This window comes from Pezoporus wallicus, unplaced genomic scaffold (assembly GCF_028554395.1).
Source record: "Pezoporus wallicus isolate ANWC-B61680 ecotype Strahan unplaced genomic scaffold, APGP_CSIRO_Pwel_v1 contig_7835, whole genome shotgun sequence".
NCBI lineage: Eukaryota > Metazoa > Chordata > Aves > Psittaciformes > Psittacidae > Pezoporus > Pezoporus wallicus.
The window spans coordinates 1,036,842-1,181,020 of record NW_026636866.1 but is presented as its reverse complement, the minus strand read 5'-3'; the positions used below and the strand labels follow the sequence as shown (position 1 = coordinate 1,181,020).

Sequence of the window (144,179 nt, the reverse complement as noted above, 5' to 3'; positions counted from 1 at the left end):
GTGGGAAAACTGATGTTAGCAGTATGAGTTTCCTTGTAGCTGTTATATATGTAGTAAAACATAGCATATCAAACTGTAGCTTCTAGAATTGCATTTTCAGTCTTGATATTTGCAAAACCAAGTTAGCTAGATCATGAGAGATACTGTGGGTAGTACGTGTTTATAATTTTACTTAGCTTTCTTCCTGCCATTTTTCTATTCACCTGTTCTTTTGATTAAATAAAGTTGATTTTGACTGTTCATTTCTGAAAAGAAGGAATTCTATAGGGCTTGAAATAGCATGTCTATGCTGGGCAGTTTTTCTAAAGGAGATCAGAACAAAAACACCTCATCCCTCTCCCTCTTTTGCCCAACTGGCTTTCCTCTAAATGTAGCATCCTTCTCGTAACCTTTAGTCCACATTTTTCAAGCTGTTGTAAAATTCCAGCGTTTCAATAATCTTTGTATTAATTTCCTAATACTGAAAATAAGTAATTACTCACATTTTTCAGAATGTGCTCCAAATTAAGAGGCTAGACTGCATCTTCTTTTACTAATTATTTCAGGAGAGCTAATCTACAACATGTGTGACCTTTTCTGAGTTTGGACCCATCTGGCATTTTCAAATGGAATTGAGTATTGATCTCAGCACTGTTAATTTATTGTTTAATTAAAAAATCATAGTGCACTGATGTGATTTGATTGCACATCCTTTTCCACATCAACCAATTAATGTGGAGAGCCACCACAAAGCTATCACTTTTTATTCTTTTTTTTCTAATGGAGCTTCCCAGAAATGTAGGTCTCCTCTCATATGCTATACTAATGGTTTGAGATGCATTTTAGCATAAGTGACCTGCAGGAACTGCTGTAGAAAGTAAATCCTCAGTTTATATTGTCTTGGTATGACCAAGGTGCTATGCTTCTTGATTGATTGTTTCTGGAATTCAGCTGCACATCTTAGGTCCCCAGTACCTAGTAATACAATGTAGAGCAGTGGTTATTGAAGACCAGCCATCTTAGTCAATGGTGGGTTTGCTGTGCTGCCCTTGCTTATTAAGGAGAAAAGGCTGTATTTTTGGCTGAGACACTACCATCCAACTTTGTACTGTCAAGTTCCCTCCCTATGGGTGAAAAATGTGAAGAGCAAGCTTGCATTGTTGTCAAACTACCTATGCTCTGTGCATCTGAAAATATGCCTTGGCAAGACTGAAGTGTGTATTCTGCAGAAAACTTATTTCCCAACTGTATTAAAAGACACTTCTTAGAAGTGAAGTCCTTATTGTTCATGCCTTGTATTTTTATGACTGAATAGCTTAAAACTGAGGTCTTATTCAAGAGTGAGGTCATCTGCCTCCTCATCCGTTACTTAATGCTTCGTCTAGAACCTTCTGTGAATGAATATTTAATTCTAGGAATCCTGGGAGAGATACTTTGCCAAGGAATTCTTTTAAATTCAGATTTTTTGAATATGTTACAGTTCTAAAATATTCTGTTTTGACCCTGAGCACACCCGTGCATGATATATCAAAACCAGGTACCTATTGGGTGTGTTCAAGTAGCAAATCTGATAATGGGAACTTAAATTACACACTAACAACTTTAAAGTAGGCATTTACTACCAAAAGGCTTGAGAAGCAAAGCAGGACTGGAGTAACCTGGCATGCAGCGATGCTTTGTTTTGTCTGGGTTGCTTTTAACTTGTCTGATGTGAGGATTCCAGAAAAGATCAAAGGCAGTTGTGAGGATTGAAAGACTGAAAATCTTGCTGTGCACGCCGGTTATCCGGGCAGCATTTCTGTGGAGATCTTAAAGGATGATTACATCGAGGTTCACAAAATATTGTCAGGAGTCATGATACATGGACCAAAATCTTAACCTCAGTTGAGATTTTTAGCCCACGAGCAGTTTAACAAGAAGGTAGGTAAAATGTGTAGATCCAGCCAGGATTGGAGAAAAGGTGTGATGGATTTTTTCCTCCTCTGCCTCCTTTTTAAAGTTTTGCATATAAGAATTGATATTTTCCCAATGTAACATTTTTAGTTTTGCATTTATGGAAGTAGTAACACTTCTGTAGTCTCCATTTCTTCTTCAATAGTTAGTTTTGATGCAAAAAATAAGAATATTTCATATACATACAAAGTCATTGCTAACCAGAATTCAAAGTTGGCAATGATGGTGTGATTTATTTAAAATAGATATATTTTTAATCACTAAATTTTTTTTTGCTAAAAATACTATGATTACATCTAGCACAAAGGCATCCAGAAATAAATTACAGTGGTGTTAAAATTAATTTGGCCTAAATCTTCAAACAAAAATCATTACCAGATAATAACTCTGGCGTCGTTATTCAAGTCATCTTTGCTTTTCGAAATCTATTCCAAAATAAACAGCATGTCAAAGCAACACATTGCTGACAGATCATCCTTCAAGATATTACAGGACTAGGGGCTCCAATTTTATGGCAGTTTTCAAATGAAGAATAAACTACATCATTTCAAGGAACATTATTTGAAAACCATCTATCACTGTGGAACAGAAATGAAGCCTCAGTGTTCTCTGCAGATGAAGGTATGTGTAAACATCAGCACAGTCTATGTAGTCAACCAACTGGAATCCAGTGAAAACAATTTATCTTTGACTTCTGAGAAGAACCTGCAGTTCTGTGTTGTTTAATATCAGAACTGTAATTGGAAATAAAAAAGGAAGGGAATCTGGAATAATCCCTTTCCATTGTATTACCCTTGGAGATTCAACTCTTAAAAACAGAAGAAGTCAACAGATTTTCTCTTCCAATTTTGATAATGTTCTTTCTTCGCAATCCAAGTGTCTCAGTTATGCCAAACTGTGGGAAAAGTACACATGGAAAAGATTAAAAACCTACTGGTTAACCAAAGTTGTCATCTAAAGCTCATTGAAATGGATAAATGGAAGTCTTCCTTTGACATTTCTGGCCCTTAGATCAGGCCCTTGGTTTATTATCGGCGAAAAGTTCTTAAGAGTCGTTTTTAGATGCAGTATAAGAGGAGGTTTTCTTTTAATAACCCATAAAGGATCGAATGTTAGAAAGCTGCAGAATGACCAGGTAAAGTAGAAAACCAAACGCTTTCTTAGCAGGTCAAAAGAAGGTCACTTGTTTTACAGTTAGAAATAAGCCCTCGATTGAGAGTGACAGTAAGACTTTTACCACTCCAGTTCAAGGGAAGTAATGGGTATCAATGTAAACTGTGTTCTGAGGTGCTTTCACTACTCTTACAGCTATGACATAAATTAGGGGAAGTGGAGAAATCAGACAGGTGAGAAACAGCGAGAAGAGCTGGTTTAAAGAGAGATAGACTGCCAGCAGCAGCAGTTATGGAGGTGCCTGTAAATGCCCAGGCTGTGTGCACAGTTGGTCAACCAGGATTACCAGCACATGCTGGAAGGAGATTGCAAATTCCCTACTTCCTTGTGATTCCTCCCATGGAGAAAATAACAGACAAGAAACTTATGGGGAAGAGTTCTTGGTTTCCTTTAGCAAATATTGTCCATACAAGTCGCCTGCTCCCCTACACACACAGTTAGACCTGTTGTGAGCAGGACCAGTTGAAATAGCTGGTTTTAGCTGTTGCCCAGTGCACTAGCCTAATGAGGGCTCTGTGTCCCCAGGTCCAGCCTGATGCTGAGCCTGTTTTCCCACTAGACATGCTCTCAAACAATGTGCATGCACTGTTGGCCACCCTGATCAACACAAGCAGCACCACTGATGAAGATGAAAGTCTGTTCGTGGAAAATATATACTTATGTATGAAACAGATCCCTTCAGTAGCTTAGTCTCTGCAGTAGCTAACCGCTGGATGCTCTGATAGCTCCATTGCCCCATACAGACACAGAAGCACACACAGATATGGTCACTAGTTACTTTTAGATGAACTGTTTTCTCCAGTACCCAGCTCAGACTTACGGCCACCCCAATACTTGGCTCTCAAGCCTCTTATGTCACTTACCTAGCTTACCTAGCTTGATGCTTGCTAAAAACCACAAACATAACATGCACACTTACACAAGGTACATATACTCTAGTCTCTCCAGTTGGTGGTATCTGAAGCACATGGATCTGTATGATCCATGGCCCCATCTTCAATGGCTAGCACTTAAAACTTCCATATGTGCACAGATCTGAGAGCCTCTCACCCAGGAAAATAAGTGGATATGGAGCTGGACAAAAACTGGGAGAGTTTGCTGTGATGAAGTACACGGCATGGCCATGCATATGTACTGACCTGCTTACCTGCAAGAAGCTCTGGTGCTGATTCACATGGTGAGTAACATGCATGGGTCACAGCCTAACTATTCTTCCGTTATAGCTCAGGGAAGAGTGTTCCCTTTGCTCTGATGAGATACTGCGGTCCTCCTGTTGTTGTTCTGCTCATTTGTGTATATGGGCAAACTCAGCAGCTCAATACAAATGTCATTCAATTACTTTACTCCTCGGTCCTTCAGAGATTTCATTCTGTTTCCTATGATCCTTCTTTGCCAGGAGATGAGCCTGGAGCCCCAGTCCTGCATGTTTTACACACAACTTTCTATAGTGAATGACATCATTAAGGTGAGCATCTAGATTAGGCTGTTCCAAAAAGGTGGTTGGCATATAGTTCAACAAGAAGAGTTGTTATACCAGATACTTGGATATTATTGTACATTGCTGGATTTACTGCATGTGAACTTGAATGATGTAGATGTTCCACAGTGTGCATTTAGAAAGCATTCAGATCATAAAAACCCACTTTTCATAACCATCTGACTATGATTAATTGTAACAATACAAGTTATTAATTAAACTTGGGAAGCAGCATAATTAGAACTAGCATTCTCAATTCACTTGAATGAATTTCAGCATTTATTCTGCAGCTATTTTAATGAAATGCTGAAATCATCTGCGTATCAATCTAGTCATTACCAAATGAGATGAATGCAACAGTCCTAAGTATTCATGGAAATATCTTCATTAGAAAAATCATGTAATTAACCTGGAGTGTTCTCTAAATAAAGCACCTAAAATGTTACATGCTTTCTTTCATAATTGCAATTTGAGAACCTTAGTTTCTCATTCCCCCTGATTATATATAAAGTAAAAATAGCATTCAGCATTATTTAAGCACTTGGTACAGAAGAATAAACTTTAGGAAAATGCTAGCAAAGTGGGCATTAACCTTTTCTATTGTGTTTGTTTTATTTGCTCCTAATAGTCATTAGCAAAGATTGCACTTTGGCAAGAATTGTTCTGGTTGTGGGTCTCATCTGTGTGCTGAAGTCTGTCTGCAGGCTCTGCTTATGCTATTGTTAGTTGAAAAGATTTATCAGCATTAAGGCCACTTCATTGCCTCCCTCATCCCCAAATACTTCAGCTAAAAGGTAAAAATTATCTCTATTCTGAAACTTGCCAAGAAATGTCACACTGAACCAAAGTGTTTGTCGGCTGTCTGTTCTTAAATGCCTTATTTTTAAGGAAACATATTTCCTTCTATAGAATTGCTGCTTTATCTGAAGTAATGTGCTTTGCATAGCATGTACTTGCCTCTCATTTCCTTTTCAGTCAGTAGGGACACAACAAAGTCCCTGCAGGGGTAATGGTGTGAAGCATTTCTGGTGCTTTAAGGCTAAAGCAGTTCTTACAAGGCAGAATATAGACGCAACCTGTTCACAGATTGTCTAGCAAAAAAGAATTTCCCAGAAATACTTGTAGGGACGCTAAAGCTCTTGCATCGTGTTGTTTTCTCCTCCTTCAAGCACGTTATATCTTTATGTTATCCATTTCCCCCTCATCTTTGTGTTTTTCCTCTGATATGGCAGGCTCCTTGAGGCTGAGGATTCTTTCATGAGGCTTCGTAAACATGATGTGACTTGGTTCTAACTGAGCCTACAGTCAAACATATAGAACAGCCAGCTATGTACTGGCCTCAGCTGTGTTATGTATGCCCCTTTTTTAACTTATGGAGATGAAAGAAGCGAGTGAAAAGGGTGTGCAGCAATTTCTCCTGGATCAGTGTCAAGAAAAGGTTGATAACTTCAATGCAGAATGATCCTGGCTTATTTTGAGGACGAGGAGATAACCCAAAATAAATGATGCTAAGAAAGGACAAACAAAAAAAGCCCACAACAAAGTCAACAAAAACTAAACAAAAAAAACCAAACCCAACAAGCAGCCTGAAGATATTTTCATTACCTACCGTGAGTACGTGTTAACATTGCAAGGACACCTGGTCTGACAGAGAAGAAAAGGTTATGTGAGAGGTATATGAATTCTATTTATTTTTACCTTGAGATGTGAGGATAAAAGAGAATGGTATTACTGTAACATAGAGGAACATGACAAGTACATTGCAAAATCTGACAACTTTTGGGTAGTCTGACAGTGAAGCAACACTATCAATGTTACTGCGAGTTTCATTCATCAAAGGTTAGGTATGTATTTGGCTACCAAAATTTGTAGCAACACAGTACCACTTAGATCTCATTTTAAGATCTCTGAATACATTGGAAAGGATAACTCTCCAGCTTTCCCCTCCCCTCTTAACGAAGCGTTATTTAACTGACTCTGCAACTAAGTATTAGGGTATGAGTTAATGGTATGCTTGTCTCTAGAAGTCTTCAGAGTTTTTATTGCAAGAATACAGTTTAAAACATTGATTTCTGCTTGTTCATAAGGGTGTAGCACACAAAGAGTGAATAGAGGGAGCAATGCAACTTGACTTCAAACAAATCTGTGCCTAGCTGTAACGAGTACCTCAATGTTTCTACTGTATCTGCTAGAGGATTGTGATCTCTGTTTAAACAAAAGATTTCTTCTTTTTGATCCACCTATTTATCCTTGTTTCAAGGAAAGATTCTCAGCTCATTGAATCAGAAGCTGCTCTCTAAAGATTATCTGGACACTGCAGCTTAATGTTATAACTTTGAGCAATGAGAATCCACTGCCTCAAGGAAATTGACTGAAAAGCACTTTTAAAACTACCTGTCATCATTAACAGGTGAAATGTTAAATTTCCAGAACAGGAATTTTTATTTAATGCAGCATGTTATCTCCTTTGGATCTTAATGAAACAAGATTCATGAAATCACTATCTTTTCTCTGTTCTTCTAATAACTTTTGATCCTATTAGCTATTTTCAGTGAGACTTGATAGAGATGTGATGGCAACAGTGATATTTTCTGTTAACACTTCTGCAAAAACAGGCAGTTGAGCGGGGAGAAGAAAGCCAAGTGGATGTTCTTATAGTGGAAAAGATGCAATTTCAGTTCAGCCACATTATCAGACATCAGTGAATATACGCAAGGCAGTATAGGTTTATGAAGTCTCATGAAGAAACAATTAGTGTTGATAAAGGGTATGTTTATGCAGCTACAACCAACATATCTGTTACTCTTATTATTTCTATAGATTTTCTACACTATCTTGCCAAAATGGGTTTCTGCTATTGCACTACATTTTTGAACTTATCTCTGAAGTATTTCGGTTTCCTCGGGTTGGTCATTTTTGCTTTTCTCTGAATCTGAAGCTGTCCTTTGTATAACTCCTATATGAAGTCAGGGGAATTTTGCTTCTGATTTTGGTGGGGGAAGAGACTGGATGGCAGTAAGAATCTGTACAAGCCCAACTTTGTCATGTGTCAGGCCTGTGTGGAGCCTTAGCCCACAAAGGGGAATTTAGGAAGACAAAGCAAAGTGTGGGTCGCTGGACAGAGAAATGGAGGCGATCCGGAGCCAGGATTTAAGTTCGAATTTTCTACCACGCAATTCAACGTAAGGCTTGTGAAATCAAAAGGTGCTCACAAAAAGTTACTGACTGTGCTGGTACAGAGACTTTGTGGAAGCTGCAAAAGGTGAAGACATCTTGGGAAAACTCCTGTTTAAAGATCTCAAATCCTTGAGGATCCTTGCATTTCAAAACCCACAGTTCTTGAGCTTTACAGGGTGTAAGCTTTTCAAGCCGAGAAACACAGAAGCAATTCAGAAGTTTGTTTTAACCTGAGGAGATGAGAAAAAAAATAAGGTTTTAAAGCTGCCAGTCACTTTTTTGGAGTAGATAGTTTCCCACAAACACAATTGTCTCTTTCCTCTTCATGTCCACTGGCAGAAAGTCTGTTACAGAGACCACACTGCCCACCCCCTCATTATAGAGAACATGGTGTTTTATCACTTGGTGTCTCTGCAGGGATTTCTCAGTTGGCCACAGAGAACTGACCACCCAAGCAGTGGGTTTATCTCCATCCCACTGCCTGTCGTTTTCTTTGACTCCTCTCGTACATTGGTTCTTCAAGGTTTGTCTGCCCCTCTCATACCATGCTCTGATGGCTTGGACAGTTTCCCCACTACAAATACTGAGCCTGTGAAAAAGCAGCAAGCTACTGATTTGACATTGTGAAATTTGTTGTGTTTAATGGGTATTCTGCAAGGGGGATTGTTGAAGTTTTTTTGTCTCTTGCTTTTCCTACAGTGTTGCTGAATTAAAACGCTGACAGAGCAACATTTTCAAGCCATGAGAAGCTTTTTATTTTCAGGGCTATAGATAGAGCATTCTGAGTAGCCTTAATCACACATATAAAGGTTTTAGTATCTCTTTTGTATGGTTCTTTGTTGTCAACTGCTGCACTCAGAGCCATTTCTGAGATTCAGGATCTATGACATCAATGGGTTGAGATGAGTACATCTTTATGGAAGATGCAAAGAGAACTTAAATATAAAAAATTGGGGCATTTTATTAAATGATGCACTAATGAGACACTACATTTTCAGCGTAGCACCTGTTTATACTGACAAAACTTGAGTTCGTGGATGTAGCTTTCCGTATCGAATATATGGCTTATTATTGTTATAGCCTCATTATTCCAGTGTAAATGCATCACTGCAGGTAGATTCCTTTTTATTGTAGAACAGCCATCTGTGTTTTTAAAAACTTGATGAGGCTTTGAAAAGCCAAGCAGCATCAACTACTTACAATAGCCAATTCTGATAACTCCAGAATCGGAGCACTCAGAAATAATCCTCAGCAATAAGTGAAACTGGATTGTGTAGTGTGAAGGGAGGTTGATGTTCTGGTTGACTACATGTGTTCTCCTTAAGCACCTTTTCCCTCCATTTGCCAAATTTACATATTAGGTGAGAGATTTTAAAACGATGCCTTAGGCTCCAGTTTGGTGGTCTGAATTATTTACTGCCTCCTTGCATGCAGTCTTCCCTACATAAGTAACTGCATTAACAAATTACAGTATTAAAATGTCTGTCCAAACAATTTGTAGGCACAGTCTGATATTTAGATGCTTAAAGTGCTTCTCTAAAATACGCAGTTTATTGTGCGTGCAAAATTGCACTTGAAAAAGAGGAGTGTTTCTGAAAAATTGGGGTCATTTATGTGAATATATCCAGTGGTTGTACCCGAAGTAATTTACATAATTACAGAAAAGAACTGTGCTAGAATCCACAGTAACTTCATCTGAATCTGTAATACCTGTCAAATGGAGTAAGATGCATTATATAGCCTTTGCCTCTTTAAAAATACCCATGTAAGTGATGCCTCATCTTGACCTTGCCTCTTTCATGGAGGATTGAGTGTTCTCTGTAAACATTAATTTTACACCAGGCACTGCTATTGTGAGGCACTCTTATTACTTTCACTTATAGAAAATACTCGAGAAACTAACACAGCTAAGAGAAATAAAGTGACCTGCCCAGGGTGATATATACAATCAGTGACAAAAGCCAGGCAAAGAAAATGGATTTTTATTTTACCTCAATTACTCCCTTGGAAAAACAGATCTTTATGCTGTGTCAGTGTAGGGTATCCTGTGTTCAGTACGGCAGAAAAGTGTGGGCTCTATATTACCCACACCTTTTCTATATATGAAAGTGAAGTTAAGGATGGAGTCATTCAGCTAACTTTACTTGTCCTTACAAAGGTGTCATCTTTAAGTTCTCTCTGTAGCCAAATGGAAGATGGACATACCCAGAAAGTGATTATTCCATGCTAAGAGAGTGCATAACTTGCTCCCTGGAGGCCCCTTTATTTCTTGCTGTGAGGCAGTGCAGATGACTAGACACCCAACTCAGATGAGGGGAGTGAATGAGTTGAATCTCACCCTAAATAGACATTAAAGGTCTTCTACTCCTTGCAAAGTCAGTGGTGAAAAGGAGCTCCCAGTAAGTTAAATCGAGCCAGCTTTTAAGGTAGAATTCAGTTCCACTGAGCTTTCAAACAGTTCAGTTGCAAGCCCTGTTCTGGCATCCCCTCTGAGAATGCTGCAAAGCCTCCTTCGGAGGTGCATGCTGTAGGCAAAGCAGCTTAGTACCTCTCTCTTTTTATAAGCAAGTAAGACTATATGAATGCAGGCTCATAAGCATGCAGTGACTAAAAGACAGTGCTGGAAGATGATGCCTTAGATGAGGGTAGGAGGGTAGATGTACATGAGCTTTTCTTGTGAGCATAAACAGAGGAAAGTGCTTTGACAAGTCTGAGCCCCATGTGACAGAAAAATCTCGTCTTGCAGCTCCACCTCTCTGCAAACCTGATCCCTAATGTGACTCTCTAAGGAGCATCCATCACTGCCCTGCTTACTGAAGGCCATGGGTCTGGATTCAAACATGGAAGATGGTACACTTGATGGTACACGTGGAAGGTGGTACACTTGAAGTTAATTGTCTGTAGCTAGATGGTGTGAGTAACGCAGCAAGCTGATAATGCTCAGCTTTAAAAGACAGGCCCTGCGTTCCTGTTGAAAAGATGTGGTCCTCCTGTGAAAGAGGCCTTAGAGTCTCTACCTTTTCATGGTTTATACCCAGCCAGCAGCTGCTCACTCACTGCACCTGGTGGGATGGGAGAGAAAATTGGGAGAATAAAAGTGAGAAAAGCTGTGGGTTGAGACAAAAGCAGTTTAATAGGTAACGCAGAAGCTGCACACAAGAGCAAAACCAAGGAATTAATTCACCACTTCCCATGGGCAGGCTGGTGTTCAGCCACCTCCAGGAGAGCAGGGCTCCATCACACATGGCAGTGACTTGGGAAGACAAACATCATCACACAGAACACCCTCAATTCCTTCTTCCCCAAGCTTCCTATGCTGAGCATGATGCTATATGGTATGGGTCAGTTGGGGTCAGCTGTCCCAGCTCTGTCCCCCCAAGCTCCCTGTGCACCCTCTTTGCTGCTGGAGTGAGGAGCAGAAAAGACCTTGACTGTGTAAGCACTGCTCAGCAGTAACTAAAACATCCCTGTGTTATCAGCACTGTTTCCACCACAAACCCAAAACACAGCCCCATGCCAGCTGCTAGGAAGGAAATTAACTCCATCCCAGGCAAAACCAGCACAACCTGTGTAGTGACTGGAGATGTGATGTAGGGCTGAAATGTAGCCATCTTTCCGCCCCTACCAAAACCAGACCTGTTTGAAAGACCTCAGTAGCAGATCTTTCCAGCACTGTTAAAATGAGCAGCAATTACAGCTTGAAGAAACAAGAACTCGTATTTTTGGGGAAGGGGGAAGATAATTCTAGCTGACATTGTGGAGGCTTATCTTTAAATAGAACTATTTTGATACAGATCTGTGAGAAATTGGGGTCGTAAAAATCTATCAAAATGTGGAGTTTTTTTTAATCTGATTATTATACTGAACATTGACAGCTGATGTTTGCAAGCATTTGTATTGAGCCTGTCACTAATGTCCATGACGTTACGCGAGGTAATAGATGCAGAAAAGACTGAGTAAAGTGCACCCCGTTCTGAATGCAGCAAAATACTCCATAAAAACACTGAGGCAGCTCAGGCAGATGCACGAAAATTCACATTACCTGTGTGGTGGCTCATAGGAGATAGTGCAGAAGAGAGATGAAAGAGGTGAAAATTGGAAGCACAGTTTTCAGCTTTCTGGTCAGACACTTGCTATCTTTCCGCTTAGTTCAGTACAAGAGGGGTAGGGTTTGTCCATCCCTTGCAGGTGAGAGATGCCCGTATAGAAATCAGGGAAGGAAAATGAGGACATGTTGCTCCATTTAGAGTAGGATGTCACCAATAAGGACTGTGTGTGTTTACAGTCCTTTAGGGAAGAGGAAATGATGCACAGCTGATACTGGTCTGTGATTCCTATTTCCAGCAAGCTGCTTTTATACTTTACACAGTTTCTCTAAGGATTTCTATCCATAGAAATGGAGAAAAGACCAGTTTAATTCCAAGTCTGTATACTAATAGTCCAGACTATATTGACATATTTATAAGTATGATATTTTAATTTTTAATATTTTAACATGTTAAAGTTTTTTAGTATTTTAATTTATTTTCTTTTTTTTAGATATTTCTTATACGGTCCCTCTTTCAGCAGAAATAGCAGGTTACCTGATAAAGTTCGTAGCTGTAGCAATTTGGGGCTTTGGCACCATGAGTTTGTCAACAACAGATTTAATCTGTTTCCTGACAGATTCTGTTGTGAAATGGATTCACAACAGCTGTGAACAAAAGAGGAAATTGCAAAGAGTAATGAGTTCACCTCTGTGGTTTAAAATTCCTGACATCATTGGGGAAGAAACTAAAACTTGTTAGTGAACCAAGTATTTCCATTAAAAAGCAAAACCTCGCTTTGCCCGTGAAAGTGACTCATGCTTTCTGAGCTTGTCATTGCTGTAGGAGCTGCAAGGCTGAATGAAAGAAGATGACACCACCCAAGGCACTTAAATGTTGTCTTTGCAGGCTATTGAAGCTGAGAAAGATAAGAGTGATCTCAAGAAGAAAGGACTGAATGAAGAGCCAAGGGGCATCACTTCATTTTTCCAGCCCTGATACAGTTTTCTTCAACTGTCTCAGGCAAATCACTTCATGTGTATGTCCATTTCTCTCCCTGTAGATTTGCAATAGTACTTTTCCATCTGATTTCGGTGGTGGTTTGATTCCTGAAGATCTTAACAGTAGCAGGATAAAGCATAAAATAATAGAAAAATATTCTAATAAATGACACTTTATCACTGAGTGTCATGATGAAGCTTTATGGCCTTAAGGGACTGTCTGGGGGGAAGAAAACAGTACTTTATTCTTCCAAACCTAAAGAATACGTTGGTAAGTTTGAAACGGAAAGATACAACTCAACTGAAATACCAAGAATTTGTTTATTCAGATTGCTTGAAAAATGAGATACTTGCGGAGTAGTGAGTGAAAGATTAGGAAATACTGTGAAATTTAGATCCAAAGCACATATCACAGGAATCCTGAAATAATATGTGAGCTTGCTGAAAGTGGGTGGTGAGATCTTCGTCTAATTACCTCATAGGTGGAAGACTAAATTAGTTGGTTGATAATGATGTGAATTCGTGTTGAAAGGAGATATGCCTTGTAGGCGGAGTAGGATTGTCCTGTGATGAAAAATAGCCTGTTTCAGCCTTTGTGTGCTTTTAGATGTCTGTAAGTCTGTGGTGTTAGTGTGAACTGCTGAAGGAGAAAACACTACGTGCTATCTGCTCTGTTTTTCTACCTTTTGCTTCTGTTGGAAGATTCCCAAATGCAAGGCTTTTAAGAATGCCTCTTGGGGAGGTGGGGGGGGAGGGCATGAGGAACAACTTATGTTTCCAAATATGCCACTTCTGTTTCTAATATAATACGCATGCACTGAATAGCCAAAATACCTTTTGATGAAATTGTGTCCAGCAAAGTTCACAGGCAGTTTTAACAAGGCTTCTGGAACTGATGGGGCTGTGAAGTTAGCCACTGTGACAGCAATTTATAAGCTGTGACTAGAACACTGTGCTGATTATATTGATTTTGAAACCTACCACCAAGGCTGCTATTCATTGACGTTCTTGTTGGCAGTGTGTCATGGAAGCTCCGTCTATGTTAAAAGTGAGATGTATTAATACTAGCCTTGTCAGATTAGTCTGGACTCAAATCCAGACAGTGCAGGCTTTGAAGTTATCATTAAGAGGATGCCCTGTGTCCTGGGAAGTTTGGACTATTGTGAGAGCTTTTTGGTTGTGGGTTTTTTTTACTGAAATCTGCATGCTTCATTTAAAATATTTTCTGCCTGGGTCTTACATGGACTCTGCTAAATGCAGCTATTAGAGCAGTCATACAGTCTAATTAGTCATTTTCTTGTCTGTGACCATCCATTTTCTCAGGTTGGCAGTTGTGTAGACTCTAGGATTGTTCTTTGCCCATGGAGGGCATGCTTAGAATGTAATGGGGACAAAACATTTGGGTTGAAGTCAGCTGTGAGCATCTGGACTGCGTTAGCACAAGTGATGGCAGCTACACTTGGGTTTGAGAAGTAGGGCACTCAGCAAGGCTCTGGGCCCCATGTACTTCCCACAGCCCACCAGAAACTGTCAGCAAAGAGACAGAAATGAAATGAATTGAAAAGCCTTGATGAAAACCTTGGGGCCCGGCACACTCCCTTGCCTCCCTGCAATAAGGAAAGTCTTTAACTTTTTTAATTGCTTCCATTTTTTTTCTCCTTGATGGTGACATTTTTCCCCCCAAGTGGCTATAATGGTAGTTCATTTATCATTTTTTCCTTTCCCGAGTCCATGTGACTTTGTTTTCCTTAATTTTATTTAATTGATTATAACTAATTGACTCTCAGCTTAGGGAGTAGAGGTTTGTGAGCTTGCTGGTCTGGTCTTAATTTATTTTTAGTGAAGTCTTTTCCTTTCAGCTTAGAATCAAGACACAAGGTTATTCCTTAAAAATAAAAGAAAAAAAAGCAACCTCCCCCCCCAAAAAAAAGCCACAAACCACAACACCACAAATAAGAATAATAATTAAAGAAGAACAGATTTATTAACTTCTTTTTAGATCAATAAAGGAAGAAACTGCTTTCAGCATCTCACTGGGTGGCACAATTCTAGCAAAAAGGCAGCCTGGGCTTCCCTGCATTCCCATGCTAAGGCTGGCTGAAGAGGCTGATTGAAGTTTAGAAACAAAGGGTTTAACAAAGATGGGAGTGAGGGATCAGCTGAATGTAGGAGATTCCCTACCTTGGCACTGCCACACATTCAGTCTCCAGCCTTGGAAGTCTCTTGAAGCTTACCTTAATACCCAGTGAGTCTTCTGTATGCTTTTGATTTCACTACCCATGAATGCAAGCACAATCAGATCTCCAGTGAATCAAGCCTATGGATATCTATCTAAATAAACATATATTTTCTTTCTTTCTGGACTGTGCGTATGTTGAAATATAGGAACAAAGCCCAGTAGCTTATTCCAGTGCATCATCTCCAGAGCACAACAACTGTTTTACTCTTTTCAAAGGGAAGGAAAACAGATTTCCTTGGCAGTGAAAATAATTCCATTTAATCTCTGCTATGTATATAACTGTATTTACTTATTTATGTAAAATACTTGGAGATCCTTGAGAGGAAATCTTGTTTATTTGATAGATGCAGTTAAAAATTAAGTGCTGGCTAAATAATACTGATTCATGAGGCTTCGTAATGCAGTTGCCTCCTTTCCTGATTCCTTGGGATTAACCGATCCTGATCTGTGGGGAATAGTCAGAAGTGGTGCTCTCTGCACACCAGAGCCCCTCAAGAGTATCCCTGGAAAGATTATGTGATGACTGAGGGAATTGCTGGACGTTGTCTTCATGTTTTATCTGTTCCCCTTCCTTGAATGATTTCTGTGATGTTTTCCACCCTTATTTTTAGAGGAGGACTCAGAATAGTCCCTTTATCCTGAATAGACCTTGATCAAGCTGCTGGCAAAATTGTTTATTTCTGCTATTTTATGGTTAGTGTGGACCTACTCACTGGGGTGAGGAACATTTCTCAATGGGACAGTCTTATTTCCATTAATCTGCCTGCCTCCTTACGCCTTCTTTTCTGCTGTTTTACGATCATTACACAGGCTTCCTAGGTGGATTAAAAACAAAAGGTGCAGGAATCTTTGCTTTACCTTGAAAACCAAAGGAATCTCAAATAAACCTTTCGCATCCAGAAGTTGTGCTTTACCCAAGAGCACCATCTCCTGGATGTCGTGCCTCCGTTTCTGTGAGTACTGTGGTTGAATTCCTTGAAGGGGAAGATCGCTATGGAGAAGTGAGAGCTTGTAAGCCTGTGCCTGGTGAGGGACTCGCTGTCATTTTCCATTTAGCAAATGCAGAAGCTCTCTGTGGACCGTTTCTATTTGCTTGTGCAGCTTACTTACACAGGCATGGCCTTCTGACCTGTTCATCAGCGGCAGAGCTGGGGAGGGTCTACAGAATTCCTTGCGTTTCTGGCTGGCTTTGAGCACTTCTTTGCATGGTTCTTCTACTTACTGTATCCTTGCAGTGAGTTTCCTCTTCTGGGCTCTTGTTCAGTTGCTCTGCACTTAATTTCATTCTTCTGGGCTGCTTTCCATGTGCTTGACCAAATGGCAAGTCCCCCTGAAACACTGATCATCATCAGAAGAAATTATCTTAAGGACCTCATTTTGGTGCAATATGAGATGATATTGACCTAATATTTGGGGGAGATTTATGGATGGAATTGGTGCTGGTTCATAAGGAAGCCTTATGAATCCATTTTGAATCAATGCTGTCTTCTGCCTGTATCACAGCAAAACCAGGCAGAAACAGTCAAGTCTTTAAATGTGAAAAAGGCCCAATTAACAATCACATCAAGATAAAATTCTAATTCATTTCAGTTCATACACACACTGCTCTTACAGGCATTACTTAAACTTGTTTCTATTGTTCCATTCCAATCTGAAAGATAAAGTCACAACTGGGAAGAATTTTGTCCTGACAATCCTGTCACTTGGCTGATGTCTTAGACAAGATACAGGGACCTATCAAATACAAGTGCTGTGGCTTAAAAAAATGAATCATTGCAATGAAATGTGCAAGATGGAGACAAGGTCTCTCTGACCCCATTTTGCTGTTTTGCTATTTCATGAGTCACTTAAACCAGGGGAGATTTTACTTACTGGGAGAAACTTTGGAATTGCAAGGGTGATTAAGCATGGAAGAGATTTCCTTGGGGGTGGTGAAGTCCTTATCCCTAGAGGCTTTCAAGAACAGATTAGAGAAACGTCTGTCAGGAATAGTTTGTGTAGCTGAGCGTGCCTTAGGCAGGAAGATAGACTGAATGACCTTTGAGGTTCTCTTCCAGCCCTATTTTGATGATTAATCCTCAGAGGAAGCGCATATACCCTGTGCTGCGTTTGATCTGAGCTAGGATGTAAGCACAGTGGTTGTTAGTGTGAAGCAAATACTCTGGCTGAACATTACTCATAAATTTTGCTTTGTGTGTCTCTGTTGCAAAATGGGAAGCTGGCCTTATTTGTCTAAATGGAAGACACTTAAGGGTGAGGTGGCTGAACTCGCTAGGATGCACTCTCGTAATTGGATGGTGTTAACCTCTATTGGAGGTAGGAGAATGGCCGCTCTTCGTATTTTGATTAATCATGGTAGGTTCTGCTAAACTCTCTCAGCTACATGTAACCTTGCTGTTTTGTTCAAAAAGTTGGTCAGATTGTATTCATGCCATTAAAATCTCTATTCACCCTGTGTTACCGTTTGCAATGCAGATACTGCACATGATAGTAGCAAGGCTAGATAAGACCGAGTCTTTAAGGCATGTGTCTTCCTAGGTAAATCTAAAGACTTGAGCATGGCAGGCCCTCAAGAAAGGTTTTTTGAAGTCTTTGGGCGCTGTTACAAGCACATAATATCACACAGGGAGTGATAAAATTGAGAATTCCTTTTGGAAACACTGGGAGACCTCCATTGCGGCAGTTATCACCCCATTTCTTCTGACTAACACAGCTGCAGAGACAGAGTTACAAGTGATCTTATCATATGAATCTCATTAGAAAATGCCCACTGAAGTATTTTCAAAGAGCCTTTTCAAAGCATGCTGCCTTCTTACCCACTTCCATCTCACTCCTACTAAAAACGTGTGCACCAAAGCAGCTGAATAAAGTCATCAGGTTTTTGTTTGTGGTTTCTTTTGGTAAATGAATATATCACTAGAATGAGTTTGGAAGAAGGGTGCTCAAGTTAAACACGGAAAACATTGCTCAGCAGGACTCTCTTCAAGTCTTACACACTATAAATGAGATTATATAGGCAAAAGGGATCTAAATGTTTAGGTTTACCAGATAGGATTTGTCTTATGCTTTTGACAGACAGCCTTCCAGTACCTAACAGGGGCCTACAAGAAATCTGGAGAGAGACTTTTTACAAGGGATGTAGGGACAGGCCGAGGGGAATGGCTTTAACCTGCCTGAGGGGAGACTGAGATGAGCTCTTAGGCAGAAGCTCTTCCCTGTGAGGGTGCTGAGGCGCTGGCACAGGGTGCCCAGAGAAGCTGTGGCTGCCCCATCCCTGGCAGTGTTCAAGGCCAGGCTGGACACAGGAGCAAGCTGCTCTAGTGGAAGGTGTCCATGCCCATAGAACTACATGAGCTTTAACATCCCTTCCAACACAAACCAGTCTGTGATCCTATGATTTATGCCTCATTAAAAAGATTTTCTTGCAGATTAAAGTTACAGTAACTGGTACAACCAATTTCTGGGTCTATTTTTAAGCTGCATAATGTACTGCTCAGTATCCTTTGATGATAGCACAGATTCAGATTTTGTCTGAAGAACGTGTCTGTGTGAATGTGCTGCAAGAGTTGCAAATCTATTATTTGCATGAGATACAAGGGTTTTTTTCATTGCTTTTTAAGCCAATTTGGTCTGGTCCCTCAGCTGCAGCTCAGTAACAGCGTATGGCACCATCTGGTAGCAGCTCAGTGCTGACCCTAGACCTGTGTGAAAGCCATGATCAAAGGTTTAAAATTATGATGTTTTGGTTCATTTTAGCAAATGCCCTTTTGAGACACTGAAACTGAAGAGTGAAGTTTTCTGAGAAACCTCCTAATAAACCTCTTTTAAGTGCTTAACAGCAGCTCTGAGGTCCATCCCCTATTCCACAATCTATGTAAGTGTGAAAAAAATGAAGATCACTCAAATTTGCAACACTTGGGTCTGAAGGTTGGGCACCCACCAGTAGGAGTGTCTGGGCTTAGATCATTGGAATAGTAGCATCTCAGTTTCATAATGGTTGAAATGTATTCCAGTTTGAAGAGATGGAGTGATTGTTATTTAAATTCATATTTGGAACTAAGCCTTCCGAAAGCCCCCGAGACATTTTAAGATAGATAGAGCCTACACCAGACCCATGAAGTGTTTGAAAATTGAGGTTATTTTAACCTCTTTTATTCTCTTATTTTGAAATATCTTTCCCTGTCCCTATTCGTCTTAATTCAGGGTGGAAAAAGATTTGGAAAAATTTGGATTTACTAGTAAAAAAGAGGCATAGCAAGGATACACGCCTGAAAGTTGTGTAGCCTGGAGGTCTAAGGCAATGGAGTTGTGACAGGAAGTATTTTTCTGTCTTTTGTTGACAAGCTGTCTCTTCAGGCAGAATTACTGAGGACCATCAATGAACGTGTATGCTTACAGATCTGCTTGCTGTGGAGGTACAATGAAAGGCTGAAAATCTGTGGGGTAACTACAGGAACAGCAAGTGTAAATAAGGGGCCATTTGCAGTGATTTTGTTCCATTATGAGCAGAACTGGAGGGAGACCAACCTGCTGTGCTGCCATATCACCTTAGTGAGTCAGCACAGCAGCTTCTTTTTGTACATTGTCCAGAAAGGACCTTTCTAAATTTACATCTCTTTACAAAATGTTCTCTTCTGTGTTATCTTTGAATACGCAATTACATGGCAAGCGTACTTGTATTGCTCTTGATGAGAGTGTTTACAAGACCAGCATTTGTGATGCTTTTAAATCTGAGATTATTTAGTCTTCTAATTTTAGAGCTGGTTTTTTTCTCTCTCCTGTGCAAACCTGGCCTTACCAAGTGTGAAGTTGGCCTCAACTTCAACTTAAGGAATTAAAAACAAATTATGAGATTGATTTTTAAAACGTAAAGAAATATTCTATTCCCCTACATTATATTTCATGCACACATATTCTTCACTGTGGACTCCCACTAATAATAAGCACATTATAGATCAAAGCTCCTCACAGCATCCCAGATTCCATCTGAAGGATGTTATACAGGGAAATACAAAGGGGGCCCCCTCAAGTAAGGAAGGATTCCTTACTTGAGTTTTTGTGAGTTTTTGTGTGACTGATACCCTGTGAGAGACTCATGGCCGCAATGAGTAACAAGATTCAATGGTCTGCAGACCTCAGGCTTTGCTGCTGCCCCTCAACAGAAATGGTTGTCAGCACTGAAGGACAAGGAGCTCTCTGGTCATCCATAGGAAATAACAAGCCCTTGCTGTGTCTGTGTCCAGGCGTGGTGTGGTGGGCTGAACTCACGTGTGCAAGCTGCTGTCAGGATTCACCTGTTCTGTATCCGTACTACCTGACATGCAGAACATGGGGACATGAGGAGAGAGGTTAAAGACTCGATGGTGAATGTCAGACCTCTTCTTTGGGTTTGTCCTTTTGCCAGAACAAATTACGTGCTGGAGAAAGCTGTCAGCTTTGACTGCTGGAGAAAAGCATCTTCTCCAGCTACAGCTGTTATGGAAGGATCCTCTTGCTTTTGTTCTTTCACCAGATCAGTCTCTCTCAGATCTTGTTTTTGATGTGATTTCTTCCTCCAGACAGATACCACAAAAGTTTATTGTGCTGAGCCTCTTCACACCAAATTGCACACGAATAATTCAAGGCCACCAGCATTCACTCACATGCCCACTAAGGTTGTTGCCCAACTGAATTTATTGCTAACTACCTTTTCCTCCCTGCTCTTCTCTACCTTACTCCCTCCTCAAAAAGGCACCCATCTGTAGCAGCTGCCTCTTCCATTAAGTTCCACAGGGAACACTGACTGCTGCTGTGGGTACCTTGTGTAACTGAACCACTAACAAGAAATAGGTTGTAGCTGAACACACTAGCTTTGAATTCTGCTTTAGCGCCAGAAGTGATTTCAGCAAGGGCGATTTCTTAGCAGTGTTTCATGTCCCTTGACCATAAACCTCCCAGCAGTGACCGGCTCTGGGACCTCCAATGCAGAAAACACTGGCCTCTATCAACTACCATAGAATTCTCCCTGGGAAAGGCCTACAGCTTGTGTTAGCTCTCCTCTATTCTGGAATGAGGACCTATAATATTGTAATCCTGAACAGGGAAGCTCTGAACTTGAGAGGCTGATAATGGGAGACACGTCTTTGTTAATGGCCAATTTCTGTAGAGTTAATTGGCAGATTATTGCTTTGCTCTGCCACCATTCATTTCTTAGCAGTCTGCAGTGGTAAAAGGAAGCTAAAGCTATTCCCAAGTTTTCTGTAGGACATTTTCATTTCTGACCCGTGCCACCTTCAGTGGAAGAGAAACTTTGGCTCTGTTTCTTGTCTTTACTATCCACAATGCACCTTACTCCATAGAAAACCCATCAGCCCACACATCGCTTCTTCTCATCGTTAGATTGCTGTCTCAGTAGGGTGCATTCTTTTGAAACAAACCTTGTGTGATTGTAAAGATATAGTGTGTATAGGAACATTAAAAATTCTGGTTTTTCTGTATAAAAATTCTGGTATAGGAACATTAAAAAACTGTTTGTGTCAGTTTATCACAAGAAAGCAAAGTCTTCCCAGCCCTCAGGCACAGGACTAGCAGTGAAGTTAGCTCTTTTGACTGTCAGTGACCTACTCAGTGACTTTACTCAGCAAGGACACCAACTGGCAGTACTTTAGTCCAATGGGATTAGCTAGAGACTGCTAAATTCATGTCATGTATGCCTCTGAAAGGCCAGCACCAGCCTGTCCTTCCTGGATTGGGTACAAATGGGCATACGAAAGGTGAACTATTCTATATTCTATTACTTATCCCCTTGGGCCGTGCAGTCTTCCCCTGTGAAGCTGAACTTTAAATATGATAGTTATTAAGGCTTGTCTGGGCTTGAGATCTAGCTCATATAAATTCTGACAGGAACAAATGACTCTAAATTGTGACCAAATCTTTCTTTCTCCCCATTCCCTTGCCCATCCAGGTCTGCTGTTCCATGAGGAAGCTGCATCAGAATAGCTCAGGAAGATAAACATCTGCTTTAAAGTAGAGTTTTCCAGTTCTCCTCCTAATGTAAAAATTTACTGCAGCATGCTGTGCTGCAGCTGAAAGCAACGTGGTTGTGACAGATACTTTTCTATTTTAAAACCAGCTCTTAGAGCAGGTAAGAAGTGAAGGGGAGTGGAGCATGTCAAGCTGCATGCAGAGCTCCGGGGAGAAGAAGACATGGTGGAATTCAGTTTTCGGGGAAAAGGTCTGCCAGATAATACAGGATAGTGCTGATGGAAAAGCAGGGGGACCAAGACAAAGCCCTCCTTCGGAACCAGCTACACGAGGGAGTTAGGACCATAGGCACTGGGCGCTCTGGGAGGTTGCTCTGACTACGCTATTGAAGGGTATGTAATTTCCCCACTTTGTCCCTGTTCTGCTCTGCCTTTTCTTCCTCCCTATTCACATGGCAAGCACCAAACAGCAGTGACGGTTGGATTAACGTAAGGTCTGACTTCAAATCAATTGATTGACTCAAACTCATGTCAGAGGGCTGCAATCTGCTCTTTCAGCTTGAGTGAAAGAGCATATTCAGAATGGTGAGTGAAGGGCAGGAGCAGGAGCCTGCTGATCTGGGGGTAGGAGGAGTCACTGACTAACAGCACAGTCCATCCCAACTCTTCTTCTGTCAGGAAGCAGCAATTGGAAGTCAGACTTCTCATGGCTCTGGCGCAGGCAAAGCTGGCAGGAAGCCCATGGCCATTTTGTTACTCACAGCAGTGTGCTGCTCAAGGCAACTGCCTGCCTTGCCTCTACCTAGAGCTGGCTGTGAAAGCACACTGCTATTAAAGACAGCCTGCATAGTGCATTTGTCAGTTCAATTAAATTAGCTTAAAAACATCTCTTACGTTAAATAGATGCAGCTTTTTTACGTATTCAAGGACTGGTTTTCAAGGACTGTGTGTACAGTATCTAGCCTGCCAGGGCTCTGATCTCACTGGGGATCTTGCAGCGGTATCGGGAGCTAACTAAATACAATTTTGCCTGAGGTTGAAGCAACATGTCCTTTGACTTAAGATAATGGTGCTCTGCGAAGCTGCGTGAGTCTGCTATTAGTCAATGGTGCCTGTAAAAACACTCAGGGATGTTGCAGTGGGAAGGAGGATAACACCAAACTGTCTTGTGCCAAGCGATAAAACCTTCTGCATATGGCTATACTACCATCCTTTGCCCTTATAATGCCTTTCACAGAAGGATCTTGAGACATTTTCCAGACGTTAGTTAATTAATCTCCATAACATCCCTGTGAATTAGGTGACTTATCTACTACTTTACAGACGGGTGAACTGAAGCGCATAGAGGTTAAGTGTCCTTCCTGAAGTTAAACAGTGAATCAGAGGGAAATGCTGGGAGTAAAACGAAGAGCCACAATTCTGTTTAGCAGCTATGTGCTCTCAACAATACTGTGAGTACCCAAAAAAGCTACCTCCCTCTCTACACCATGTCCTGTTTAAAAGGAAAGTGGTTAAGTTCAAATATTTCTGTGGGTGTTTGCGAAACATTAGCTCATTAGTGAGTATTTTCTTGTAATATAAATACATGACATGGATTCTTGGGTGTTAAGTGAAAGATTGTACCACGTAGAACAGTGATCTCTTATTTGAAGCCAATTAAACCCTTCTCACGGGGGAATAAAACTGAGTTTAAAGACACCAACTGCATGTGTACGTTTTGCCATAAAAGCACTAACACCTTGAACTGAAATGTATATTTTTGAATGGCTTCCAAGCTTGGCAATGTATAGGCTCTCTTGGACCTTAGAGAAACTGATTTGCTGCAAACGTTCAGCAGGTTTTTTCGATCATGGTGCCCCATCGCCCATCAGAAAAAGGAACTACAGAATTGTTTCATATTTAAGCAGACATTCTGGAAGCCTGAGAATACTTGTTTTCTATTTGCAACTCTGGACAACCTGGGAAAAGGAGGTAGGCATTCAATGCATAGTATAGCCTGTCCAAATCAATGAATACAACAGGAAGGGCAGCAGTCTCGTAGAGTTTTGCAGTTATAGTTGCCACCTGGTTTTTGGCAAGTACTACATTTGCTGGCATAAAGCCCACTCATCTTTGAAATGCTCCAGCTGCTGATGATCTATTCTATTTTAATAAGGTGTTTAAAAATCTCCAGCTGTTTGTGAAGAACCAGCGCAAAGGAGATGATCTATTTGACAGGCAGAACATGAGTATGGGCCTCACAAATACTCCATTGTGACTCTGGTGATTAATATTGACATGTTGAATTTGGCAGCTCTCACTGAAGCAATCTTCTGCCAGATGGTGGAAGAATGAAAGGAGGCTGGAAGGAGAGGCAGAGAGACTTTCCACCTGCTGCTACCCAGTTGGTGGTCACAGTGGCTGGCAAAACTAGGGATGAAGAGGAGGATGGAGTGTAGTACTGCTGCCTGATGGGCTGGGTGGGATGCACGTTCTGGTCCTTCATCCCATGTTTTTTCTATGACAAACCTAGGGCAGGTCATCGGTTCTTTTCCCACAAGGGATACAAGCATCTGTGGCCTCATTCCAACCCGCAACAAATTACCTTTGTTCTTCCAATTAATTTAGCCTTCTGCTTAGTGTGCAGCAAATGTATAATTAGCTCTAGAAAGACAGAAATGTTATTTCAAAAAGCGGTTTGAAATATCCCAAAGAGGCATTCCAGCAGGCTTTACCCACTGTTCCTTTATCTCCATTCCCACTTTAATTACCAATGAGCCTCCTTGTTTAATACTGTTTTATGGAGCTCTTCTTTCCTTCTCTGCTGCTATTAGAAAGTTGCTGATGTGGAAAAAAAAAGATGGAGACTGTCATGAGAAGAATCATGGCAGAATGAGTTCACTTTGAAAAATCACTCTTCAAAAGTAAAGCAGGGGCTTGCCTTTTTTTGGTCTGAAACACCAAAAAAAACCTAAGGAACGAGGATGAATTCTCTGCAGAAGGTGGCTGATTCTGCCATTCTTTCCTCTTTTTGGTTAGAGGCTAGGGGAGTAGTATAATGGGTGACGCATCATCTCTCTTCACCAAGTATTTTCTTATGAGAGTGGAACAGTGCAGGTATAATAGCACAATGTGAATTTGACTTCACTGCCACCAGAAATTGTGCTTATCCTTGGTTTGCCAAGATGCGGTTTGAAATTCAAGTGAAGATAAGGAGGAGGAAGGTTATTATTTTCATATAAAAGTGAGATAACAGTGTGATTTGTGCTTTTCATCTGTGGATTCCCTGCCTCACCATCCCTAAAGTCATGGGTCTTTAATATTCTAAGGGGAGGAGGAGGAGGAGATCAGTAATGTACCCATCCATCCCACCTCACTCATGGTGCCAGCCCTCAGGGACAAAAAGATTTATTTCCTCACACCATTCTGATTCTGCTTCATTGAAGTGAGTTGTTTCTGATTTGTGCTGGGGTAATAAAAGAAAATAGGATTTCTGCAGAGAAACACAGATATGCTGCAGGTTTTTGCATTGCTTGGAAAGAAGTTTGAAATCTATATCTATTTTTGTAGGACAAAGTGGGCCAGAATGCTGCTTCCTATTTGGTCACCAAATCAATCTCATTGCTAAGTTTTTGATCAATCTCGTTTCTCAGTCACCAAATTTAGAGTAAGTAAAATATCTTCTGCTTGTTGTACTGTTTTTGTTCAGCTTTGTAGTACCTTGCACCCCTGTTATACCCCTAAAATGCTGGACAAGCATGCCCATGTGGTTTTATCTGTAGCTGATATGCAGCCTATGTACTGGGTTGGAATACTGCTGTCAGCAGCAATTTAAGACGTGGAGTAAAGGATGCTGTTCTGCCCAGTTTTAACACCATGGGGGATTTGGTTGCAGTCTAAGGTGTTATTGCAACAAGATGTCATGTTCAAAGGTGCTACTATTGAAATGTGTCCGTCTATCTCTCTGAGACTGAGGTGAGAGAATTGCTTCCCTTAGCAAAGAAAGAGCGAAAGAAAGGGAAGCACACCATGAAGGAGGCTGGCTGTGAAAAACTGAAGGATTATGTCTTCATTTGCTTACTTATGTAACTTGTAAAGTGCCTCCCCTAAGCCTAAACAAGACATCTTGCTGTCTGAGACATCTTTTCGGAAATCACCCAGCACAGCTTGGGAAACAATCCACTGCTGCTTTGGGAAGTCACATGGAAATGACCAAGGAGTTTAGGACAGGAAATGAATGATGCCATTATGCCCAATTTCCACTTCATAGGAATTTTGGGAGGCAGATTGTCAATACCCCATCTACAACTGGGTCATTGGGCTATCAAGCCTGGAGTTGAAAAGCACCCTGGATCCTGCCATCTGTTAAGGCCCATCAGTGGCACTTACTGCCACGGTATCTGAGCATCTAATGACTATAAGGAGTAAGGAGCTCTGCTGTACTTCTCACCCAGAACCTGAGTGTTCCTTTAGCACTGTGCTGAAACACGGCTTCATTAGAGAGGGTACAGTGCCATCTGCTGCATCAGGCTGACAATGTACTTCTGTATCCTCAAAAATGTGAAATGGTGTTGTACATTTATCGATTTATCTCTGCTGACTTCATTTAAGATAGCACTTTCTGCTCCTTTAGTTCAGCCTGAGTCCTCGTCTGTGTTCTGCAAGAGCTGAATACACTAAGGACAAATAATGGACAATAGCTTAGCATCAATAGTACACAATAGTGATACAAGCAGTTCTGAAATCACATTAATCCAAGCACTTTCCTGTATGGCTTTGTGTCATTTTGAAGATTGTTTGACAGGTTTCATGGAAAATACCTAATCTTTATCTAAATCACGTATATTTCCATCAGCTTTTAGGCTCTTTTGCAATTGTATAGCTCTTGAACTCTTAGCTGTTTGTGAATGATTATTGTATCTGCCACTTACATGAAAGCTTCCTAGTTCTATTGACAAACATATGCAGAACACAGCTGTTCTGAGAAAGGAAAAGAATATGGAATCTACTTGGTGGGCCAGAATCCTACAGTAAATGGAGATTGATACTTAAACAAATATTGAGGTTTTCTACAGCTAATGAATTAAACAATACTGTCCTGGCTGGTTTTAAAGGCTATACAAAGCTGTCATCTAAAGGGGAAAATGGATGAGATTTGCTCTTTTCATGTTATGTGGGAGGTTTGCTGTCCCACAGGCTCTAGGTTTGACAGTTATAAATGCTATAGTGCTGCTTCACTCCTTCCCTTCAGGCAATAAATCTGTTCCTGCTCTTTGGAACAGGAAAAATCAAGGGATTGTGCTGTCGTCATGAGCCTCTGACTCCAGTGTAACAACTGCAGATTTCTAGGTTGTTGAACTTTCATAGTTTGACTTTGAACCTTACCTGGCTAGGTTGGGCTGGCCTATGTGTCTGCTCACTGATGTGATCTTTTCAGAAACTAATCAATTCCAGCTATATCTGAAAAGTGTTAAAATCAAAGCAATGGCAAAAGTAGATTTATATATTTTCTATGCAAGCCAGCTTACAAGGACTCCCAAAAACCTGAACTAATTTCACACTGAAGCAAAACTCCAGCTGTAATAAGCAGCTGTAATAGAATTGTAGCACCAGTCTGAAGACATCTGCTCAGAAGCAAAACATATTTATACTACTGAACCTATAGAAATATTTCTCTGTTAGCAGGATTTTTTTTGCCACAGTTGACAATTCAGTCCTATGCACTGGAGAACAGTGGGAATCTAATTAGTTAACATTACCACAAGACTAAGAGTTAACAAACGCTCATTGCAACAAGAATGGACTGATGTTTAAATAGCAATAGATATTTGGGTGAAGATTAGAGGGTTTTAGTCATAGATCCAAATTCCTTAGTTAAGTAAAAATTCTAGTGGTATTCGTGCAATAATTCTGAGGAATTGTACTGTGTCTACTTAATCAGTGATAAAGCTTAACCTGTAGGATCCCTTACCAAAGTACAAGAGCCTTGTTTATCATTAGGAATTTGGCCTGCTTGACCTGTGCTCAGTGTTTCTGGTCTTCCACTTCAGCATACATCATCCAAAGCCTGAAGAATTACAGGTTGAGCATCATCTTTGAGGCTGGTCCAAGAGGATGGTCAAGTAGGAGTGCTCCAGAATCACAAAACCTCACTGAAAGCTCTATCGCTGAGCATCTGTAAGACAGTTTAACTAAATCTGTCAGCCTTTGTAGCATAGTTAATGCTTTGAAGCAGACTGAGAGATAAATGACTTCTTAAAGTAATTCCTATTTTTTTTCTATGATTCTAAAGACAGAATCATAGAAAACAAAGCTAGAAAAGCCTTGATATGGCATAATTGTGGTTAGCAGTTCCAGTTTCCCATTTGACAGAAGCAGACATTTCCAAGCAGACTCGCATTGCATGGCAATTCCCATCTTTAAGGAAAATTTCCAATAACTGTGTATTTATTCTATGCTATGAGTGTGTGCTCACCCATCACCTTGGAGTTGGAGATAGTTCTCAGTACCCTGAGGTGAAGCATATATCATCTGTATCCTTGCACTGAGGGTGTGCGCCTTCGACCCTTTCCCCCTCTCTGAGAGCTGAAACTCCCTGTTTATCTCCAAATAGCAGTTTTTCCACTCGGACTCAGTTAATAAACGCTAACTTTAGTGTAAACATTTTCTCATAGATAAATTCCCTCGGGAAAACTTTCTGCTTGATTTTTGTGGAGTTACTTAGCTGTAAACATGCAGAATTCTCTGCGTTTCAAGCCGTGTGCCTCCTGCAGAGGTGTTCTGCCTGCTAATGATAGGCACTCAAGCTGTTCATTTTGTTTAGGCAAGGGCGCTTGAAGGACAGCTCTCTACTTTTGTCATCCCTCCCTGTCTTGTACAAGAGAAACTGCAGAACTTTTGCAAAGTGTCACAGTCCCTTTGCTTAGTAAACCTTCCTTGGAAAATATACAGGCGTTGCCATCAGGAAGGAGCCACTTGCTTCTTTGGTTTTTAAGATGTTGTTATAGGCGGTGATTTCCATCCTCTTCTGAGACAAGCTGTAAAACAGTAAGAAAAACACCAACTGATGCCAAAAATTAAAGCTTTCTGTCCTCAGACTGAAAATTCATTACACAAATGCCAGGCAGATCTTTAAGATTGAATTTGGAGTAGGCAGCGAAAAGAACTATTCACTCAGTACAGGCAAAGTTGTCTCCTTCAAGTTACTTGCTGCTTTTCATTGGAATCAGGCTTATTTAAGCAGGGCTTTCGAGACAGCCCTGTTGCAGACATAGAAAAGGTTGCTACAGTCTTTGCTGTGCCACTGTGAAGACTGACAGCACAGATCTGCCTTCTCCAAAGCAGGCACCAGTCTTACCGATCCCAGTTCCAGTGCAAGTCCCTCTGCCACCTGAAATGGCAACTGTCCCATAGGTTACTGCACTGAACAGTATCCACATGTTCATTTGAGGGGGTAAAGACTTGTATCTGTCCCAGCTGAGTTTCAAGACATGGATACACATGCTTTACACTGCCCCTATCTCTCTGTGACTTTCAAGGTATCAACTGCAACACCCCTCCTTTGCTGGAGGAACTTGGGGAGTATGTGAACAGTTTCCCCCCATGCCTCCTGCAAAGAGTGCATGTTAACTACTTGTCTAGCAGAATATATATGAGACGCTTGGGAATAGTAGACTATATTTATATACAGTATATCTTGAACAAGGTAATGAATCACTTTACTAGCTGTATGCATACAATTAATAAAGCATTAATAGTAAAGGGAATGGTAGCCCTTGTGTTAATGTTGCCTGCTGGCTAAATTCCTATAAATAAGCTTCTCCTCAAATTTCACTCATTTCTTTGCCGATGCTTGGCATACAAAATCATTTGTCCTGCAACAGTGATTCTGTCTCCTTGTTTATCTATCTAGCATGTTGTTTCCTTTAGTAGTGACTGAACAGAACTCAGTGCAATGTTAAAGACTTCAAAACATTTGGTGGGCTTTGGTGGTCCAAATCCCTCAATATCTTCTTGTTGCAGCGCTGTATACAGTGAAACAGGGTCAGCACAAAGGATAGAGGAAAGTTTGCATAAAATGGAGTAATGCCAAGAGGAACGTGAACAAATAGTCTTTGCACCTTTGGACTTGGCTGTCTGGATCCTAAGATTTCCATGGCAAATGCTTGCTCTCCCTGCTTAGAGAGACAGACTCTTTGTCTGACTGTTCAGTTTGGGGAGATTTAGTTGATGCCTGATAGTTTCACCATTCATAGCAGTGATTGCACCTATATACTCCCTCTAGAGCTCTACATTCACAGGTTACCGATGTCAAATAACCATTCTTTTCTGGTATAAAACATGGGGTTCCAGTGGGAAAACCTGCAGGAGAAGCCAGCAAGGTGAGTACGTTTGGGTATTAAACATGGCTGAGAGATTTCATATTCTAATCATATCTTTTCCTGAAATATTTGTTCTGCCCTATCAGCTAATACAGCAATGGTGCACACATTAACGTCCTGAAATTGAAATAGAGATCAAGGGTATAGGGTATAAATTGGTTTTAGGGCATAACATTAAATAATCAGACCGTGCCGGAGCAGCCTCTGTGACAAAGTGACTTACATTTTTGGTGCTGGTTTTTAAATGCGATTATGCATTTTAATTGTTTAACTTCAGCCTGTGGAGTAGTTTCAAAGATGTTTTAAAACAACTTACGGCATGAAAAGCCCCCTAATCTTTAAATATGCCTCAGGTCCCATGAATTTGGTTTAAATTTTGTGCGATGTGTGCAACAGTGATTTTGTTCAGTGTTTTCGGGGGGGTGGAGCAGGATTTCCTAAATTGCTCTGGATCAATGGGGCTACAAACAAGTAAAAACAGTAGAAATTTCCATTTGTTTTGTTGTCATGTATCACAGGAAGAAAGCGGAGCTCCTATAAATTTCCCAGTGTTTGAAAGAACAGGACACTCCTGCAAGTCCAGGCTTTAGAAGGAACAGCACTGGGACATGAAGGGCCTCCAAATAGAGATACAGAGCAACTGCTTTGTCTTGCTCCACACTGTCAGCCATTCATCTTGCTGTTACCTCTATGAAGCAGAACCTCATCTCCACTTCCAGATGACCCAACCAAAGCAGAACCAATTACAAACAGCACTGAATGCTCTTCAGTAGTTTCCATATCCCCTCCCATGAACATGAGGCAAGAGCGGATTGGTCTGAAAACACCTCTCATAAGCTCAATAATGCATGAAAACTGGGATTTAAATCTGCACTTTATTTGGTTTTGCTCCTTACTATTCAGACAGCAGAAAATCAGAATTTATAGTGCCAATTGTCAGCATTTGTAACCAAATCTTTGCTTAAAACACTGGAAAGATGATACTAAAACTAAATAAATGGCAGATGGTGTCATTCTGCTAAATATTGTTTACTGTTGCCTGTTGTTTTAGAAATGCTCAAAATGGAATTTTACAAGAGCCTTATTGAGCAAGCAAAAGACCTTACAAGGGCTTCAACTGACTACATTTCTTACTAATGAGTGGCACTAATAATCTAACCTGTCAATCACCTTGAATCCCAAAGAGTGTCTTCAGTGGGGATGTAGGGAGGAAGGCCTTGATCATGTCCGGAATCCCTGAGAAGCAATTAAAACATCATGGTCATTCACTTCCACAGTTGCTCAATAAAGTCTTAAACTGCTGCATGATTTTTATTTAGAAGTTGTTCTGACCTAAAAGAAAAACAACATTAATGTGAAGGCCTTGTATAAAAATAACATTAAGAGTATTTTAGATGATCTTAAGGACCTTTCCAACCCTAATTATTCTATGATTTAAAACCACATTATCAAGGGTACCTTGATCATCTCCACTGCCACCTCCAACACTCAAAGAATTAAAAAGCCTTCGCTTATGGATTCTGTACTGGTTCTGAATATATTCTTTGTTCAAAAAAGTAAGAATTGGGGCTACTCATGAAAAGCACAATTCTGCACCTTCTTGTATAACAGCGTAATGCTGATAATTTGGACAAAGTATTCACCAAGAATTGCCATGGCAGTGAATCCTGTTCAACATCTATGGTTAATTGTCTTTTAAGATGCACCCAGTTCTCAGCTGCATGGTACACTTGTCAAAGTTATTAAAATGACACATCTATTTGTATCCCTCTCGGAAGAACCTGATTTTATTTTTTGCCTGAGTTGTTGGAGATCCCAGTGATGTCCTTTCTAATAAATGTCCATTGCATTTGTCATCAGTTTAACATTTGCGGTCACATTAATTTTATTAAGAAGTTTTAGTCTGATTTATGATGTTTTGAATGTCAATAGCAGGAGGGCTAAGGTTTCACTGAAAAAAAACAGCCTAAGGTTTTGGTTTGTTTTTTCCCCACTTATGTCACAATAACATTCAGTAACAATCACTCTCAGTGGCTGGAACTAGGTATTTTTTTTAAAGATAATAACATGACTGAGGCCCTGTATTGTGTCTCTCAGCATGAGTTTAGGCAAACAAGCAGGCAGGTGGTTTTATCTCTGGTGACAAGCCATTTACATCAAAAGAATTGACTGCTCTGTAAAGCCAGGAAGAAATACACATGCTTTTTTCCTAAAAGACCTGGTGATGAGCCTTGAAGTGTCGTCTTCCTGGTACTTCACAAGTGAACAAAATCCTTGAAGAATCACTCTGTTTGCAAAGATCAATATGATTTGTACTTTTGGGCCTTAGATATTTTACTATTGCAGTGCTCTTCGATTTATTCTTACTGCTTTCTAGCACTAAATAATACTTTTTAGAATGAACATGCTTTGAAGAGAGGATATCTAAGGTTTTTAAGTAGCCCTTTGCCTGTTTTCTCCATTTTGCCCAGAAGAAGATGAATTATTTTGCTGTATTTTCCACACCTGTATGGGGGCTTGCCCAAAAGGGTTGTGGGTCTTCCATCCAGACTTGCCATATGAACCTATGAATGTGAGACCTGAGGAACACTTAACCCTGTCACTTCTCCAGGTGCTATTTTGAACAGGATTTGATCTCTTGAGCAAGGATTGTATGTTCTGCAGCTTTGTAAACCGAAGATATTTTTACATATGGATCTAACTACGAGAGCTTCATAAATAAAAATGCCAAGTCTTTAGCAAAATGACATGAAAGAACACTTTCTATTAATACACATGCATTTTTCAGGCAGACAATTCGTGCTTAATCTTTCCTATCTCAGGGTGCTCGTAAGATGGAAAGTTTCTATTCCCACGCTTTATTTTCCTAATGACCTAATTTCATTAACTCTACATTGCAGTCAGAAAATAAATCTCGGCAAGCACCAGGGGTTTTCAAAGCACAGTAAGTCTCAAAGCTCAGGAAGTGGCTTGTGTATCCTGTTAACTTTCTTCCTTGTAAACAAAGCCTTAGTGTCTTGTGTAATAACCACATTTCAAACCAGCATGTGGCTCATTAAAGTCCTAACATCTGAACTTGTACGTGAAAGGCAACCAAATAATTGATCTGAGTAGTGTTCTTTCTATTAGTGAGAGTGTGCCCACTAGAAGGCACTATGTGCTAGAAAGTTATCATCCTGAGGAAAAGTGAAGAGCTTTAAGTGATTCCATGTGAATACCTGCAGAAGAACTGCTGTCTCAGGTGTAATGTTAGACAGAGGATGGACAGCGTCTCTGGCCTTGGTTACAGACGTTTCACAGCAAACCGTATGGAATCAAAATGATTTTCTTTTTGAAAACACAGTGTCAAATGTATTTACAATATGAAGGCATTGGTTTCATGTGTTTTCAAGCTTGCAGGAAGAACTGCTGAGTGACTTCAGCCTCCCCCAGCAATTGAAAGACCAGTGGGTTCAGTCCCTCACAGGTTTCAATGGTAATTTCAGGCAAACTAATTCCCTGTGGTTCATTCATCTAAGGAAAGGAACCAATGGTACCAATGGTACTTCATTGGGAGTGTTGAGAAGGTAAGGCTAGAGGAGGCCGTATAACATGAATGTGCACAAATGTTCCCCATCTCCTCTGCCAACAGCAGACTGTGAGATAAGTCCAAGTAATTTTTGGTGAGCACTACCCCAAACCAGCAGCAGAACTTGCCAGGCATCTGCGAGACCTGGCTTCAGCTCAGGGAAAGGAGGGCATAGAATCTAGCTCGTGCAGATAGCGAGTGTCATCATTTAGTGTGTCTCTCTGGCCTATAACCAGCTACATTTAGTGCATGGACCAGATGGTGTTAGCTGAAGAGCTATGTGTGTGCAGTCTTATTTACCGTATGTTGTCTTTTGGGCAGAGATTAAATGAAAAATCCTCTTAAGGATACCGTAATTCTGGGTCACTTACCAGGAGGCCTAAGTGGTTCAAAATGGACCAATAAATGGAGTTATTATAATGCTTTTCTTCTGTACTGAGACAGTATAATTCCTGCCATGAACATACGAATTAAAACAGCAGAAGAGCTAAGATACGAGTTTCAAATTTATTTCTATTACCCAGTGTAAAATACATGGGCCACAAGGCTCCTAAAGTCTTGGGCTTGCTCTGGTTCTCAGGTCTTAAGGGGAGCATTCAGGAAACAGTACTGCTATTAAGGACAGCCTGTGAAAACTGTGGCTGAAGACATGTGTGGTGTCACTCATAGTTCCCATCATAGAAAAGAACTCATTCTATTTGCTGTTCCTTCTGTAGATCTTCTCTGAACAAGCATCCATATGTAGCAGTTTCCTGAAGGCTGTTTGGAAACTGAAAAATGTTTCAGCAACAGCTGACAGGGAGCTCTGAGGAGTCAGCATGGACAAGAAGCAGGGGTTGGGGAGGATGACTTTAATAGAAACCCAGAGTAGGAGTGGTGTGAGGTGAGAGCAGAGACAATGGAGAGCTTGAGGGACTTAAAACATGAGCAGGGGGTTCTGCCTCCTCCATCCTCAGCTGTTCTTCCTTTTGAAGGACCCGTAGATACTCCACTTGTTCTTTGCAGTTCCACACCTCATGCTCTCTTGCTAAATGCTTTGTTATCCCCCTTCCTCGAGCTTGGGCTGGGATGGAGAAGAACAAATGATGTGGCACACTCTACAGTGCATTTTCCACTTATTTCACCTAATACGTATAACCTAAATAACATAAAACCTAAATACATTAGCGATAAAATCCAAGTGTCTGATACCGTGAGAACAGGGAGCAGCTTAAAGCGTTCATACAGAGTTCAGCATAAACAACCAAAAAAATGCAAATGGAAGTCTCCAAGGGCAGCCCTGATCAGAACACAGCACTCTGATTTCAATGAAATGAAAACACACAACAGCTTTCTTCATATTCTGTAAGACAGTCCTTATCCAAGAGCTTGATCCTTTTCTTCACAAGTGAGGCAGCCCAGTGGAAAGGACAAATATATTTGTCAGGTAAGATGTGAACCAGCATATTCAGTAGAAAAAAAACAAAATCACTACTATTTGGTAAAGTTTTTCCAAATCCATATAAAAAAACACTTAAGAACAGTCATCACCTGCTTTGCTTTGTCTATTAAACTAACTGCACTTCAAGAAAGTGTGGCCAAAGGGACTGTGCATTGGCTTCCACGTGCTGTTTGTATGTAGCTCTGTCACAGGTTCTGAGTCATAATAAAACTTGTTTCTGCAAAATATGTCATATTGAAAGAGCTAAAGTAATAACTTCCTGTCTGAAGGGCCTGTTTGGAACTGAATTGTTACTTTTCAGGATCAGTCAAGTGTTAAATTTATGAGGGACAACTACCCCTCCTAGAAAGTGGCTAGAATCCTTCCAGTGGTGTGAAGAATCTATTTACTTCTTACAGCTGGAATAGCTTCCAGAAAGTTATTCTGACACAATAAACTGCAGAAAAGCACGGTGACTACTGCTGTGTGCAGGACAGGGGAAGCAAATTCATTCCTCCCACAGCAGGAAGGCCAGGTGAAGATTTATGGTTGAATAAACATCATACAAAATGATTCTCTACCTTAGTATACTTTCCTATGAGTTTGGTCTGTGTTGTAATTACTTAGTAAAACCCAGATTTGACAGGGCATGAATTGCCCACCCTTTTGTTATACACAACACACCTGTATTCCAGACTTATGTCCTACAAGCAGTGGCTGTGCTAAAGTCATTCTATGATGTGCAACTAAACACAACCACGCTGTCCTGGGTTCAGCAATAGCAGTCATTTTTCTCCTTCTTAGCAGCTGGTGCAGTGCTGTGGTTTTGACTTTCAGCCTGGGAACAGTGCTGATAACACCAATGTTTTTAGTTGTTGCTCAGTAATGTTTACTTCAACCAAGGATTTTCGGAGCCTCACACTCTGCCAGGGAGGAGGGGAAGTCAGGAGGAAGCAGAGACAGGACACCTGACCCAAACTGACCAAAGAAGTATTCCATACCACAGCACATCATACCTAGTATAGAAAGTGGGGGCAGTTACCCGGAAGGGCTAGATCACCGCTCCGGTCAGGCTGGGTGTCGGTTGGCGGGTGGTAAGCTATTGTATTCTCTCCCCTTGTTATTTCCCTTATCACTATCATTATTGGTGGTAGCAGCAGTGGTTTGTGTTACACCTTAGTTACTGGACTGTTCTCACATCAACCCATGGGAGTTACAGTCTTTCGATTCTCCTCCCCATCCCTCCAGGAGCAGGGGGAAGAAAGGGGGGAGTGAGCGAGCGACTACACGGTTCTCAGTTACCAGCTCGGCTTAAACCACAACACACGCACATATATGCTATATTTTGCTTTAATATATACAAGCTGACTATTTGTTACCACGATAGTTTTATTAGATTTTTAAGTGACATTACAAAGATCCCCAGGCTGGTATTACAATGTATAGCGATACATTTCCAATATTCACAAAATTCCCATTATGACCTTTTATTAGAGTCCCCAGCTTTAAAAAATGACCTGTCATATTGCTTTCAGAATACATAGGTGCCAAAGTGGTGGCATTCAAAGAACAGTTATAAGTGTGGTCCACATATAACTGCTGACTGGCATCAGTGCCTTTTTAAATTTGTGTGTCAAGATGGAAGAGCATTGCAGTGATTGTCAGTTGTGTCCAACATTGGTCATTTTTCTCCACAAGTGACATAATACAAACTCTTCTAAATATTACATTGTCAAAATACTCTAATGTAACCCATTAAACTCCAGACCCATATATGTGGATGTGATTAGTAAAGTGAACATCTTTCCAAATCAAGTATTTTGAAGAACTCTAGCTAGCTGTTATTCAAAGAGAAGCAAGGATTTGCAATTCTAACTCCTTTTTTTTTTGTTACTCAGTATGTCATTGGTTTGCTAGCAAACCATTTTGTGCAACAAGCCAGGGATTTAAACTGTAAGCCCACATACAGAGATTCTCAATCCCATCCCTATTCTGCCTACTGTCCTAATGACAATTATTGTTCACAGGTGATGCTAAATGACAGAGTTTCAAAGTAGAATTTTACAGTGTTAAAAAACTTAAAATTCCACAGTGAGATTTTTTTCATAGTCAATAGTTCCTTATCTGTCTAACAAACAGACCTGAATGGCAGTGGTTGCGCAACTGCGTACACACATCTCTAGTATTAAATCTAAATTTCTGGTTCTAAAACACACAAGTAAGATAATACCAGGAATAGGAGATATGATTTGCATGTTAGTCTCACGTTTACCAAAAATCACCTTATTACATGTATGAGAAAGCAACACACAGTCCTCATCTAGTTGAGTGACTGAGGCTTAGAGCTAAGATTAATGTTAAGTTTTAGTCTTGTGCCTCACTTCACAAAGTTACACAGGACAAGTTAAGATTTCTGTTTGATGGGAGTCACTATACCTTTAGCTATCAAAAAATTAAACATCTAGAAAAAGTATAAGAAAGAGAAAAAGTGACTTCACAAAAAAATACACCCAGCAGTTGAGATCCTAAGATCTGTGTTTTAATAACACAACTAATTGATCCTCGTAACAAGAATTCAAAAAGTTAAATTACAGTACACAAATCAAAATATAAATTACCTATCCATAGCTATACAATATACATCAGGAATGCAAGCTCTGTAACAATATAAAAATGCTTTTACACACAGTAGATGCAAAAAGCTGTTCTGTAATTCCAAGGATTTCTAGAAAAAAAAAAAGAAAAAAAGTTGTCTTTCAGGATTCATCTTCAGTTATTGGCAACCTGTTGGGGAAACATAATAATAAAATAATTTGCATTTCTGTTAAAGTATTACAAAAAAACGGGTACCTTAACAGACAAGACGTGTACCTATTGCAAACAGACATGCCCACTACACAGGCTGCATAGTACTCTAGATGTGACCTCAGAATCTCAAGCCCAAGAGAAGCTGAGACATGTCAGTTCCACTTTAAAAATAATAAAAAAAAAAAACATTAATCTAACATGATACATCTAGCATTTTAATTTACCTTTCATGGATGACAAAATTCAAGCTCTATACAAACTGAGGTGAAACCCAGCTTCTTGTGCCTCTCCTCACTGGCAGAGCAAGTGAGACTGAAAAGTCCTTGATCAGGGTAAGCATTACTTAGCAAGAACTAAAATACTGGTGTGTTATCAGCATTGTTCTCAGACTACAGCACTGCACCAGCTACTAAGAAGAAGAAAAATAACTGTTACAGCTGAACCCAGGACAATGCTGTAACCACTGTCGCACACTTGCACTGCTCCCATCTTCTGAAACACCTTTAGTGATTGCTCTAAGTGCTGTGTGTGGTGCTACCTGATTACTTGAATTTGTTTACACATTTTTGTGGTACTCCTAGCAACCTCCTAACTTACACAAATAGGAATTTACAGCTGATGGACAGTACCTCACTCTTCAGCCCCTGTGCACAGCAGCAAGTCTACAGGCTCTTGCAGCTAAAAAGAAGCTGAACAATACAGGGTGCAGAAGACGGAGAAGCAGCACCACACTCCTACCAGCTTTCCAGCTATGAAAGCTGGAGGTCATGTTGGTAATGTAGAAGAGATTATGGTCCTTTTCAGATCACTGAAATGCAGTAAGAGGAAAAATCAAGAGAACAGTTTGGTTTGTCACCAACACTTTTTCCCCCACTTCTCCTCCTTTCCATGCTGCAAAAGCAGTCATTCTTTCAGATTTCACTCAAGAAAATGAATTCAGCTTCCTCAAAACTAAACAGACACAAAGAAAATAACTCTCTTCTCAATACTGATAAGGAAAAACAACTTCAGTGAAGTGGCTAGTAGAAGCCTGCTGAGGAGAGCTTCTTATGGCTTCTTGTACATAATTTTATACAGTACAATTCCATATATGTAAATCTGCTCTGCATGAATTTCAGACTCCTTCACAAGTCAAAAGAAAAAGTCCATCTACTTTAAAGTCAGTAATTTCAAGTAATACGAGGATTTATTTAAATGCTAGCAAGCAACTGTCTCACTTTAACTCTTGTTAGCAGCAGGGGTCTTGTTCTCGCCTTCCAACTCTTCCACTCCTGCCTGCGTCATAAGGTCTGCAATGTTCTTCTCCAGGTCGTCTATGCGACAACTCATGTCATCAAGTTCACTGGAGTTAAGGAACAACTGCAATCCAGTACTGGTTGCATTGGTTTGTTTGGTTACAGTTTTGCTCAAACTCTTATGGTTACTTTATCTTACAAATCCCACTGTAAATATACTTTAAAATACTTACGATTCTGTAGTGTTTACCACCTGACTTTAGAAAAGGATATTTCTTCCAATTATTTGGTCGGACATGGTTTGAAATTTGTCCTGCATTTGCTGAAGCAATGTCTGCACCTAATGGAAAGGAAAGAAAGAATTCCATTTTGCTTTCTTTAAAGAAGATGTTATAGACTTAATCCCACATAATGGGGTTAGTACAATGTTTCATTGCTGAGCTCAACTCTGCAAAAAAGCTCCAGTATAATGCCATATTTAGGCATTGTATGTGTGTGTGTGTATATATATATATACACACAGAAGAACTGAGCTCACAGTAAACAATTTTAAGACCCAAAAATGCCTGCTCTCCACAACCTGGACTAAACCCACCACAGCCGATTCCAGCATTCTTATCCTAACGCCTCTGGTGTTAATCACAGTGATACTTGTTCTGGTATCAGAATCAGTTTGGGTAGGAAGGGACCTTCAAAGCCCATCTAGTCCTACCCCCTGCAATGAACAGGGATGTCTTCGAGTAGATCAGGTTGCCCAGAACCACCTCCAGCCCGGCCCTGAATGCCTTCAGTGATGGCGCATCCACCTCCTCTCTGGGCAACCTGGGCCAGTGATTCAGTCCCCAAAGAATTTTTTCTCAGCCTTAATTTCCCTCTTTTAGTTTAAAACCATCACCCCTTTTCCTCTTGCAACAAGCCCCGCTAACAAGTGTCCCCCCATATTTCTTATAGGCCCCTTTTAAGGGCTGAAAGGCCACAACAAGGCCTCCCCAGAGCCTTCTCTCCTCCGGGCTGAACAACCCCAACTCTCTCAGCCTTTCCTCATAGCAGAGGTGCTCCGTCCCCCTCATTTCTGTGGCCTTTCTCTGGACTCTCTCCAGCAGATCCACGTCTTTCCCGCGTTGAGGACTACAGAACAACGGCCCTTTTTCCCTCTCTCCCAGACCGTTGCTCTCAACCACAGCCCTCCGGTAACTCCTCCTTACAGGAGGCCTCCTGCACCTCCAGGAAGCGCCTGGCTTCGTGCCGCCATGGGACGCGCCCGCAGTGGCAACGGTTTATACCAACAAAGGCTGAGGTAACCTCCCTTTACCCCCTCCCCCCCCCCAAGCAATCTGACGCGGGGCCCGGCAGCAGGAGGTCACGATTGGGGCGAGGCCGAAGGCTTCACGGCTCCTGAGGGGAGGGCCGCTGCAGGACCGCGCTCCGCTCGGCGCGACCCCCGGTGCCCTCACCACGGCGGTGAGGTCCTGCACGGTCTTCGGGTCGGTCTCGGCCATGGCGGGCTCTGCGGGCGCTGCTCCCGGCTCCAGGGTAGCGACAGCGCTTCCGGCCGCGCCTCGCCGCTTCCGATGCTTCCTCTCGCGAGAAGAAAGGGCCCCGGAGCACTCTGGGAGGTGTAGTCCGCGCCGGGGCCTGTCTCTGGCGGTGGGTGTGGGACTGGGTGCTGGCTCCTCTCTGCCGGTCGCGGCTCGGCGCCGCTGGCAGCGGGATGTGGAAGTAGGGAGCGGTGAGCTCCGCTCGGTGTGCCGAAAGCGCTGGCGCAGCTGTATGGGCAAGGAAGCAAGTCCAGGGGAGTCCCATAGGGATGATCAGGGGACTGGAGCACCTGAGGCAGGCTGAGGAAGTTGGGGCTGTTCAGCCTGGAGAAGAGAAGGCTGTGTGGAGACCTCAGAGCAGCCTTCCAGTGTCTGAAGGGGGCCTATAGGGATGCTGCGGAGGGACTCTTCATTAGGGACTGTAGTGCCAGGACAAGGGGTAATGGGTTAAAACTTAAACGGGAAGTTTAGACTGGATATAAGGAGAAAATTCTTTAGTGTGAGGGTGGTGAGGCACTGGAATGGGTTGCCCAAGGAAGTGGTAAATTACAGTGTTGAAGGCCAGGCTGGACAGAGCCTTGAGCAGCATGGTCTAGGGTGAGGCGTCCCTGCCCGTGGCAGGGGGCTGGAACTGAATGATCTTAAGGTCCTTTCAAACCCAAACCATTCTAGGAAAACAGATTCCTCCCTCCCCCCCCCCCCCCCCCCCCCCGAACATTAAGCTCAATCTGAAACTGGGAATAAAAGCTTTCCTCACACAGTGATTTAATAGTTCACCCAGGTGTTTAGGAAATAAACTTTGCAGGTTGGGGGGATTACAGATGTATTTTCCTAGGCTGAGTAGCGGTGCTGTGTGAAGAGCCCATCTCCCCTTTTATCGTTTAATTTAAAAGGGAATGAGCAGTTGAGCCTGGCCGGCAAGCGTGTGCAGGTAATCTGGCTTCAGAGAGGGGCTGGCTGTGGAATGGGTGGCATTAGGGATTAGCCCTGGGAGCTGGGAATGTTACGTAAATGGATTGATGATTAAAGGGAATATATTATTGTGGCATATTGTCTTCATGAAAGAAAGTACAAATAAAGTTCATGCATTAGATTAAATTCATGTCTCCCGCAGATTAGCGACATGGGCCTTAAGATACTGTAAAGCTTTGTAGACTGGATTTTCGCAGTGGGGATGGAAGCAGAATAAGCTTTCCAAAGTGTATGTTTATAGGCTTTTCAGGTGAAAACTACTCATTTGTAGTTTTCATTTGTGACATGGGTGGGTATTTACACAGCTTGGTTACTGTATATGGACGTAAAAGATAACAAAAGCATGGAATATGAGTTTGTAAATGAAGAACATTTCCCATTAGCAGCAGATGACTCTCAAATGTCCCATTTCACCTGAAAGCCAATGCAATGCACCAACACACTCTGCCTTACCCCCTAACTAGCAACACATCTGAGATGCAGGGCATTTGAATTAATAATGTGCCTTTTGGAGCACTGCAGGAGTAATGAAAAAGCCCCTTAGTGCCATTTTGGGGAAATGTTGCCTGTTTAAAAGTAAATGTGGCTTTTGGCTTGGAAAAATGCTGAGAAATAACTCCCATTTATTTGTTTGATGTGTTTATGAAAGTTGGTGGGGTTTGTAACTGCTCTTTTCAATCAGATAAACTTATTTTAACAGGGCCTGCGTGGCCTCTGAGTGCTCATCTGAGTGTAGATGGAATCGTAGAATCAACTGGGTTGGAGAAGACCTTTAAGATTGTTAAGTCCAACCGTTACCCCAGCACTGCCAAGACCACTACTAAATCCTGTCACTACGGGCCTCTACATGTTCTTTGAATGCTTCCAGGGACAGTGACTCCACCACTGCCCTGGGCAGCCTGTTCCAGTGCCTGACCACCCTCTCTGTGAAGAAATCATGCCTAACATCCAGTCTAACCCCTCCCTGGAGCAGCTTGAGGCCGTTACCTCTTATCCTATCAACAGTTACTTGGGAGAACAGACCAACCCCATCTCACTACAGCCTCACTTCAGGCAGTTGTAGAGAGCAGTAAGGTCCCCCCGAGCCTTCTCTTCTCCATACTAACCCTTCCCCACTCCCTCAGCCATTCCCCATCACACTTGTGCTCTAGGCCCTGCACCCGCTCCATTGCCCTTCTCTGGTCCCACTCCAGCACCTCAATGTCTCTCTTATAGTGAGGGGCCCAGAACTGAACACAGCATTTGAGGATCACTTCATCAGTGTCACATACACAGGGACAGCCACTGCCCTGGCCCTGCAGGCCACACTATTGCTGATACAGGCCAGGATGCTGTTGGCTTCTTGCCTTCCTGGGCACAAGCCACTCATGTTCGGCTCTGTCAGTCAGCAGCCCCATGTCCTTTACCATGAGCAGCTTTCCAGCCACTCTTCTCCAAGCCTGGAGCATTGCATGGGGTTGCTGTGGCTCAAATGCAGGACCCAGAACTTTGCCTTGTTGGTCTTCATACCATTGGCCACGGCCCATCGATCTAGGCTTTGCAGATCCCTCTGCAAACCCTCTCTGTCCTTCAGCAGATCAACACTCCCAGCCAACTTAGTGTTGTCAGCATATTTACTGAGGGAGATCTTACATCTTCCCCAAGATCTGGTGTGTCCCATGGCAAACAGGGGTGCTCATGGGGCCAGGCAGTGGCTGCTGTCCAACTGCTCCAGACCCCACAGAATGTGGCATATCAGTGCCTGTCGGGGGACTGCATCTTCCCCAGCACGCTTCTGAGCATGAGACTGTACAGGGAGACAACACAGTGATCTCCTGTGTGCACAGTGTGTGGCTCACTTAGAGAAGCGTGACTTTCTGTATGAGCTCAGGAGGTGCAAAACAGCGGGGAGAGATGTGCAGAGTAGGAGAGGTCTGATGTGTGTGGCTTCTGGCTCTGAGCGGAGGGTGGTGGTCATTATTTTATTACATGTTCTCCTGGTAAGCTAAATTCTGATGTCCTATTATTTTCTTACTGTGCTTAGTAAGTGCAGAAAAGGGGGATCTTCCAGGAAACTGCTTGACCTGTCAAACTATTGAGGCCGTTTTCTGTCTCTTGCAGCATCCTGAGTAGGATGTCAAGGCTTTAGCCCATAGGCCAGGTGCCTAGCAGGAGAAGACATATGGTCCAAAGTCCCTGCAGCAGTCCCTCAATATTCAGCAAGTAACAATGCACATGCCTTTATTGGTTCTCTGTCATTTAACAAGGAAAAGATATGATTGGCCTGATTCTCCAGTTAGTTTCTTGAGATGGTTTTGTTGTAGCTTGACCCTGAGAATGAGACACTGCTGATGACCATACTGTTACCAGCAGTGTCAAGTTTAGATAAAGTGCTTAATAGGTTCAGCTGGTGGTCCTTCTAGCTCAAACATTCTAGCCATGTTCCATTTTAGGGAATGGATGAGGCCTAGATGGTTTTGACATACTGCTGAAAGTGTATGTCTCCTAAACTGCTGTAATGCAGGGAGTCAGATCTGATTCCTCAGGCCATTAGGGTTTTTAGTAAGTGTCAAATGGCTGCACTTTTGTTCTCATAACTTCAGGAACTGTTTTCGTGTCAGGATAAAACATTTTCATTATTCATTTGCTCCCTAGTATGGAACAGTGACTGAAAATTTACAGGGTTTTGTCTCCTTTTTGAGACTGGACTGAAAGAAAATGCTACGCAAGGAGGACTGCTAGGATTAATGATCCTTCCACAGTGATGTTCAGAGATTACTAAAATGAATGGAACTCAGGAAGGCTCAATTGTTTTGCTAGCTTTTTACTGACAAGGTCTTAATTTAAAGTATACGGAGAATAAAGAGAGAATAAGCCTGTTGTTTTCCTTAAAATCAAGGGAAATTTACAAAGATAAATTTAAAACCACCTAGTGAAACTTCTTTAAAATGTAAGGATATGAGGTTCCGTTGCAGAATGATTTGATCTCATGTAGCAGAAAGTCATGGTCAGGCTCTGTGCAAAACCAGGCACATTTTCAGTTTTCCAGAGAGCTCAAAATTAACTTTGCCCTTGTGGATACATGATAGAGATTCCTGGTACTGGTATCTTTAAATGTGATTAAGTTCCTATTTCGTTTGGTGGTGTAGAATTAGAGTTCAACAACATGAAAAAAAAGGCTGTCAATTTACAGCTTATTTATTTGTGCCAGTTAATGCCAAAATCACATTAAGTAGTTAATGCTGCAGTATTAATTGTATATTTGTTGATATACAATTAATGTTGTATATGTTAATGTTGATGTATGTTAACACTGATATCTGTCCAGTAATTGCAACAGAGGGGTTGGGAGGCAGCTAATGAAATGTAAATTTTAAAAGGCAGAATAAAATTTCCCAAAGGCAACTTTTGCAAAGACCCTGCTTTTACCAAACCCACTGCTGTTAATTGTGTAATGACCTCAAAGAGGTGGAACAGTGCTATATTTACCACTGTTTTAAATAGCAGCTCTTCCAGAGGACTTTGTTCCTGGTAGAATTCCAGCACATTAGCTCAGTGGTAACAGTTTCGAAAAGATTATATTGTTATGTCTGTGTATTTTGTGAAGCAATAAATAGCAACCATGCTTCAGTTGCTTTGACTATCTGATCTTATTTGGGCTCCCTGATGACTTTCAGATAGTTGTGGTAGTTCTGAGTATTATTCATAGAGTGGTTGTGCACTCCAACTGTTGCAGCTGCTCTTGCCTGCTCCATTTGAGTGTGAGTTGTGTATTTTAAGATAGTGTGTAAAATCAGAGATTTCTTTTTTTTTAATTCAAGCCAAAGACTTACGATGAAATCTGGAGAAATCTTTAATGTCTCAAATGCAACCCAAGTTGCTTGTGGCAGAAATTCTTGAGAAAAGATAAAAATATAACAAATATAACTCACTTATTACTTCCAGAGGAATAAAACCCCTAACAGGCTATCAAATATACAGGAGGTCAGAACATATTAAGCACAGAATTGTGCTTAAGAGAACAACTGTTATGGGAGAAGTAAATGTTCAGTATCATAACTCATGAATATTTAACTGGATAAGGCAAACCCAGGTCTGGAATAAATGTGAAAGTGATTTGAATCAAAACGGAAACAGTTGACTGCTTTTTCAGCAGCTAAACCAAATAACTTTGGTGTGAGTAGTTCTCACACAAAGTTAACTGCTATTACGAAATGCAGTTATTTTTGCGGCAGTTATTCCCCTCCAGCAATTTATCCCCTATTTTGCATTTACAGTCTTGGATTAGCTTGCTGTTGCCTGCCATATGAACTGATCAAGGAATACTCCCCTGGGTGCCTTTGGGCTATGTGAGGGAAAAGAAAGACAGGCCTGGATTCATTAGGAGTAGACCGATTTAATTTTATGAGGTTGGACCAGAGGAAAGTGATCAAGGTAAGAGCGATATTGTCATACTTCATGCATTAGCCTTTCACTGTCTCATTCCTCCTCACTCTCACACTTTGTTCTTGTACACAGACACTTCAGAATGTTACCTTAATACCTTTGTTATCAGTGGTACTAAACTTTCTGTGACTGGGAGAACAAAAACTTTTGTAATCTATACTTTCATGAAGGGAAGAGCTTGGATGATCAACAACCACGAAGCCAAAAACCCTTTCCAAAACTGTTGAGGTGCTGGAAGGAGAAGGATGTTACACTATTTTTCCTTTATATTTACTAAGCTGACAGCAACATAAAGCAATCAGAAATAATGCCAGAGTGTGACACATGGCAGTATCAGCGGCCTGATAAGACCTGCCTTGTAATTCATGGTAATTTATGGCAGTGCTTAGTGGGATCTCTAGGGCCAGGACAAGAGGAACTGTGCTCAAGAAACAACCTGTAAGAGGAGAATCATAGAATCATAGTATCAACTAGGTTGGAAAAAAACTTTAAGATCATTAAGTACAACCATAATGAAGACAATAATAACAGTGAAGAGATTATAAGATTAATGCTATCTTTGTTATCTTCAGTGGAACCGATAGTTCTGTGAGGAAAAGGATTAATGATGGGTACAACACCAGACATTTCACTAGTAGAAAAGTCAACCAACTATAGATACTCTCACTGTTAACAGGTCAGCCTTTAAAGAACCTACTAAGATATGTTTTGCTTCACACAGCCATCTGTCCTCTGGTAGATTCAGCCTTTGAAGATGTTAGTCAAAGAATGCATGACAGCACATATTACAAGCATATACACAATCTACATGATCAGCATGTGCACAGCTCAAGTGATAACAGTCTATTAAATGCACCAATTAAATTCACCAAGAGAACTCTATGATTGTACAAGAGGAAAAAAAAAAGTGTAGTAACTTTATAAAGCTATTTGAATTTTTGTATTTTGTATGTAGGGACATTTTAAATAGAGCATGAGAAAAGACCGAAAGATGGGAGAGGTACGGAGGTGTAAACCTTAAAAAAGACTTGACTTTAAAGCTGCACCTTCCAATTCTAGCTCTGCCTTGATAAAATTTTCACGAGGACCACTGAATCCAGAATCCCATTATTTCTGACAGGCATCTGCACAGGAGAGAAAAGTCAGGCTGTGGAATTGTTTGAGTGCCAAAGGACCTGGAGGAATTCCTGCCAAGAAGTCTTCATTAGTGTAAAGTTGAGTTGCTCCTTGCCTCAGTGCTACCGCAGCTAAGGCAGTTTGAGAAGAAAAGAAGGGGCCATACTTGGCTAGCACAAAGTATTGCTGTCTCGGTCTCTTTTTGACAGTTCTAGAGATAACAGTCTCGCTGATACCCCTCTCTTTCACTGCCAATTTCAGGTCCACCCCTGCTTTATTGCCCCATAGCACCAAATACCTGCTGAAGAGACATGTGAGTCCAACTTCATTGAAAGGGAGTGAGCTCTGTGGATGCTCAGTACCTTACAGGTAAGGTGTTAACATAGAGATACAAGCCTTTCATTGCAGCTGTTTGCAGTATGGTCTGTGCACCAAAATGAAGTATTTCATTTCTGACCTGTAGTGCCTGAAGACCTTAATTTTTACAAATTTGAAGTCTATTTTCTCCTTTAATTATAAGCATTCCAGAGGGCATTTCATTGAGGTTCCCCAAAACAGCAAGCATGCCACAGATACAAGGAATAATTTTGCTGTGCTAATTAAATATAAGCGATGCTCTGTGGCAAAAGGAGATTTACATTGCAGGAAGAGAGAACTTAGAATCATAGAATCATAGAATAGTTAGGGTTGGAAAGGACCTTAAGATCATCCAGTTCCAGCCCCCTTGCCATGGGCAGGGACAGCTCACACTAAACCATCTCACCCAAGGCTTCTGTCCAACCTGGTCTTGAACACTGCCAGGGATGGAGCATTCACAACCTCCCTGGGCAACCCATTCCAGTGCCTCACCACCCTAACAGGAAAGAATTTCCTTCTTATATCCAATCTAAACATCCCCTGTTTAAGTTTTAACCCCTTACCCCTTGTCCTATCACTACAGTCCCTAATGAAGAGTCCCTCCCCAGCATCCCTATAGGCCCCCTTCAGATACTGGAAGGCTGCTCTGAGGTCTCCACGCAGCCTTCTCTTCTCCAGGCTGAACAGCCCCAACTTCCTCAGCCTGTCTTCATACGGGAGGTGCTCCAGTCCCCTGATCATCCTTGTGGCCCTCCTCTGGACTTGTTCCAACTTTTTCAATAGACACTCAGTTTCTTCTCTGGATAGGGATGCCAGTGAAATCTTCTGTACTTTACTGGGTCTGGCTGTGGTACAGTGTTTTTAGTACAGGTCACTACCTCTGTTAAAGTCACTGATGTGCTGCTTTCAGAGGTTCCTGCATGACCGTGCTCATCCTAACCTAGGAATTGCAAGGCCTGGGTGAGATATGAAACTTGTGCCTGGGATCACTGGAAGTAATCTATCTTTGTCTTGAACTCTGGAATATTCCTGATCATGGATCTTCAGAGGAGAGACAGATGAGGCTGTTTTGTAGGTGGTACTGCAGGGAGAAGAACTGGCTCTTAACCACAAAGAGATATACCAGTGCATCAGGAAACATTTCAGTGCTTTATTTGCAAACATTGGGGTGTCAACATAAGCAGGACATGGAGTTGTTGGAGCAAGTCCAGAGGAGGACCATGGGGATGATAAGGGGGCTGCAGCACCTCCCATCTGAAGACAGGCCAAGAATATTGGGGCTGTTGAGCCTAGAGAAGAGAAGCTGTGTGGAGACCTCAGAGCAGCTTCCAGTATCTGAAGGGCACCAACAAGGGTGCTGGAGAGGGACTCTTCATCAGGGACTGTAGTGATGAACAAGGGGAAATGGGTTCAGACTGAAACAGGGGAAGTTCAGGTTAAATTTAAAGAAGTTTTTTACTGTGAGGGTGGCGAGGCACCGCGACAAGTTGCCTAAAGAAGTGGTAAATGCTCCATCCTTAGCAGTGTTCAAGGCCAGGTTGGACAGAGCCTTGGGCGACATGGTCTAGGGTGAGGCATCCCTGCCCATGGCAGTGTGTTGGAACTGGATGATCTTAAGGTCCTTTCTAACCCAAACCTTTCCATGATACTATAATTCTATGATATTACAGCATTGCTGTTGGGTGTTCAAAAGTGGAAGTCAAACTAACATCTGACCCACTTCACTTGTTGTTGTGTTTAAGGGTGTAACCAAACCATTTTGAACTTGGCTTTGACCACGCGATGTTACTGTTCATGCTCCCAAGTTAAGCAAAGGATAGGCAGTAAGTCCTAAATAATGTATTCAGGTATTCAGTAGTTTTTCTGAGTTACAGAGTGTGCCAGACACTAATTACATGTTGGCCAGTTTCTGGTTTAAACACTGAAAGTGCTCTCAGAGATGTTTGGGCTACAAACGAGGTGATAATATTTGATCTCTGCTGGAAAGTTTGAACAGCAGAAATTAAATTGAATACAAGGTTAGAACAGCAGCCTTAAGTAAAGGACACAAATTATGTTGGTTTACTCTTGTTTAAAATCCTGTGTGGGGTGTGGGGAGAGGAGTGCTTTGGAGGTTACAGACTCCAGTGGGCTGAGGGGGAAATCTCCATCCAGTAATTGTTGAGGTTTGAGTGCTGTAAACTATATCCAAATTATGACTTATAACTACATGGTACGATGTATTTCACCATTTTTTCCTGTAAAATTATTATCACTGTTAATTGTCAGTGTTTTCTGAGAGACATCAGTGCTGTTGTTCTTGAGTCTTCTAACTCCATTTATGATAGTTGTCATTCAATTAAAAGAGCTTCGCTGCTCTAAGAATTACACATTTTTGTTTGAATTTCAGCTGTTGTCTCTTTTTAATGTATCTCCATGTGCAACTTGTTTGCTGAAGTCTTCATTTCTTTCCACAAAGATAATTTAATGATTTCGCAGTTTTAGTGTTTTATGCACAATACTGAAATATTCCTTTATTTCGTTTCTTGCCTTTTTCTGGATGAGCAGTTAAGTGTAGGTATGTCTTACTTTTTGAATGTTAACAATCTGTCCAGAATTTGCTGAAAATTTAAAGGATGACATTTTCTTGAATATCTATTAAAGAATTCGTTGGCATTTCTGGTGCTTCACATAGACAAACCTGGATGTATTTAATTGTAAATACTTCCTGTGTGGAAGAGAGTAGGTGATAATTCTTAGTGTCTGCACCACTAAGATGCTTTTTCCCTCTGTTTTTAAATTAAAAGTTTGGCAATTGATCACAAATTTACAGCTACATATCCTAGACTAAGGACAGTCAAAATATTTTCTCATTGAAGTTTAAATTAAATCCTTGCAGTTCCAACTGTATAAAGCCAGGGGAAAGATGTCATTTGTAAATGGACAGACGTGCCACCTGGAAAACAAATGGATAACCATGGAAGCCAGCAGGGAAGCCAAGCCAGAAAAGGGAGCAATTATGTGGATGTGCGGCCACTCTGAATGACAAGGTAATCATGAAGGCTTTGCAGAATGTATGAATGTGTAACACCGGACCCCTTGGGCAGTGATAGCCAATTCGTACTCTGGATGAATCTGGTGTTAAATTTCCATCAATTCCAGCGTGATCACAATGCGGTCAATGCTGAGCTCTTTTGTAAAATCCACCCACTGAGGAGTGAATAAAACCAGCATTCATTTGTTCAGTGTCATGATAGGAAAGGAAAGGTTTTATAATTGCACCATCCAGGCAGACATGGCTCTACATTTAGCTTCCCAAATTACTCATTGGAATGACTTCTTCATTTTCTGCCCAAATTGTGCGCCAGTGCTCTCATCACATGAAAACTGGCAGTTGTCTCATCTGTTGTACGTAGACTGTGATATTCCCCAGATAGATCTGCTTTATTACACACTTCTTTAAATGTCAGCAACCTTAAAAGCAATGCCTGCAGTTCCCTGTAGTTGTCCATGTGTTAAAAGGTATTCTGATGAAGGACAACAAAAAAAGAATTATTCTGTGTTCATCATCCTTTTCCTAATTTTTGGGCTATGTTGTTAGCAATTCAGGATGATGCATAAGCAGTAAATACTGTTCTGTGCCTCAGATCTAGACAGCTGGTTCCCCAGGTTTTGTGCAGAACTGTTTTACAACCTGTTTGCTTGGCATAGAGCAGTTCCCTGCTAAATTATTCATTTTGTTCTGTGGCCAGCAGACTGGATGCTTGTGACATGTCAAGTGAAATTCAATCACTACATCTCATGTAAACAAACTCTCAAGACTTGTCTCTTTGAAGGGATAGAGCTTTTATAATGTGATCATCTTCTCCCAGTCTGTTTTTCTCACTCCCATTAATAAAGTGAAGGCAAGATCCTCATCAGCTAATGGTAGTGCAGTCCCTGCCCTTAGGCCAGCTTGGATCAGGTTGGGGTGAGAATGAGCAGGAATCAGAAAAGAAGGCATTTTTCTCACAAAAATCCACACCAGAAACCACTGAAGTCAAAGGGGTCTCTGAACCTCAGTGGGCTGGGGCTCACATGGATCCTTTTCAACAGATAGTGGGGCAGAAAATTCATTTGTGGACATGAGCATCATTTGGGTTTTCTTAGAAAAACCTGTTTTGTTTGGGGACAGTCACATGGATTCTGGGGTGTGACTTAGGATTTTTGAGTTTTCAAGCTGCTGGCGCTCAACACAAACCAAATCAGTTGCCTCTGTGTAGTAGACTGATTTATTTTTTTTTAGCTTTTCAGGCATGGGCTAGAGGGTAGGGTGGAATGTAAAAGGCAGATGTATTCCTGTTGTTCCTGCTGCAGGAAGGGAAGATCAGTTTTTAAAAAATGGCAGAATGGTAGTGTTAAATGTAAACCTTGAGATTTAGATTTCCTCGAGTTTTAAATGTGGCGTGGAAGACACATTTATCATTTTTTCTACAATGCTGCAAAAGCTCATAGCACAAAAGAGATTGTATTTTTTTGTTGTTGTTCTTCTAAAACTGAGGAAAAAACATCATTTGATTTGGTTGCTTCTCTTCCTCAGGAAAGGCTTGAAATGTCTTTAGTAGAAAAAATACAGAAAATTGTCATCACAGACAAACTAGAAATGCCACTAGTTAAAAATAAATACTTCTTTAAGTATATCATATCTGGCAATATGAAGTGCTTCAAAGGAAAATAAAAAACAAACCTGCTTTAATTATAGGCAATATGTCAGCATAGCATTCCTGGAGTGTGTTTATCTGCAGGAGGAATGAAAACTTGTCACCATTTTCCTGAGCCTGACTGTGACAACCCATATCCTGGGTCAGACAGTGGAGGAGGGTTTGTAGGAAATATTGCAGCTCACAGGTCTGTTCCCTTTACAGGCACTTCTTGGAGATCAAGAGCTGGCCCAGAAGCATGCACCCCTTGTTGCCATGCAACAGCCAGACAGAACCTCAGGTACCAGACACAGCTCATCCATCATTTCATGGTTTTTCAATATCCTTTCAAACGTGGCTACCAGAGCTGCACACAGACTTCCAGTCTGCCTCAGCCATGCTGTAAAATAACTTTCTTACTCCTCCTTATGAGTCCCACTCACATATACTTAAAACATGCTGTTAACTTTTTATCCTGCCACACCTCATCAGTTCATGTCTTAGTTTCAGATTATGTCAGTGCTGTTCTGTCTCTATTCATCATAATGCAACAAGGTCTCCTCATGTGAACTTAACAGCATATTGGTCCTAACACACTGGACTTAAGTCTCTGCTAAGATAAAGAAGACTCTCAGAGCAGGGAAAGTGTCATGGCTGTGAAAAGATACCCACTGATCCAAATTTCTTCTTTTCTATTTCTAAGTAAGAATTTCCTATGGGAAGCTGTGAATCCAGCTCCTCATGGATTCAGTGTGTTGTCATATCTGTGAAGCAGTGCTAGGAATATGTTTTCGGGCTTTTTCCTAACAGATATGATAAAGACTAGGTTTTAACATCTTGATCTAATTTTCCCTTGTATCAGTAATATGGGTGGCTAGTACTGGAAAGAACTAGTTCTTTGTGTTGTTATAAACTGTATAAAGATGTTCAGAGCATGTGATAAATGAGAGTTACCCTTGTCTGTGTGTGAGAGAACATGTCTGTTCTTGGGTCTCAAAACACTGCCTGTTTTTAGACTGCATTGATAGTACATGAGTATTTTCAGTTCTTCGATGCAGAACATTTCCTTTCATATTCTATAGTGAGTGCTTATTTATGCAGTAAAATGCATAACAATATACAATATCAATCTGTAAAAGTGTATGTAGGGCTGCTGCTATAATCTTCAGTTGCATGGATGTCTTTTGTCTAGCTCTGTGCAAAAATGTGAAGCCTGTGCCAAGCAGAAGGTTTTTGAAAGGGTCACTTAGTCATAGCCCATTGGATGAAACAACCAGCAAGTTCAAGAAGAAATCAAACCACAAGAGCACTCTAATTGCATGGCAGTAGAATTCAACTCTTCTAGTTCTGCTTGCATTATCTTATAAACACTTTTACTTTATCTCAAGCTATAGAAGAAGTCCATTAGAAGCATAACCTGAAAGGGACATGAAAAGGTCATCTTTCATTTCCCTGCCTTAAGGCTATGTGGGCTGAAAAACTTCACACAGTGTATTGTTTTAAAAGTTGTCTGAGCATGCATGACTGCTAGGGGAAGAGTTAAGATTATGTACTATAAGTTTCCCACTTTCAGATGTCAAAATACATAACTTGAGTGGGGTCACATAGTCATGTTAGTAAGAGAAAGAAACTGAGAGGAGGCAGTTTTGAAAATAAATTGGAACTGGAAAACAATGTGATAAATGCTTGTGAGTCAATACTTGTCAACATGTTATTTGTGCATATTGTTATTTCATGATTCAGCTAGCCATGAATAAAACTCCATCTAAAGCTAGTGGTTATTCTCCTGCGCTTCCCATAATCAAAGACTGCTGCAATTAAGTTAGTGCAGAGTTAGTAATGTATGCTGACTGGTTTAGTTATCACTTCTGTTCAGATCTGCACCAGTAGAGTCTAGGGAATACAAACAATAGTTGAGTCAGAGTACCTGTAATTATCACTGCAATTTACTGAACTGGCCTTGCCAGAGAAAAAATGAAGCAAAAGTTCTCTTGTTAATTAATATGCTCAAATGCTCATGTAACTTGTGTATATAGTATGGAGATAGACCAGATAAAGTAAAGGCAGGACCTAAGAGATGCACTAAGGGTGGTGTCCTGGTTTAAACCCAGTCAGGTAACTCGTTCACTCACTCCCCCCCTTCTTTCCCTCCCCCTACTCCCGGAGGGACGGAAAGGAGAATTGAAAAGAATGCAACTCCCACAGGTTGAGATAAGAACAGTTTAGTAACTAAGGTATAACACAAATCACTACTGCTACCACCAATGATGATAAAGGAAATAACAAGGGAAGAGAATACAACACCTCAGCACCAGCCGACCGATAACTTGCCCCCCCCAGCCCCGACCAAGCACCGACCGATACCTCCTCCAACCCTGCAGTCTCCCAGCCCTTCCGGCTAACTCCCAGTTACATCCTGGGCATGACGTGCTGTGGTATGGAATACCTCTTTGGTCAGTTTGGGTCAGGTGTCCTGTCTCTGCTTCCTCCTGGCTTCCCTTCCTCCTGGCAGAGCATGAGGCTCACAGAGTCCTTGGCCAAACCAAAACATCGCTATCAGCTCTGTTCCCAGGCCGAAAGTCAAAACACTGCACTGCACCAGCTACCAAGAAGGAGAAACATGACTGCTACTGCTGAACGCAGGACATTATCCACCCCTTATTCCATACCATTCACGTCATGCTCAGATCCCACATTTTCAATATACCATCACTCTTATCTAAGTGCATGGACCAGTAGCTATAAAGCTGCTGCGTCCATCTGGTCCATGATGCCAGGCTCCATCTCTTGTAACAGTCTTTCAGAGCAGGAGAGACTGTGTGCAGTATTCACACTCGTGAATAACCTGGGCAATAGTGTCCATTGCTAAGTCCACCCCTCGATCATGAGTCCATCTCTATGTTGCATCTCTGCTCTGATGGCCTGAAGTGCCATGGGCCCACCAGGCTCAAAATAATTCACTGTTCCCTTCAGCAGTTTCTGCAGCTTGTTGCTGGGGACTCCATACAGCTGCCTTCCATCTCCGACGCTTCCAAAGCACTGGAGGGGCCCAGTGGACTAGATACTTGCCCATACTGTCCCACACACCCTGCCACTCATGACTCTCCAGCCTTGGGGAAAATCTCTTGGTCCCCCTGAATTGTTGTCTAACCCCAGACAAGACCCAAACCTGACTCTGCTTAACTTTTGAGATCAGACAAAATGGTTGTGGGTAGAACACAGCCTGTGTGTGTGCCAACATGCTGATCCCCATCACAATCAGCAGGCAGGTCCCAAGGATACCCAAAGGCCATTCAAAACCTTCAGAGCTCTCACACGATGCTGCTGTACTTGTCACTGGGGCTGATGTAGCTGCTGTGCTTGCCGGCTCTCCCACCGCCAGCTTCTCTTTTCCTGAGTCCAGCTCTTCCTCCTCTGCCTTGCTGGGAAATGCTGCGTGGTCTCCGGCATCCTCCTGGGGCTCGGCGGGTGGCTGCCGGGGAATGCTCTCGGCCGTCGCGGGGCTCGGCTCGGCTCCTCCGCGGGGCTCGGCTCTTCCGCGGGGCTCGGCTCCTTCGCTGCCTTCTCCCTCTGCTCGGCAGCCGCTTCCTTCTGCTCCTCGACCGCCCCGACCTCCTCCACCGGCAGCCGTCCCCTCGCGGCCTCCGGCCCCGCTCCCGCCGCCGGTTGCCCCCCGGGGCCTCTCTCCCGGGCCGCTTCAGCAGCCGCCGGCTCCCGGGGCCGCTCCCCCTCGGCTCCCCGCAGCCTCACGAAGATGGAGAGTAGGGTGAGGGCCAGGACGGTGAAGAGCAGCCGGACGGCCAGGTACAAGTCCACGGCCACGTCCGTCCCGCCCTGCTGCTGGAGCCCACCCGTGTTACAAGCCATTGCCATAAAGCACAGTGAGACAAGAACCTTAGCCCAAGCCCCACACTTGATAAACACCAGCACAGCAAATACCGGCTCTACGTAAGTTACAACGGTCTGAAGCTGTGAGATCAACAAGAACAACTCTGAGAGCCAATAAATCGGCATTGTGACAAGTGACTATTAATCCAGTCAGATCTGTCGTTATCTCAACCCTTCGTGCCCCACGTTGGGCGCCAAAAAGAACTGTCCTGGTTTAAACCCAGTCAGGTAACTCGTTCACTCACTCCCCCCCTTCTTTCCCTCCCCCTACTCCCGGAGGGATGGAAAGGAGAATCGAAAAGAATGCAACTCCCACAGGTTGAGATAAGAACAGTTTAGTAACTAAGGTATAACACAAATCACTACTGCTACCACCAATAATAACAATGATAAAGGAAATAACAAGGGAAGAGAATACATCATCTCACCACCAGACGACCGATAACTTGCCCCCCTCAGCCCCGACCAAGCACCGACCGATACCTCCTCCAACCCTGCAGTCTCCCAGCCCTTCCGGCTAACTCCCAGTTACATCCTGGGCATGACGTGCTGTGGTATGGAATACCTCTTTGGTCAGTTTGGGTCAGGTGTCCTGTCTCTGCTTCCTCCTGGCTTCCCTTCCTCCTGGCAGAGCATGAGGCTCACAAAGTCCTTGGTCAACCAAAACATCGCTATCAGCTCTGTTCCCAGGCCGAAAGTCAAAACACTGCACTGCACCAGCTACCAAGAAGGAGAAACATGACTGCTACTGCTGAACCCAGGACAGGTGGTAAATGATGGATGGAGTACTCTCAGCAGTTTGGGCATTGCATTTTGCATGTGCTAATCTGTGGAATGCCAGTGTCTTAAGAAAAATTGTTAAAATGTTCGAAAAAGCTTAATTAATGATGGTAATTAAAAAGGAATTGTTTGTTCATTAAGGTTTGCAAGTGAAGGTTCTGCTCTAGTGGCAAGGAACTTGTGGAGTATTCTTATTTGAGATGGTTCATATTGGAATAGAGCAGATTCCCTTATTTGCCACCAGCTTGCAGATTACAACACAGATATGAAAGCAGCATCTGCGGGTAGTACCTGTCCTTCTATGGGAAGCAAACTTCCATCGCTTTGGGCCTTAGCCAACACAGAGGGACAAAAGCTTCATAAAGCAAGAGAAGAGTCACATTGTGTTTCTGACCTGCTGTTCAGTTTCTGTTCTGGTTGCAGAGTTGCTTAGCTATGCATGGCTGTTCTGCAGGACATTTTGCAAGGTACTGTGTTGATAAACTGTGAAATCAAGTTGCTGATAATCCTGGGGATGTTTAGAAATGCCAAAGATTCAAAGGATCTTCAAGTATCAGAAAAAAATGTGCTGATGCAACTTACTTATATTTTCATTGGCATTTCTTATAATCCCAGTGTGTTCAGTAATTTAATTTCTTGGGCCATAGGATGATGGATTGGGCTCTGGATGAGGCAAGTGCTGGTGGTTTGCCTGGATCCAAAAAGAAAGTAGAGGAAAAGCATCTTTTTCATCCTTTAAGCCAAAGCCAATTGCAACCACTGATTTCATCAGGAAATTACTGGTAATGTCAGGAGGAACTCTTGGGACCTTCCTTCCCAAAACCACCTTTGCATTAGAAGCAAATAATGTGTATGATGGGGATATTTTTTCATCGATGTGTAATTTCATTTCACAGAGTTTCTTGTATTTCATTTCCTGCTCTTCCTTCATTCATTCCGAGTGGAGAACACTGAATGACTATCCCTGCTTCTCTGTACTGCAGTCGCGCTGCCTCCTTTGTCCGACTAGGAGCGTGGTAAGAAAACTTGAGCCCTGCCTGTTGCTGTCTGGAGCAGAACTGAGGCAAGGAGCTGCCCAGGTGGATGCTGAAGCTGGTTGATGCTTGCAGCAGTCTCCCTCTTGGCAGAGATTCTAGTGCTTTGTCAAACTGTCTGGCTGCATCAGTTAATTGCTTGTTATAAAGTCCTATCAGAGCCCTTAAAGTTTGCCATGCACTTGTTAATTTGATTCTTTGAATAGTTTAGGAGTCCTCAGTTGTGCTGGGGTAACACAAAAGCAATGTCGCAATGTACCTGCAGCATGCCTGCCAAAGGCAAGGATAATTTGTGTTGCCACCGCTATTGATTCTGTGTGCGACAGTTAGACTTGAAAGATAAAGAGGAAATTAAGCATAACAGAGTGATAATAGAATGATCAATGCTGCTTGCTGCAGACTTTGCATGTGCATTGACAAGGAAGATGTTTTGCCAATGCTAGCCACAGACGTGTAAATGAGGTGATAAGTCTTATCTGAAATACAAAGCTAAATAGAAGTGGCTAGTATGGTAGAATTAACATTGGTGCTTTAGTAACAAAGTGAGAAAAACAAGAAAGATGAGATGGTGTCCTAGACTTTCAGGAAAGCACAGATGGTTCTGGTCGCTGTCACGAAATTCCTTTTTCTCAGTATGTGAATCATGGTTCTGTTTTCTTTCACAAATATTGAGTGTGAAGAAAGAATTAGCAGGGAAGTCATTTTCCTCTGGCACTTGAGTAGCCTGGCTTGTAAACCAGAAACCTGTTGTCATAAAAGCTCTTTCTTCTTATTAAAAGACTGCTTTCAGTGGCAATAAAGACATCAGTTTGGGATAAAATTTTGCTTTTCAGTGGGATATTCTATAGAAGGAACCTTCATTCAATACAGCATTTGTGCTGAGTATCATGGGCCTCAGATTCATCTACTAGCAAGTCTTTTGGTCACCAGAATGTTTATGAAACACTGCTCTGGGGAGGAATAATTCTGTGCCTTGCCTTGGGAATCCTCTGCAGTCAATGGGATTGGTTTCTATAGCAGTCATGTTTGCAAAACTCTTATCTCCCATCCTTACATGTATATAAGAGTTTTAGTGTCACTCCAACTAAGCTATTTTCAGCGTTCTGACTTGCTGCAAAGACTAAGGGATGGATTTCCACATCCTGGCCTTTTTTTTTTCACAGCCAGTGATGTACTTATTCACAGCATCTAAGCCACTCTCTGAAATGTTCGTAGCTATTTCCCTTAATAACATCAGATAATCTCGATAATGGGATTGCCTTATCCCAATCACAGCTTTAAAATATCTTGTGGTGTCAAAATTTCATTATTTTAATCTTCTATTTTCCACTTTATGAACTCTTTCAATTCACTGTGGCTTTTCTACAAAATTACATTACCTACCAGTGGCTTGTGTTAAATTTTTTTTAATATCCTCCAATATTCAGTATCTCTTAATACACAATTTTGTTCTAAAATTGCTTTTCCACATAGTAAACTTTTATTTCTTGTCATTACTGTCCATTCAAATGCAGTTCCATTTACCTTTGTTTTTCATTTAATGTTAACCTCAGGTTAAAGCCATTCACGCATCAGTCACCACTTAGCTTTAAATCTGTGTAGATACATTTTATAGAACTTTTAATTTAGTAGAAAGCCATAATGAATCGTAGCAGTCTTCTAACCCAGAGTGACTGCAGCAGCCTGACCACTACCTGAGCAATTCTATTAATGATTTAGATGATAATAATTACATCATTGTTGGTGCTCTGAAATTGGCAGTCTTTGTCAAAACATGTCGTTTTGAAGCAAACAGGAAGGAATTGATATTTGGGGAACCGTTTGAATATGGAGGCCAATCGCCAAAATCCAACAGTTTTCAGAGATTATTGGAGTTTCAAAAGCCTTGGATAAATAGGAACTTTTCAGAGTGCACTACAATGAATTGGGCATTCGGAGAGCATCAGTGGTAGGTAGTAAGAATCTCACCCAAAAATACAGTCTGACGATCCCATATCTTTGAAATGAGCAAAAAATAAAGTACATCAGAAATCACATTAGGTAGATGACATACTTTAACTGAACTGAGTCCTCGAAGAATTAGTCTGGTGATTATGGGAAGACTACAGCTGAGTGTCTTTTTAAATCAGGTAATTTGAAATTAAGTCTCTTTTCTTTACCTGGTTAGTAAAGTCCATTGTTCTGAGTTTATGGCTCAGGTTGCTATCTGATGTTTAAAACAGCATTTCCCAATGTGTCCTGACAAGTTTAATGTAATTTTAGACCCTTTTATTCTTGAATGCTGAAATTGCAATGAGATTAGGAAGCAGAGTGATTAAAATGAGTTTCCATTGCTAAAAAAAAGGTATTGGTAGATAATTCAGACTCAAAAGAGAAAAAAATTAGATGACTAGAAGGCTGAAAGTAATCCATATTGAGAGACTGCTCGCTGTGCAGAGCAAGCATGGAGCATGGACTCCAGCTTCATCAAGCTGCAGTTCCCTTTGCTTTCTGATGATATGCCAGATGTAACATGAATGTCTCCCAGGTCAAGTGTTGCTTGATTAAAATGAGTTAGCGAAAAGAAATGTGGCGAGGGCTTGCCATGTGCTGCTCTGTGCACCTCACCCTGCCTGCCAGGCAAACAGGGAGCAGAGCTATTATTCAAATAGCAGTGATGTGAGATTTAGGTTTTTCAGGTCCCTGCCTTTTATACTCTCATAATAGAAATCATTAAGGACCCAATGAAATATTCCATTTATCACAGTAAATTTAGGTGACTGGTGACATTAAGTGCTGTTATGGGTCTGGGTCATGATTCCTGCCAAGCAGAGTCCCGTTCTTACTGAGTGACTATGCATTAACTCAGATAGCTAGCTTACTATCTGTCATAGCTGTTGAATAAGGCCCAGTTTTTCTAGCAACAGGGTGAGTAGGAAAGTGATCAAGGGAATTTTTGGCCTCTTGCATCTGAGGATGAATTCAGGATCAAGTCTTCATGCTTTTGCTTGGGTAAATCAAAAGTGATTAAGCTAATTCAGCTTTTCCAAATTGCACTTTTCTGCTTCTACACACAGGCTGAGGCTAGCTCCTATTTATTCACGCTACCTGTGTGCCTAAGAAAAAGAAAAGAAGAGGAAGGCATCTCTGAAGCTACACAGTGATGAGGTTACAAGGAAATTACTTTTCTAACTAGAAACATGCAGAATTATCACATACCATTAAGTGATTTTCTCTTCTTTCGCAGGGTTTATGTCCAATCTGTCATGGCAGTCTTGCTCTGGAATTCTAATGAATCTCAGCCTTTGACTTCTCTCCAGACAGGTTTTTAGCCTGACAGCCAAAAATCAGGTAGCTTACAGCATAAATTCACTACCTTGAGTTCCAAGTATTGGCTTTACAAAAGAATTTTACAAATTCTTTAATCGTTTAAAATAATTAATATTTATTGACAGTAGATACAATGCTTCAATGTACAGTTTGGCTTGATGTATTTGATAGCTTGAAACTAGCTGCCTTCCAAACTTGCAAGTGCTTATTCTGCTGCATGATCCTTGTGTCTATAAGCAGTAGCCTGCTCCTCTTCCTGAATGAGGCAGGTCAGTTTTAAAATCTGAGTTTAGTCCTTTTAATCTGGACTCAAATGCATGGATAGAAGTTAATTTGTTTGTTTAATTTGGTAAACCTCAGGCTTCTGTTATTATAAGACTGCTGTTCAGAAATAATAAATTCATGCATTTTTTTCCACTGAAACACTGACAAGGTATAATTATATCATGATTTATTTTGCCACCTTAAGACCGGAAACTGAGATATTTGCTAACACAAAATTAGAAACCAAGGAGAGTAATCAGTCATTCACAACTATGGAACTAATTTTTTCTGTGTCCTTTTAGTAGCCTGAGTACAGAATAACCCTGTTGTTATGACCTTTGACAAATGCAGAGAATAAAAGTCAGGTTTCTTGATTTCTGATGCCCTTTCACTCTAAGCTTTTTAATGCACCTCAGCCTGAGTAACAGTTATAAGCAGTAGTTCAGCCTTTCTAATACAAAGGATACAAGTTACGAGGGGAAATTATGATCATTTGGGACCCCAATTACTAACCTAAATGGGAGCACTGGACAAGGCATCCTCCAATTCTACCATTTACTTCCATGTGGATATGGCACATTGGTTAGATTCATCTCCAAAAGCTACTGGTTGTGTATGACTGTGTTTGGTTTTGGGGGAGGTATGTGTTACTGGTTTTTGCCCATACTTTCCTCTTCTCCAGGCTATGCTAGGCATTCCTGGTTGACAGCTGTCCTACTGTGTGTTTTAAGATCCCAACCAGTCGTTACAACTTGGGATGTAAACTTCTCATGGCATTTAACCATATGGAAATGCAGCAATGTTTTCAGGATAAAAAACTGCCCACCCAGGAACTGTTAATGTATAGAGAAACAAGCTGATTTGAGAAAGGACAATTACTATGTCTCTGAAAATATCATCCCTATTTTCAAGCCTAAGTTTTCAGGTACCTGTAAGTCAGTATGTAGAAAATGATTTTTCATGACTAATTTATGTTTAGTAAGAAGATCATAAAATTCTCCAGATTCTGCATTCTTTTAATTTCCATCTGTCTCAGAGCATAACTCTGCCTTGTGTGCTTAGTTAACAGAACACTTAGCTACCTCTCTTCATAATTCTTGACATCAACAGTCAATTCCTCAGCTTCTTTATTCAAGTGAATGGTAAGCCTAGAATATAAAATACAATGGAATCAGTGTCAACCAAAAATGATTATTTAGTGAAAATTTAAGTAACCGAGCAGGCAGGAAGCCAAATCTGAATCACAGAATGCCAGCTCCTGAGAAGTAATAGACATTTCCTTAGATTTTCCGCAAGTCACTGCAAACACACATTTTGGGAATATGCATCTGTGAATGTGAATAAAAATTTCCCACTGTGTGTTTTTTGACATATGTGTGGCAGGATCTAGGCCCTACCTATCAAATATCGGCATTTTTCATTTTGTTTGCATTTTGGCCAAAACACCCTGGAAATGGTGCTGTGTCTACCTTTGATTTCAAGGTGGAATTCACTGAAATTGGAAAGATGCATGTAAGGCTGAACACATCTTCCACCTTCCAATTTTGGGTCAGTTAGGAAAGTTATTTTCCAGTGGGAGAAAAAACCCCACCAACTCTGCCATTTTATTCAGGCTACAGGAGCTATTAATCCTCCAAAATGGCTGTTTGCAAACAGTAACATCTGCTAAGTTCTTCTTCATTCCTTTTTTTCATCTGGCCTGCCCAGAACATGGGCACAGATGTGCTCATCCCTTATTCTTTTACAGATGCTGCTTTGGCAAGTGTCACTGTGGCAACGTCCATCAAAAATGTCTACTCAAGAGAAACATTTGCCAGGTCTGCCTGCCAGCATGAGCTGAATTATCTCACTGAGGATATAATATAGTTTGTCCTTGCCTCTCCCTCTCAAAGATAATCATTAGGGAGCCGTAGAAGAGCTGATAACTAGCCAGGACTGACTTGCAGCAGATGCTAAATATTGTAACACTGATAACAGTTAATTTTTAACTGCAAGATCTGAAACTGTAGAAACTTTATTAATTTCTGAGAAGTGGTTATTCTGATTTTAAGGGACTGGATAGAGGAACTTGTGGGAACAGAACAAGCCAGTAAGTGAATATATGATCTGATTGATAAACATTCTGTACTAGCTGCTAGCCTGGAGTCTTACAAGTTTAAAGCTAGCTCACACTCCCACATTTAGCAGTGCTTAACACAAGACCTGGCTGAAACTATGGATCAGTAAGAGGGCTTTTATGGGTTTACTGAACACTGATTTGGTTCATATTTCTTGAGAAGAGGTACAAGGGAACATTAAATCAGGTTCCATAAGTGGAATACACAGGAGATGGGGAGAAAAGCAAAACCTAGGAAAGGAAGAAGAGTTTTTGATCTTCTTATAATTTGCCTAATTGAGGTGAATGTTTCATGTACCTTATTTCTGGCAAGTAGTCTTAACATTTTTCTCCTGCAAGATACCACTATCTCTGTCTTGTCAATCTATGCCGAGTTTCAGTCTCAAAGGATAGCCAACTGTGCGCTGCAAGGCTGACAAGAAATATTAATTCAGGAAGTCTTAAGTTGGTTCTTTTATTTTCCAGCATAGTTCAACTGAATGGGAGGCACTGAGCAGACCTCACAACCCAGCCCTGCTGCTTCCAGTTTCTTAGCAGATCATTCCATCCACATCAGAGCATCTTTGAAGGCAAAAAGTGCCCAATACCAACTGCTGGGTCCAGACCTTGCCGCAGGAAAGGTCTGACCCCGGAGCAGATGAGCAGGAGCTTCATTTCCAGCTGTCAGGGAGCTGTTCCCTCTGAGGTGCCTTTGATCCCAAGGAGAGGCATGAACTGATGCATTACCGTTAAGAGAACTAATTTCGGCAGCTGCATCTGTTTAATTGGGTCTCTCAGCAGAACATGACTGTAAGAGGGAGCCTGGAGGGAAGTAAGAGATCACTCAGGTATGAATTGCAAATGTTTAAAAGCTTCACTCACCCCTGGATAAATCCTCCCAGGAGCTGCAGTATTTGTGCAACTGCTATTCCTGGGCAATTTACACTTGGATGGGAAGATTCTTCTAGTTCAGGAGATCATTTAATAGAAGTGTACAAGAGAGCTACTTAATACGTGACCTTTCTCTGTTGTGATACTAGATATTTTCCAGAGCTACTGAAGATATTTGGACATTTCAAAGGCTATTTTAGACCATTTTCATAATTTTCTGCATAAGTTGAGCACTAAATTCCTGGATATTTTTATTGATAGCTGTTAAAGGTCCTTTAAATACTAAAACTCTCTTTAAAATGTCTTTAAAATGTAAAAAAAACTGAAGCCACCTTTGAAAATCTTAAGTATTGTGTAGGAGGCATATCCATTGCTCTCTGTTTATGTCTTATGTTACCAAGAACTGTGTCATTGTTATCTTTTACCTGTTTATCAGAGTCCTGATTGATTGCCACTGATATTTCCAATGTAGAAGTTGGTGAGAGATGCTGCTAAAAGTGTAATAGTTAAACATAAAAGACAAACCTAATGCAGAGCAGTATTAGGAGGTTGACTCTAAATTCACCATCTTTCTCATATGAACAGTTAACATTACTTAAATGTCATGCTGAATGAAAACTCATCTATCTTTTGAAGAATGTGACATTGCTGCCTAGTCAAGGATAACCTGGATATAAACTTTTCCATCAATATGATGATAGTACATTGTTTTGACATTTATAAACAGAGTTCTAAAAGCTAAGACTTGGACACGCAGCTGCTTTGGATTAAATTTACATACCATCATGAAAGCACAAGAAGAGAATAAAGAGGCACTTCTTATAACCCCTAATAATTTGATTTCAGGTTTTTCATCCAAAACTCTAGCTGTTATTCTTTTCTGAGAATAATTGAAGGTTGGCAGCACTTGCAGTTCTGTGAAAGCAACAGTCCTTGTAGTAAGGGACTTTTGGTACAACACGATGTGTCAAACTGATCTCCTTATTCTCTTAGAATGTGTCCTACAGCTGATAAGTCTCTGATGGGAACTTAAATATGCTTTATACTGTGTATTCAGGTTAAAGTAAATGTTGATTCTGCCAGTAGTTTTCTTTAAAACGTTTTTCACAGCATTTTGTTTCTCAGTGGTTTGCTGAATACCTCTTCAAACTTAGCAGCAACCTGACATGTCAACCTTTGTGTTGACTCTGACCCGCAGTGCAATAAGAGTTGCCTGATTCATAGAAAAATTCATTATTACTAGTGCTAAGCTGTCAAAAACATGAACAACACTTTTTCCTTCCCGATCCATCATGTTTTGTAACACAGTTATTGAAAGCTGCATTCCTCTGGGACAGGTAGATGAGGAAGTATTGTGGTTGAGAAAAACTTTGTCTTACCAATTCAGAGAGGGAGAAGCCAGCTTTTGGGAACCTGCATGCTGTGAATTCTTTTTCCTGAAAGAGAAACAAAGCATTTTGTCCTACTTTTCCAGAGATTAGCTTTTGTTTAATCTTCCAGTCTTCTGGCATTCTGAATCACTGACTACTCTAATAACATGCTAGTTAATCCTTATGAAACATGTAGTGATAGTTCAGCCTAAGAAATAATTCATGTTTTACTGCTGCCAGATAAAAGCTTATGTTAAAATTTGTGCTGTTACAGGGAAAAGAAAAAGAAATGTGTGGAGGGGGTTTGTCTCCTCAATTTTATGTTTTGTTTTTTTTTCAGTGAACTTCCTAATCACAGTGTTCTCGGGTTTTTCAGGCATCCTCAGTGTTAGATAGCCAGTCCTTACTGGGTTTCATTTTATATTCTCTTAGAGTAGACCAAAGTTCTGCCCTTCCACTTCATCAGTAAACAAGTAAGAAAAGGAAACTTGTTAATTACAGGTGGTGTTTATGTTGAAAGATCTGATCTAGCTGCACATAAATCAACAATTTTAATTGTCTGGGGACAAAAAACAGCTGTATGGTAAAAACCAACCGACCAAAAATCTATAAATAGAAAAAATTTGCAAAATATCACTAGTACTTTTTGTTGATTTGAGGAAGGTATTTTTTGAAGACAGTTTGTGACAGAAATGTCATATCAGCAATTTCTCTTAAAGGCATTTCAGTAGTATTATGCTGGTTCAAGAAACGTATTCCTAATCTGCCACTTTCTACTCACTTTCTGCATTAAAAAAATTCCAGGTTCCATAGCAGTGATCACACAAACTGTCCAAAAGGTAATTTTAAGTCAGTTTAAAAACTAGTAGGCCGACACCAAATGCCTCATCAGACTGAGGTGCATACTGTAAGCTGCTGTTCTTGGACCTGCTGTGCTGCTTCATGCTTGGTATGTGATACTGAAACAGCTGAGGGGCTTTTCCAATACATTAATACGTAAAGAGCAGAGAATTAGAGAGTTGGGTCAGGACTGAGCTTTATAACGTTAAGTCAGCTGTCAGCTTTGGCTTTTAGCTGCAATTTCTGGAAGTCTTGTATGATGCTCTCCCAGAGTTTGACTTTTCACTTGTTGTCAATAATGTGATTAATGATTTTGCAATGTTCCTGAAGTTGGGAAAATTTACTTCTTAAATAGTACTAATGAACACAACGCTTCTACTGTTAACCTTACTGTATATTTACTGCTGTCAGGAGGGAGGGGAAGTAGTCACATTGTTTTGTTGGGTGCTTGCCACACAAGATGTGGCCTTGATGCTTCACAGGCAAGTTGGGGCAGTAGTGAAAATAAATGAGACCTGGTGATGACAAGCATTAGGGCTACAATTAAAGCCATATTTCAAAAGTGTTTTTTTGGCAATGAGACAGCTCTCCTACACTGTACGTGTTCCAGCCCAGCTCCCTGTGCATGTTAAGACTTGCCTTCTTAACCTTGTCCACTGGGCTTCATTTTTCTCTTTTTAATTTGCCTCCTTCAGCACTTCCCACTGGCTCACTTGCTAGCACATCCTGCTGAGACATTTAAAAATAGATGGCTGAAAATAAGAACATTACATAAAAATGTGAAGCTCTGAAGACACATGGAAAATGTTCATAATAAATCATTCTTCTTCCTTTACCTTTTGCATTGACTGTGAACTATTTGAGCAGACATCTTAATTCTTTCTACGGGTAATACACTCAGTATACAATGTTGCTGGACCTCTAGATAACTAGTGATAAGTAGTCATCTTAGGGCTTACTGTGAAGAAAAAGTCTATAAGCCAGACCAGATGATCAAAATCATGTATTTGGGGGCTCCCAGTTCAATGGAATCATATTTATGTGTGCCTGTCAATGTAACATGGTACAGTAATAACAACTGTGTTCAAGGATAATTAAGAAATTTATGCTGTTCTTAAAATAGCATTGGATATCACACTACTCAATGTAAAACCAAGCCATTGTCAAAAATAAATTTAATGTAATACAACACAATGAACTGAAGTCTTTTAAACATGGCATTTAATCTTTTGCCAATGTAAAGGTACAAGCTCATTTTCAATATTCCCTATTTTCCTAGTGCTTTTACATTACTAACTTGAATTCTTTTGGTTTTTTTGGTTAGGTTTTTTAATCTTGTTTACTTCTGTTTAATTTCAGCTGAGCTTTATCTGCAGAGAAAAGGCTGACGTCTAAAGATCAATTCATTTTGTTATGTTTCCTTCCCACCTACCTTTCCAAGTTTCAGAGGGGTCAGGAGTAATTTGTTTGCTTTTTTTGTATGCTTGCACACACTATATTTGCAATTGTAAATGACAAAATATTAGCATGATTTTTAATACTTCTGTAATTTGGTTCACTTCCTCTGATACATAAAAAGAAAGAAGTAATTTGTTTCACCAGGAGCTCCCAGGTAACTTTTGAGCTATTAGTTAGAGCTTTCAATCTGGAAAGGCACACACCACTAATCAAGTCTGTTTGCTTTTTTTACTGTGAATTCTTTGTGAAGGAAGGTCTGTTCTGAGAGCTTTCTGTGACTGATGCATCTGAACTGTGAAAGGAGCTGGTATAAGGTCCATGACAAAACCTGCTGCCTTTTATAATGGAAGCAAAAAAGCTGAGTTTTTTAGAGTGCATAACACTGTGTTCTTCTGCTGCGCTGTGTCATGGGAAAATCAATGTCTCATTTTTTCCTCCCTAAGGATATTATCTTCCACTTCAAGATATGTGTTTGTATATGTGCCAGCTAGAGCTTTTCCCTTTCTCTTCTTTCTTTTGGTTGCTTGCAGAACTTCACAAAGAGACATAGAACCGCAGTAAGCAAATAATTTGTTGTTAACTAATCAGGCTTGGGGCTAAAGGCAAGCTTGGATCATTATAAATGCTGAGGAACAGCAGCAGCTTGGGCCTCATGTAAGGTTCAGATGCCTGGGGCTGAGTGGTCAGCATGCTGGCAGTCATAAGATTATCCGCTGTTGGAACTGAGGCTGGAGGATGTAAGGGGGGTTTCTCTGTCAACTGGTAAAGGTAGAACTAGTTTCTCTTGTTTTATTTATTGGTTGTAGGGCTTCTTGTATCCCTTCTGAGTGCTGGAGGAAAACATTGCATACAAGTTCTCTACAAGGCATTTCTGCTGAGGTAAGCTGAGGTGTTTAATTAGGTTAGGGCTTGAACATATTAGAAGTAGACGAAAAGAAGGCGTGAAGTCCAGTATGCTGGGATCTGCCATTGCCACTGTCTTTGTAGCTCACCAGAGCTTGTGTTCCTTCAAATCTTGTTTACAGCATTTCTTTCCAATAGGAACCCTGGGCTGAGCAATCTGCCTGATGCCACTTGGATAGTTGTTTGACAAGTTACTGTATTCTGGGGTCAAATCATGCTTTTGGCAATCAGGAGTTCCACTGAACTGTGTCAATCTATCTACTATGAATTAACCCCTACACGTGCAGCTAAAGGCACACATCAGAGGCAGTTGGTTTTCTTTGCGTTGCTTGTAATATATGGAATAATCATACCTGACTCTGAGTACTCATGCTGACTCCTTAAATCTTCTTTTGCCTTTTTTCTTCCCTTAACACTAGAATACATTCCTGACTTCTGGGTAAACCTAAATAAAACTTAATGTTAATTTTCAATCTTCTTGCCTTCATGCTAAGTTGCCCAAGATATCTTACTTTTAATTTCACAGTTCTCAGAACCTCAGGGCAATGCAGCACCTGTAAAGTCTCAAGCCTTTGTGTCTATATTATGTCTCGTAGTAAATTATGTCTATAGTCAGGAATGACTGCCATGGTCTGCTGAGCTTAGAAATGTTCTCAGTGTTATGTGGGTTTCTGTAACTTTGTCATGCAAAGTATCTCACAGATGTGGTTTTGCTTTCATTACTTCTGGTGGGAACAAGGCTCAGGTAAAAGGAGATTAGAGAAGGGATATATGAAGACAAAAACATTACAAAGACCTCTACGTGATTGTGGACAGGCAGGGTAAATCTGAGCATTTAGAATATGAAAGGATCGTAACTGAGAAAGGAACTAGAAAAGCTCAGGTTGTATTTGTTACAGAAGTCCCTTTGAGTCAGCTGGAAATTAGTGTAACAAGGAGCTTAGTCCGCAGAAGGAATCTGACAATTGTCATTGAGTTGTACAAGATGCATGATTGAAAGCAGGGGAGGGATAAGAGGTGCACTGAGGAGGAGTATGCAGCAGCTAAAGGCAGTTGTAAAAATCACTGCCATACTGTGTTGCCTAAGGCTAGAATAGCATCTTCAGTGTCTGCCATCCATGGCTGAATCACTTGTATACCTTGTATATGTCCTGGAGCAACCATCCATAGGGCAGCAGTGCAGGAAGACAGCAGGAATACCCCATGCTTCGTTTCCCTCTAGAGAGGAAGAGAAGCCTGGCTGCAGGAAGGAGGGGGGTCCTGCAGCACCATTGGTCTGAAGGAAGCAGCAGTGTTAGCCCTGTTATCTCACCTCACCTCAGGGGGCAGGATGCATGGAAGGTGGCAACCATAAGAAGCCACGAACAGCATTCTGGTGATGTGTTTAATGTGCAGGAATACACAGTAATTTTTTTTTTTATAGGATAGGGGTAAATAAATAAAGGATGTAAGTACATTCTCCCAGAACAACTTCCATCTCTGCAAGACGAGGACCCATCTATCTAAGCACTGCATTAGCTGCTCGTTTACCTTGCAGAGTAGTGCAGGTACCACTAGATGGCTGTCGGACTGAAGGTGTGCGTCAGAACCTTTGGAAGAGCACCCAGGGTAGACCCGGATTCAGCGCAGGGCCTTTACAAAGTGCTTTTGAGGTGGGGACTTAACTTTCAGAAAGTTTGGGGCAAGGTGGGAGACTTGGTCATGCTGAATTGGCATTGTATGATGCGAATCATCACTGATAATTATAAATGGGCTGATGTTTTAGCTTGGAAAGCAACAGGTAATGGTAGGACAAGAGGGCTTTAAACTGAAGGGAGGTAGATTTAGGTCAAATATAAGGCAGAAGTTCTTCCCTGTGAGGGTGCCGAGGCGCTGGCACAGGGTGCCCAGAGAAGCTGTGGCTGCCCCATCCCTGGCAGTGTTCAAGACCAGGTTGGACACAGGGGCTTGGAGCAAGCTGCTCTAGTGGAAGGGGTCCCTGCCCAGGCAGGGGTTGGAACTGGGTGAGCTTTAAGGTCCCTTCCAACCCAAACCAGTCTGTGGTTTTGAGGCAGAATGCTCATTGTCTGCTGGGGGATTTAGGCTGGAAGCATCTCTATGAGCTACCAGTGTCAGGTTAATTAAACCCTGATTTGGTAGTTATATGTTGACGAGACAGAGATCCCAGAATCAATAGAGCTGAATCACTGGAGCATTTTCTTTTTTTTCAGCTTAGTGTTATAATTTGGATATCAGCATTAGAAGTGTATCGTAAAGCTGCACTGTGTTAATACAAAATGTTTCTCAGAAGGCAGTAACAAAACAGAGATGTTAAATAAGAAGGGACTCGCACAGTGGCTTGACTTTGGAAGTCCTGTTTGGCAGCTAGTCTTAGGCTCAGATCTGTCTGGAACAGAGCTGGAGCACAGCCCCTGAGGAGTTCGCACATCATCCATCCATGTGTGCTTCACTTTATTGATGGACTGGAAGAGTGGGATAAAATCCTGAACACTGATATCTTAATACTGGCTCAAGACCGAAGTGGTGTTCCTGCAGATTCAGTTAAACTCATCTGGACATTTGGTGCATATAGGGTCATAGAATGGTTTGGGTTGGAAAGAACCTTAGGATCATCTAGTTCCATCCGCCTGCCATGAGGGGCTGGTAAGATGATGCTTCAATGATTTTCTTCAGTCAGTAGAAGTACACTGAGGGACCGTGTTGGGAAGGGAGGCCAATGCAGTGTTAGAGGGGCACTTCACTGCTCACATATGTAACTGCAGGTGACAGCTGGGGAGATGTTAGCTTGAAATCTATCTGCCATGGCACAGTGAATTTACTGATCATCTCAGAGCCTGTGAATAAAAGATGGATTGGCCCATGCAGCACAAAAGGCATGAATGGAGAGAAAGAAAGAAGAAACTGTATCTGTGGCAATCAGTGAGCTGTGGTAATTGGAGTAATTTCTCACAGGGAAACCCACAGATTTGCTGAGGGAAAAGCTCCATTAGTACTTGTTCCCCTAGACCTGCTTCCCTGCTATCTCATGAGACCCAGTCATGCAAATACAGTTCCTTGGGACAATTTCCATGCATAAATTTTAGCAGAGTTAAACTCTCTTCAGAGTCCTCAGCTTTGAAGCCTCTTGACTTACCCACCACATCTTGGAAGAGAAAAACTTCCCGAATTAATACCAGCTTGATTATTCAGCAGGAAAGCAGGAGCAATGAGTGCTACTGCTGACTTGTTATGTACAGGGTGCTCCAAGGCTTTTTGGCTGGTTGATCTTGCTCTCTGAATAAAATGAGAGAGTTGCATAAATATCGTCAGTCCTCAGTGCTGCCTTTTAGTCAGGGTTGAGTAAAGAGCTGTGACAACGTCAGCTTCTCTCAAGTGAGCATGCCCTTAAGGAGCAGGTTCAGCACCTCATTGTAGTTTTAATTGGAGTGTGTTCACACACAACAGCACAACATTTGCCTAATAATGTTTTACAGGTTGGGATATTCCTTGGCATTAGAGAGCCTTTGGTGGCCCTACTGGAAATGGGATTAATCAAGAGCCACATTCCTTCTCTTCCAGTTTCCCACCCAGAATCAGCCACACTGGATGTCTCTAAGGGTCTTATGACGCTCCTTCCCTTTTGGAAATGTGGGTGTTTGGGAGTGTTTGATGTAGCTGGTTTGGAGAGTGCTTGGAATGGTCATGGCAACATCCCAAGTGTTTTTAGGAAGATCAGTGTATACATAAAACTACAGCATACAGTGATAGAAGCATAGACAAGCATGGAAATACTAAGGCTTGTGTTTGTGTCTGGGTTTGCAGTTCTTGCCAGCAGGTCACAGAGATCACAGTCCAACAAACCTGGGGATCCTGAAGTGTTGGTTACCATTGGTGATAAGAGGAAGGTTGATCTTTGTCTTCAGCTTTCTGATTGACTTTTTTACATTTCAGAATCACTTGGTGAAGGAAGAGAATGACAGTGAATGCATTGCAGCAATTTAGAAGTGCTTACAGCCTTATTCTTAACTGTGGTAAATTGCATTAAGTGTATGGATTTGAAGAGTGATACTGATTTACAACACATCTGTGCTGCTTTTTGTTTTCTTTTGCCTTTGGTATCTGAAGCTGAGGTACAGAAGCAGGCAGTGTGAAACATAGAGGTCTTTTCTAATACCAATCAGAATTTGTGTTACTTCAGTGAAATTAAAATATAGTCAAGTATAAAATTTAACTACCTTATCGTAATATTTAGTTGCACTTCTTAGAGTTTTCAGTATACTGGGTGATTCAGTCTCTCTAGACTGTCGAAAAGCCATAGGCACTTAGCAACTCACAACAAGCTGCAAAAATGGGCCCTTAATTTGCTGTTACTTCAACAAACAGTGATTAAAGACCTCCAAACCCGTGCTGCTGACATATTTTGATCTCTGGGGAGATAATCTGAAACCGATTTATCTTTTGTTCTGTGTAGTCTTCTTTACAATATTCTTGCTCTTGAAATGCATTTCTGTGGGTTTTGTTGTTTGTTGGTTTTGGGGGGTGTTTTTGTGCTGCTTGTGTAATAACTCCGACAGACCCTTGGTTACAGTTTTACTCAGAAATGCAAAATTGTGTAGACAAGACGCAGTTTTAAATTCTGGTAGAACACTTTGCAATCTCTGAATCACTTATGCCATAAATCTATTTGACCTTCAGTTTCCCTTAGGTATCTTTGTATCAGTATGAAAGTAGTTTAGTTTGTTTAAGTGTGCGTGCTTACATCGTAATGAGCTGATAGCATTATTTTTATCATCTCTGGAAATGACTGTACTCCTGCAAGCACCATTCAAGGCATGAAGCTATGTATCAGACTCAGAATTACAGATAGGCAAACCTTTATGGTTTTACCGTCTTTTTCCTAAAAATATCCTGCAAAAACATAGTAATTGTGCTGTATGAGCCTATTCAAGTTTATTCAAGTTATTTGCTGAACTGTGTAATATTTTATGCTTTTAATCATGAGTAGCTCATAGCTCTTTCCTTTCTCTGAAGCTTTGAAATTTCCTGGAGTTTGTTGTCTTGTCTTTGAGCTGATTTTTGTGAAATTCTCAGCTAAGTCCCTCAGAGTTAGAGAGGCTCTAACTAATTTGGTGTGGAACTAGGCAGTTTGGACAGCTTCAGGCTAGCTGGGCAAAAAGTAAAACGTCAGACCAATGAAATATATATAATTTTGAGAAGTAGAACCTCAGGGCATAAAGTTTTTTGTTACCTGCTTTGTTGTTCTGGTGAAGATATTTCAAAAACAGTGACTTGCAAGTGAAATTTTAATTAGAAATTTTTAATGGGGTTTTTCTTAAAATACCGTGTAAGACACTAAAAAGACAGTAGAAGACCTGTTGATGGAAGGACATGAAAGCACTCCCTTTGTTTTATGAGTAGTCTCTATTCATGAGTGCGGTCCAATTATCTTCAGTATTTGTCATACAGTACCTTTAAGGTTATGAATTTCAGTAAGAAAACTCTTTAATGAGATGAATTTTTGTGTAGCAAAGCAACAGATCCTGATGTGGGGTTCAAAGTGGGCAGGCAGAAACAAAAGCTGCGATGGAACTAGGATGTACTTGGTCTCCGTCCTGTCTATGTGGGAAGCATTGTGCATCTGAATGTGGAGTTAAGGGCAAATTATTCTGCTGTTTGTCTGAAATGAAGTGAAACATCATTGGATTCTCACAGAGGCATTGTGAGAGCTTCATTGCCCTGAAAGGTCAATATAAATTGTGCCTCATCATCTGCTTTAAGTTTAAGCAGAAGAGAAATTCTGTATAACTCCATTCTGAGAACAGTCACAGTTCCCTGGGAGCTGATGAAAAGAAATTATTTTGAAGTAGCTGAGATAAAACATGTTGTCTTGTAGTTAGTGTCTAGCTGACTAATGACTGAATGCCAGAACTAGCAAGCAGGAAATTTCATAAGATATTGTGACTTTATTATATGCATGCATGGAGTTCTATACTAATACTTTAAGTCCTAATGTATTCATTTAAACACAATTGTCAGTCATGAAGCAGTAGACCTTTTCAATGGAGACTTAAAATTCTAAGTGTTTGTTTCAGGATGATTATGTTTTATTACTTAGTTATGGCACATATTGCTGATGATATAACAGACTATAACTTTCAGAAGTGAAATACCCTAAGGGTCTTCTACAGTCCTTCCCTTGTAGACGTGTTTGATTTTTACAACTGTGTAGATATGGCAGGAATTGAGTATGGAAATAATGAAATCTGAGTTGGATTTTTATCCCTCTTGCTGAATCTACTGTTATATTCTGCTAAAGTGCTCCTCAAACACTTCTTGGTGCTGACAATCCATACCCAGATCTTTACATGAGCTGCTTTGGTACTATTCCGAATGCAGATCTCAAAGTGAAGTAGCTTTGGGTTGGGCTTTTTTCTCTTCTGTGTGAGCCTTTCATGGAGCTCAGACACTGGCATAAGGAAACTACAGAAACACTAAACTTTGGAGAAAATAAGTTTTCTTGAGAACTAGCTTCTGTTGGAAGTACAATGGTAAAGATAGGAACACATGGGGAAGGAAAATGGCTTAGTTGTTTCCCTTCATCATCTTTTCCCCATGAGTACAGTTTTAGTAATCCAGAAAAAAATACATAAAGTAACCTAGAGTATGAGCTTGCATCCTAATATTGAAACCAAGAACTGAAGCTTCTCAACAAGATCTTCAGCCTGTATGCAACAATTGGTTTGCCCAAAGTAGCTGGGGAATTCTGTAGACCTTGATGGAGCTGCATGCTGGGAAAGAAGAGCATTCAGCTCCGTCTCTGTGCTGTGCCTGCTTGGAAAATACAGTTTAATGTCCTGTGCCAGAGGCCAGCAGAGAACCCAGTGGGCATATTGAGTACATCATGTATTCACAACCTTGTTCTCTTTCTTACGGCTTTGCCAGGTATTGTGCCATGGCTAGGACTCAGGGAACTGGTCAGAGCCTCCTTCAGCTCAGATAAGCTGTTGCTACAGAAGCAAAGTAGTTCAGAAGAAATTCAATACTTTCAGTAAAATGTGTTTCAATATCTAGATTTTACCATGCAGAAACCAGATTCCATTTAGGAAACATGAGTATTATATCAGCCTTTTATCAGTTTAACATGTGGCTAATAATTTATTACTTGTTGAAGTAAAAACTTTCTAATGCTCCTTCCGGGAGCACATCTCCTACAGGGAATGTGCTATACTTTTCAGTTCCTTGACCTTCAAGATTTGAATCATTATTTATAGATTACTGCAATGTATTAAAATAATTTTCTGAACAAAAAGAATGGGGGAAAATATCTTTCATTATAAGTAAAATCAGAGGGTAATTTCTGTCAGTACATGTGCTTAATTGTTCAAGATAACTGCAGAATGCTGTTTGGGTATGTTTGAAATAAAAATATAGACCAATGCAAGTTTTAAATACTTCTACTGTAATTTATGCAGAGGATATGTAGTCCACTTAGTGAATTTTTTTGCAGTTTTTTTTGCACCCTAGAATAGTGTACTATTGCCTCCAGTGAGCTTATATGGCTTAAAGAATAAACCTGGCAACTCTGGCAGTCTGGAGTCTGCATCCAGTCACTACTATTTATAAAAAAGTGGGATGACAAGCAAATTTTAGGTGATCTAATGGTAAGTGGAAATAATAAAATACCGAACCTGCAAAATTAATGAGAGTTCATTACTGAAATAATAATATATCCATCTTATGTAATTCTTCCCTACCAGAGAAACTGGGGAAAGTCAAAGAGGAGAAACAGCTGGAGAACAGCCGGGAGGTACAAGGGCTGCAGTGAGAATATGAAACAATCTGCAGAATCCCTATAGAAGTGAGTTAGGTCAAAGCAAAGGTCTTAGCCCGTCAGTGCAATTCCAACATCATAGGAAATTTGCATTTAGTCCTTGATCAAAACCCATTCGCTGTGTTTTGGTTCCAAGTCAGACCAGTAATTGGAAGGGTCCTGTGTTGTGTTTTCATGTGACTCTGCCACACTCTGGTGTCAGAGCAGAGTATCTATCAACTTCCCCAAATAAAGCCGCATGATGAGGGGTTTTGCGTGTCCCTTCACTATACCGTAGGAGTTGTTGCTGCATCAGAGTAGCAATTAGAAGCTTAAAAAGAGATGCAATGCGTTGATGAGGGCTGAACAACATGGGTTCCCCTTGGATAATGAGTGCTGTTCCTCTGCTGCTTCTAGAATTTAGATTCAGGGAAAAGGCTTTGAACTAAATGAAGCGGGATGCCAGGCACCTACACTGCTCTTTTAATTATGTCTGGTTATGAAATGTTAAGATCTTGGCAATAACAATATCTGCTAATTGTAACTGCTTGTTCTGAATTTGTTTCTCAGTTGAATTATACAGCACTAAATGTTCCTCTCAACATATTTTTCCCTCCCTAGTAACACAATGAATCATGAAGGACATTTTCTATGAGAGCTCGTGCAGCTCAGACCCAGCTATAGGAGGAGACTGAGTTGAAAACAGAAATATGTTGAAAGTACAAGCACTCACTTCATTGTTAAACAGTGGTGATTTGTTTGTTTTACCTCCATGTAAAGAACTTACTCCATGGAAGAACTTACACAGGCTTAAATGGTGAGTCAAAGTTTGGGTTGCTGTGAATTCGGATGCATGTTATATCCACAGTCCCACCTACATCACAGAACCTGTTGGATATTAAAGTGGTCTAAGTACTTGGGCAGCAAAAGCCCCAGTATTTTTCCAGCCATCTGCATGTTTAGAACAGTAGCTGGGCTAATTTTCTGTGGGACCGTGTTGAACTAGCTCCCACACTAGTAAGAAAACTGTTATTCTGAAAAAGCAGATCAGTTGCACTACCTGATTGTATTTCCAAAGTGTGTGTCAGCTGGGACAAATAGCTTTTAAAAGACATCTGTTCTACACCAGGGGCTGTTCTACATCAGGATACCTGTTCTAACAGGCACAGACAGCACTGACTTTGGCTCTGCCAGACCAGAAGGGCAGCAGTGGGCTGTGCTGACTGTTGTGGTAGTGTGCAATTGTTTTTCCTAAGGACCTGATATAACTGTGAAGAAATACAGACTCTCCCAGAGAAATGCAAGTAGCAGCACTATGCAAAGGATCCTGGAGTGGTCTGGGTCATGGTCCAGACTGGGGTTGGAATCTTGTCTATTTTACCACCTAAGTAATCTTGCTAAGTAGTCCCACCAAAGTAGTCCTGCTGTAGAGAGTTGTTGGCAAAACATAAATGCTAATTGAGGAAAAGAAAAAATAAAATCATAAAATACAGCTGGACCTATGCATAAACCAGCAGAAACCCTTTGTGTGGCAAATATGAATGCCTGTCATCTAGTGTCGACTTGTTTCAGTTGTGTTGGAACATCCCGTCTATAATCCACTACAGTTTCTGTGGCTTAAATCATAGGGTCAATAGCAAGATAAATCCAAGAGATTAATTTGAGTCACGTGCTCCAAATTGTGCCAACAACTGTGCTTTTCTGTTCTTAAGCTACGCAGTGCAGTGAGGGTAGTATCTAAAACCCAAAACTCCCAAACGCCTCCATGAAATTGCGTAACTCTGCAAGTGGCTGTGTTTGTACATCCACGTGGGAGACGGGTCACAACATTGGGAAGTACCCCTGTGCTCCAAATGGCACTGTAGCATGCAAGAGTAGTGCAGATGGTAAAGGCACATTGCACACCCACTCTCTCCAGTTTTCTTTGGGATATGCTTTATTACATATCTGAGATTTTACTTCCACTTTCTGTTCACTATAGGATATCCGACTGAGAAGACTAAATCCTTGAATGAATCTGAACACAATTGTAAAGGGAAGTGGGAAAAGTAGCTGAGAAGGTTGGAAGAAAAAACAGCAGACTACAAGGGCACTATGTGAGCTGAAGGATCAAATTATGGGGCAAATGATCCCCTTCCCTGTTTCCTTAATTTGGTTTTAAACAGTGTGCTCTGTAGAATGTAAAATGCAACTATTTCTCACTTATACTCCCACTGCCTCTATTCACCTCATTCTTTTCCCTTTTAATGCTTCTGAGCTATCATCTCATTCTCTTTTATCTTTCTTCCAGAGAAGCCATTCACCATTCAGTAAAAAAGATAACACCAACTCTTTTCAATATGGTCAATAAGCTTTTTTTTTTTTTTTTTATTCCTTGTTATTTTTATTCCTTATTATTATTTTAAATTAGTATGTGAAAAAAAGTTTGGAAACTTTTGCTTTCTAGTATGAAACATTCACAGTTTGAATGCCGCAACTACACTTCAAGCAAATTCTCTTGCAGACACTATGTATTTCATACAATAACAGTGCAATTTGTTACTAGTAGGTTGATAGTCTGGCTACAGGCAAACTTTGAAAGCTTCCACATACAGTGCTTTTACTTTAAGCTTGTTAGTGGCTTTAGGTACAGAATTCATTTTTGTATTGAGGCTTCTTCTGTATGCTTGGTGAATGAGCATTGTACAAACACCACTGGTGCGTAGCCCTGAAAGAATGCTTTCTAGTGCTTGGCTCAATATGTTAATTGCATGAACATTAGAAGCTCAAAGGCAAATAAAACAGTAAGTGTATTTGTGCCGACAGAAGCTGTTTTGTTTGTTACTCATTCAATATTACGTATTCACCAAGATACATGACTGGCAGAGTTTATTATTAGTTATAGAGAAGAATGAATACTTATTATTGAATAGACTCTGACTTTTGACATTCTCAAAACCTCCAGCTCCATAATGATGCGTTGGAGCTAGATGTGTTGGCTTGAGTACTTCTTATACATATGCTGGCAGAAAGTAGTGTTGTAACTGGTGGTGTTGCTTTGCTATTGTATTATATTGACATACAGATGTGTACATTTCTGCTCTTATTCTTGGGAATGCTTTACAATCAGGCTTAGTTCCCTTTGTAAATGTATTTAATTGGTGATGCCGGATCCTCTAGGATTAAGCTATCTGTCTCATTGAAGGTGTCACTTTCACCAGAGTGATTGGCGTTTTTTACTCTGTTTAGCCGAGACTGCATTCGTTCATGTTCCTTTCTCAACTCTGAGTAGGAATGGGAGAAAGTGTGGAATATTGATGTCGCAGGAAAAGACATGATGAGAATTCCACTGAGGATGCTGCTGAGAGCCACCATCTGGCCTGGGACACTTCGTGGTACCATATCCCCATACCCCACAGTGGTCATTGAAATGATGGCCCACCAGTAAGAAGCAGGTATGCTCGTAAATTCGAGCACCTTCCCAGATTCATTCTCAGCGAGATAGACCAAGGGAGAAAACAGAGTGACAGCAACACATAAGAAGAGTAAAAGTAAGCCAAATTCCCGTGTGCACCTCCGAACTGTGAGGCCCAAAGTCTGCAAGCCCAAGGAGTGTCGGGCAAGGTGCATTACATATAAGATCCTCAGGGCTCGTAAAACCCGTAGCACCAAACTAACCTTCTCCAAATATGTATTGCTGCTTGGCCTATTGTCCTCCTCATTTGAGTCATCCTCTGAGAAGATGAGGGAAATGTAATATGGTGAAATAGCCAAGAAGTCAATTATATTTAGGGGTCCTTTGAAGAACTGACATTTGCTCCTTGCCTGAATGAATCGGAGGCAGAACTCGAGGGAAAACCAAGCCACACAGATGGTCTCTATGACGAAGATGTAATAGCACTTCTGGGAACACTCACCCTGACACAAAAACAAAAAGAGAATTAAATAAAAGAACAGTCTGTGAACCAGCATCCAAAAATACTAAGGAAGAAGCAATATGTACTTGTTTGAGTCACTGGTATCAGAAACAGACAAATCCCTAGCAGGTAGTTTTATGATGGTCATTTTTCAGTGTTGTGTGGACAATAATGAGCACATGAAATACCTGAATGAATGGATATATCTACTTGCTTATTTTTTGTAGAATCATAGGGTTGGAAGTGACCTTAAAGCTCAGCCAGTTCCAGCCCTGTACCACTGGCACAGACACCTTCCACTAGACCAGGTTGCTTCAAGCCCTGTCCAACCTGGCCTTGAACACTGCCAGGGATGGCAAAGAATTTCCTTCTAATATCTGGCGGGTTAAAGACATTCCCCTTGTCCTGTCCCTACAGACCCTTGTCAAAAGCCCCTCTTCGGGTTTCTTGTTGGCCCCTTTAGGCACTGGAGCTGCTCTAAGGTCTCCCTGGAGCCTTCTCTTCTCCAGGCTGAACCAGCCCAGCTCTCTCAGCCTGGCTCCAGAGCAGAGCTGCTCCAGCCCTCACATCTGTGGCCTCCTCTGGACTCACTCCAACAGCTCCATGTCCTTCTTATATTGTTGCCCCAGAGCTGGATGTAGGATTGCAGGGCTTGTATCCCCAGAGTAAGGTAGAGGGAGAGAATCCCATCCCTCAACATGCTGCTCACGCTCCTTTTGTTGCTGCCCAGGACACAGTTGGCTTTCTGGACTGTCAGCACACACTGCTGGGATGTGTTGAGCTTCTATTCTTATTACGTTGCTTCTTCCAATCTAAATGAATGAAACTTATCTTTGTATAAAGTCGTGGCATGCAGCTTGTAAGTCCCAAATAAGTCTCACTTTCTGCTCTCAAAGGGAAATTGATTTAAACTTGACTGGTTTATAAGCCTGTACAAAAATCAGCTTCTCTTTGAAAGATTAATGTTTGAATGTCTCTGTAGACTTCTGGTGCTGTTTGATGCATGGTGCTTTCACAAATGCTGTGTGCACTGGTGCAGTTAAATGTTGTTCAGAGATACTTATTGAGTCTTTTGGATCTTTGGCTCAGTAGTGCCATATATAAATTTTGTTTCTTTATGTACATGAAAATGTTTTATTCTAAAGGAAAATAAATATCCACCTAGTAGCTGAAACTTGCATTGAAGTCTTCTCTTCCAGTTTTGAGGCCACACACTACAGGAAGCATTTCCTTGGTTCTATTACTGAAGGAATTGCTTTAATTGAACTACCTTGAACTCGCATTCATTGTTTTCCTGAGCTACACTTAAAAAAAGAAAACTTCCTTTGGCCTATTCCAGGGAAATGAGGGGGCAAATGCAAATGAACTTGTAATTATTTGGGGAAACTTTGTCGTTTAGTGATAGGCAGCCACTAGATTGAATCCATCCAAAGAGCAAGTTAAGAGATGCACATATTGATTACAGGGACTGGGGTTTCTGCTTACTGTATTCCAACTGGCAAAGAGCAAACCAGGTCCTGCCACCATTTTTCTCCTTGTAAGAGATAAGAAACAGCAATGAGAGCAGCGTCTACTGCTTAGCAGCTGGACACCTCACCCGTAAAGAAACTCATTGTTTTAAATACTGGTGTCACTGTGTCCTTACACACCCTGTCTATCCTATTGATAAACACATCCCTATACCTGTTCAGAGACTTACTTAATATATTCTTAAGAAATCTGGTCTTGTGATTGGACTAATGCTGTTTGTTTTTTTTTGTTTTTGAGCATTGTGAGTAAGTTTATTGAAGAATTCCACCAAACAGGTACTTGTAAGATATTTTCAGTGGTATGCAGCTGTTTACATGAAGTGGCTGCATCAGTGCAATTATTTGGTACAATTTAAGTGAACTAGAGTCTTTCATGGACTTTGGCTGACTTTGAAGCACGTTTGTGTGCACATTATCAAAACACCGGCATATGAAGTGTATGGGCTCTGAGGTTTGGTCAAGATGAGAAATCTCAGCTATAATTGGGAACCAGAGAAAGGGCTTGACCAGTATTGCAACCCTTTGAAATTCCAGGCCAGATTCAGAATATGGGTTGTCACAGCATGTTCCAGAAAAAAACAAATGTAGGAGGTGGTAATTTCATTTTAGATTTTTGAAAAATAATATTTGGCAAATAGCTGTTTCTAGCTACAGCTGAGGTACATGAGGGCTTAGCAAGTTTAAAGAGTCTTAAATTCTTGCTGAACAGTGACTTGCATCTCTGAGGTGTTCACAGCTGCAGAAGGTCAAGCAGAATTAGTGATTTACACAAAAAGGACGTGGAGCCATTGGAGCAAGTCTAAAGGAGGCCACAAGGATGATCAGGGGCTGGAGAACCGCCTGTATGGAGACAGGCTGAGGAAGTTGGGGCTGTTCAGCCTGGAGAAGAGAAGGCTGCGTGGAGACCTCATAGCAGCCTTCCAGTATCTGAAGGGGGCCTGTAGGGATGCTGGGGAGGGACTCTTCATTAGGGACTGTAGTGACAGGACAAGGGGTAATGGGTTAAAACTTAAACAGGGGAAGTTTAGATAGGATATAAAAAGGAAATTCTTTCCTGTGAGGGTGGTGAGGCACTGGAATGGGTTGCCCAGGGAAGCTGTGAATGCTCCATCCCTGGCAGTGTTCAAGGCCAGGTTGGACAGAGCCATAGGTGAGATGGTTTAGTGTGAGGTGTCCCTGCCCATGGCAGAGTGGTTGGAACTGGATGATCTTAAGGTCCTTGCCAACCCTAACTGTTCTATGATTCTGTGTTGAAGGATGATCCATGCAGAGAAAGGACTTCCTTTTGAGATGGCACAGTGGCCATGTCTTATTCAGGAATCACTGCAGACCCTTGGTTTGTGAAAGGCTTTTTGTATCCTCTGTAGAATAAAGTCAGGGCCTCTGTATGTGTTTTTCCTGACTGCCTGTCTGTGGAACTAAGCAATTTAGAGGAGCAGTTCCTCATGTAGTGTTATCCATTCTCACAGGAAATGTTGATTAAAAACTCCACAGGAAACACATATCCCTACTACTAATTGAACTTGTTACCAATGCTGTTATCCTCTGCATTGCAGAGTGTCTGTTGTGATAGAATTACTGCTATTCTCAGGAGTAACAGGTCTTTTTCTTCAGGCAGTGTTTATGTCATTGGCTACCTGAAGTCCCCCAGGTAAAATGGTAACATATTCCTGACATGTATGTTTTCCCTGCCTAGCTCTCAGAATGATTTAGCTCTGTAGCACCATTTGGGGATTTTTCCATTTTCTACACAGTGGACCATTGAGATCATAATTTATCTCTTAGTAAGCATTGCCAAAGGTAGTGAAGCCTTGGCCCTGCTAGAGGATCAGGTTATAGCTCCATTTGAAGTCATTGCCATGGTCATGCCTAGAATGCATTGATGTTTGCAGTCTGCTGACTTGGCTTGATGAGACTGCTTGGAATCAGCAGTTGTGTTATGCAGTGTTCACTTTCTTTGATTTGTAAATTATTTGCACAGTGCAGACTGGGGTCAGTCTAATGATGTGGTCTGGGAATTAGTCATTGTTGCTATCAAGGTTGGTTTTGTTTTGTTAATGGACTGAATGTCCAGTACATCTGTTGTTTATTTACCTTTATACATTTTCAGGTGGCACTGCTTTCAGATCATGATGTAAGTTTTGCTATTTCTTCCTTGGAAAATGCAAGAAATGAACTGGTGTCTGCTGTAGGTTTTAACCATCAACATTTCAGGTGTCTTTTGAAATGAGCATGAAGTTTCAAGGTATAGCATTGTAAGGACTGCTTGGGAGGTTGTTATTCTTGCCATCCTCAGTTGCCTCAGGATTCCCCGTGAAAAATGACATACACTTCAAGAAAGCAATTTCATGCAGTCAGCTTCCTAAATGCATATCTCATTTTTTCAGAAGAGTGTCCTTCACATCAAACTTTTTAGGAGTGTTACTGTGCATTTTAGTTTTCCTTGGTGCACAGTTGTGGATGTAAAGGACAGTGAGCTCTCCCCTGTTAGCACATTGTCTGTTTTGCCCTATTTCTCTCAGAGGGAATTGATTTATCCATGCAGCATGGTAGTTTTGTATGGAGGTGACTGCCTTAAGCCCTAGAAATAATGCAGCTGATCTACACTTGCAGAAAGGCCACTCACACCATTACATAGTGTAGATGTACCATGACTTATTCAGTCCATATACAACATCTGCCAGAAACTTCGTAGCCTCTTTCTCTGCCTGTCTTTATTTCTCTGTCATCAGTGTCTAGATAAAGAGTGTAAGACCCTCACTCTGTGATATTGAGAACGTGCTCATTGATTTCACAGTGGGAGATAGATTTCACCCAGTGAGCTTGCATGTGAATGTTTTATATATTAGGAATATCTGTATATATTATGGAATATACCTGATGTGGTTTATATATAATACCCCTCTCTAATATCAGTCTCTTTGAAGATTTTTGATCCTTTTGAACATCCTATTCAAAAGCAACATATATTGGAATAAGAGGGGAAAAAGAAGAAATTTTAACTACCAAAGTCAATTTCTGTATCTCTCAGTATTTCTGATGATTTTTAGACCTCAGAGTGCTTTATGTTCCCCTAACAACTGTTGTCCATAGAGCAGGCAGAATAACATGCTGACTTTAAAATACCAGGTTCATGCCAAAATATGGATGCCTGTATGCCAGTGGTAGATTTCAGATTTGCCATTGTTGCAATTCCCATTAGATGTTAGTTACTTTCAGCAACTTCTCAAATTATAGCCCAAATGGTGTGATCCATGAAAGGTTGTGTTTGTTCGGTTTTTTTGCATAAATGGCCAATAAACCATTTTCTGTGCCACAACTTCTATATTTCCTCTTTTTGAACAAAACAATCACATTTGGGAAATTCTAGCAATCAGTGCCTGCCAACACAAAACACAGCAAACAACTCCCTTCCATAACCTCACCATTAACTAGAGCAGAATTCTCAGCTTCTATTTTCAGATCTTTGAGACAAATTTGTCACTGACCAAATTTTTCTCCTGTCTGCATTTTTGCACCCAGAATGTCCTGGTGGAGTGGAGGGAAAGCTCCAAGCCGTATGGTGTTGACTGTGAACACGAACGAAAGATGAGGTTTTATTTATCACTGACCACAACATATTTCAAATGGGCTTTTCAACATAACCCCTTGACATGTTTTAGTCCACCGTAGCATTAATCAGTACTCAAACTGATTACTCAAACAAATCAGTAATCATTGACTCTCATGGGAGAGCAGATATCACAAAAGCTACTGTGAGTGAGTATCTAAGTCTTTATACTCTATTTATCATGCAGATTTACTTTTGAACAATGCAAGAATTTATCAGGATTTATAGAATTTTTCTCTAGGTGAAATCCTACGAAGTGTGATGTAAATGTAATAAAAAACCACATGCCTGGTATTGACCATGTGTCTGAAAAGAGCATTTGGCCCAGCAACAAAGGAAACATTTTGTATGCAAAAAGATACATACTGAGCCTGATGCCTGAAATATTGAGTGATTTCTTAAATTTATAAACAGTCTCAAAGAAGCAAAGAGGCTGTTTGAAACTTCTGTATCACCAGGGATAATGAGCAATTCATTGTTGCCTTCTGCTGTATAAGTCCATGGCTTATTTTGTGTGTTCTCTTATGCACTGGAATGTTTATAGAGTTACAGTGAAATTGCTCATTTTCCAATACTTCTATTAACTTCTCTTTAGATATGAAAGAACAGGCTCACAGTAGAATGTAAGAGCAGCAGTACTGAGTCTGCTTAGCCCAATGCCTTCAGCCACAGAGGTGAGTCTACAGAAAGATTTATTTGCTATCTGAATTCGAGCTAAATGAACCTGAGATTCATGCCACTCACAAGGTGAATAAGATGAATTTCTGTCCAAGTGCTTTCTTAGTTTACCAGGAAACATTACTTAAGGTGTAATGACATCTAGGATAATAGCAAAATCAGATCTCAGAGTTATGCTGCAGTAACCTATCTTACAAGAGGTATAAATCTCATCTAGGGAAAATAATATCTTTACATGAGTCAGTAATTGTAGCAATGCCTAGGGAGAATGAATCAGAACTTCCCCCTTGGAATATGTATCTTGTCTATCCACCTTGGTTTTGAGATGCAACTCCCTTTGTTACATTTTCTAGACAAGAAAAACTTATTATGCTATGGATAGCTGGATGAGAACACCAATAAAGTACTCTTGTGCCTTCAGGGTCTGCTCTGTGCTGACCATTTGTGTCCCACTTGGTTGCACTCTGAGACACTTTATAATTAAAATATGCTCTGTAAAATTTGTTCTGAATCATTACCTGATTTGCCAATTAATTTCCTACTGCAAAGATTTAGCCCTATCCTTTTTGCAGGGGGTATTTAGTCCATTGTAAGATGTTTTTCTGTAAATGCTGAAGCAAACACAAACCAGTGTTAATCTGTATTTTACAAATCACACTCTTCAGTGTGCTTCTCTTATAAAACCCTTTGAGGATTCTAAGCATTTGAACCTGAGTCTGCTTGGCCTGTTAGCAGCTGACAGCTGTGTTGCACACTGATAGAAAAGGTGTCGTGTTTTATCTCTGGTCCCCTCACCATTATAGAATCATAGAATAGTTAGGGTTGGAAAGGACCTTAAGGCAGGGACACCTCACACTAAACCATGTCACCCAAAGCCTCATCCAACCTGGTCTTGAACACTGCCAGGGATGGAGCATTCACAACTTCCCTCGGCAACCCATTCCAGTGCCTCACCACCCTAACAGGATCAACTGGAAATACCAGAAGGAAGCATGCAAAGTTTCTCTTAATCTGAGAAAAATGGGGGAAAATATCCTGCTGTTCCCATTATAATGAAAGTGCCTATATTCTGCACCTGTAGTGGGACAGGAATTGCATGGGTACCAACTTTCTGCCTTGCTGTGACTGACTCCAGGTGGAAGTTCACCGGCAGCAATCTGAACCTTTTTCCCATGGTGTATAATTTAAGATTTCACACAAACATAGAATCATTGAATGGGTTGGGTTGGAAGGGACCTTAGAGCTCATCCATTTCCAACCCCTGCCACGGGCAGCGACACCTTCAACTAGAGCAGCTTGCTTCAAGCCCCATCCAACACTGCCAGGGATGAGGCAGCCACAGCTTCTCTGGGCACTCTGTGCTAGCACCTCAGCACCCTCACAGGGGAGAATTTTTCCCAACTCTAAACCTCTACCCCCTTCTAGTTTAAAGCCATTCCCCCTTGTCCTTTCACCATGTGCCCTTGTAAAGGGCAGTCTTTTGATAGGGTGGGTCTGAGGTATAGGGCAATTTCTTGTGATCTCCTTTCTATGCTTGCCAGTTAACGCTGTTCATAATAATGTTAGTGATTTCAAGTGTTGTGGCAAGTAATCTATTTCCTACTTAAACAGTGAAAGTTGCACCAGTGCTTGTAGAACACTGCTGATATGTTCTGCTAGATCAGTATATGGATCCTTTCAGAATCATGTCACCCTTAGTGATTAATATTTTCAAATCTTCAAAGTGGAAAGCAACCTGTATATCAGCAATATGAATATGTTTTGCTTATACAGCATATTTAGGGGAGAGGCAACCAATATTATTTATGAAGCCAATTTGATGTTAAGTCCTTGAACCCAGTTAGAAGTAATGATTGAACCACAGTATGCAAACACTGTTATTCCCAGGGTACATTTGTGGAAACCAGCCGGCTCTTCATCATAAAATGTGTGTGTGATAGACAGAAAGGGTCTGAAACCTCTTCCCAGCTAGATCCACCCTAGATGCAGCAGGGTGGATCTGAGTTTAGATTCTGAGTAAAGGCTGTGTTGGTGTTCAGTTACCCATGCTAAAAAGACTCAAAGCAGGGAAGGAATTAATAAAGTAATATGCTTGACTCTTCTTGATTCGACTCCTTTTGGAGTCTTAGAGGAGAGTTTCCTTAAACATAGGATCTGGATCTGCTCAGCACTCTGCATTCGAAAGGTAAGCTGCCAAGAGCATCACCGTTCACACCAGAAGTGTGCCTGTCTCTTTGGCTCATGCAAGGTCACAATTCACATCTGCTAAACCTACCCTGGCAGGTCCAGATTTTGTTTGGCACATTCAAGTACAGCCAGTTCCTGCTCCCTCTGATCCACACACTGGTTTATGAATAGAGGCCAGTGTTCTCTGAAGTGGCAGCAGATGGGATGAGCCTGTGTTATGGGGATCGACCTGCCTTCTGCCTGCTTGTGCTACCCAACGCTAAGTAGAGAGGCTTATCTCAGCAAGACTGCTCTTCTTGCAGTCTGGCCTTTTTGCCCACTCAGAGATGAAACATTCAGCCCTCTATGTAGAGGATTTAGGAGCAAAACTGGCAGGAACTTCCCTCTCTAAGCCCAAGGTTGGCATTTCCTGGGCAAGGTACTGTTTTCCAGCCTTTTGCGCTTCTCAAGGTTATACGTGTACAGTGCATCCTGGTTTATAGCATCTCATGGGCAGTTCTCTCTGTGGAAAAAAAACATGGGCTAACATAACAGTGAAAAAAACAATCTTTGCTTCTTGCTTTTGCCTGCCCACAAATCCAAGGTGGTGGGTTTACAGGGTGAGGCTACAAGTCTAGAGAGTGGGTAGGCAGGAGCAGAGGCAACAACATATACCTTATTAACTCTGGGCTGTTCTTATCCCAGTCCACAGCAGGAAATGAACAGATGCAGGAGAGAAATCCCTTTTGGCTGTAAAATGATGACTCGGTGAGGAAGTGTTGTGCCAGTCTGTGTACCTGGGGCCGTGGGGTCCGGCTGCAGTGCTGCAGGTAGTGCTGAATCACTGCGACCGCATTGCTGCTGCTGTTTGAAAAATTAAACCATGCTCTGCTGAATGAAGTGTTGTTTAGGGAGAACTTGAAACCCCTGAGTTGTGGATCGCTTCAGTACTTGGATTTATGGTTACAGACTGGTGCAATAAAATCAAAAGGTTTACAGCCTGCTGAGAAAGAGACTGTAACCTGATTTACAGAACGATGGGCTTGTTAAAGGAGTGCTGCGTATTCTGATCACAGAACGATCTCCCACTCACTTTGCTTTATGGGAAGGAAGCCTAGACTTATGAATGCTATTACCGTAACTAGTACAAATGAGGAAACTAGCATAATATTGGGGTTATATTAGCGTGGACATTACAAAGAACATAGAAGGAAATTATTATCTGTGTGTCCAACACATAATTATCTCTGAGGCAGAAGTGTAACTGAAATAAAGTATTTCAATTAACTTTTAAACTCGGGTCCCTATTCTGCAAACACTGTGAGAATCAATCTGAAGAATCTGAGTTTGATTTAAACCAATAGGTGATCCAACAGTATCTGTGATAGGAGAGGGATGTGAAAGAATTCCCTTCTTGTTTTTCTAGTAAGAAATTGAACAGAGTTCATTTTGTAACTGAAGAACAATATAGTTGAAATAACAAGGTATTTATCTGGGGCTTAGGAGGATGACCTTCAGTTTCCAGTTTTGCTGCTGATCAGATCTTTTGCTCTGCTACTATTTCTTCTCAGCTTCTTTACTCATTGCTTTGTAAAGTCTTTGGAGCAGAAACTACTTGTTGTTGTACCTGTGTAGCACACGGTGTACCATGGGGTCCCAAATATGGTTGAATCTGGTATAAGGGAAAAGGGTCGTGCTAATAGGAGGTGCTGGTGCTGTGGGAATACACACAGCATATGTAGTGCATAGCCCTGATGCTGCAAAGAAATTAGCAATTAGGTTTGCTCGGAATTAGAATACTGCATTGTGAGTTTGACTGCAGCAGAAGGGAGAAGAGTCCTCAAAGATTCCCATCGCATTCAAGGAGGAATTTCTAAAGCACAAATTTGGTGGTTAGTTATTTTTAATACTTGTTGCATTATTGCTACAAACTTGGAGGGTGCATTGATTTCAGATAACGTTTTCCAAAGATAAAGTGCCTCCCTCAGAGGAAATACCCATCTTAAGGAAGGCATTTATTAAGTAATCATCTGTGCTGAGCCCCTTGAGATAAGTCATGAGGAAAGCTAACAGAGTATTTTTCTATTATAAGCATCACAAAACTGAAAGTGGCAAAAGGGTAAGAACAGCCTGACTCCCAGCAAGGAACATGTGTGCTGCCACACTGAATAACTGTGGATCGACCTCCAGCTGCAGAGCAGCTGGAACAGCTGGGTGTCCCCCCAGGATAGCATGCAAAGCCGGGAGACTTAGTGCTCTTGGGATACAGCCAAAACTGGATGAAGATAAGGCAAACTAATAACATCTAATTGTGCTTCCTGGACATTGGACTACGCACTGGCAGAGCCAGCCTTGAAAGCTGTGCAGAATCCATGTGCTCCAGACTTCCTCAAGAAAATTGTTTTCTGTGGAGTGAGGATAAACTGAGATGCAGATGTTCAGCAGTGCCCACCCCCACTTGGGGTCATTACTTAAGTCATATTACAAACTTAAGTAATATGAACTTCATCAATGTTGTACATGTTAGATTTAATGCTGAAATATGTAACTCTGTTGGTGGAAGCTTGAAAAACAGTCACAGTGTGGAACTATGAAATCAGAGTCTCAGTGGTGCAATTTCAAGGTGGAAGCTTTTGATGTTACTGAACAGATATGCAAACCTCAAAAGATCCCATAAGGCAACAATTTCTGTATATGTCGAAGTCCCAAGCCTGAATATTGTGATTTCTCTTGTTTCATTACTTCTTATGTCATATCTTCCTTCAATTGTTATTAGTTTAGCTAATTCAATCCACAGAGCAAGTACGTTACCTGGACTCTCCTGTGTCTACTGCTACTAGACTAGAATTTCTATGTGCTTTGGTGAAGCATAATTTCCTGCTTTAAAACGCTACAATACTTTCATGGTTAGAAGAAATCAGAATGGTACTAGATGACTAGATAACTTAGGAGAGTCAAGTGTCTGCAGTAAATGTCCTCATAGGAACTCAGAAAAATGTACTGAGCAGATGCAGTAAAACCAAAGCATATCCAGCTCTGTTTTGTTCCAAGTGATATGTATATACCAGTGTATTTATAGATATGCCTGTACACATACGCCTTTATAGTCTTACACTTTTTAATGAGCATTAGATTTTCTTTCTCTTCACAATAAGACCAACAAATTGTTTTTTCCTTATAAGGTAAAATTACTCCACTTTTAAAGAAGATGAGTTTTTTCAGCAGTTTCCTCTAGTGTGCAAGCTGAATATTCTGGTTCAGTACCAAACAGTGAAAAATATAAGCCTTCAGAATAATGGTGTAAAATGAAAAAATTGAAATGCTTCTATATATATTAGGTGTTGGGTTCTTTTTGCTGTGATCATGTTTTGTGGATTCTCAGTGCAACTAGAGACTAAAACCTTGCGCTTTTAAATGGAATTAGATTTTCATATAATCAGAAGACCCCAGGAATAGGAACTTTAACAAGATGAATGGTCTAGGTTTCAAGATAAGATCATTAGATCTGGCAATACTGGTTGCAGCTTATGTCAGTTTTGCCCTTTAGGTTACATACAATACGTAAAGCAGTTACAGGCTTCTCAAGGTCAGTTAAGAGCAAATACAAAAATGAGTAGTAACAAGATCTGGCCAGTCACTGATCACCAAAAAAGAGAGGAAGAACAGAGAACAGACATTTCCTTCTCTTAAATCACACTTAAACAGCGTGATCTGTTGGGAGACATCTGCACTGGGAGAAGATTTGGTGGTTACCGGTGCTGAGGGGCAGGGAATGGAGCTCTCTGGGGTTTCTTTTTCCCCTTTCATCCCCTGGCCTTAGTTTGCTTCCCCGACTGAAAAACGACCTTGCTGTATCCTTTCTGCTGAGTTGTTTCTCCAGAGGATGCCAATTTTAGGGAGTTACTAAAAGAAATGCCCCTTACTAAGGAAAATCCCAGGAGTCCTTCAAACCAGTCTCCCTGTCTGAGCTCTTCTGCAGTGGTTTTATTCCATAGTTCTCTGTTTTAATGATGTTTCTTCCACTGGGCTGAGCAGTGACTATTTCAATTACACCTCTTGGATCCTGACTGTAACTCGTATGTGGGACTGGGACTTTCAGGAGGCTTTGATGGGGCTTTTGCCTTGTCTCTGTGGGATGATCTTAATTCCTTTGAGGGAAATGCCAGTAGATTTTGTTACTTCAGCTTTCTTATCCTATATGCATGGCTTCTGATTCAGATTTGTAGTTCTCTCAGGCTGCCCATTCAGATCAATAATAAAGTTTCTCACCTCCAAATATGCCTTTCTCTTTATATCTGCATACACACATGCCTTGATTGCTGTATCTTGGTGATACTATATTTACTTCCTTACTGAAGACATTTTGGTCTCCATAAAGAGCAGATGCAAATATCCTGGATAAGGATGAATTGCCATTGGGGGATGTGACATTCCAGTTGTTTTATGCCCAAATAACATAATTTAACTACTGTGTCCTCTTTCCTTAGCATCATATATGATAAATCCTTTTGTATATCTGTTCCATGGTCACACACATAAACTTGCCATCACCAGAGATACACATTTACCACTCTAATATTTTCCTGAACTTTTGGCTACCTTTGCCCCAGGTCTGTTTGCTCTGGGTTAGGATTCATAGCAGGTGCTGATGTCACATGTAATTACAGGGCTGTTTGCCCATCTGTCTGTGTTTTTCTTTCATATCTCTAATGAGGAGGTTCCTAAATGTCATTTGACGTGTTCTAGAGCATGTGCACGGTACCGATTATAATAACTCGGTCTTTATTTTACTTTCAGCTGCATTCCTGTCTTTAAGCTATCCCTCCCCTCCCTTGTCTGCTGCCCATGGAGGTGGCTCCTTCCCTCCCCTCTGGTTGCTAGGGTGATTGGGCTTCCCTGATGCGGATGCTCTTGCCTTGGCTTGTTGCCATCCCTCCGTCTCCCGGAGACTGGAGTTCTCCCTTTCCCTCGGATGGTGACTCCTGTTTGCTCTTCCGCCTGCCCAGGCAGCTATTCACCCTTCTAAGCAGACCTGGTTTAGCAACTGCTAAAAGAACAAGTGATTTCCTGTGCCTGCAGGGTGGGATCAGCCGAGCCTCTGAGTGAAGTGGAAGTCACCTTGTATTATTTTTCCTTTGTTTTTCTGTCTCTGATCCTCCTCCTTGAGCTGCCCTCCAGACAGTTCTCACTCTTAATGTGGCTGTGATGATGAGGAAAAGGACCCTAGAGTGGTGCATTTGCAGCAGAGGTAAAGCCTTTTTTAATTTGTATTTCAGAATGAATAAATTCAATTTTCATGTTAGTGACGTTGGAAAACAGACCCTTGCAGTGCTTGTAAGCACATTTACTATAGAGTTTTTGCCAAGGTTTAACTCAAAAATGGCTAAACCTCAGGATAAGCGCATCTTTCACACATGTCTGAATTCAGGTGTGGAATTACAGGTTGTTCAGAAACTTTGTTGAAGGAATTTGGCTGTTTTCTCTTGCTGAGCAAACAGATAATGTGAGATCTTTATGTTCAGCCTCAAAAGCCAGAATTTCAGGTTCTGCATGCCTGTCCCAGGTTGCTGGCAAATGTGGCCCCATCTTAGAATCACTTTCAGAGTTGTCCAGTGACCGATTCTGAGTTACAAATCAATGTAGAGTTGCAGTCTGCCTGGGTATGACTCAGCCACAAACAAGCAGTAGTGGGTTTAGTCAATTAAGTTCCCTGAGTTTTTTTGCCCAGTTCTAGCTAAAATGCTCTTTTGTGACATCAATAAGAAAATTTTAGGTGTTGCTAAGAATTTAGGGATGGAAATTTAGACTTTTTTTCATCCGTAGGGATGGAAAAATTACTACTTAGCAGTTCATATTTCCTGCTTTTCCACAAAGCATGGGTGTTTTGTCTTGTATATTCCCCTATGTTTTCTCTGGCATAATTTGAAATTATTCAAATGCTAGGACTTTTACTGCTTTGTTTTATGCTTTTGGGGCACAGTGCATTAGGCTGGTGCTGCAAGTGTAAATGAAGTAATGCTTCCAAGTATTTGGGTAAATGTGGTTCTTTGCTCAAGTTCATCCTTCATCCTCTCCTTCGCACTTTAAACATTCCATCTTTTGAGCTTGCTTTTTAAAGTCATAAGATCTATATGCAGAACTGGAAGTGTTAATATCTGTGTGTTGTAGGAAGTCCGGGAACAGCAGCTAAACTGTAGCTACGAGATATACAACCCTCAACATGCTTCCCTTTCTAACATATAGCTATTTTTAAAACATACAACATATTACATTTAGCTAAGCACTGAAACATTATGTGCTTGTTCTCTTACATGAAAAGTATTTATAAAAGCTTTTTGTGCAGTGGCTGGGAAGTGAAGATAAAATGCATTGGGCTACTTCCATTAACAAAGTTAGTAGGAAGCTCTTGGTAGAGCAGAGTTTGTAATGTTTTTACATCTAGCTGTAAGAAGGATGTTCTATATTTAAAGCACTTCCTTGGAAGAAGCACTGGAACAGTGTTACAGTTTTTCCTGCCAAAAGTAATAGCTGTGGAAGTCTGCAACAGCACCAGACTTGTTACTGAAAGGTAATAGTCTTCCCATGCAAATGTAAGTTAATATTCAAGGGTTTAAATGGGACAGGGAATGATCTTAAATTTCAGCCTTCTGTGCAGTCCTTAGTTCCATTCAAAGACACCAAATATTATAACTTCTCTTCACCATGACTGTGCTGCTTTGATTTAATGCTGGAACAATAAAATATACACAAGTTTTTGTATTGTGCATGCCATGTTGGGCTATAAATATAAAAATGACTTTATTCATCGATATGTGATACTCTGAGGAGTATCTTATCTTACAGCAGTGGTTGGGACAGAGAGTTTATTTGACCTGGATTTTCTCAGCACTTTTGGAAGGGCAGTTTTCAAATGAAGTTCAGGATTCATTAAAGAGATTAGTCAAGGTTATTTGATGAATTTGAACATTACTACATCTGAAACAAGTTTGGATTTTTACTTCCTCTGTTTTATTATTAAAATAACAAATACTTAAGATGCTGAAAAAATCACAGCAGGTTATAGAGAATTCTTCATGTATGATACAGGCTTGATTGGTTTGCCCTGAATTAGTGTGGATGACTTACTTGAAAATGTTTGAAATGCAGTTAGCAGTTCAGGTAGTATTTGGCATTACTCTCACAATATGTACCTATATATGTGAGCAAATACAGAATTCTATTAGCACAGAATTATGATTTTTGGAGGGACAGCTTTTAGGTACCAGTAACTGCAAAAATGCTTAATCTGTCTCTCGTCCTTTAATCTTTATGCAGCTATTAAAATGTAACATTATAACACTATAAAAATCAACGAATATTTATTCTTCTTTAAAGATTTGACTGCTTTGTCATAAGGGAAGATACCCAGCTCTTTTGAAAGTTGCCAGAGGAAAATATTTCTTCAGCTGATGTGCCCAAAGAGAGATTGCTTCTAATTAGAAAGTAAAGTATGTTGAAGAGAAAACTCCACAATGTCAGTCTGAGAGTCTAAGTGCTAACGAGTTAATATAAGCTACCCCTGCAACAACTTCTTAAGAAGGAAAATCAGTGCTGTACCAGGGAGCTGCAATAAGTAGTCTGTCCAAAAGTTAGTGACATACTTTGTTCACATTATTCTTAATTGAATATAATTTTAAAGATGATAGAACTCATTTAAACCATTGTTGCATTTTCCGTTATAGACCATGTCATTACTAGCAACAGTTTTGAACCTCATAGTTTCTGATTTTCTGTATCTTTTTTTAATGATGTATGCCTACCAAGGCAGACAGATTTCTTTTAATTCTGTAGTTAGACCAGGTAAAAAGGACTTACTTACCCTGTCTTCTTCAGCTCTTAAATCTGGCATTGTGCTAACACAAAGGCTTACAGCTGTGGTGGCCACAAACAGAATGGAGAGACAAGCAAAGACTTTCCCTGGGAGTCCTGACTGGGGATTTTCTACCATATCTCTGAGTCTGTTCATAAACTGTCCAAATTTGGTTTTCTCATCCAAGACACATGTAGCTTCTTTGCTCTTCCGAAGTTCCTCTTCTTTGCGTACCTCGGCCAACTCCTGCAGTTTTTGAAATAGTTTTCGGAAGCAGCAGTTCTCCAGGTTGGATTCCTCAATCCCCCAGTATCTCAGCTCCTCCTGGAAAGACAAGGCACACATGTCTCTTAAAAGCATCAGCTTCCCTGCTGCTAGAAAGCTGACGATCATCCCGAAAGCATTGGGGTTCCTGTCAAAGAAGAACTCATGAGTGTCTTCATCGTAATCGTCACACAGCTGGATTATTTCTTCATAGCTGCTGCAAAACTTAAGTTTGCTCAGTCTGGTCAGGGGAAATTCATCTAAAGTGCTCCAAGGTAGCAGGTATTTGATGCCTCCAACATTTATCATAATCTCTGTCTTCAGATCGACTGCAGAGACATGTTCAGGGTGGTAAATCCTCCTGGCTCTTTGGTAATGGACCCCTTTGACAGGAGGGGTTTCAACAGAGACAGGGAAGAAGTGACTCAAGGAATTACAAGAAGTGTAGCTAATGTTACTATAGTCTTGGTCACTGCCTTTGGAGAGAATAGGCATGTCTAAGAGTTCTCACTGGGACATCCGAAACGGCATCAGAGCAGGGTTATCTGTCAGCCAAAAGACATAAGAAGGAGAAGAAAACAGCAGAGGTTATTGCAAGAGAAAACATGTTCCAGGCTAAATCACAAAATTAACGAGTGCCTGTTTAGTAAGTGAAAGTCACCTCTGTGCTTCTTCCTAAATCTGCAGCCTGTGAATGAAATGTGCTTTGCAGCCTCATTGGTTGTCTGGCAACACACAGGCACGGAGGAGAGCTAAAGCCTCGTTCAGAGTTATCGCAAAGGACTGGATTCCTGTGACTCTAGATGTGATCAGGTCGGTTTCTTTTCCGAGCAGATCTCGGTCAGTGTTAGATCAATGTGTTTTCCAGGGGTTGTCGCTTTGCTTTCTTATTCCTATGAACCCTTAAATACACGCTAACTCAACTAAGCTGCTTAATAGTTATTAGAGCGGTCAATTATCTGTTATCAGCTGGATACAAAGTTCCTAATTGCTTTGACTTGAATGCTCAGATTGCAATTCTTCTTCCTTTCGCTGCACGCCTGTTTTGCCTGCCTCTCGGGGGTATTGCAAGGATTAGCTAGTAGATGTTTTTAATATGCCTTAAGAGGTAAAGTGCTGTATAAATCATGACTATTCCTTTCAACCTGGTCTCGTGTCACCACAAATGGCTGAGAAGATCTAAGGAACGTTTGCCCACCCCGGAGAAAACTTTATTACACAGACAGAAAGCAATGTACTTCATCAGTCAAAAGGGAAAAGCAATTGAAAGATGCCTCCCCTTTCACTTCCCCCTTTCAGGAGCAAATCTCTGCTTTTGTTCATAATCCCTGAAGATTCAAAGGCATTTATTACCCCCAAATCAGTGAACTGCAAAAACTGCAAAGAAACTTCCCAAAGTTACTCACCACCGTGCCCCGGGCTGCTGCCTGGTACCTATCTTCCCCGCAGGTGAAGTCCACATGCCACAAGCTGACCAGCAGAAAGACCTAGGGATGCTTTACAGTATGGATTGCATGAAAAATCACTATAGCACTGTGGAGATCGCAGCCTCTTTCCTCTTTCTCTTCTTCCTGCAAGGGAAAAATATTTGTATGAGTTCATGTACCATATGTTGTACTGATAGATCCTTTGCAGAAGAGACCGTGTCTGAAGTGGCAGCTCCTCTTCTGGACTCCTGGAGTGCCCTGGTGAAATATGCTGAGTGAGAGCTGGTGGATCCTGCCCTCTCCCTGTCTATCCTCTGTTTCCCTTGGGACTGTCAATGTGGTCCTGAAAGAGGAGGGGAGAGGGAAGGGGGAAGGGCTTAGAAATAATCTCTCCAGCATCCCTCCGTCTATTCAGCAGGCAGCAGGCAGCAACTGGGTAAGTACATGGAGTACAAGGACAGTCTCCGACTAATCAGTTTTAATGATAAGTAAATTCTGGCAAACGTACTTAATAAGAAATTTCAGTATCTTTTAACTCCTTCCATTGTAGTCATTCCAGAGTTGCTTGCTTTGGAGACACCAGTCAAATTCCTTAGGAGCAGCTTCCATGTCCTGTGTCCCTCCTGAAACTGGCATTTGCTCTTAAATAACCCTAGACTGAGTGGATAGTTTGTTGGGTCTAGGGATGCTGGGCCTCCGCATTCCTTTGGCTATTAGGGAAGTGGTTTCCTCCCGTGAAAGAAAGGGTCTCTGGCTTGCAAAGAAGAGGTGCTAAGTGCTCTTTTTCCAGATCTGCAGTGCTTTTCCAATAGCCAAGAACTGTCATGTTTCTTTATAGATGACGGAAAATCAAACATAATCCTTTTCTCACTTTTCTCATACATGGCTGTAGCGGAGTGAGCTTGCTGTGATGCTTTTAGGTTCTGTACTGCCAGTAGGTGCCTCAGTCTCAAGTTGGGGTAATGTGGATTTGACCTGTATTCTTCTTGCTTGGCCTCAGTCAGAGGGTTCAAGGAACTACAGTTAGATCACATTGACAAGTACCTTCTGCGGTACTTCCAAATGCAGTGAGAAATGCTGAATGCTATAGCTTATGTCTGTATCCAGCGTGGCTGAAAACACTGAAGCTGCTATAACTAGAGGGGTGTGTGAATCTGTAGGATTTCCATATCCCACTCTGAGTATGAAGGTCGCATGGATAAGTGTTATGAGCTTGGATCACAGAGCTGCTTTTCTACCCTTTGGACAGTGGGTACAGGATGCAGTGATGCCATTTACTTTCACTGGGCTACTTACCCTTGTAATGTGTATGGGTCTCGGGCACTGCTGAACTGATGCTCCTCGGAAGCAGATGCTATGGGCGTTTATCAGGGCTGAGCAATGCTGTGGCACAGCCTAGGACGGGAAGTCTTTTCTAATTGGACTTTTAGGCACATCTCTCTTGGTCCACGTGGTGCCCTGAAGATTAACGTCTTATCAGGCTTCTCCACTGGGGGTTTCACTCAAGTCCTAATTATTGCATCCACACAGAAAGACCAGGCGGATGCCTGAAGGCAACTGAGTTCTGGGAGCATAGCTCAGAATCACTTAAATCCTACCACCTTTGTGCAAGATGCGGTTTGCTCTGCCTATCAGTCTTTGTTATGGATTATTTTTGCAAAGCAAAAGCAAACCTATTCTAATTAACTTTGGGTGGATTGTTACACAAAAGGATAAAACTAATTAGCATTTCCTTCTCACCTTGCAAAGCCCTTGTGTGGTGGTGGTAAATGTTCTGAAAGCAGCTGACAAGAAGATGAATAAATCCAAAACGATGAGTAAATATTGTACATAAGTAACTTGAGTGCTATTTATTAATTCATATTCAGGAAATACATCTATTTTAAAGGACTTCCCTTGCAGTACTGCATACTCCAGTATTTGCTTTATTGGGATCTGCAGCTGTATCTGTAGCTAGATCAGGACCTCATTGCCAGCTAGAAGCTTACAAGTATCTGTCAGTCAGTCCATAAGAGTCATCTGTCTTCATAAATGAGACAGAGAATGCATAGAAACATTTTTATCTGAATTTTATTAAGGGGACAGGAAGGCACCAAAAAGAAAAATACTTTATTTGGTGCCTGAGCAAGCCAGGCCCTGAACCCAGCTCTGAAGGGCTTGAACATTCAAACTCAAAGCTATCCTTCCACCCCGGCCAGTCTCTGCCTTCTGCTCTCCTGGACCCGACTCCCTTGTCTGTATGAGATCCTCCTCAGTAGTGGATTATCTCAAACTACTAATGTTGACACCACAAAACTGAAATCTCTGCCCAGGAAAGAAGGGCACATTCCTGGCTCAATTCTAACCTCTGCTGACTTGTTTGTTCACCTTTTCTATTGTTTTCTTTTTCATAACTACTGCTGTAGTTTCCCTGTTAAATTCCCTTTGGATTTTCCCTATTTAATATGAAGTTCATAATTTTTATCCTCTTTTTCTGTTCTCTATTTCCCTTACAGTTTCTGGAATTGCTCTCCCTTTGCTCCTTAGCCATCTGGTCATATCAAATTCTTTTACATGCCCTTTATGCCTTAAGTGCAGTTTCCATATGCTTCATTTCTTTGTTGACACGAATGACATCCCTGTCTCTTCCCTTTTGTTCCATTGCTTTTGTTGTTTGGCCATTCTACTGTAATTTGTTTAGAGATGCCTCTCTCATCCCCTTTGTACAACAAGGGCAACATACTACTTCTGGGAGAGAAGCTGAGCAGAAGAGGTAGCTCGTACCCAGATGGTTCCAGGGACAAGGCAATTGCAAGCTGTTGTACAGCTGTCTCATCTGGACTAACCCTCGCCCTGTGTAAACCGAGGTTAAAGCCCCAATCTGATCTGTGTGATAATTGATAGTGTAACTTGCTGCATTCAAATTCAAGCACACACAGCAGAGATCTACTAGGCTGGCTTGAAACCTTGTGGGTATGACGGTGCAGATAACATCGTGTCCCTGTGATGTGCACAGGAGAATCTGGTGACAAACACCCGTTATGGTGAGCAGATTTTTCTTACACAGTTCAAGAACTAAATCATTCAGAGCTGATATTTGGGTATTGATGATAGTGAAATGCTATAGAAGATAGGAAAGCCAGTGATTTTCACTGTCACTTGCTTACCTGTGATTTCATCTCTTGTATTTTGTTCTCTGCAGTTATGCCAGAATCCTGTATCAGGCAGCACATACATACAGAATACAGATATACAGAAACAAGCACTTTTCCTCATAAACCACGTAATAAAACTGTAGAATTGATTGTCACATGATGTTGTGGTGGCCAAAGGTGTAATATATTCAGAAAAGGACTAAGCAAATATATGCAAGGATGCCCACAAGGTAGATCCAACATCTGGCATGGGAAGTCAGTAACCCGTAGGTTGCCGGGCAGCAGGGGGGTGTTTTACCACAATGTATATGATTGCCCTGTTCAGGTTTTTTCCCCCTGGATTTTGGATAGATGATTGTTGTGGTTTAAGCCCAGCCGTAACTCAGAACCACGCAGCCACTCTCTCACTCCTCCCCTCTTCGTCCCCCTGCCTGCCGGAGGGATGGGGAGGAGAATTGAAAGACTGTAACTCCTGCAGGTTGAGATAAGAACAGTCCAGTAACTAAGGTATAGCACAGGTCACTGCTGCTACCACCAATAATAATAATGATAAGGGAAATAACAAGGGGAGAGAATACAACTGTGCACCACCCGCCAACCGATACCCAGCCAGACCGAGCAGCGATCTAATCCTTCTGGGTAACTGCCCCCAGTTTCTATACTGGGCATGACGTGCTGTGGTATGGAATACCTCTTTGGCTAGTTTGGGTCAGGTGTCCTGTCTCTGCTTCCTCCTGGCTTCCCCTCCTCCCTGGCAGAGCATGAGGCTCACAAAGTCCTTGGTCAGGGTAAACATTACTGAGCAGCAACTAAAAACATCGGTGTTATCAGCACTGTTCCCAGGCTGAAAGTAAAAAACACAGCACTGCACCAGCTACTAAGAAAGGAGAAAAATGACTGCTGCTGCTGAACTCAGGACAATGATGTACACAGGAGCTGCACAGACCTGGTGTGACCCTGTGGAAACCTGAGGAGGGTGGTCTAGGCTGTACTAGTTTGGTCATGCATTTCTAGGTTGAATGTGCGCTACTCACAGTATTTCTCTGTTAGAACAGCAAAAAAGAGCTAAAGACAAAACTGATTATATATGTAGCGCACATATATATATTCAAGACTAATGATGTCTGTATGCAATGGGAAATCACACAAAGAGGTCGACTGCACACTGAAATTGTATGTGCTTGCAGGTCTTCCAATTATTCTGCAGGGAGCAGTCATGTAATTTAATGAAGGCACTGCTGTCAATCTTCATTCCTTCCCAACTGGGCTTTTTGTAATGCTTAAATATAACACGAAGATAGCTACCTTGCCTGGCATCTATAATGGAAGACTCATTTCCGGCTTTTAAAGTCAGAGAGAAAACAAAAGTGTAAATCAAAATAAATTTATAAGGAAATATGAATGCATTGAAAAAGAGGAACAAAATAAAAGGAAATAAAATAATTTTAAACACCTGTACTGTCTTCATTCCTTGGCTTAGAAATTAACCCGGTGCTGAACCTTCAGTTGGTGCAATTTCATTACAAAATCATTGGGTGTTTTTTCTTTTATTAACTGAGTATACAGCCTTTTGAGGCTAATTCTTTGTTAAAACTCAGTGTACAGACCTGGCCTTTCTCAGGTTCTTTGTGTTTGTGCCACATGAACTGTTATGATAAATAAAATAATTTTTCATTTCTTTGCAGAACACTTGACATGGAATTGAAAAGAGCCTTTTAACACTCAAAACTTAGTTTAAATGTTTCTATTTTCTTCACAGGTGGTTAACAGTTCTGGAAATAATTGGATTTAGGTAGCCTTGTTACACAGAATTTCAACATCTTTTCAGATCTTTGTGTTACTCACTGGGCATAAAGAATAGCTTAACCTTCTTTTCTTAGTTTGATTATGACATTACACATAGCAAGGTAAACTTTCAGGATTTATGCTAACATTTTATTCAGTCCAGAAGTATTAGCTTCATGTTCCTGTTTATTTCCTCATAATTTGTCTTTATAGAGCAATAGAAATACCCTTTCTTGCCAAATGCCTAGTTTGTGTGGATAATTAAATTGACAATAAGGGGTTAGATTTACCTCTTCATTATTCAAGTCTTACCAAGTTTCAGCATTATTGATTCCAGTAGAATAATGCAGCAATCGCCCAGGAATATGTGACAAATCAGGTGATGGGTGCCCTTGATTCATTAAGCACTCTTATAATATATTGCTAGGTCATCCCAACCCTTAGAAGCCCCAGTATGCTCCAGGATCCTGTTGTGCCACAAACTGTCTTGACAAACTGAGTCACATCTTGTTGGCAGTGTTTTATTCCTTAATCCCATCCTTGGCTTTGAAAAAGTTGGTTCTTTTTTCTCTGTTGAGTTTGATGAGAATCAAAAGGGGCCACTTCTCATTAGGTGAAATGCCACTGAAGCAAATGAACTATTTAGGGCTTTTCTTTGCTATGTAAATGTAAAATAAGGTTCATGATAGATAATGAACACATTTCTGGGTCCTTTCACTCTTCTTTAGCATGAAGACCGAACCTAGGATTTCACCTCAGAGAAGTTTCCTAAAGTTTTCTGCGCTCATTTGCTCTGGAAAATCGAACCTGTTTATGGACAGTACCCGAGGAAACTGATTTCAAATGGATAATCATACCTGTGTCGATCCCAATGAATTTTGCATTAGGGTTGAATCACTTAAGTTTAAAAGGGGATTAAAATGTTGCATGGCATAGCCAGAGGAAACAGAAAATTGAAAGCAGTGGCATAGAGCTGAGTGCTACTCTGTCTTTCCACATAGCAAGAGATGGATTAAGTAAGATATGCCCAGGTAATGTGAGATTCATGCTTTAGAGGAAAATGATCTCAAGTCTTTTGTAAGCTGATCTGGAGGATAATTCCCTCCTGATTGCAGTTCCGGTGATCAGTCTCACCCTGAGCACCACCAAAAATGGAGCATTTGAGGAAGAAGTGTTTCTAACATCTCTGAGCACTGGTCCATTAAGAGGTGCCAAAATTTTGCATGGGAAATACAAGCAACCTTCCCTGCCTGGAGTCCAAACCAAAGGGCACATCTGTCTAACTGCATGGCCTTCATGGTCTCCATTTTTGACACCACTGAGAGCCTAGCAACTGAGGGAATTCAAGCAGCCCCTCGTGATATCAGCATGAGCCTCTGCAGGCAGATTTGGGCTGTGCATTTTGACATTTCTGTTGAAGCCGAAAACATCTTGACAATGTAAAACCTTGGGTGAGATAAAAATTGGAAACAAGATAAATATTTTTCTTACCAAGTGCTTTTCATTTCAAAATTCCAAAACACTTGTGAATCACACCATTTTCATGACAGATATTAAAAGAGTGTTTTCAGTGATCCACCTCAGGATCATTGAAATACCACAAGTACCTAATATACGGTCCAGGTTACAGGAAAAAGGGTACAACTTCTACTATTTCCAAATACTCCATAAAATCTGATGTTTTACTGCCATCTGAGTGCTGAGGTTGGGGTTTTATTATCATTTTTATGTGTTTCTACAGTCAGTAACAAGAGACATGACTAAGAAAGAAAAATCTTTGCTTCAAAGAGAAGCTATCTGAAGCTATTGGCACATGGATAGGTAGCAGGGAAATTGTACCTGTGCCACCATGTGTTAGGGAAAATAACACACTTTTTAGAATTTGAAGAGGGAAATGGGCAGAAGAAGGTGTCACAAATTTGTTAGGAAGGAAAACTGAAGAAACACTTGACTAGATGTTCCAAGTAGCATGAACACAGTTGTTAGATGCTAAGAAGAATACTCACTTGGGGAATATATATGTCTATAAGTATCTTTGGTCCTGAAGCTCACATGGTTGTGGGTATCTGTATACAGACACACACCTGACTTATTGTGCACACCACAATGTCTTCAACTGGACAGTGCAGTATTGAAAGTGAAAAGGTAATATTGTGGTTACAATCCAGAAGTTCATTGTTAATCTCCTACCGGTGTAAAATTCTTTCTTTGTCATCCGAGGCACATCACTTAATACCTCTGTGCCTCAGTTTCCTAGTCATAAATCAAACAAATATAACTACTGTGGTTTTATAAGGAGAAACCCTATTTATAATACTAAGACATGACATCAAGCTCCCAGCCAGGGAGGAGGACAGGAGGTATTAAAGTTTGATCTTCAGCTACGCTGGAGAAGACTGGCTTTTAATAGGTGGGTAAGTTACCAAAAAGACTGATTATCTAAAGTTACCTAGCTCAATAATAAAATAAAGTAATGCTTTCAGTTTGCTGAAACAGTGTTAAAATTGCATTAGCTACTGTGACAAACAGCCAGATTAAAATGTGAATTGCTAAGCAGGTGAGGTGGGTTTGAATACCGAATGCTGTTGATTTTTTTCCCTTTTCTGTTATAATTTATTTCTTAAATAATTTAAAAGTAGCGATGGAAGGTCCGAGGTTTTTCTGCTGGTGAGATTGATTACTTGATCTTGTTTTTTTCTAATACCATACTGTTCAAACGAATTACCATACAAGTCCAGCTCTTCATTGATGATGCATAGAGATCTAGAGCTAGAGATTAGAGAAAATGGTAGGCATTATTAAAACTAAGCCAAACCTGAGGGAAAATAGACTATTATGTCCACTATGGGGGACTAACCTAAAGCGAAGCAGCCAATAAATTAGGAAGAGAGATGAATGCAATGAAAAGCGAGTGTCTGGAAAGCAGAAATGCTGGTTGGTTTTATAATATGATGGGGCATAAAATTGCTCCATTCATGTAGGCCATACACCAAACTAAACCTAAAGATGTTTGTAGAGATATTTAAAATGATCATGCTGTGGAGCGTGGATGAAATGGAAATAATGTTCAGCTTTCAGTTCCTGGGGCTTTGGATTTCATTGCTTGAAAAAGATTTGCAGGATTTGAAAGGAGCGGGGTTGGCAAAGTCATCTGAAGACATAAAAGTCTTGACTTATGAAAAAAAAGGAAAAAAAAAAAGAAAAAAGGAAATTAAGTTCTCATCAGTGACTTGACAACCACCCACAGTTGTTCAATGGGTATTAACATGAAAGGAAAGGAAATGCCGCTTTGAATGGTTCAGGTGTAGACCGAAAGTTTCAGTTTGAAAGCTTGGGCTAGACAGTAGAATAAGTTTTAAATAAAAAGGGGAATTTCTCCAGTGAAACTGGTCTGGATGAGGGCAAGCCCTCAGTGTAAGCAGGAGGGAATGTTGTTTGAGAGAATGAATCTTTACCATCGGGTCAAGGGCAATGATGCACTGCTGTAAACTGTAAATGGTCCTGAAAGCCTGGTGAGACAGAGAGGAGGCATTGGAAGATGCCACTATCCCCCAGTCCTTTGCTGAGTTGCCTCCTGAAGCTGAGATGGCAGAAGTAGCCTTGTAGAAGCTGGCTTCACATGAAGAGTGTTATTGGGTACTCCCTCAGTACTGGTCTTCCCCGTACTGCAGAGAGGCAGGTTGTGTGGGAACTCCAACACCCACTACTCTCTATTAGGAGTGCAAACACCAGTTAGAGCATTTTCACATTTGACTGTAGAGCCTCTTACATAGAGCTTAAATGACAGATACTCCTGTTTCTTCAGTGCTTTCTTCCTAGTCCCTTTAAATAATTCATATTCATCTACACCTCATTCCTGTGCTCCTTTTCATTGCTCCTTTGATAATTAAACAGGACATGAAAGGTATGTGAGATGCTGAGATATTACCGTGGCTCAAAATAAACCTGACATTTGAGTGAAGTAACTTAATTACCACTTGGTTTCTTATTGCTTGCTTGGGAAATAACCAGGCAGTTGTGTTACATATAAATGTATGGCACATAAACGAGAGAGAAAAGAGAATTTGGAGGCTTATTGTGGGTGTAATATTTCTTCATGTACAGAAGTCAGAATTACTGTAGTTCATCTCAACCTTTTCACATGGAAAAACACAATGAGCATGTCACCATGCACCCCTTTTCTTGAAGCAAGAAGAAATTATCATCATATTTAGTTAGTTTTTACACTTAGTAAAAAGTTTTACTTTTTTACTTAGTTTACTTAGTTTTAGTAAAAACTGATTGGGTTAGACATGGGCTCTAGAAACTGTAAGTGTAAGTCCCTGGTACTTTTATATTAGTGCACAGATTTACGTTTTACATTAACACATGCCTGTCTGTAGCTAGGCTGGAGCTAGATGATCTTTAAGGTCCCTTCCAACCCAAACCACTCTGTGCTTCTATGATTTTGTTCACAAACTGTGCCCAAGACAAATCTTGTCTCCAAGATGTGATTATTTAGAACATCCCTTTTTAACAGTGATGTAGAAGGACCTGAGTAAATGGCAGCACTTGTCGAAGATCCATCTCACTTAACTAAGGAGACTAATTCCAAATGTTTTCATTCATATTTATTCATATTTATTTGCATAGCAGAAAAGAAGAAGCTACTTAAAGGGTGATGGAGATCTCAGAAAGGCTGACTCTCTTATGTTGCTTGTCCTTCTCTACTGGGGATATAGCTGTCCAAAAGGGACTTTCAATCTTAATGAACTCAAATTGATAACTAAACTAAATGGATGAGTCCAGGCTTTGTGCACAGGCATCAATTTTCCTTTAGCAATATTTAATCTGCTGAGGGGATTAGAAATAGGAAAATATTTTGATTAGGATGAGATAACCCAATTTGTCATAAGCTCGTAAAGTGATACAGGCAGCAGAAGTATCAGAAAGCTTTCCCTGACATCATTCTTGATGGGCTCCTTCAACTCCCTGGTTCCTAATTGTATACCTACTGAGTTTTCATAGCCCTCCACACTCCTATTGCTGCTACGGCTTGTTGGTGTTGCCATTTTGTACTGCTACTGCAGTAATTGTCCTATTCAGAGGAACGTGAACCAGCCTGTTTCCTCTGAGGAGTCATCTCAGTGTATCAGTTCATGTTGATGGAATCAGGCAATATGGTGCATCATTTTATGCATGAGGTGAGACTATAGTGTATTATTGCTTGTATTCTCCTCCAAGCCCTCCTGATCACATGCTACTGCAAAAGCTTGTAAAATAAACACAGATGCTTACTACTTTCTTCTGTAAATGCACCAGCAGATAAAAACAGGGAGAATACACGAGTTGCTGTCACCTAAACACAAGGTTAATGGAGGGTATCTACTGAAAGCACAGTCTACTCTGAGCAATGACTAAGGGAAAAATTGTACTGCTTTACTCAGCATCTCTGATTCCCTGCTTGAACACAGAGACAGAAGTACTGCTTGTACTACCGACGGTGCTGCCCTCCTCCAGCTTGGGGGGAGCAATCCTGCTAGCTGAAAAGCAACCAAATCATCTTCCTTTGTGTGCATTGTCAACAGAACTAGTCACTAGCTTCAAGCAGAGTTTGCTGATGAAGGGGACCCAAGGGTACACAAGGCATAGCTTGGACTATTCATTCTTCATTACCAATGAAATGACAAGGAAAAAACTAAAGCTGACTGGAAAAAAAACAGAAGTGGTATCCTGGGTTTAGGATGAGATCTTAATTTTAAGAAATAGCTCTGTGAAGATTTGTGTTACATACTTTGGCAAGCTTCAGGGCTTTGGGAGGACTTATAGATTCCATGTTCACATTTTGGTAGTGCCCATAATTACTTTAGTGTTACAGAAGTGTTGTTATTTTTATGGGAACTGATACTATAATTTATATTCCAATTCACAGGAAGAAGTGTTTCAGGGTGTTGGAATACAACAGTCTCTGTAGCACATCTACCTTGCCATGTACTTTCTTTGATGGCTTTGCTATATTATGGCTGTATGATTTCCCAATGTTTTGTTACATTAACATTATTTAGAAATCAATGCTGGCTCTCTGGTATCTGAGACAGGATTGGTTTTGCTATTACTTGTCATTAGTGGTGTTGCAGCAGAGCTGAAGAGTCCAAGGGATAGACTTGAACACCCTCTTGTTTGATAAAAACACAGGACAAACAGATGGTTGTTGTCTCAGGGAGCTCACTCTTGAAATGGATGCAATAGACTAAGCCAGGCACTGTGAGTTTCTTTGGACTTCAGTATTGTATGAAAATATTTACTGTTTTAAAGGCAAAATTGGGTCTCCAGTTTCACTGAGAAATTCTTGAGTGAATTCCTGTAATTATTAATAACTACCCAATTGCCTGATACATATAATTCCAGGGCCAAATATTGTTTGCCTCTATCCCAGCATTATTCAGTTCCTTTCAGTCATAATGGATTCTGTGCTGTTAACTGTAAGTAAGAAATATTCCTATGGACATGATAAGCAGAATCTGTCAGCACTTGTTCAAGAAAGAAGGGCCATATGTTTTAAGGCCAAGGCCAAAGCTGAATGTATTAGACACCAGTAAATTAATGCTGAGCTGTAGATCATATGCAGAAAAGTCTGTGGAGGAGCAGCGTTAGTATCGTTCAGATCTTCAACTTTAAATTCACTTCAGGCATTAAGAGTCTTTGGCTGATATTAGCACATCTTAAGCTAATGAGTCCTTTGAATTGTAGTCTCTTCCAGAATCTATTTACAGTGGACTTCACTGGCTAATGGTTATATGTTTGAATTTCATCACTTCATAATAAATTCGAGTGATAATTCTTTGCTTTTCTGATGCTTTGTCCTGTCAGAATCACACCATGTATCTCTCCTAGGCTGTCTATAGCAAGAGCAGATTGCAGTCAAGTAGTCAGAAGCTGCACATCTTAATAAAAGATTCAGTAGTCTTCAAGATACCTTGCTTTAGAAAAAGCTTGATTTCATTACATTTACAATTCTAATACAAGGCTCTGTGCAAAACTTAGTGTTTGTTCGATAAGTGGTTTGATTTTATGTGCCAGTATATGGAAGCTGCAGTGAATTTGTTATAAGGGGCAAACTCTTCTGGTTGGAGATGCAATATGGAGATACAAGCATCCCCACATCCTTGAATTTCCAATAAATGCAAGTTTTTAAAAATCAATTTTTAATTACTGATCCAACCATGCCCAGAATACAGAATGCTGGTTTACTCATGTTACATTTAGTGTTGCTGGCATATCAAAGTGCTTGTGACCATCACACCCAGCCCCACCAGCCTGCATATTCCTGGATTCAGAAATATTATATATTATGCCCCTCACAGGACAAGGTTGTGCAGGGCATGTCAGTGTCAGCAAATGGTTTTCTTCCTTTCTCCTGATATACTTAGCTACAGTTAATTTTGTTTAGGCTGACCTAAAGATGAAAATAGAACCTATCCATCATTTTGCTTTTACTACGAGTTATATCATCTTTAAATATGAACGGGGACTCTTCAAAAATACAGTCTCATGACACAGTCCTTTAAGATTATATATTCATGAGAACTCCTACAAAAGTTGGCTTATTATTAGCATTTTCATGACATTATCCTTGAAAAAAGTCTTTTTCTATTATGTTTGGGTTTTTTAATGCAGAATCCATAATGTCCCTAGTTAGATGCCTCACAGTTTGATACATAATTGACAAGAAACCAATTTTTTTGCTATTCCTGGTAGCATTTGTTTCAAATAATGTTTATATGTTTCAAATAAAGAAAAGAGGAAGAAAAAAAGTTGAATTCATTTGTAGGTAGATTAGCTGTGAAAATACATGAAACTGTTCCTATAGTTTCTTCATCTTAAAGCAGTTACCTGCTATCATGTTTGTTTGTCCTGTTGGGTGGGTTCAGAGAAACCTAATTTTAATCCTTCAGCGCTTAATCTATGCCACAGTTTTCCTTTATTACCTGAGGATATCAGGTAGCATGTTTGGGCTTAACAAACAGGCAGGAGGCTCCTGCTCTGCAGGCAGGGGTTTAGATGAAGATCCAACCCTTTGTGCTGTGGTTCCCTATCTGTAGACTGATGATGTTTCTTCTCTTTGTAGATTTAAAGGCTCTGGGAGATGGTCAATCTCTCAGTATGTGTCTGCACAAGACCTAGAATGTAAGTGGCTAATTCTACTGGGAAGCTCCTCAGGAAAGAAATAAGAAGAGAATTAGTTTTGGAGGAAATTCCAGCCTTGTTTCATTGTCTAAGATGCTCTTTACTTCTCTCAAATCAAACTCTTTCCATAGCGGAGTGGGGAATGCTGGGTTTACGCTAGTGCCACCAGTCTTTGTTTTTCACATTGGTGTTCACTGCTCTGGGAAGTGTGTTTGTTTTAAGGAGTCCGACCAGGGACTGAGCTCTCATCCAAACTAACTGCAGAATGACAATTAATATTCTTCATTTTAAAAAGCCAGTTTCATGGATCTCGTAAAGGTGATTTTTAAGGGTCTTGGTATTTCTTCCTTGAACTTATATTCCATATTGTTCTTCCAGGTCAATATTTGTGCTGTAAGAATGCTGAATATGGAAATGATAGGGACTAAAAATGCCTTTGATATCCTGGCTTTTAGCATTTATTTTTTTTAAGGGACATTAATGCTTTAATACCTGTATGAGCAAGGACTAAGTCCACTCTTGTATTTGAAGTTGCAGTCTGGAATGCCTGGCCCACACTGGAGGTACAACGAAGGCACATATTGAAGGATAATAAACCATGACTTTTTGCTTGAATGTTTCTGGGGTTTAGATATTAATGTGGTGGTCACTTCTGTCTGGGAGTATTTCAGATGATGTTGTCTAGTGCTGATTAACATGACCTTTAGTTTTCACCCATTTATTTGTTGCCTCATCTAGTCAGGAATACAGACACATGATTTCTGCCAGTGTCTGACTTTGTCTGACACCTTTCACAGGGCAGCAGGTTAGGTTGTGACCTTATGGAATTGTTTCTAGTTGCAACTTCATTCCAGCATCTGATTTTATCCCCTCCAAAACAAAGTTATTTGATTCCATGGGATTACACTTAACATTTGTGAATGAACCCCATCATCTGTATTTCTGCCACTAATGCCGTCACTGATAGAATCTAAAGAAAATGCTATTATCAATCTAATATTTTTAATTGATTCCTCCTTTTGCAGTTTGGTTTCACTGGTGCTAGTTTTACCATTTTTAAGGAAAATTTGTTTCTCACTTATCTGTTATTAAAGTTCATTCTGGGTCATTCTGACTTAATGACAGACACCCAGAGTGGGAAAGCTGGGCTCCTGAAGTGACCAAATACAGTGAGTTATCCAGCAGAAACAGAGTGGGAATGTTTCCAAAGCATTTGGGAAGCAATCAGCCACTGAGCTGCACCAGCTATCCACACTTGGGCTATGCTGGCAGCAGAATGGTCCCTCCTCTGAGAAGAGATGTGCCTTGTCTCTTAGGCAAGTACCTAGGGGAGGTATCAGAAATGTGAGGTCCCCCCAAATGCCTGTTAAACCATCCTGTACTGTGGATTTGTTTGGAATCAGTGGAGCTACTGTGACAGGAATAGTTTTCTTCACTGGTAAGTCTTAGTTTTGCTCAGGTTTTGGAACTGTTCTTCTCTGACATCTGATAAAGGAAAATAACTCTCTTCCCAAAGGCTGTTTATCTTCCTTTCGATATACAGTCCAGGTGCTGTCAAATACCTTATTAATGGTTTAAGAAACAGCAGTGGTTTGATTGAAGTCTTCTCTTGGGTCATGAGCAGCTAGAGATCATCATTAAAACCACTGACTCAGTCACGGAAAGAATCATTCCAGGACAGGAAGTTCAGAACCTGTCGTCAAAGAGCCCATCTCTTCAATGGTATCATGTTTGTTTTGGGATCGTTCTGTTTGCTGTTGTTTGCCCAGCAGATGAGCATGCTGTTCTGCCTTGCCCTTGTATCCATCCTGCCTGCCTTTGTGCCCCTGAAACAGGAAACTGCTGCTTCCTTCACAACCTGTCAGCACAGCAGCATGGCAAGGTGTCTGGTCACAGCCACTGGCTTTGCAGGAGAGCAGCACTGGGGTTTGGTAGCAGTCACAAAATACAGCCAAAGAAAAGAAGTACCAAAGCATTCATTCCGTAAGGATGGAAGTGTATTATTTCCTGCGTTGGCACGGATCAGTTGTTTACTAAGAGAGGACCATGGCAAACACTCATATTTACATCAGTTCAGAAGCTTTTCTTTTCATGCAGTGTACATGCAGAAGAGGATGCATAAAGAACATTTCCTCACAGCCATTTTCATATGGATCACTGTCATGCGTGTTTTATAGGGACTGTTGTTTACTTTTACTGTGTAACACTGCATAACTTTATTTCCTTAATTGCCATGATTTGTGTTGAACATATTTGTGTGTGTAAATAAATATACGTTTGCACACACAGGGTAGGATATAGCCATGTCACGAATGACGAATGACATGTCATACCTGATCTTGAGAAATTCAGGAGCAAAATCACTGCTGGCTCCTTCAAGAAACCTGTGGTCTCTCATTAGACAGGAATGGGGAGTTTTCTCTTTATCATTTCTTCTGGACTGATATGCAGTAGTTTTCTGCATATAATTCACTGTTACAATTTCCTGTAAAGAAATTTAACATGTTCAACAATATTTGCTGTTTCAACACAGCTATTTTGAGAGAACTAATGCTCTTTTATTAGCTAGAGAAATGAAGGGCAAGTTATTTAAATGGCTGATGGATTATTAAGACTGGCTTCTCTGATGCAAAAAATCACAGGGGTTGTGCTGACTGTGGACTTGGAGCTCACAAGCAGCAGGCTTCAGGCTCAGTGCTTATTTTGTCCTTTCACCTTCCATGTTCAATGAAGTGTTCAAAGTTCCTAGCAAAATTATGTCTGAACTTGAGTAGATTAGACATGCCTGCAAAACCCCAGCCACTGCAGTTGGGGAGGTTCTGGCTTATAGCTAATATTAATGTCTCATTCAGTAATTATCTTATGAAACAGGCAGATTAGGCAATCATATGGCCACACAGATGCTGAGCACTGTCATGTGGGTGACTTTGGCAGATTGCACTAGTATTTAGGATTTTGTCTAAGGAAAGGTGAGGAAAGAGAATTGTGTAACGTGGCTCCTCGCCCCTTTTGCTTTCCTGTGTGAAGTATCTCTGGGGCAGAGTGTGGGAAGTGTTTGAAAACTGTGTAGAAGGTACTAGTGAACAAGCTGGGTGTGTGAAGCTAAAGCTTGTCTTTGACAGAAAAGGAAGTAAAGAGAAAGAGCTCTCTAGGAATTACATTCTTTCAGTCTAACTTGCTTGCATGGGTCCCTTATAGAATCATAGACTAGTCAGGGTTGGAAAGGACCTTAAGATCATGAAGTTCCAACCCCCCTGCCATGGGCAGGGACACCTCACACTAAACCATCTCACCCAAGGCTCTGTCCAGCCTGGCCTTGAGCGCCACCAGGGATGGAACATTCACAACCTCCCTGGTCAACCCATTCCAGTGCCTCACCACCCTTACAGTAAAGAACTTCTTCCTTATATTCAATCTAAACTTTCCCTGTTTAAGTTTTAACCAGTTACTCCTTGCCCTATCACTACATTCCCTAACGAGGAGTCTATCCCCAGCATCCTTATCACATCCATTATCACCAGTCCGTTATCACAGTATCTGAGTATCTTGCCATTTTTAATGCACATACCTTTGCATTCTCAGTAGGGATAAGGAGCTCTTATCCCCATTTTTCTTATAGAGGATAGAGGGCCAGTAACTGCATTCTTCCTTGCCTATTGGAGTGACCCCTGGTGAACTCCAGGAAACTAATCTCCTCTCTATCAAGACCATGAACCCAGTGTAGAACACATTGTACCTCCTGCACATGCAGGTTTCCTTCCTGAGGAGCCATGGCACAAGGAGGATTCCCCACATTGCCAGATCTTGCTGCAGTGTAGAATCACAGTCAGTCAGAGGAAATACCTTAGATCAAGGAGTGTGGAAGTTCTCCTGCAGTTTGCACAGTAGGTAGAGCCAGAATAGGAAAGGGACGCTATTGGTAGTGAAAATGAGACTGAGATGGGGGGAAATGAATGGTGGATGGTGGAATTACAACCCTAAAACCCCACAGTCAGTTTCTATCCAGCTTTGGAGGGAGCTGCCTTCTGTAGCTACTTGAGTTCTTGAGTCTTTTTAGGAGCACAGTGCTTTGCTTCTGTTTCTTCATCCCATGTCCAAGTCCAGTGGGGACCCAGAAATGAGATGCACCTTCCACATACCCCTCTGCAGGCACTCCTGGGTTCCAAACATGCATAAAACCATCAAAGAGCAATGGTGGGTATCACTTTTCCCCCTCCTCCCCGTTTTTTATATGTTGCTGTTTATGCTAACTAGCTGTGTTGAGAGACAACGCTCTACCCAATGGTTTGGGTTCCTGCCATTGTGTAAGCAGGGTCAGAGCTGAACGCGTGCATGCTTGCTGCAATCAGAGCTGCTTTTCAGGATATTACTTATCCTATTAGTTTTTCTAAAGATCAGTCTGTTGTTTGCAAAAGCTGATTTCCTGCCTACGCCAGGCTGGTCAGAGCAAAGCAGCTCCAGCAGACCAAATTAGGCAGAGAACAAAAACCTTCATGTAGGTACGAGTAGCATTCACACTGATGCAAAGGCCAGTCGTCCCTTCTTGCCCCAGCTCTTTGCTCATGCAGAGTACATGGGTACAGTGCTGCAACATAGGTGCAAATGGGAAGCAATTGGCACCCGGGGGTGGTGCAGAGGAGAAAAGAATCACCATATTCGAAGTAACTGTGTCTGTATGCAAATTACTCTATACATTTTACAATGTTGTATAAATTTGGCACTCTAAAGATTTCCTAAAACACATTTGATTTAAAATTGCTGAATATTTATATTTAAAAGCTTGTTATGAAAATTTCAGGAACCATGTGTCAGGTTCAAACGAAACGATCTCTGAAATTTCATAACTTGGGTCAATTTACTCCCGGTGAATTCAAATTCAAAGAGCTCTATTTCTAAACCATTCTGGAAAATGGTTTGCTCCTGATTAATTCTTGCCTACGAGCTCTTGTTGCTGGTCACAGTGTAATGAGTGATAGTACCAGTTCTTGGTATTTCAGTAAAGTGGCCTGGTGCTATGGTTGTAGCTGTGTCAAGGTAAATAAAACCTTGACAATCTAAAGGATTAAAGTACCTCATATACCCCAGGATTATAGAGAAGAGAGTGGGAGAAAGAAATAAGGAACAGAAAATTGTATTCAAAGGCCTAACATTAGAGCAAAGCCTTTCAAATGCAACCTATGTATTAATTCAGCATCATTCATTTCCACCTATCATGGATGGAAATGAAAGCAATGCTCCAGTTGTTTTGAATGCTTTGGGTTTGCATTCGAAAGTAAAACTGTCAAGGTTAAAAGAGCCTTTTATTTGCTTGGCTTTTTTGTGTCTTTATGTTTTCAGAGTCGGATAAGCTTTATTGCTTCAGTTTTCAGCACGTATCTGGAAGATGTTTGCTCATGTGTTTTCTATATTCAGCATACCAACACTAACATTTTTTCGTGGATTTGTGGATGATTCTGGCTCACATGTTTCTGGAAAACAAAGGCAGAGCAGTAAAAATCAAGTGGGAGATGGGATTTGGTTGTCTCAGTTAATAAGTATCTAAAGAGAAGGAGTGATTTTGAACTCAGCCCAGCGGTTCTTAAAGCGTATTTCATAAAGTGTTCCCTGTTAAAAGGTCAGCCCATCAGGTCTTGATAATATCCTTTGTTGAGAGAAGGGAAGTTTTCTTCATGAGCACAAACTCCCTCATCCGAAACCTGCAAGTTCTATGAAGTCTGTTTTAATTCCTGCTCCTGGGATGTGGCCATCACCAGTGCATGGCTTTGAAATTCCCATCAAGGAGGGCTTCCCACACCTGGGCTCTCCATTAGTATCTGTTTTTAGTGCCTGGTTTCACAGCTTTCTCTCCCCTTCTACTTTCTGTGAGCAAGTTATCACAAGCAAATGGAAAACTATCCCACCTGAGGATCTGTATCTTTATATTTTCAGTAGGTCTGCCCTGCAGTCAAACACAAATGTGACTGGCCTGCTGCCTGTTTGTGAGCTTAACTAATGCCTTCCAGCCCTAGGCTTGCATATTCCAAGAGAGAAAAGTATGTGTTGTTAATAAAATGCAGCAGGCCTTTGGCATGTGACTGCATGACCCTGTGGTTTAAAGACTTCTGGAATCAAATCTGGGTCTAAGCTTTAAATCTTACTCTTTAAACCTGTAAAATTCATTGACCCTGGCCCTTAGTTCTCTGTGTGCCACTGTATAGTGAGGAAGGTAATTTCTTATTGTCATGCTTTTGTAATATATTCACCTGTATTTCATAGGGAATGCTTTATCACCATTCCACTAAAGCTTTGATTTCCCAACTACTCACCTGTGTTTGCTGAGCAAACATTTTTTTTTGTTTAGCCTCTTATATGTTTTTTGCATATGTTAGAACTCTCTTTTTTCTCACTTTTTTAGTGAATGCAGAAGTATCCAGACCAGCAGGGTTGAAGAATTTAAATATTTAGTATCATGAATTTTTTAATGTCTTCAGGATTATATCTGTGCCTGAAAAGAATGAAAAGGAACATGTACTTCTGCCCATCTCTCACACTGTCATGAGCCTGGGTCCAGCTGCTACAGACTTGCTAAGCAAAATAGTCACAACATTTTAGAGCCTGTATTAATACCGTAAGGAGTGTTAGTCCTGCAGGCCTTAGTGTCTAAGGTGATGTGACAATGTATGTCACATGCGAACGTGTTATGTATATATGTATTTTTTAACACATAAGCTCAGGAAAGCCAACGGAAAACTTTTGTTGACTTCAGGACCACTGAGAAACTGGAGGTGCCTTTGTGGTGCTTCTTGGGTGGGTTTTCTTGACGAGGGCACAGTCTCACTTTGTAGTTGTGTTCTTGCCATTTTTCATCCCATTGACCGAGATGTGTAGAAGACAATATTTCACTTGCCAGATCACTCTCCCATCTAGCTTCATTAGGTTGATGTTATGCTTTTTGGTGTGCTCTTCCTCCTCTATCCCTACAGGGGACCTCTGTGGAGATGCCCTGAGCACGCTATGGTCAATGTGGTATGAGCCAGCACCTCCAGGACCCTGCACTGCACCCAAACAGAAAGCATGTTGAAGGATTTTTAAATATTCCCAGCGGTTTTTATTATGCAGCTTTTGTGGCTGTTTCTCTTTAAGACACAGGACTAATTGGTCATAAGTTTTAAATTTTAAAACAGATTTAATAACTTTATTAAAAATGTGTCATCTGGTATATTATCATTTTGAGGGTTAGAACCAAATTAATTGGTGTGTAGTTCACTAGAAAATCTCTGCTGATCTAAAGCTGTTGTTCAGCACAAGGACTGTAATAATGACACACTTCAGAGACAGGTTGTTGTTCCAAGCATGGATATTAGTCAAGCTGCCACCCTCTTCAGGGCGGGTTTTAAATGTTCATAGGGGAAGTAAACTTTATTGGTGCTTTTATTCTGATTTATAGTGCTTGGAGATTTGTAATGATGCTCTAGCAGTCTCAGGAACAGCAGAATGGTGAGCAAGGGAAAAGTTAATTAAATCGCTCTGTTTGACAAAGTTCAGCAAACTGTTAACAACGTATTTCTCATATTTCTCTTACAATAAGTGGCATAATGAAACCCAGCTTCTGGTCTGAATTCAGAGTTCTGAACAGCATTGCAGTCTGTTTGTGTGGTAGCTAAAATACTCAGCCTTTGCCTAACCTAAGAATATGGTTTTTAGTGCTAATTTTTGTTTGAAACTGGGGAGAAGGGGTTATCTTTTTCACGGTTATTGTCTGCTTAAGAAAAGATCTGTGAAGGGAAAAGGAAAATCAGATGTCGGAGCAAACTGCAGCTATGTAAGCAGAGAACAAGACAACCAGTGCCAGCACTGTGAAGTACTAAAGCTGCTGCGTTATAGCCTGTCTTTATAGGGCAGTGAGCTGTCTTAGGTTACTGTAAGGTCTGGTGACCATATTGTATGTGGATTGGTTTTCTGTATACCTGACACTGGAAACAGCGCTCATTAAGCAAAAGGAAACTAAACCTTACTTTTTGTCTGACACATTCTTCTGACAGTTCTCTGCCATAATTAAATAGAAAAGCATTTGCCTCAATGACAAGAAATAACAAGGGTGCCCAAGCACCTGCAGTTCAGTATGTCCGCAGCAGCACTGGACTGTTTTGAATGAAGGAATCATATGACTACAACTTACTCTAAGAAGTCTGATTACATCTGATACCTGATTATGCCACTCTTTTATCTGTCAACAGCTTCTGCAGAGCACAGTTCAGCCAACAATTTCCCTCTCAAATACAGGGTATACTTGCAGCATACTTGGAATTAAGTGCTTACAATACAGAGTATATGACTGTCTCCCAGCATTAGTACTATTCCAAGCATTCCTACTGCTCTATCCTTAATAACTCTTTAATCTGAAACACCAGCTGAGAAACGTCAGCTTGCTCCAATAAGAGAACTGTGAAATACCTGTCTCTGTACCTCTGTGTGTGCACGAATACCAGAAAGAGTTCTAGAACCAAAGCAATCTGTAGTGTTTATTCCGATCTGTGTAACAGGGTCACAAAACTCATTCCATTGGTCTTGTGTCAATCCCACTAACTTCTGGATGCCCAGAGCCTCTCAGTGGTTAGTTTTCTCACTGCTATACATCTCCAGCTGGATTTTGTTGTGTCTATTAACGTATTATATCATGATAGTGTTCTATTGTGTAGTATCATAACAGGAGTAAATAATGAAATTGTAAACTAGGTAGGGAGAAGCACGTAAATGAAGAAAGAGCATGCTGTCTGCTCCAGTGAGGTGCTCCAAATAAAAATAGCAATTTTCTCTTTCTTTTCCCCTCCTTCTTTGGATGTCTTTCTAAAACAAGTGCTGGTGCAAACCAAAACACCTAGATTATAATTCCATCCTAATGTGAGTACCTCAGAGGGACAGAACAAGCAGAATGTGATAAATATTGGGATGTCAGCACTCTGGTAACTACCCAGATCATAAGATCCACATGGGCAAAAAGTACACATGTTGCAAGAACTGTACGTGTGCTGTAGTTGTTTTCATTGGGATGGAGGAGAGTGTGGTTATGGAGGCTTATAAACAACAGGGGAGACTGAAATTATTGTAGATTGGAATAAGGAGGAGGTAAGTCTACTTGTAAAGCATTTTAATTTCAGACTGTCCCACAGACCTCTGGATGCCTCACAGTTTGCTTTTGCCACAACCATTTTTTATTAAGAAACCAAGGGAGGATGTACTTGATGCTGCCCTTTAATTACTTTTTTGAAGAACATGGGAATAGTTAACACAACCCATATATCCCCTGCAGATGGGTGAGACACTCCCTGGGGGAAATGCTGTTGCCTTTGAGCAGTCACAAAATCATCTGTGCCTAGAGGGGCTGCAGAAATCTTCCAGCTACACTTAAATGGGGAAGGAAAGAGGTTCTAGAGGCCACATAAGCCTGATCTCAAAGCAGGCTTGAACTATCCCATTTCTAACAGATACTTGCCCAAGCTGATCCCCTTTGCTGTCCATTCCCTGTCTCTTGCCATAATGGCAAATTGAGAACATCCCATGTTGATCCAGTCCTGTGCTGCTGGTGCTGAATTCTCTCTAACAGCAGCCAGTTGTTGGTTTTTAACTTGTTTTCAAACTCCTCTCTGCAGTCCAAGCCTGCTCTTTCCTGCCCATCACCAGTGGATATGGAGAGCTACAAAGAGAAGGGCAGTCAACAAAGTCATCTTTTGTAGCTTAAGGCTGTTATAACTGTCTGGACTAAACATTCCCAGTCCACTCTTTCCTTGTAAGCAATGTTTACCAGCCCTTCTCTCAGCTTTATTGCTCTCCTTTTATTTCAAGAAACATGCTCTAGTATTCTTTACACCCCTGGGCTACAGATACCAAAATAGATTGTAATGATGGGAGCTTGTGGCGTTGTGCGCAGCACCTCTCATAGTCTGATTGGGGGCCCACAAACACAAAACTAGAGCTTCATCCTTCACTTTCAGAAATAATGGAAGCTTTTGTACCAGCTGAGGAAAGGATCAAACCCTTAAGGATGTTTGTGCGGTGTTCGCAGCAGTTCAGGCAACCCAATAACGTGCTGAGTCTGCAAAGCAGGGGTTGGCTTGCGTAATGGATTATTGTGGTTAGGAACAGATGTAATAATTTTTGAGTGAAGAATAGCTGGCAGGAAAACGCATGGCTTATATATGATCTTTATGAAATTAACTGACCTGAGTCCTATTGGGAATGTGTGTTGTGACTGTATCTGGAAGCGCTCCCAGGGGCACTCTTATTTCTCACTTTCCCAGCCTCAAAGACATTAACCTGCCATATTGTTGCTAAGTACCGTGTGTGGAAGTCAATATAAACCATCATTCATTCATTTCATATGTCCACACAACTTTAATGTGAGCACTGGAGGAAGATTTAGTCATTCTTTGTCGAAAAATAGCAGACCAGCTTAACTCCTAAAGCTTTTCATTTAAAGTGTACAATTTTTAGAGTGAATATGCGTTAAAGCCAGCACAAGACTTTAGAAATCAGAAACAGGAGTTTTGTGCAAATAACTTGTGTAGATGGCACTGTGCATCAAGGTGACTTAACACACATTTTAGTTTATTAGAGGAAATTGGACAACATGCCAGATAGGAACGTTAATGTGGAGTTACTGCGTCACCCTTCTGCAATACCTTATATTATCAATGCAATATATTTTTGAGGAATAAGATAGATATTATAATACTCTTGTTATTTACAGAAAAAAATATTCTTTCCACATATAAACACTGTTCTGCCTCCAGCAGTACGTGGTATGGCCAGTTCACATGCAGAATATGATGTGGTTTCCCAGAGAAAGCACATACTTCAGTGAGCTCAAGCTGTAAGTTAAGTGCAAGGTGGAAGGCAGCAATAAAGAACATCAACAACAAACACAGTCCTGCCTTGCAAAGTTCAGCCACCTCTTGAGATGGTGCTTATACTTACGTAGCTCAGCATCTTTGCAAAGGTCCCAACTGACCCCTGCTATGTGGACAGAAAGATACCAATATCACAGCAGCAACTTTTTATCTGATTCTTGTTAAGTTTAGGATACAAAAAGGATCCACATGTGGGGGATTCAAGTAATATGTCAGAGAATAGATGATTTGTGCAAACATTGGAAATAGAGACTTTTTAATTAATAATGAAATAAACAGTGGAGCCACAATTTTCAGTTGTCTTTCTGCAGAGATTTTGAAAGGTTTTGTGAAAAACCTGCTACTGATCAGAGATGCACAAAGCTAAGGCAGGGCTCTGTTTATTTTTCAATCATTCTTTTTTCAATAATACAAAAGTTAGGAGAGGATTTGCCTTTAGGCCTATATTTAATAAGAGGTACCAAGGCACTAAAATCTTGACAGCTGGTTGCCTGTCTGCATGTTATTTCTTTATATGTATATCTATCTACAGCTTGTCATCTACACATTCAAATGTAAGAAGCCCATAATATCTGTTTATATATCATTCATTGCTGCTTGTATAATACCACTCCTTTGTATAAAACCAATTAGTTATTTTGTCATAGAGCAGAACGTGTCCACTCATCACTAATGCTGATACAAATGTCCTTCAATAATCAACTAAAAATATGTGACTCTATTGTAATCTATCTCGATCAGTGACTTTCATCCTTCTGTCATCTGCTGCATCATGACAGTTTTCACATATTTCTGCAATTTCATCTCCAGTGTAAGTATAAGCAGCAGCACACGTGGCAACCAGAAATAGCCTGACTGTCTTCCAGCAAATTGCTAGTCACCTAATAAAGCTAATAAAAGCCCAATACCTCACTTTTCTTGTGCTGCAGCTTCCAACTCACGCCATCAGGAGAATGTACACCCAAAGCTGTAGGACTGGCCATCTGTTCTGCTCACACATTGTTAGTTCTTAGGAGTACTGACTTACTCAGATGCTCTGATTTTCGTCAACATCTGGAACTGGTGGACATCTATTAAAATAAAAATGCAACAGCATAGGAAAAATGAAATTGTGCTGAGTGCCCTTCCCATGGGATCATGAGAAACTGCAGGACCAGCATCTTGTGGTACTATCTATCTGCCTAGTGATACGATAAACATGCAACATAACCATTGTGATTTTTTTTCTAACAAAGAATGCTTTTGTCCCATAGTCTCCCTCAGGGCATCTTCTCAAAACTTCAAAGAAATTAGACGTTGTATTTTATTCCAGGGAAATTGAATATAAAGACAGAGGGAATGACGTCAAAGTTACTAGGGCTTACTAGTTTGCTTTCTTGATGTCATCATAAAGCACATGATGAAGCAGCAGAAGAAAATCGAGACTGGTGAGTGCAGAAAGTTGGTAAAATCAAACTGGGTAACAAGTTATATACAGAACAATGGAGCCAGGTTGTCAAAGCCTTTATATGAAAGTGCTATAAAAGTATTTTATCATTACAGAATTAATTGGTACAGAGGAATCCCAAAGATGTTCTTACCATAAGACAGTTCTGTATTTCATGTATTTCACATACATAACCCGTTTCAGTTTGACTGTGTAAGCAAATAGAGCAGGGAATTTTGTTGGAGAAGTTTGGAGATAAGTTGCCTTAAAATCCAGTCTTGCTGGGAGATTTGCTGCCTGCAGCTCTTGTTTAGGAACATGGTTGCTCATGTACTTAAATGAGCCAGGCAACTGAGCCAACAGGATTTCATATGGATGGAGCAGGTGTTTAACAATAGTATTACCAAGACCTGCCATTAAATCACAAATTAAGCTTCCTAAATCGTTACTGGTTTATATAAAAATGAAGATATTCTCTTACCTTTACCATCTGTTTGGTTCCGAAAGGCATAGTTAGACTACATTTTCAATCTTTTCATTGCAACCATGAAGTCTTAGTGTTGCATTTCCTCCTTTCATTTTCTCTAATATGGGCTAAAACTGTCAGAACCACCAATTTGCTGGACCTGAAACCTAAAGGAAGAAGGGAAAACACCAAACAGCAAAAAACAAAATTCAAAATACTGGCTACATGACTTAATCTTGTGTATTGCTGCTGTGAAACCTTAAAGCATATGTACCATACAATGATGCTGCAATGAAAATGGTACTTGCAGGCCAGGCAAGTAGTTTACACATTGATATGGCAATTTTGGGCTTTTTTCTTTATTAGCAGCAATGGCTTTTTAGCTGAAAGATTTTCACACAAAGCTACCTGCTGTGAATTCAGACACCTGAGTAGTAACCTGAGAGATTTGAAGAAGTGTGATTTTATGCTTCAGAACTGGCATTTCTTCAATGACATTGCTGTGCAGAGCAAATGCATACACAGGAGCTTTTGAACCTCAGAAACAAGAAATCATCCTTTATGAGAAACAGTGTTTGTGGGGTCTGCTAGAGTAATCATATTAGAAATTCATATCCAATCTGTTCTCTGAATTCCCATAATTTTATTGCTTCAGGTTTAAATATTAACTGTTGTAAAGTAATAACCAGGCTATCTGTATCTACTGCAGGTTATTATTTCTAATAGTACAAATTAGAAGGGACTTATCACTTGATTTAATTAAGGAGGTGCTTATTCACATAAATACTAAATGTTGAGATATATCTATATGCTAAATCATCAGCTGAATTTTCTGCCTTTATTCCAGCAAAGTACCTAAATACAGGGTTCATGTACATCTGATGAGTTGTTTCTTGGGCTTTGCTGCTACTATGTGTGTTTAACCACACACATGCTTTGATGGATCCTGGCTAAGACGCTCAGTGCCTTTGAAGACTGAACCTCAGTGAGCAAGACACAGATGGCAGTTTGTGCCAGAATACATGGGTTCATTATTTAACATCTCAGATGGCTATTTAATTTGTTGCCACTTTTAGCTGGAAAACTAGCTGTTCATGTAATCAAACGCCTGCTTTCTGTCAGGCCTGAGGCATTTGTTTTCATTATGGTGATTGCCTCAAAGAAACTAGACTACGGATGTTGGCATTGCCATCTTCAGAGGTCTGTATGTCCATCTGGTGTGTCGGTTTGAAGTTGTTTCTTCATTGTGGAAACAGGGCCTGATGCGTCCTTCAGGAGGTGTTGTGAGCAGGATGCTTTTAGTCAGTGGGTAAGTTGCTTGTCTGAGGACCACAAGATTTAACTCAGATTGGGAGGATCTGATGGGAGTGAAGAGTCCAGGGGGCAATGAAATGCATTTCACAGAAATGAAAGTTTTCACTCTCAGCCACCTCAGTTCCTCTGGTTATAACTTTTAGCTGTGTTTTCAAGCTCCATTCACAGTGTGTTCATTTCTCAAGGCTGTTTTGCCTCACACTCCTCAATCCAGTTGCCCACCTCCGGCCCTTGTCTTCCCTCTTGTTCCCCATCACACAACTGCAGGATTCTCATCCCTCCTGCTCCTTTTCCTGTCTGCAGCTGCAGGGATTTGAAATACAAAAAGCAGCTAGAGGACTGGGGGTATTGCAGGGTACCTACAGCTCAAGACAAAGAAGAAAGATAAAGGAGACAGAAAATCAAAGGAAAAAGTATAAAATGAGAAAAGGAGAAAAAAAAACCTCACATGGGATAGAGAAAGATGAAGGCAATAAAAATAAAAAGGAACATTGAAAGCGTCTGAGGGATGTGATAACCTTTCTGCAACATGTTTTCCAGAAGCCACAGAGCAAGGTATAGCTGATCAGGGAACGAGAACCAAGACAAGAGAGACTAAATCTGTTAAAATATTTGTTATTTCTTCACTGAAAAGGTAGGTCATTGACTTTATGCTAAATAAACCAGTTATAAAGTATTAAAAAATTAGCTTGGATAGAAACATGGGTGATGTCTGCTAATGTTTGCCTAAGGCTGCAAAAGCCGACAGATATCCAGGTACACCAAGGCAGCATTACACAGTTAAAGCCAAAAAGCAGGCAGGACACAAGGGGAGAGTAAATGTTACCACAAAGTCAGTGATGGCCAGAGGACAACATTCTCAAGTTGTTTCTTGAGGGAGCAGTGTCTGTCATGTGCCAAGCATCAGCTGCACAGGCACTGACCTCCATCTCGCCTCTTGGAGGACAGTGGGAGCCCGTGATGTGTCACAAGGTATTAAGGCTCACACCTTTTCAGCACATCCCAAGCCCTTGCACTGATGATTAGGGATTTTTTCCCTTCCCTCCCATCCAAACTGGCTGGAGGCCTTGGACAGATGAAGGTGCTTTTCTCACTCAGAGCGGTAACTGTAAGACATGGATGGGCAATGTGATTGAAGCCAGTTTGTCTGTAAATGTGAACAGCAGAAGTATCTGCTTATCTGTCATTTCACATCCTCGTCTAGAGAAGAAGGAAAGTTACCTAGGTAAGTCCAGTCTGATGGCTCTAATGGCTAAATGCTGTACCTGTGAGAAACTCTTCTTTACAAGGATCATGGACAAATGTAATAGTCATAGACATGGAAAGCAGTGACTAGGGTGAGATTTGGCTTCATTAATCTCTTGAGAGCTTTGTTACCTATTTCAGCAAGGTCAAGACTTCAGACCTGGGATGAAATGGATTGGTCTGCCAAGATCAGCTTCACTTCTTGTACGTGTGATCAGGCAGAGGTGGCTTCTTGGGATGGGGAAACCCTGACTTTGTGGACAAGGAGGTTGAATTGCACAACGTTACCTTTCCTGTATTAAATAACCAGCATGAGACAGATGTCTTCCACGGGGTTTGGGGAGCTTTGCTAGGTAACACAGGGGCAACTCTGTGAGGTAACATTTGAAACATATAAATGAGGTGGTCTGGGTTCCACTGTAGTTAAGAGAAAGCATATATCCTGTTTCCACAACTTCCGTAGTATCAAGTACTATGGGAATCAAGACGCTGCAGCAGCCTTCTGGGTCCTGTGGATGTGCTAATCTGTGTGCCACAGCTCAAAAAGCTGTAATGTTTGTAAACAGGCTGTATAATAAAAAGAATCAGCCTCTGGAAACCTAGAAGGAAAGATGTCTCCCTTCCTCAACTGATCCCACTTAACTACATACATGATGAGAGACGAAACAGAGATGAAAAACATCCTTGTTGCCCCAAATCTCTCTGAAAGACTTGTTCCAGCTTTGCATTTCCTTTTAATCTGACCTCAGGGATGAAAGGTTAGACCTGGGCTGGGTAAACCACACTGTGTTAGAGCAGGGATTGAGCCTTGTCGTGCCCCAGTTCACAACATTATTGCTATTTGTTCTGTGTAATCTAAGAAGCCAACTGTTTTCTCTGGCAGTAAAGTCATATGGGTGTCTGGGATTTTCTGTCCTGTGCTTGATAATTTCTTCTGTCTGCACAGTAAGAGCCCAATCTGTCACTGGACTGTGTACGTTTACTTAGCAGAGAGATTTTAAGACTGAAACAACACTGTGAGAACTGCCTGCTGAAATCCTAAGGCCCTTAGATCATGAAAGTGAAATATTATTGGGGGGGTTAAATAATATCTTCTGCACAACACAGCCAATGCAGAAAAAGGCAAACAGCAAAGGCTCATTCTCTTCTCTTTCTCTGTTATGCATGTGTGCTGTTTTTAATTCAGTATATAGATAACAGGGTGGTTTAGAAGACAGTTTGGCAAGAAGTTTGTCTGGGTTGTTTTTCTTTTTACAATGCAATGTCCCTGATTACTTTTTGTGGTCTGCCACTGGCAAAAGTCACTGGGAAATGCGAACACCGGGATCCAGAATGAATGTTTGAAGATGAACTGAAATGCTGGGGAAAATCTTTGGCTAGTCAGGGCAAAGGGTCTTCCATAACCCCAATAGGTGTGAGTGCTGCTATGTGCTGCTCTAACTCATGTTTCACTGGGGTTGGAGACTGATGGGGAAGGTCAGGGGATATTATGCATTCTCCAAATCCATGATTGATAGTTATAACAGCATAGCTGGAAGCAGCTGCTGATGGATCTCTTACAGTTTATTTTCTGTGACAGTAGAAAAATAAGCAAGAAACTGACACGAACATACTGATATATACAGCAACTGAGGTTGCTTTTATTCCTATTTCATGGGACAGATCCACAGTCAGCCTTCTCTCATACCCCTCTTAGCTTAGGAAAGTCAATTAGCTTCCAAATATGAGCCATGTCACCATGATCCTTTGAAGGAGGAAGTGTAGCAAATAGCACAGATGTTTGTGGGATGACTCCACAGCCGGAGCTTCTCCAAGTACACTCACATGTTTATGTGGGAGTACATGGGTAGCTGTGAGTGACTGCATGGATGCTTTGACCTACCACGCAGTGTGACATCTTCCACTGAGCTCTAGTCTCAGTCCTGTTCGACCTCAAGGTCATCCTATGGATTTTCTTGTTCTTGGAGGTTATTATTAGAGGCACAGAAGATGGAAAGGGCAAGACCTCAGTAACAGATGGTGGATTCTTCATTGCGATAGACCCAGGAGTTTAGTAAAGCCAAACTGGACAGTGATGCAGCAGATGTTTATGGCTATTTCTCATTTTAAATCAGATTACAGTGATGTAGTGATTCAGTCCATTAGGGATTGTCCTCAAGTAACAAAGGATATTGTATGTGATAGCTCATTCAGACAGCACAACAGGAGTCATGGCGTCTGCTTCTAGCTCTTCCCAGGCCAGACATGTGAAGCAGGCACTGATAATCTCTTGCTGCATCTCATAATGTTTTCTTCCAGCCTGTGTTCAAATGGTATTAAATGCAACTCGTGGGGCCTTGCAAAATTAACCAAATGCTTTAAAAAATGCGTGACTTCAAACATATCTCCAACTCCGTAACGCAGACACAATCGAGGACAAAGCACAACAGCAAACTCACTGTATTTGGGGTAACTGGTACATTCATGCCATAGGTTCGAAATCCCTCACAAAAACAGGAAAATGACAAAGACTGAACCTTCAAACAGAATTTATGAAGAAGACCTAATCTTTAATTAAGCACCAAAAGAAAGTTTGAAGCTCTGGTCTATAACGTAAGGTCAAGAGCTCAAAGGTCAGTCTCTAACCCTACCACCAACCTTTGTTGTATCTTTGCCCAAACCCTATGAATTATCTGTGATATAATTTCAAAGATATGGTTAAAAATAAAGTGAGGGGTTTTTTTCTATTTAAAGAATTAAAATAGAAAAGAAAACCCAAACTTGTCATTGAGACCAAATTAAATCTAGAGGAAGCAGTTAAATTAAATCACTGATTGAGCTACTTCCATCAAGCGATACTGCATTTTCAGGATTTTATGGTTTCCTAGGATACATGTTTTTGACATCCCCCAGCTTGCCTGTGTCCCCAGTGGGGTTATGAAGCTTTCACAGCACCTCAGGGTGGCCAGGCACATGTCAACTTCTGCAGGCTCTTCTATATGGCTGGCATCAGCAGTGTGCAGGTCACTGCAGAAATACTTGATAGGAGAGAAGGGGAAAGACTTAGGAGTAGACAAGAAATCACAGGAATGCTTTCTGTTTTCAATTACAAAAGTCATATCCAGACACATACATTTCATTACTTTTTTGTTCTTGAAATCCCTTGCTTCTTACGCTTCTATCTATTGAGTGGGTGTTTTAAAAACAATATTGTTTTAGAAAGATTGTAAAGAAAAGGTCCTACTCTTTTTCAGACTGAGGTTTTAGAGAGTAACAGGAAAAGCCAAAAATGTTACAGTCAAAATAAGGAAAGATTTTGTCTCTGTAAACTTCCAATTTCCAATAAATAAAAAAGTGCAGCAGTATTTTCCTTAATTAAACCATGAGGAATATATAGTATTTTCAGTATTCCTGGGTAGAAACATATGTCTACTTTATTAAACAGATAACACAGACAGCTGCCCTCCCCTGATCCCCATTTCCCTAGATATTGCACTGGTAATGCAATGCCAAGGTGTAATAACTTTCTCTGGCTCATATTAAAGTTTATTACTTTAATCCAAACACTATAATACAGGTAACTGAGCCCACAGACTTACTGATTCATAAAGAAATAGGCTGAGAACTGAGAAGTTCCTACATGAAAATAATAGATTTTTTCCTTTGGTAAATGACAAATTTTTAAAGGAATTCCTTGGCTTAATTTTAAATGATTTTAAAAATAATTCTCAAAATAAGAAAATTGGTGTTTTGTTAGAAGGCATTAATTTTTAATTTCAATATTTTAGGTGATACCTTCAGCTCAAAAAATGTAAGTGCTTCAAATAGAAACAAAATGTTTTCAGATTGCAGGAATGAAACTTTTTGGCTGCACAGATGATGACGTGAAATCTGATTTCTGTTCCCTGAAGATTTTCAGAGTGTTGATAGATTGTCCTGATGCACAACATGAAACACTTCCAAAATCTTACAGTTCTTCAGGGAACAGGAAAAATCTTCCCACTCAGTTCTTGTCACAACAGAGGTATTTCATATTGAACTTTAAAAACATTGACAGATTTCTTCCTTCAGTCAAAGGAAGGCAGAGTGAGTTTATATGTTTCAAAGAAAATTGATATTCTGGCAGACAACATCAATGTCTGCGTGTGTATCTTTCACAATGCAGTTGCCATCCGATGCAGTTGTGCTATGAATCATATCCTGAAGAGTTATATTTTGGGCAATGATTAAAATTTGGTGTTTTTTTTTCCCAAGGAAAATTGGAATCTAGTGAGAAGTTAAGTACATTCTGATTTGAGATATAATTGCAACCATTACTGAAAATCTGAAAGACCTAGAATTAGGAGCCTAGTTGTCTGAGTTTGGTATACTGTATTTATAAATGGATAAATATCAGTGTTACAGTGGGTGAGTTTAGAGAACAGCTTCTCTGGCCTGAATTTAGAAAACACTCAACTCAGATGATAAATAAGAAAGGTCCCCTTGGTTACGTAAAAAGAGGGAAGCATCTCACTGAATAATCCTAACAGATTATACAGTCCCAGTGAAAGTCCAGTATTAGCCACCAGCCAATAGCTTCACATCTGGAATCAGCAGCCGAAAGTCAGATAGTGGGTGGCACTCATTAAAAATAGATCTGCTGGTCAGTTAAGATGATTATTGGTCCTGATTTGCAGGATTAGACGCAGGGAGCAGTCTGTCAGGCTATTTCTTCACTTGACTGCACAAAAACCTTCTCCAAGGCTTGGACAAGGACCGATTGTATGGCCAGGGTTTGGAGAGCGCAGCATTTGTGAGAAGAGGAAAGGCACATTCCCTCTGCTCGTATGACTGCCTAGCATAGCAAGGTCTGAAGCCAGAGCTGAGTACATCATCAGACCTGCAGAGACTGATATAGCTTAAACACTGCAGATGTAAATTATTAACACAATCTCCCTGCCTGATTCTGTGAAATCTTTGCGACTTCTTTTATACTGAGTTGATTGAAATTGTAGGGTAACAGGGAAATTGCAGGTTCGTTTCTTTGACTGAGGGGAAGAACAATGTGGGTGCATGAGACTGAGAGTAGTAGGTGCAATTCATAGTTTGAAATTAAACTCACCAGCTGGACTACCGAGTGGCTACATGAACAGAAATAAAGTATGGGATAATCTGCTGGGAAACCCTTGTTTTGGTTATTACTGTTTCTTCTTTATTCTTATTTGCAGCAGTGTTGTATTTTTCAAGGAAATCTTAGCAAATATTATAGAAAAAGGGTAAATTACTACTCAGGAACAGAAAATTATGCTCATTTTGTGACTAAATTTACAGATTGAATAACCACAGGTATTTATTTCCTAACAATTAATTTCCTTTCATTTGCTGAGACAATGATAGAACAAAAAGAATTAAATGTGTACTCTCTGCCAAGGAGGAAAATCTTCACTCATCAAAGAAATTATTACAGGTAGTTTGTCCAGATCCTGCTAATTTCAACAGGTTCAAAGAATTTCTCACGTAACTCCTGTTGTATGTGGTTACTGATGGCAAATGGATATTCTATTGAATCATTTGTCCAATGAGCTTCCAACTGGCCATTAGTTGAACTGCTGGACAGCCAGACCTGTCCCTCAGAGACGCAGATTCAGGCAGTTTATTTGGTAGTTATTATTTCATCAGCAGGTCCTCCTGAATTACTGAACGAACCCTTTTACCAAGGGTTGTGTCATACATCCTCACAGTTCAGACTTAACCTGTCAGATTTATTGGGAATGAAAAATGTACTTTTCTAATTGGGTTTTTAATGCTCCTATCTGTGGCTTGGAAAAATTTAATGATCCTTTTCCACCTCCATTCAGATGCTCTCTCCTGACTGGTGAGTGTTGCTCAAAAGCCCCTGGGCATCAGCAACAAGCAGTTCCCCCCATAACAGAAGCAGGTAGATTGGAAGAGGATGCACATCTCAGCAGCAATAATAACAAAAAAGAAGCCCATAAACCCAGTCGTTGAAGCCATTAGAGGCAACAGCACTTCCTAAGCCTAATGGCTGGACACAGTGTGTGATTTGGAGACAATCTCACTCAGTGCTCTCCCTGTAAATAATAATAAGATACAATGGATCTGTGGGAATTAAGTTCTTAGGAGGCTGTGATGTCATCTCCACAGATTCAGGGCACTATTCGCTTGCTTTTGGGAAACATTTTACAGTTATGTAATTTTCCTCAATCCATGTTTTGGATCAGTTTTGTTCCATCAGGCTTTTCCCATTACTCTAATAACTTGTGGCTCCACCTTCACAAGTTTATTTCAAACATGCTAATGGATAGAAAACATTAAAAAAAACAGGGAAGCCAGCATCTTCTAAATCATGATCGTTGCTCACATGGATATAAATAATAAGGGCTGTTTAACTGAGGGCGGCTTATTTCTTATCTGCAGAAATATTAATGCCCTCCCTGTTATCTAATTCAGCATGATGTAAGAGGATTTAGTGGAGATTAAGAGAGAAAGTGGGAGAAGGATTTATATTCTTTAGGGCCATGCTTGTGCTCCCAGGAGTTTTGGCATCGCTTCCATTAGAAGAGGTGATTGCTCTCCAAGGAGTTAAAAGAATTGGAGAGAGGCACACTCTTACTCTTAGTGGAAAAGTCCTGCATTAATAAAGAAGCAATTGTTCAAGTTTCAGACTCCCTACCCTGTTGCTGGAGGGAAACATCTTTGTTCTCAGACCTGAATGCTGAGAAAAGGCTGGTACATCGACAGCACTTAATTTTTAACAGCTCTATTCATCTGCTTGGAACAGAAATATGTTCTGCAGAGATTCACTCCCTCTGGATTGTACAGCCTGGCCAGACAGTGACAGAGTACAGTTCTATCATATAATATGTTCAAATCAGTAAAATTATATATATGGCTCCTTGGGGTGCTCCAGGTTCTGGGAAAGAGGCTATATACATACAGTTATATATTCAATATTTCCCGAGTGAATGGATTAATGCTTATGAATATGTATCTGTTTTATACAGGGAGGAACTTTATATATATCTGGAGGAGCTTCCTCAAAGTATGTTTCTGTCTGTTCTTAAGAGTTTGATGCGATTTGTGGTATGCCTAAGCACCAAGTCCCCAGATATGCCATTGCAGTCAAGAACTGAAGGAGGTCTGTGTACCAGAGTGCGTTTTCCTAGTAACAACATGAAATACTAGAATAACATTTGCTTAGCTGCTCATCAGTCTCAAATCATAACGAATCACCTCATTTTCTGAAGGTTACATGTTTCCAGAGGCATTTTGGGGAATTGAGATGCATTTTTTGGTTACAAACCTACTCTTAATAAGTACTTCCTAATGAGAAAAAGTCTCATGCAACGTCAGCCACTATACTGTGTTTTTACTGAGATTTCAGCTAATGCCAATAACTGACTCATGCAAACTGTGTTAAATAGCTTCCACAGTGCTAGAAGTTCTCTTTAGCATCATTGACAGCATCTCAGATTGTGTGCAAAATGCCATTCCCCATGGAGGTGACATTGGTAGATATGCACAATTATACCTTGATGCGAATCAAAACATGATACCTTCAGGGCAGAATTAAGGCACCAGGTTATTTATGACATTTGATCTTACGTTTATGCTGAATGTCATTGCTCATTTTGGTTTTAACTAAGCAAAAGCAGGTTAGAAACTCAATACTTCTTGTTCTAAGCTGTATAATGAAACTGATACCACTTTTCCACACCCCCACAGTTGCAGCAAAGGATGCTTTGAGGGCAGGAGTCTTAAAATGTGAATTTTCACTGAGGAAGACTGCCTGTACAGTCATCCTTCCGCATCCTATGAGTGTGGAAGTCAGTGAGTGCCTGTTCGTCCTGGGACTGGCCATGGTCAGTTATCACTGTCATTCATTACCAGGGATCATGACCATTAGCTGTTTTGAAATAGGCTGGGGGGAAATCCATCCAGATCACTTGGCTTTGCAGCCTACTCATTTTTACTGCTTATTATTCTAAGCAAAACCAGTAATCCTCTGGGAAGTGAAAGAAAAAAATAGTCCTGGATAAAATAATATAGCTGCAGCTATGCTGTTCACTCATTTGCATTCACAAATGGAAGCTATTGTTCTATGAAAGTGAAGGTTGTGGCCATTCTCCGGTCAGCTTAATCCAGACAATGATCTCATAATCCACATTGCCTTTACTGGCTTCGCCTTCTAATCAGTTTGGAGTCGACATGAATTCTTCCAAATGTTAGTGAAAACCACCGAGCACTTAGGAAAGGAAATGGAAATAAAACCCACATTTCCAGCCATTATTACAGATAGTGTCTGACTTTGGGTTTCGGTTCAGCTCAGCTTCCAGGGTTTGTTCTTTTCTGACCTGGAATATTAGGAGTTTGACATGACCAGAAAATTCTTGATTAGAAAATCAAAGAAAAACCTGCCTGTGGGATCCTCAAACGTAAATAAACTTGGTGTGTTCATATTTTCTTTCCAAGAAATATGAAAATCATGTGTCAGATTTCTGAGCTTTATCTGTTTATTACCCATTTTCCCTTCTCTTTGAATTTGTGCAACCTTCTTTTGGGCTTATGGCATAAAGTATCTTTCAAACTAGCCACGCCACCCCACTTTACTGCTACTTATTTCTTCCTTAGTGCATGGACATCCCTGCACAGACCTGCAGCATCTGCTTCTGGGTGTGTATTCATACATTGCTATTGCAAATCAGTGTCAAATCAGTGTCAGTGACTGAGATGCTGTTCCCTATTCAGTTTCTAATGCTAAGAGCTCTGGCAGACTCAGTAGATCAATCAAATGCGATTCAATGTTGTGATAAATGCAAGTTTATCACAATGCTGTCAGTGAGAGCTCCTATCACTGTGGAGGCTATTTAACACCACTTAATTAAGGCTCAGCTAGCCTCACTGTTAGGGCCAAGCCAGTCCATAACTTGGACTGAGCAGGCATTGATGTGGCATGGCATTCCAGAGTGTGTGTCACCACCTTGGCTTCTGTGGGTCCTGTCTTAAGACCAGAGGTGTATTTCTAGTGTACCCACAGCTAAGATTTCCTGAGACGTGCTCATTTCCCAGGAACACAAACTCATTAGACTCAGCTAAGGATGCTGTTGGCAAGAAAAATGGTCTGTGTTCATTAACCTGATGGAAGAAGTGAGGTGTTTACTTTTTGACTGATTTCCTCTTGATTTATTTTCCATTGGAAGGCATGTTCTTGGGTGACTTGTGGTTAATTCATAATCTTCTGTAAAGTACCATATGTGAAGTAATCTGACTTTCCTTGACTGAAACAGGGCCTCCATTTCAGTGGTCTGCAGCAGGTTTCTCCACCACCTTACTCCAGTCATTCCCGACTAAATTATGTGTGGAAACGCTGAGTTTAATTGTGTTATTCCTGGCAAAGGAAAGGAGGGAAAAAAGCAGAGCAAAACTAGTTCTAACAATCCAATTTGTGAATTATAACTGTACGCTCTAATCATGTTTTTCTTTCCCCAGATGTGGAGAATTTTAAGAGTGCCTCATTACCCGCCACTAATTAAATCTAACATGAAAGAAGTGCTGGATGAAATCCTGTCAACATTAAGTTTCTGGCAAAGCTCCCACTGACTTCAGTGGAACTTGGTTGTGTGTTTTGGACTCATCCAAAGATAATAATCATTTATTATCTGGTAGCACCTGGGACCTTCAGTTAAAGCTCTGGCCTTGTGGCACTGGGCAAGTGAAGAGATTATTTGGGTTTAGAGTGTTACACTCTTTGTGACAAGCAGAAGAAGCCATTGAATGAAACAGCTAGGAAAGGTGGGAAGAGATGGGGAGAGGGAGCTGGCTTTGAGACTAATAAAGTTTGTCATAGCAGTGAGTAGTCTGTTGGAAAGCACAACATTGGCTTTCCTTTCATCATGGGTAAAGTGTTCACAAATTCCTGCCTATAACCAAGGGGTTAGACAGCTTTTCTGAAGATAGAGTCTTTTAAGAATGTGTGTTTGGGTCTAGAGAAATTACCAGTGCCAAATGAGAAAGTCTCAGTGGTTCATACAAAACATGGGCATCCCAGGGAATCCTGGCTGGAGTTACACATGGAAGAGTTATCCACACATCTGGATGCTGCGACAGGAGTAGGGGCTCATGCAAAAGTGATCCGTAGTAACATACATAGCACACTGGAGAAAGGAGTAAAGCATGTGAGGCCGGGCATGGAAGGGGTGATCTGCAGGAGCATCTGTAAGAGCTGCTGCAAGCAGGATATGTGAAAATCCATTATATTATTGTACTCAGATCAGTGCTATTTACAACTGTGCCCTGGCTTGATTGTAACTTTCCTAATTCTTTCCTAAAACTCATTTAAATTCCTCACTGGTTTGTTTTTCTCTTCCCCGTGGCACTCCTTGATCTATGTAGTTCAATTAAAAGGCAGCATGAGGGCAGTATCTACAAGAAGTTGTTTATTTCTGCACTTTGAGCGAACAGAATCTAACTGCTTCCACTTCTTTTTTATTTCTCTTTCCTCTAAGCTGCTAAAACTTTGCTTTAAAACCGCAGTGTGGATTGACAAATGTGAGCCCAAAATCCTGCCTGTTGTTATAAACTGAATTCTCCATTAGTGACAGCTGCCTTGATGTGTTAGGCTAATACAGCAGATACAAGGCATGAGAAATTTCATGTCTTCGTTTTCCACTTTGCTAATGGTAGCACTGCAATGGTGGAGAATTTTCTAGCTGTGTTTTATCTTTCTCTTTCAGTATCGCTTTTGGACTAGATACCTTCTTGTTTCGTCTGTAAGGCTGTGAATGAAAAAGTGTATAATTAAGGCACTTTCATGGCATCACAGTGTGTTTGCTGCCTTTGGTGGATTTTTGTATGCAGGTTTCAATGTGTCCCATGGTGTACTCTCGGGATGAAGGTCTTGGGCACAGTCTCCTTGCTGGCTGTGTAGGGTGATGAGGGAACCTGGGAAAAGCTGAGGAACATCAGTTTGAAGAGCAGATGTGTTGGGATAGGTGACTAACTTTAAGATATTCTTAGAAAGTCCCCACTGGCTCCAGAGCTCTTGTAAGAGGTAATTCTTTGGAGATGCTGAAGTCAGACTTCTCTCACCGGCAGGTTTCTCTAGGACTTAGTAAATATTTCGGCTTGTATGAGCTGTTTCTGAAGGCTTTTCTGGTATTTAGTGCAGATTGTGATTTGTTTCCAATTATGCTTTAAATATAACTGCGTGCTTGTTTACATCGTTAGTTGAAGGGGTATGTGTGCCCTTAACCTGCAGTGCTTAGTTTGACTAATTACAAACCTGTTCAGTAATTTCCTTTCATTCGTACCTATGTCATATCTCTGAGGAAAGACTGCTTAACATGGTGATGCTTGAAACACTCAGCTGTGGAACAGCACTGTTGATCAACAGAACAGTCCTTTCATTTCAACCGTAGTGTGTTTGCTTCATGAGGAAGGGTCATGGCTATTGCAGAAATTTATCCTACATGGTTTTTAATGATATTGTGTTAATTCAGGAGCTGTAACTGTTATGGGCGTACTGCTTCAGGTTGTTATTTGGATAGATAGGGAGGCCGTATGAGGCCCTGTGAGAACTCCTTTGTCTTAAATGGCTCGTGTATCCAGATGGTGTTAAGAGGTCTCCTAATGTCTGTGCAGTGTCTCTGTTCTCAGATGCATACCCAGGGGTAAAAATTGCAGTGCAGCAGTATCAGGTTAAGCATTTAGAAGAACCAGTATGTGACAAAGAAAAAAAAATAATCCCATTGCCTTTTCATCTGTCCCATTTTCTTCTGTACATCACACGGTTTATGTCTGTGGATGCAAATCTGAATCAAAGGTTGTCAATGGAATGTGAAAGTCAGTGCAAGGCTCTTAGCTGACATTAATCAATGCTGTAAAAGGCAGAAAAATCAATGGTGTCCTAAGTTCCTCATAGTATCTACACTAGCAAGTAGTGCAGCTAAACAGGAACCGCAGCTCCCAGTCTAGTTCTAAAGTGGGTCTGAACCCCCAGCCAGTTCCAGTCTGTAGTGCTGTGCCATGCTTTCAGAAGGCAGAGGATGCATGTATTCTGGAGCAAGGCTGTTCCTGTTGTGACACTTTCTGCACAATAAAAACACTCATCCTTCCAAGTTAAATCAACAGTTGTGGCATAATGGCTAACAGAATTACAGTCAGATCCTCAATTGCCTTTAAAAGAAGAGAAAATGCTATGACATTTGAGTATGACAGTAATAGCGTCACTGAAACAAATTAAATGAATGTTTTCTCTTTTTCTGAGTGTCTTTTAGAGTCTTTAGAATGCTTTCAGAATTGTTGCTGCTGAGCAGTATTAACAAAGTTACCAAACATCTATTTTCATGTAACTCATCTTTTGCAATATTTGACAATCCTGAAGTAAATGGTAGAGTCAGTTGTAACAGGAAATGCAAGAAATGACTGTCAGAAAAGATAGGATGCTATCAAATAAGACAGAAAACAAGTTTCTGGAGTTGGAAAATGTGAGTTTGCACCTCCCATTACCTTACTCAAACAGGTGTGATAATGCTGTGGGGTTACAACAGATTTAACCACAACTGTGAAGCTGCAAACAGCTTTTGTAAATGGGTTTGATTTCCAAACAAAATGAGGCCTCACTCAAAATGAACACTTCCCCCCATATTCATCCTCAAATGGCAAACTTCTCGAGAAAGTTTGAGCCCTTTGCTGCAGCAGTTTATGGTTTATAGTTGCACAAAACAATCCGGGTTTGAGCTTAAAGCTGGAATCTCAGAGCAGGTGGATTTCAGGGAGTTTAAGGATTTATTCTGCAGTTTGTCCAACAATATCTGGTACTCTGAAAAAAAAAAAACAAAACAAAAACCCACAAAGAACAAAAATGTGTTTTGGCTTATGAAAAGGACTAAAAGATAGAGATTACATAAATCACTGGTAATTGTTTTGAGGAGAGTTCGATTCTCCAGGTGTGTTGTTCTCAATCTGCAGTGGCAGAGCACTAAACTTCAGTGATCACGTTTGACCGAGGAGGACACACAGGCTCTTGCCTTCATTTGTCACAGCATGACACCATGGAGGTGCTACAGCACCCATTGCCATCCCTGTGATGCTCTGGCCGCATCTGTGTATGTCTGGATGCGCCTTTCATGTGTTCAACAACCACACGATCAGGAGCTGGAGCAGACTTTGACACTAGAATCCTGCCTCAGCTCACTGATCCAAACTGCAGGGCTCATTCTCGCCCCATTTTATATATGATAGTATGATGCAGCACTTTTCAGCTTTTGATGATGTCTCCGAAGTCCCTGAATGAAGTCCCAGTGAAGGACCATTTCCAGCCCTTACGACCAAGGCACAAGAGTCCCCCAGAAGAGCCTTTTTGTGGAGTCACTGCATTACAATTAGCTCAGCACAATCCTTCCATGAGGATTTACAGGACCTTATTTGTAGCATCTGTTAAAATAATTGCACCTCTCTGATTTTTATCCCTCTATTCCTTGTTTTAAGTATATTCATTAATTAAATGGCTCAGTTTATTTCAGCGTGGCCCTGAACAGGGCAGTACATCATACTCATTATCCTCTGTGCATATTGCTTTGAGCTCACACAAATTAAAAGCCTTTCCATCTGCTCATCCTCCTTCTTGGTGCCTTTTCTATTTCTTTGCTTATTCTTGTAATGGAGATGATACTATAAGCTGAAAGGCTGAATGTTACCTGTTGAATTGTAGGTGACAGCAAAGCACTAGTACACAAGAAGGCCAGAACTACAGGAGGGTGAGCACACAATGTGTCCAGAGGATCAGGGGATTTGAATATAGATGTAGTTCTTCTAGAGACAGAGGACTGATACAGACCAGGGTGATTAGGGAGTGTAAGTCTGCTGGTTTTGGCTGGGATGGAGTTAATTGTTTTCATAGTAGCTGCCATGGGGCCGTGTTTTGGGTTTGTGCTGGGAACAGTACTGATAACACAGGGATGTTTTAGTTACTGCTGAGCAGTGCTTACACAGAGTCAAGGTATTTTGTGCTCCACACCCCACCAGGAAAGAGGCTGGGGGTGCAAAATGGGTTGGAGGGATAGCTGACCCCAACTGACCCAAGGGATATCCCATACTCTGTGGCATTGTGCTCAGCTGGGGGAAGAAGAAGGAAGGGGTGATTTTCAGAGTGATCTTCCCAAGTCACCATGACATGTGATGGAGCCCTGCTGCCCTGGAGATGGCTGAACACGAGCCTGCCCATGGGAAGTGGTGAATGAATTCCTTGTTTGCTTTGTTTGCCTGTGCAGCTTTTACCGTGCCTATTAAACTACCTTAGTCTCAACCCACCCAGTCTCATCTCACCTTTACACTTCTTATTCCCTCCCCTATCCCACTGGTGGAGTGATGCAGCTCCATGGGGCTGAGTTGCCGACTGGGTCTAAACTACAACAGAAGGACTGAGGTACTGAGCTACTAAATGGAGGTATCAGTCTGGTAAGCAAGAAGGGATGAAGGAAGCATGGAGGGACCGTCCCTGTTGGAAGGGATGGTGTGGGGAGGGCCAGGATGGGGTGTAGGGCTGTTGACCCAGGAGATGTGGGCACACATGGCAGGACAGCGGGACCTGCAGACAGCATTTCTCTGATGCAGGTGTTCATCCTGTGCTGCTCCTCAAACACCTCTGCTTAAACTGCTCAATAGGAAAAGGTAGATGAAGAAAATGGAAATCATCGCCAAAGAAACAATAATTGAGGGTTATTTTAATGCAGCAGTTTTAATGGCTTCCAATTTCCTGCTAGGGAAATGTGTAACCAATTAAGTCCGTGACGCTAATTTAACTCGAAGAATAAAAAGTGCTTCGTGTCATCAGAGGTATTTACCGAACATATATTTTCCTGACAGGGGCATGGGGGATTTTTTAAATGAAACATGGAAATATGTTTATCACCTTTCTTAATTCCAGATAAAGCCCTTGTTGACATTAATTAGGGCTAGTGACACTGATTAGTATTAGTGTTTGCAGTAGCAGGACTTCCTTGACACTAGGAAATCATACTTATTTCAAGGTAAGGACTCATGTTTAAAGCTAGTCAGAGGAATAAGTCTTGTATGTTCAACACCAGACATTAGACAAGTCTGTGCTTACTTGCTCTGTTGCTCATTTGTGCCTTGAAGAGAGACCTCAATGTACTGCGGGACTGGGTGGGGGGACAGCTGGGATTGACCGGCGCAGTAAGGCAAGCAATGTTACTGGTTCCTATAGTCACATTTTACATGAGGACTGAATACAAACGCAGCAAAAACATTCTACCCTCTTTATGAAACCCTGGAAGTCCCATAATAAACAGTCTCAGCTGGTAATCTGAAAATTACAGCAGAGTCCAGGATTAAGTGGGGATTGTCCCATTAAGCACTCAAACCAAGATTGCCCTGCACACCTCTGTAAACCAGCCTCAATCACAAATGCATCCCTCCCTGCGCACTGTGAGCTCTTCTCCGAAGCCCCTTTCCAGCTGGAATAACTCACAGTATCATTTCTGTGCAGAGGAGCTGCTGACTGAGCTCTTGTTTTGCCTTGAACAGGCAGAGACTTATCTGCCACTTGTTGCCGTCTAGCACTGACATTGCCAGTGTCTCGCTAGTGCAAGGAAATTGTGACTTGGAAAGAGGTGGATGTTTTCCAGGGATCCAGCGGAAAGCCGGGCACTGCCCTTGAGACAGTCCCTGCCTTTGTACAAAGCCGAGGAATTTGCTTGGTGCCTCCTCACATTGCAAGGCAAGTGTGTGCCAAGAGCCCAACACCTACACTTTACTGCGGCCCACATCACATACCTCCCAGCAAATCCCATCATGTTTAGTCATGCAGAGTGGCAGGGGAGCATATGTCTTGCTTAGTGTGCCTATTTAGCTTCCATGCTTGGCACTACTTGATTTATGTCTTGTTTCCCTGCAGAATCTGTTGTGTCTAATTGGAGATTATTCCAAGTGTCACAACAGACACCAAACCTGACAGTTCAGCTGAGCACTGAAGTAATGAGTTAAATAATGCACCTTGGAAAAGTTAATCCTTAAAACTCCGTTAGGCATATCTCGTTTTCCAGGTCAAAGCAGAAACACATTTAACCTTTTAGAGGAATTCAAGAATTTGGGGATGGCGGACAAACCGAGGACAGAGCAGGTGGTTTGTGGAGTGTTCAGTCACACATCATGGTGCGAAAAAAGACTTGTTCCAACTGTGGAAAGAGCAACAAAAATTGGATTTTGTTTTACTTCTCCCGAATTTTGTCCCAGCAGATGACAGCCAGGCAGAGAAATAAAACAAAGTACCATACTGAAGTGATATTAAATCCCACTGCTAATAATTGACTTCATTTTTCTAGATATTGATTCCTGTCAACGTCCTGTCTGGGGAAGGATACAGAGTCCTGGTTTATGACAGCTCACAGAAACACTGAACTGTCACTTCCTTGCTCGGAGCACATTTCTATTCTGCCACTTAAATTCTGCCACAAGCACTGTTACCTTATTCTCTAGATCAAGTGGTATAAAGTTATACTCTATCTCCTCTGGGACAGAAGAGGAAACATCCCACTGGTCAGACCATGTCCTCTGAAGTTACACTACTGAGAGCATGTGTCTGTGGCTCCTTTATGCCAGTAACCATGCAGCACATCACATGCCTACAGCAAAGACACTTCAAACAGATGAGAAGCCCCAGAGCCAGCCTTTTTCTTTACTCTTTGATTTCAACAGCAACCTCAGAGAGCCACACAACTTGTCACCTAATTCCCTAAGCCCTTTGGATTGTCCTATGCCGTACAGATGTTGCAAATACAAAAGCCACCCCATCCTCTCCCATCTGGAATCACTTCTGCATAACCATTTCTCCCAGGAGGCTAAAATAACTCATTTTCTCCAAGGAGTTGAAAGAAATTGGAAGCAACCTACTCAGGCCAGCGGTTGTAGCAGTTTAGGGGGGTTTGTCTGAAGTAGTCACAAGACAGCAGCAAAATTCCTACATTCCCCAGTCCTAGCTACTAGTCAGCAGGCAGAGTCTCTTTACCATATGTAGGGAATCTTCCAGAGACTGGAACCCCATTCATTGTTCTTTTATATTAGTTCCATTTTTCCCCATCTATATGGAGACACGCGCTAGCCCAGCATGCAGCTTTTGCTTTGATCTGTGCACCAGAAAATCTGTAGCAAGTCAGCTGCACATTTCTAAGGAGATTAAATTTGCCCTTGTGGTTCATCAGAAGCCTGGCAGATCTCTTTTATGTGCTTTGCTGTCCAAGATCCTAACCCAGCAAAGCCCTACATCCTGTCTGTAAG

At 41.0% G+C, this 144,179-nt stretch overlaps 2 protein-coding genes and 1 long non-coding RNA gene across 5 annotated transcripts; 1 reads left to right on the top strand and 2 right to left on the bottom strand.

Moving 5' to 3' along the window:
- Positions 1-36,668: 36,668 nt before the first annotated feature.
- Positions 36,669-40,987, bottom strand: HSBP1 (heat shock factor binding protein 1). Its single transcript, XM_057401914.1, has 4 exons — positions 40,832-40,987; positions 39,651-39,717; positions 39,360-39,479; positions 36,669-38,118 (listed from the first exon to the last, which is right to left on the bottom strand). Exons 1-3 carry the CDS (start codon positions 40,874-40,876, stop codon positions 39,361-39,363), a joined length of 231 nt encoding a protein of 76 aa, XP_057257897.1. The 5' UTR covers positions 40,877-40,987; the 3' UTR covers positions 36,669-38,118; position 39,360.
- Positions 40,988-47,782: 6,795 nt separating this feature from the next.
- LOC130595309 (uncharacterized) lies at positions 47,783-79,312 on the top strand. 3 transcript variants are annotated; one of them, XR_008971295.1, is made up of 6 exons: positions 47,783-47,797; positions 50,664-50,814; positions 64,300-64,661; positions 69,179-69,251; positions 77,686-77,881; positions 79,046-79,312. It is a non-coding gene; the product is annotated as an uncharacterized LOC130595309 (long non-coding RNA). The 3 variants fall into 3 exon arrangements; XR_008971293.1 differs by lacking the exon at positions 47,783-47,797 and having other exon boundaries at positions 50,657-50,814; XR_008971294.1 differs by lacking the exons at positions 47,783-47,797; positions 50,664-50,814 and adding an exon at positions 58,024-58,127.
- Positions 79,313-79,677: 365 nt separating this feature from the next.
- On the bottom strand, positions 79,678-99,061 carry KCNG4 (potassium voltage-gated channel modifier subfamily G member 4). The gene is made up of 3 exons (XM_057401911.1): positions 98,463-99,061; positions 96,802-97,601; positions 79,678-80,961 (listed from the first exon to the last, which is right to left on the bottom strand). The coding sequence occupies exons 2-3, from the start codon at positions 97,549-97,551 to the stop codon at positions 80,176-80,178; spliced, it is 1,536 nt and encodes a 511-aa protein (XP_057257894.1). The 5' UTR covers positions 97,552-97,601; positions 98,463-99,061; the 3' UTR covers positions 79,678-80,175.
- Between the last annotated feature and the right edge of the window lie 45,118 nt (positions 99,062-144,179).

What these genes read in the sequence shown, in the direction of transcription:
- HSBP1 (XM_057401914.1), bottom strand. Translation starts at nt 40,876, where the DNA reads ATGGCCGAGACCGACCCGAAGACCGTGCAGGACCTCACCGCCGTG. An exon ending in TGCAGGACCTCACCGCCGTG is followed by an intron (nt 39,718 to 40,831) that starts GTGAGGGCACCG and finishes CCTTTCCATTAG; the next exon opens with GTGCAGACATTGCTTCAGCA. An exon ending in CGACCAAATAATTGGAAGAA is followed by an intron (nt 39,480 to 39,650) that starts ATATCCTTTTCT and finishes ACTCCAGTGAAC; the next exon opens with TTGATGACATGAGTTGTCGC.
- KCNG4 (XM_057401911.1), bottom strand. Translation starts at nt 97,551, where the DNA reads ATGCCTATTCTCTCCAAAGGCAGTGACCAAGACTATAGTAACATTAGC. An exon ending in TAAGAGCTGAAGAAGACAGG is followed by an intron (nt 80,962 to 96,801) that starts GTAAGTAAGTCC and finishes TTTTTGTGTCAG; the next exon opens with GGTGAGTGTTCCCAGAAGTG.